The sequence below is a fragment of the Azolla caroliniana genome, unplaced genomic scaffold (genome assembly GCF_043228905.1).
Source record: "Azolla caroliniana isolate FFs.n. ecotype wild unplaced genomic scaffold, voAzoCaro1.0.p SCAF_9, whole genome shotgun sequence".
Taxonomy (NCBI): Eukaryota; Viridiplantae; Streptophyta; class Polypodiopsida; order Salviniales; family Salviniaceae; genus Azolla; species Azolla caroliniana.
The window spans coordinates 2,937,489-3,081,667 of record NW_028230444.1 but is presented as its reverse complement, the minus strand read 5'-3'; the positions used below and the strand labels follow the sequence as shown (position 1 = coordinate 3,081,667).

The 144,179-nt window shown below is 41.0% G+C and overlaps 9 protein-coding genes, 1 long non-coding RNA gene and 1 pseudogene across 12 annotated transcripts; 8 read left to right on the top strand and 3 right to left on the bottom strand.

Moving 5' to 3' along the window:
* Window positions 1–3,913: 3,913 nt before the first annotated feature.
* LOC147859877 (uncharacterized) lies at window positions 3,914–7,299 on the top strand. The gene is made up of 2 exons (XM_087324583.1): window positions 3,914–6,490; window positions 6,814–7,299. The coding sequence occupies exons 1-2, from the start codon at window positions 3,914–3,916 to the stop codon at window positions 7,291–7,293; spliced, it is 3,057 nt and encodes a 1,018-aa protein (XP_087180709.1). The 3' UTR covers window positions 7,294–7,299.
* Window positions 7,300–14,425: 7,126 nt separating this feature from the next.
* LOC147859876 (omega-hydroxypalmitate O-feruloyl transferase-like) lies at window positions 14,426–19,200 on the top strand (annotated as a pseudogene).
* A 47,542-nt stretch (window positions 19,201–66,742) lies between these two features.
* Window positions 66,743–70,030, top strand: LOC147859875 (uncharacterized). The gene is made up of 2 exons (XM_087324378.1): window positions 66,743–69,012; window positions 69,367–70,030. The coding sequence occupies exons 1-2, from the start codon at window positions 66,745–66,747 to the stop codon at window positions 69,844–69,846; spliced, it is 2,748 nt and encodes a 915-aa protein (XP_087180504.1). The 5' UTR covers window positions 66,743–66,744; the 3' UTR covers window positions 69,847–70,030.
* Window positions 70,031–70,980: 950 nt separating this feature from the next.
* On the top strand, window positions 70,981–78,540 carry LOC147859874 (katanin p60 ATPase-containing subunit A1-like). Its single transcript, XM_087324416.1, has 7 exons — window positions 70,981–71,272; window positions 73,885–74,368; window positions 74,884–75,084; window positions 75,574–75,818; window positions 75,958–76,116; window positions 76,196–76,283; window positions 77,844–78,540. Exons 1-7 carry the CDS (start codon window positions 71,157–71,159, stop codon window positions 78,120–78,122), a joined length of 1,572 nt encoding a protein of 523 aa, XP_087180542.1. The 5' UTR covers window positions 70,981–71,156; the 3' UTR covers window positions 78,123–78,540.
* A 3,377-nt stretch (window positions 78,541–81,917) lies between these two features.
* LOC147859873 (mRNA cap guanine-N(7) methyltransferase-like) lies at window positions 81,918–83,734 on the top strand. The gene has a single exon (XM_087324176.1). It carries the CDS (start codon window positions 82,025–82,027, stop codon window positions 83,594–83,596), a length of 1,572 nt encoding a protein of 523 aa, XP_087180302.1. The 5' UTR covers window positions 81,918–82,024; the 3' UTR covers window positions 83,597–83,734.
* A 9,643-nt stretch (window positions 83,735–93,377) lies between these two features.
* Window positions 93,378–99,836, top strand: LOC147859872 (uncharacterized). Its single transcript, XM_087324342.1, has 13 exons — window positions 93,378–93,562; window positions 96,945–97,006; window positions 97,070–97,117; window positions 97,225–97,276; window positions 97,375–97,440; window positions 97,564–97,656; window positions 97,749–97,805; window positions 98,176–98,235; window positions 98,640–98,708; window positions 98,798–98,870; window positions 98,948–99,039; window positions 99,293–99,322; window positions 99,453–99,836. Exons 1-13 carry the CDS (start codon window positions 93,383–93,385, stop codon window positions 99,486–99,488), a joined length of 918 nt encoding a protein of 305 aa, XP_087180468.1. The 5' UTR covers window positions 93,378–93,382; the 3' UTR covers window positions 99,489–99,836.
* Window positions 99,837–101,152: 1,316 nt separating this feature from the next.
* Window positions 101,153–103,260, bottom strand: LOC147859871 (glycerol-3-phosphate acyltransferase RAM2-like). The gene is made up of 2 exons (XM_087324341.1): window positions 102,560–103,260; window positions 101,153–102,383 (listed from the first exon to the last, which is right to left on the bottom strand). Exons 1-2 carry the CDS (start codon window positions 103,208–103,210, stop codon window positions 101,517–101,519), a joined length of 1,518 nt encoding a protein of 505 aa, XP_087180467.1. The 5' UTR covers window positions 103,211–103,260; the 3' UTR covers window positions 101,153–101,516.
* Window positions 103,261–107,289: 4,029 nt separating this feature from the next.
* Window positions 107,290–108,105, bottom strand: LOC147859870 (uncharacterized). Its single transcript, XM_087324719.1, has one exon. The coding sequence runs from the start codon at window positions 107,920–107,922 to the stop codon at window positions 107,386–107,388; it is 537 nt and encodes a 178-aa protein (XP_087180845.1). The 5' UTR covers window positions 107,923–108,105; the 3' UTR covers window positions 107,290–107,385.
* A 1,956-nt stretch (window positions 108,106–110,061) lies between these two features.
* Window positions 110,062–111,303, bottom strand: LOC147859869 (uncharacterized). The gene is made up of 2 exons (XR_015530241.1): window positions 111,080–111,303; window positions 110,062–110,288 (listed from the first exon to the last, which is right to left on the bottom strand). It is a non-coding gene; the product is annotated as an uncharacterized LOC147859869 (long non-coding RNA).
* A 2,375-nt stretch (window positions 111,304–113,678) lies between these two features.
* LOC147859868 (uncharacterized) lies at window positions 113,679–116,012 on the top strand. Its single transcript, XM_087324816.1, has 3 exons — window positions 113,679–113,830; window positions 114,895–115,106; window positions 115,424–116,012. The coding sequence occupies exons 1-3, from the start codon at window positions 113,738–113,740 to the stop codon at window positions 116,007–116,009; spliced, it is 891 nt and encodes a 296-aa protein (XP_087180942.1). The 5' UTR covers window positions 113,679–113,737; the 3' UTR covers window positions 116,010–116,012.
* An 8,207-nt stretch (window positions 116,013–124,219) lies between these two features.
* Window positions 124,220–134,852, top strand: CLC-D (chloride channel D). 3 transcript variants are annotated; one of them, XM_087325157.1, is made up of 23 exons: window positions 124,220–124,727; window positions 126,713–126,785; window positions 127,735–127,956; window positions 128,032–128,078; window positions 128,169–128,267; window positions 129,471–129,545; window positions 129,643–129,731; window positions 130,628–130,768; window positions 130,908–130,978; window positions 131,073–131,152; window positions 131,229–131,378; window positions 131,472–131,531; window positions 131,843–131,917; window positions 132,024–132,175; window positions 132,288–132,423; window positions 132,514–132,645; window positions 132,737–132,814; window positions 132,933–132,988; window positions 133,066–133,149; window positions 133,250–133,406; window positions 133,483–133,584; window positions 134,115–134,156; window positions 134,305–134,852. In XM_087325157.1, the coding sequence occupies exons 1-23, from the start codon at window positions 124,563–124,565 to the stop codon at window positions 134,344–134,346; spliced, it is 2,328 nt and encodes a 775-aa protein (XP_087181283.1). In that variant the 5' UTR covers window positions 124,220–124,562; the 3' UTR covers window positions 134,347–134,852. The 3 variants fall into 3 exon arrangements, with proteins under 3 accessions (XP_087181283.1, XP_087181285.1, XP_087181286.1); XM_087325159.1 differs by having other exon boundaries at window positions 134,115–134,161; XM_087325160.1 differs by lacking the exons at window positions 124,220–124,727; window positions 126,713–126,785 and adding an exon at window positions 126,805–127,148.
* Window positions 134,853–144,179: the final 9,327 nt, after the last annotated feature.

Below are 144,179 nucleotides of genomic sequence, written 5' to 3'. Positions count from 1 at the left end.
TTATATATTATATATATTGATAACTATCTAGATGAAAAGGCAATGAGGTCCTCTTATAAATCGGCTTTACTAGGCTATCTATTGATTTATGTGTTTTCTTATTGATGCATGGAGTCCTTTTACATTCATGTTCACAATGCTCCATCTATTTGAACTTCAATGCAATATTGAAGATGCTGAGGGAGTGTGTTGACATTAAATGCCCAAACATAAGTGCACAAAACTCCAATTTTCAAATTCAAAAACTTGGGTATTCCCATATTTCACTCCACATAATTAATGGTATTTATCTTTAAGATCCACCCACTAAAGAACAACTAAAACAATAACTAATTAGATATCATCTTCTTAGCTACTTATTAGTTATGTTAGTGTTTTCATTAACATGCCTTCACCGTTACACTACATATTGTTTTCAAATTGTTTGGCCTTCTACTATTAGGCCTAAGGATGCTCTACATGTTGTCACGTGTGCTTCCTCTTAAATGAGCACAAGGACTATGCCACTTAAGGCATGTTTGTACATAATAGACGAAGCCCTATCTTCGTTTTGCCACCATTTGTTTCGTTGTAAAATGGCACTCTTCCAGGTGATCTTTTGATGGAATGAAAATTTCCACCATAGGACAATTATTTCTAATGATGACCTAAATAGAGGAAGTTTTGATTCGAGAAATTTTTAATATCTGATTCAATGGATTGTATATTTGGCTTGATAAAAACATGTTTCTTTTGCATCCAACAACAAAAATTTCTATTTGGACTTTGATCTTCTCAAGGGATTTAGAAGTTTTGAGACTATGCCATAACAAAACATCATAATTGATTTCTCAAGGATTTGAGCTATTGCATTTGTCTAATGAAAAAGACATCTAACAAATGTCAAAACTTTCAATAACATTAAAGCAACCATTGATTAGTATAGTGCTATTTTTTCGTTGCATGGAAGACTTAGATCCCCTAATGATTGCTATCCATTCCTTGTGAATACATTATTGTATCTCCTTTTTGATAAATATTTCCCTACATAAATTAGAGGCAAAGCAATCATGCAACTAAATTAGCAATGTGGTTCTTGTTCACAAAAGTAATGCATCTCTAAGTATGGTTGCCACTTCTTCATGAACACAACCACTTACGTTAGCATTATATGTTAGCCAATGGTTAATCGAAGTGGTGAAGCACATGCATCAAAAACTCAATTGTTTGTGGGACCATCCAATATTTATGGGTAAGCTCTTACTCAAATACCTTATGATTATTCTCGGTATAAATACCCCATATATAAGGGCCAATAAATACCTCTAGTATTCTTCATGATATAAAAACTTTCGTCTATCAAACAACAAAAAGAGAAGAATAATTTTCTTAAAGCTTGATTAGTTTTAGTGTTATTTAAAAAATAAATATATAGAAACATACATATCCCTTTCTTCCTTTTTTCTTTTTTCTCTTTCTACAGTTTGGCATGATGAAAAAATGTTTTAGTACTAGATGTACCAAAGGCATAATTGATATTTCCCTTCCTATATGTGCAAACCATTTATGATATTTTCCTAATCATTCAAAGGTTATAGAGATTTCGATTGATAATAAACTATGGGCCCAATTTCAACTCAAACTGAACCGTACCAGTAAAGCCATGGTTTATTAGTTCCAAAATAATTAAATAGTTTGGTTTGGTTTGGTTTGGTTTAGCTTATTATTAACAAACGGTTCGGTTCGGTTCTAAAACTCAGCTTTGTTGGTTTATAAGTTTGAGTGGTTTGGGTTAAAGGTTTATTAAGTTTTTTATTAGTTCTTATGACTAACCATTTTGAACAAGGATATTTTCAAAAATTGCTTAGATAATTCACCATTTAACACTTACTCAAACTGCATAAATCTTGATAATTTTGAAATATGATAATCTAGAAGTGAGCACTTAAGATTAGTTTTGAGCCAACCGAACTCCTATGAAGCACCATTTTGATATATCTTTGCAATTTATATTTGAGATTAAAAAATGTTTTCACCAATGTCGTCAAATCATCAAATGTGTTGATTGTCAAATTACAGTACCAACCACATGCGACACATTTTGCTTCTCATTAGAATTGAGCTCAAAGAAGATCAAATACCATCAAATGTTCTTTGTTATGCCTCTAGCATAGCAAGATATTTATTGGCAATATCACCATAAATTTATATGACCAACATTGATAAACACATTGGCACAACACACAAGTTAGAAATAAAATATATGGATAATGTTATCTGATATGAACTACATCATGTGAAAAATTAAAATCCAAGCACAAGATGAAGTGATAAGAGGTGTCATTAATATAGTACGTTTTTGCCTGATCTGCTAGGGTAAGTAGGAAATCACTATGTCGTGGATTGATTAGTACATTTAGAAGAAAAACTTGGGTTACCAATAAGGTAGCCCTAGTTGCATCATAAATAAGAACGGTAATATTCATACTTCATAATCAGAGAATGAAGTGTCTACGTCAACAAGAGTTTATGCACATTGCCATTTACGGTTGGAAAAAATAAATAGGATTGGAGTAGACCTCTCAAATCTACACTAGTTTGTGACATTAACTATTCAAGAAAGAGAATATGGGGTAAACAAGGAAAGGGACATACATAATTGTGTAGTCAATTATGTCTTGTGAACCTTGAAAGAAGACAATGTGAGACAAAACGATAAAGAAATATATACATATAGTAATGTCTACACGAGGCCAAAGTTGCCTATGAGACAAATCTATGAAGTATCAACAAATTCATGGTATGGATATCCAAAGAAAAATAAAAGGTGTATGATTCCTAAAGCGCCATGTTAAAGGTGAATTTACGGATAAAGAGATACAAGAATATCAATATGAGTGAACCAACACACACAGACATACATATATGTACATGTACTTGCTTTATACATGCTCAACATAGATTGTGATTCATGAGACATATTAAGAAGTAATGATAACTTAGGTTGCACTCACATGCCGAGTGCACTAATCACACATGGACACTTTTTAGGAAAGAGATGTGCATAAAGAAACTTTTTGTGTATAGGTCAAGAGTGACGTCTTCGTGGACGCTTAAGGTTTCTCGTTCTAGTTCTATCAATCTATGTAGTTGTTGGCATGCTCATCGGCCACACATCGCCATGCTTGTTAAAAAAAAAAAAGGGACAAAAACTACGATCCAATAAGTACGTGTGATCATGAGCGAGGGCATTTATTGACATCGATTGTGTACACTCGTTTGTTCGTTAGGAGTACAAGGTAAGTAGTTAGTTAGTCGATAAAATCGACACATGATGTCTGTCGTTCTCTCCCTAGATGCCGCGAGAATCTCTCGTACATGGGCATGCAAAGTCAAGGCCCATGACGTATGGAGGCCGAGCATGAAGTGTTTTTCTCGTATTATAAATACCATCATCCCTCCATTTCATTTCATCACACACCTTTTTCCTTCTCCTTCTCCTTCTCCTTCTCCTTCATCATCATCATATACAATACCCAAATACATAGCAACATATACATACAATAACCCAAATACATAGAATCATATACATACAATACCCAAATAAATAGCATCATATACGATATTCGAATACATAGCATCATATACGATACCCAAGTACATAGCATTATATACATACCATACCCAAATACATAGCATCATATACATACGATACCCAAATACATAGCATCATATACATACATACATACCATACCCAAATACATAGCATCATATACATACGATACCCAAATACATAGTATCATATACATACATACATACCATACCCAAATACATAGCATCATATACATACGATACCCAAATACCAAATACATAAGCAAAAACTAGGAAAAAATAGAATACATTTAATAGGCAGCAAAACCCAAATAGAAAGAGAATGAGGAATAGCGAGAGCCATCGCCTTTCCCTCAACCTCTGGGGTTTGGAGGCGGCAGCCACCGGCGGCGGCGGAGGAGCCTCCTCCAACTCCTCCTCCAACTCCTCCTCCAAATCCTCCTCCGCCGCCTTCGCCTCCTTCAGCGACAAATTCAGCCCCTCCCCCTATCTCTCCAGCGGTAGCAACCGAGGCCTCCAGCAGGCTCCCAAATACGCCGCCGCCGCCGCCGCCGCGTCCTTCCACCTCCCACCACCGGAACCACCCGCTGCCAGGCCCCTTTTCCTGGTCGTGGAGGACCCCCAAAATGTGTCCCCGCCGCCGCCGCCGCCGCCGGAGCGCCCGCTCATCATGCTGGCCATGCGCGTGGCCGTCCTGGAGAAGGCCGCCACCAACATCGGCGCGCTCAGCTTCCTGTGGGCCACCGTTGTCCTCCTGGGCGGCTACGCCAGCTCCATGAAGAGCGACGACTTCTGGATCGTCACCACCATCCTCGTCACCGAGGGCTTCCGCATCTTCAGCAGGTCCCACGAGCTGGAGCTGCAGCACCAATACACCGGCGGCTCCTCCTCCCCGGCCATCCTCATCACCGAGGCCTACCACTCCATTGAGCGCGCCTTCACCACGCTCGTCAGCCCGCGCCTCCACTCCGCCGAGGCCGACTATCCGGACCTCGAGCAGCAGCAGCAGCAGCGCCGCCGCCACCAATCAGACTCCCAATCCTCCCACTTCTCCTTCCTACCTTGCTGGCAGTGGCTCTTCCAGGCCCGCCGGATCAGCCTCTTCCTCTACTGGCTCCAGATCGCTTCGGCCCTCGTCTGCATTGCGCTCTCCGTCTGGCGCCTCGTTATCCGCGACTACCTCATCCCGGGCGAATCCGATCCCGAGCGCACCCACATCTCCTCCCTCTTCATCTTCTACTCCCTCACTCTCACCGAGGCCGCCATCTTCCTCTCCGGCCGCGCCTACTGGCAGTACCACATCTCGGTGCGCAAGATCCTCAAGTCCACCAACGCGCGCTGCGGCCTCCTCCCCCACGACCCCGAGGGCCACACCTTGCGCCGCTTCTTCTACGACGTCTACTCCACGTGCCTCACCGACAGCGTCTTCCAAGGCCTGAAGATGAGCCTCCTCAATTACGCCATGGAATGGCTCCAATCCGATGGTCCCGAGGCCCATCGCGAGCACCTCCTCGGGCTCAAGGCGCTCTATGCCATGGCATCGCCACCCAACCACCCTAACTCCGAAGCTGCCCACCTCGATCAACGCCGGCACGTGACACTCCAATCCATCTCTACGTCCAGCCACGGCACAGTCGAGAGGCTATTAGACATGCTGACATGGCAGAACGAGGATCACCGCATCATTGGAGATTGGGCGGCCATGCTCCTGTCGAAGCTCGTGGATAATAACGTCGCGGGCATTCGGGTAGGTGCCATATCAGGATCAATGGAAGCTATCTCTGGATTGCTAGCTGCCCCAGAGGCCCATCCTGATCCTGACCCATTGGTAGATAAGGTACTTCCATCAAGACCTCGGGAATTGGCGGCCATGCTTTCCTGGACCCAGTGGATGCACCCTACTTCGGATCGTATCGCCATTGCCCCCCGCAATCCCATGCTCCATCGTCCCAGCGATCTGCGTGTGCAATTAGGGCTTCGGATCTTGATCAAGCTAGCGTACAAGAACGAGATGGTATGCGCTCAGATCGGTGCGACTCGCGGCCTCCTGAGTAGAATAGTTTCGTTTATCGACATTTCCAACTCCAAGTCGGGCGGGAAGGACGGCTACAATATCGTTTTATGGCTGTCGTTGCAACTCATCAATGATCTGACTGCCTGCAACGGCCTTGCGGGGAGGACTCTACGCCAAGTCATAGCCAAGGTTGTGCTTTCCATAGCTCATCTCAGAGATATTCTCAACGAAAAGCTGCTCCAAATCGACAATGCCAGTGGAACCATCAACCAGACATCATCCTCACTAAACGGAATGCCGGAAGGAGAGTATGTGGACCTTTTGAAGCTCAAGTTCCTTGCCGCCGATACGCTCTCGAATCTCGCCATGGATGAGGAGGTGCGAGACGTCATCGGAAGGACAGGCGGCATTATGCACGCACTTTTCGCGTTATTCTTCATCAATCTCGGCAGCGGCACTTACGATGCCACGGATTATAGATTTAAACCCCACATTCATAAACTAAGAGTGAAAATCGCTACGGTTGCTGGAAAGGCTCTGTCTCTGCTTTCTCTACCGAGATTCGACAACACTCTGTCGAGGAATTGCGTGAGAATGCTTCGCATTAAACCACAAGATATAATGGGAGAGAGTCAATTAACGAGTTTTAATATCAGATTAAGCAAGAGCTCATCGATCAATTCTTTGACGAATCTCTCGGCTAACGACAGCGAGGCAATCAATCCTAGCATAGTGGACGCATTGATCTATGGGATTGGGAATTACAAATTAGACCCTCGGGGCCAGCATGCGCTCTTCCTCTTGCGCAATTTCTGCGAGGGTAAGAACGAATGTGAATGCTCCGACGATTGCAAGATACGAATTGGGCAGTCGATCACGCCTCAGGTACTGCATAATTTAATTGTGCCCCCAATCATTGTTATTAAGTGGCAATCATTGTCATCAAATGGCAATCATTGTCTTTTAAGTGCCAACCATGAAATATCAATCATTGTCGTCAAGTCTCAATCATTGCCATTATTTAAGTCCTAAATTGATAAAGAAGATAGAAAAGGTAAGGACCCAATTTAAATGAGTAAACTGGGAATTTCCCTAGCAAGAAAGTCAAATCGAACAAGCTGATGATTAGCATTTACATTTAGCACATGTTTCGTGGTGACCACTGGTTTCCATGCTATAACGTGTGATTCTGGTGTCCTCCTTCGCAGATGTTGAAACTCGTGATCGATCCAGCTGTAGGGGAGAGGATAAAGGAGGCCGCGATCGGCCTGGCCGCCAAGACCATTCTCATGCTCAAGAACTCCTCCTCGACCACACTAACATTGCCGTCTATAGTACTTGACGAGACGTTGGACAACGCGGGTACCAACAAGGAAGAACTAGTGAAAGTGTTGGTCGAAATGTTGAAGAGCCATGGGGGATCCTCCATCATGAAGCTCCCTAGACTACGACGCTTTTGTGTGGAGCTAGCCATATCATTGGCAGAGGTGGACGATGCGTTTGTCTCGCTCTTCCAGACACATGCGTTCGGTTCGTGCCTTCGTTGCGTCTCCGCGTCCACCTCCGACCTCGAGAATTTCGCTACCTTCTCTGGTCAAGTTGGCCTTTCATTGCATCCCACCACCATGGAGGACCTCCTCCTGATCGCTACAAGGAAACTCTGTTTACAAGACCAACTATACATCTAAATGTATCCACAACTATGATCTTCATTTCTTGTTATTATTCCCCAAATTGATAGTTCATGTGATAACTTTGAATGAGACTAAATACACAATTTTCACTAATTCCCTATCCAAGAGACACATTATGTATGGACTCTTAATCAAAATGATCAAATTTGTTATTATACATCAATTTAAGTTATATATATGTAAATTCTTTATACATATAGACACAATTTGTTTAATAAGATCATTTCATTGTACTTTGCACTTAGGATGAGTCTAGAACCATTGGGAGTTATTTTGAAGATTATTTGAACAGTGAATCTTATATTCCAACTTATGGCTTCTCATAGTCAAAATCATAATGTTTGATGAAAAGACACAATTACAATTATGTATTCTAGTAATCGTGTGTGGTAAAAACTACTTAGAATGGGTGTCACAATGTAGTAGTGTAACATGAGTGGTGGAACATGTAAATTGTTAATAGGTAAGATGAACACTCCATTGAGGAAATAATTACTTGCACCAATAAAGAAAATTGTCACATTAATAGTCCTTTCAACTTTCGTAGAAATGCATAGACTTTACATAAGTTGAGATGGATAAATAAGTTGAGCTAAGAATTTCTTAAGTCTGTTGGATAATATATTTGCAAACACTTTGTACAACCCTCCCATCAATGAAATAGGCTTCCATTGATGAAATCACTTCGGAGATAGTACCTTTGGTATCAATTTGATTAACCCCACCTTCCAGCTCTTAGGCATGAAACCAAAATCCAAACATTGTTGAAACATTTGTGTGAATGGACTCTTAAGCATGTCAGCATACTTCTTAAAAACTTCATTTGTAATACCATCCCAACTTGGGCTTTTACCATTTGGAAGGTGAAACAATACCTTTTCCACCTCAACTTCTTCAAAATTAGCATCCAATTATTGACAAATATTTGTATTCATGACACACCCAATTACATTATAAAACTCTTGTCGTGCTTTCAACACATCCTCATTAATAATCAATTCTGGCCCAGTCAAATTCTTAAAATGAGTAATACATAACTCAATAACCTGGATTGGGTCTACAACAATGTCATCCCCTATCTTAATTTGTACCACATTCGAATGATCATATGGTGGTCTTAATCCTTGAAAAAACATATGAGATTGTGATTGATTATCTATAAATCCCTCCTTTAATTGACGTAGTCTTGTTTATTGGTAACTTTGACAAGACAAATTCTTCACAGTGTCCTGTACTTGAACTTGAACATCCAAAAGTTCTTCATCATACAGATTATTCATCAATAGTACATTGCATCACATAAGAATATATGAAAACTTATCAATAAATTTCGTACATCTTTTAGCATTAGCCATACCATACATACGATGAATATCACTGGTGTTTTGTAGCATAGTATGAACCATACGTATCATATGTGCATTCGCATTCGCATTCGCGTAAGAAAAACACCGTCAAAGAATGATAAATACCATACTTTTAGATTAACTATTTATTATGAGGTAAATAAGCCTAAAAAAATTTTAAAAACAGAAAAAAATATTTTAAAAATGGGAAAAAAACAAAAAAATACACAAGAATCTTTGAATAACATTCGCATTCGTTTTCCAACGTAGGAAACAAATGTTATGCTAAACGAACACGAATTTTACATTTGTATCCCATGCATGCCATCCTTTTGAAATAACTTGTTCTGAAAACATGCCAAAAATTTGTTGCATATAGGTATCAAATAACAAATGTAATAATAAAGAAGAATTAAACCTCAATGGAACTCGATCAAGTAATGTTTTGTACATATCTACCCCATGTTTATTAAACTCAAAACATATGGGAAAATGATTCGATGTCACAAACTCTTGCATAATTGACATATTAAGCATCTCTAACAAAAAGGACTCATCATGCATAACATACATCCTATCCAGCCTGCTCCATGTTTCCTTATATTGCACATATTGAAATGTGAACCCAACCTCATCTTGATGCAACCATTTCCATACTTCCAACTTTAAAACCTCTGATGCCAATTTGTCCCAAACTGCTTGCTAAGGAGAATCCATCAATGAGAATCGTGAAGTAGATTGTGAAGCATCAACACACATATTAAAAGCACCCATTAACAAACCAGCACGGCCCACTAATAAGCGTGGATACATTGAAGACCATACTTGTCATGATATGGCATGGTATGACACCAAAAAGATTTGAACCCATTACCTTGTGTTACAAAAGTTGAACCTTTACCATTAAACCATGCATTGTAATACAAATAAATTTATTTTCATTTATTATTTCATGTATATTCTAGATTTCTCTAGAACATTCTAGAAACTTCAGGAGTACTCCTGACAGTACTAAAAATAGAGGCACATGGCATTATTAAGAACCAATTCGGTTCAACGCCAGTCTTAAGCCTCCTAGCTTTTCTTGTATCTTTCTTCATATAATATAATATACTTCTTGTTGTCATCATTATCTCTCTCTCTCTCTCTTCCCATCTCGTGATTCTCACATACTCTTTCCCTTCTTAGTACTAATCCTCATTCTTCTCCTCTATATTTAGTACTAATTCTCCTTGCCTCTAGTACTATCCCTAACTGTTTAAATCGAATTTCCCTTCAGCCTCGTATCCCTCCTTCCCTTCATACTAATCTTCTTATCCTTCCTTCCTCCAATAGTATGGAACTGTTAGCGCTCACGAATACCAATCTGTTTTCTTGGAGCTGCAGTGCTTGAAAGAAAAGTTTGTAGCACTAGAATAAGAAAATCAATGGTTGTTGGGGGATCTTCAACCAATCTCTCTAGAAAAGCAGCAAACGCAACAACAACACGGGGAGTTGGCGTTACGTGTGCAACAACTGGAAGCAACCACTTTGTCATTGCAACAACAAGGACCAAGTACTCAAGGGATTCATAAAGAACCCAACATCGGTCTTCTTATGAAATTTGATGGAACACGATCACAATTTAGAGGATTTCTTAATCAGGTACGTCTGGTGATTCAAATGCATCCTTCCCGATATCCCATCAATGCATCACGAGTGGGACTAGTAGGCACGTTGCTTAGTGGCAAAACTTTGGCATGGTTGACTCCTCTGTTAGAAAAAGAATCTCCATTATTAAATAATTTTGAGGAATTTATTAGCAAGTTTAAAGCTTGTTTCGGAGCCACCAACAACATTAGGACGGCAATCAATAAAATTCGAAGATTGTGTCAAGGTGATCGGCCGACCTCAGCTTATGTTGAGGATTTCCGTCTTCTTGCCATTGATATTCATTGCCAAGATGACCAAGCATTGATGGAGCAATTTCGTTATGGCCTACGTTGTCGTGAAGATTTTCGGCAACGGTGTGAAAATCGCGTGGAATCGAGAAGGTGTAATGTGCACACGAATGAAAGGGGTGATGGTTACACTCATATGTTAGCATGTTGTAAATATAAATGTAATAAGAACACCTAAAGCCTATTTACATTTTCAAGCATACGAAGGGGTGCAAGTATTGAACCTTGCACCTCCAAGATAGAAGACAACTGACTTACCATTAGGCTAAGTTATTTCTTTAGATCATCATTATGTTTTTCATGTGTGAATGCTCATACATGAGAGCTTGGATGAGGTACATGGTCATCATGCATCACATGTGATGCATGAGCGCCAAATGGCAATCATGCATTTCATGTATTGTATGCATGTCTTACACCCTCACATGTGCATATGCATGGGGGCATCTATATAAGGGGGAATCAATCTATGCATCAATCAAGCTATGTATTGAATCAACATCTTAATATTAAAAAACCTACTTATCTTATTTGGGACTTGTCTTGTTTCTCAACATTGGATGTCAAGGGTTAAAACCCGGAATTGGAATTTCCATCCATCTATCTATCTATCTTAAACACTTCCTCAATTCTCGTCTCTCTCTCTCACACACACACACACACACAGTCACATTAGAGCGTCACTTCGGCTACTACAATTTCATTTTGTGTGATCATTCACTCTATCTCTGGAATTCTCATCAAGAAGGAAATAGCATTGGCAAAGATTATTTCGCCGTCGTCATCGCCCGCTAAACGTTGCACACCACCACAGTACCGCCGCCTACACATCAATCCACTGCACCGCTGATTCTAGTTCGGGTGCGTCTTCGACAACAAAGAACAACCCAACAATAAACCTAAAACGGCAAATTCATCTCCTCCATAACCACTAGCGGATAGAGGCCCGGTGTTTGTCCACGCCTGTGTGACACGCACATCGCGACGTTTGGCACGTGTGTCACGCGCCACGCGACAACGTAATGACGTCAAGGCTTTACTTTTGATTTTTCCCAAAGAACCAAAGTCACTCACAGAAGCAATCAATCGAATGGTACGATGCAATAACCGGCTTTTCGAACGACATTCAAAATGTCAGTTCCAAATGCCAAGGACAAGACTAGAGCCCACCTACGCCTCAATTGTAGCAAAACCTTTTCCAAGGGAGTTATATAATGGGTCTCCGGAAAATACTCTAACACCAATGGAAATTGACATGCCATGGCGTCGCGGACCATTATCGGAAGAGGAAAAGCAATGACGCCGAGCAAATCGACTATGTCTATATTGTGGTGCACCGTGGCATATTGCAGTGAACTATCCTCATAGGCCAAGAAGATAAGTAAATCAAATAGCTGCTAGTACTAATAGTACTAAACCCGAGTCTATTTCATTAGGAGTGTCTAATGGTCCTAATAGCCCAAGCCTATCAAACAAATTTGAAATCCTTAGTCAAATAGAAGAAGAGTTAAACGACTAAGTCCAACCCAAATAGGAGCCGTTTGGTTGGACAACTCTAGATCTGTGCAGCCCATTAGTGGTTCCATTCCCTCTAAGCAAGTTAGCAATGTCTTCCTAGCTCAACTAACAATTAGTACTAAAACTAACCCTCCAGCACATGTCTTAGCACTCCTAGATTCCGGAGCCAACTCTTGCTTCATGGATAAGAATTTTGCCCAAACTCATCAGATATCCCTAAGAAAACTCCCTTCAGCCCGGCTTTTGTAGTAGTCATTGATGGTCGCCCCATTGCTTCCGAAAATATTGTGGAAGAGTCAGAGCCGATTAGTGTTGTCCTAAATAATTTGGCGTGTGTAGTAGCATTTAATGTAATTAGTAGTCGAGAGCATCCAATTGTTTTGGGGTTACCATGGTTCGAATTACACAATCCGGACATAGATTGAAGAACAAGAGAAATCAGGTATCGACAACCTCAAGGATGTACTCATAAGATTTCAATTGAGAGAAGAATGGAAGATAGCTTTCTGCACCCGATATGGACACTTCGAGCATATGGTTATGGCATTCGGCTTCATCAATACGCCAACACTCTTCCAACACATGGCAAATGATATATTCTGAGATCTTTTGGACATTTGTTTGATCATCTACTTGGATGATTTGCTCGTTTATTCAAAGACATGGGAGGAGCATGATTCTCATGTACTATTAGTACTAAGATGACTACGAGAACATGGTCTTTATGCAAAGCTGGAAAAGTGGGGGAAAAGTGTAGTTTTGACGCTAACCAAGTGGAATTTCTAGGCTATGTCATCTCCTCGGAACACATCTTTATGGATCCAACTAAAGTATTGTGTTAGAGTCGCAAAATCCACGTTCGTTGTGAGATGTGCAATGCTTCTTAGGATTTGCAAATTTCTATCACAACTTTATACAAGACTACTCAAAGCTTATTTTACCAAGGGACAATCGTTCATTTGGTCTAAGGAAGCAAACACAGCTTTTCACAGTCTCACGAAGGCATTTACATTGGCTCCTATTCTAGCTCATGTTGATCTTCAAAAACCATTTGTCATTGAGGCAGACACGTCAGATTTCGCCCTTAGTAGTATTTTTTCATAGCAAGGCGATGATGAGAAGCTACATCCCATGACTTTCCACTCGCGCAAATTTGACGTCGCTGAAATCAACTACGAGATAAATGACAAGGAGCTATTAGCAATAGTGGAATCTTTTGCACAATGGAGGCATTTATTAGAAGGATCTCCTCATCAAGTCACTATATTTAGTGATCACAAGAATCTTGCCTACTTCCAGAATGCCCGCGTGTTAAATAGAAGACAAGCTCGGTGGGCTCAGTTCCTCACTCGTTTCAACTTCAAAATTACATATCGTCCGGGCAAGCAACAGGGGAAGGCAGATGCATTATCACGACGCTCGTATCTAGCTCCTCGTCCTGGTGATCCAGCCTTCGACAATCAAAAGCAAGTAATCCTAGGTCCAACACGACTTCAAGCAATGTGGGTTTTTGACACTCCATTGGATTCACATTATCGATACCATACGTGAAGATTTAAAGACAGATATTTTTGCTCAAGCTATTCTAGATCAAATTGATCCCTCTCGAGCATCTTGTTCACGGTCACAACAACTAGGTATGGATTATCGGCAATTCAAATGTCATGATGGTTTACTCTTCTTTAAGAAACTTTTGTATGTTCCCAATGGTTCTTGTCACCTTCGAATAGTACAAAATTGTCATGACACATACACAACCGGACATTTTGGTTGTACTAAAACGTTGGATTTAGTACAACGATCATTTTGGTGGCCCCATATGCGAAGATTTGTCGAAGACTATGTTCGGATATGTGATACATTTGTAGAGTGAAGATGCCTAGACATCATCCATATGGTTTGTTGGAGCCGTTATCGATCCCAAGCCGTTATCGATCCCAAGCAAACCGTGGCAATCTATTTCTCTAGATTTTATTACAGATCTTCCATATTCGAAGGGCTTCAATGCGATCTTAATAGTGGTAGATCGATATACTAAGATGGCACATTTTGTGTTGTGTACTAAGGAAATCACTAGTGAAGAAACCGTGGGAATTGTTGTGCGTGAAGTATTTCGGCATCATGGTCTTCCCGACAATATCATCAGTGATCGTGGACCTCAATTCATCTCTAAATTTTGGAAGCATCTCTTAAAAATGCTCAAGGTCACTTGCAATCTCTCCAAACCGATGCCATCATCCCCAAATTGATGGACAAGCAGAACATACCGATCAAACGTTGGAATAGTATCTTCGGTGTTTCCTACACTATCAACAAGATAATATGGGAAATATTCTACACTTTGTTGAATTTGCTTATAATAATTCTATCCACTCCTCTACTAGGGTTACACCATTCTATGCTTATACCGGCTATCATCCTCACTGGTGTGTGTTAGAAACTCCTGAGTTACCCACAAATCCTAGTGCAGAGGATCATTTGGAGTGGCTATGACGAATTCAGGCAGAGCTATCTATCCATCTACATCGCGCCCAGCAAACACAGAAAGACTATGTGGATCGTCATTGGCTTCCATCCTCTTTTGCTATTGGAGATCGAGTATGACTATTACGACAACACATCAAGACTACTCAACCGTGTGACAAACTGGATTATCGACGGTTAGGCCTTTTCCATATTAACGGAAAAATTAATGATGCCCCTTTTCGCCTTGATCTACCTCCGCAACTATGGATACATCTGGTATTTCATAGTTCTCTTCTAGAACCCTATCAGGACTGCACTATCCCAGATCATATTACCACACCCCCACCCCCGATCAAACTTGAAGATGGACCTGAGTACGAGGTTGTTGCCATCCTCGATTCCAAGATGGTTCGCAACAAGCTCTATTATTTAGTCGATTAAATACGATATAGTCCAAGCGAGCGTACTTGGGAACCAGTGACGAATTCGGCGAATGCTCAAGCTCTTCTTGAAGACTTCCATCGTCAATATCCAGAAAAACCAAATCCTCAATTAAAGACGACTCGTAACACTCGTCGTTTAAAGGGGGGGATAGTGTCATGATATGGCACCAAAAAGATTTGAACCCATGACCTTGTGTTACAAGGGTTAAACCTTTACCATTAAACTGTGCATCTTCGACACACCCCTTGTGGACGTCAAGACCACCCTCGACACACCCCTTGTGGTCGTCCAAGTAACTTCCCCCTTCCTTCCTTCCTCTGTTATGCTATGCTATGGATCCTAGCCTCCTCCATGATGCCCTCCCATGGAGGCTCGGATTGTATCATAATGCCATCCCCCCACACCTAGTTCTAACCAGCCATGCCTCAAAGCCTCTTGTTTAATTTTATATTTCTTGTACTTGTAAATTAATAATCTTTGCATTTTTGTGGTCTGTGTAGGTGACCACGTTCGAATGCTGAGGTTTTGTTTTAGGTTTGGGGATGAACCATTGCATGCTTGACGGCGTAGCTGCCATGGAATTCGTGAACTCGTGAGCAGAAACCGCCCACGGGTTGTCCCTCTCCAACCCTCCGAGCCTTGACAGATCGATCCTCGCCGCCCGAGTCCCACCCCAGATCAAATACCCACACACCGAATTCCAAGCTATCGAAGACGTCTCCTTCGGCCTGTAGGTCCTCTCCCTGGATGCCGACAACATTGTCCAACGCTCCTTCTACTTCTCACCCGACAGCCTAAAGCGGTTGAAGAAGAAGGCCATGGCCGATGGCACGCTCCCCAGGCAGTGTACCAGGTATGAAGCCCTATCAGGCCTGGTGTGGAAGGCGTGCACCGAGGCCCTGGACATGAAGGAGGAGTAGAAGACGAAGCTTCTCTTCGCGGTGGACGGCTGTGCCAAGTTCGTGCCCTCGCTCCTGCATGGCTACATGGGCAACAACATCGTGCTCACATTCACACTCACCGAAGCCGGGCAGCTGAGACAGAAGCCGCTCTCGAATGCGATTCGACATGTCCAGGAAGCTATAGACCTCGTGACTGATGACTACATGCGCTCGACCATCAACTTCTTTGAGGTGACTCACGCCCCTTTGTTGTTCGCCTTCATGCAGATTCTGGCCCCGATCAAACAATCCACGACCGGATCATGCCCCACCCGAATCGGAGTGCCGCACGGGTCGGTCCCCGGTCGGGTCGTTTCATGGTTCCTTCGTCGACTTTCTCGTTGGCCATTTCCCATCCATCTTCGTTGGCATCGTGCCAGGACTCCTCGATACCATCATCCATCTCTTCGGTCTCACGTGGGCATAAGGGCCTGAATGCCAAGTTCTCCGGAATCGGTTCCGAGGGCTTTTGTCCGCTCCCACCAAACCTTGTTCCCGCTCCGGGAGTCGAGCAAGTCGTCGCTCGAACTCTCGGAACGCCTTCGTTGCGCACCGATAGGTCTTCGCCGATGCCACCCACTGGTCGAAGCTGTGTCGTCCCCGGCTCTTCTGTCGTCCTCCATATGCCTGCAGGAGTGCCTCTTCGAAGGCCTCCCACGAACTATGAGCTTCTCGGAGCTCCTTCACTTCCGCGTGCATACAAATGATGACGACCCGACAGAAGAACTTCAACCTCAATGCCTCGTCTACGTCTCGCTCCTCCATTTCCGCGTTGTAGGCTTCCAAGTAGAATGGGACCTTGTCCCCGTTGAAACAGCCGACTCTTTCGACCACTCGCTCAACAACTTGCTGCGTCGTCTCTCTTCTTGTTGTTGCTCGTCCAAACTCCCTCACTGCTTCGACAAAAAGTTGCGCGAAGTTGTCTTCTTCCAACTTCATTCTCCCTTGTTGCCCCTTCACGTCAGGTTCACCAAAGATGTCGCGTTATTACACGCGTGCGTGCAAAAGGGGCGGGACCATGGGGGTCTCAGATGAGGGAGAAAGGGATGCCAAGAAAACTGACTCCGGACAAGACCCGGAGGCAACCGAACACGAGAGAGAGAGAGAGAGAGAGAGAGAGAGAGAGAGAGAGAGAGAGAGAGAGAGAGAGAGAGAGAGAGAGAGAGAGAGAGAGAGAGAGAGAGAGAGAGAGAGAGAGAAGAGCATGCGCGCGACACTGACTCTTATGCACAGGAATGAAAAGGGGCTATGCTCCTGACACCACCAGATACACCAATATGCACAAACAGGTATAAGCGTATATATTACAGAGGAAAAGATACAACCCCGGCTTCAAGCTGGCTACGCTCCCAAGAAAGGAAGTTAACGTAACAGCTTCGCCGCCATAGCTGCGGCACCCGATTTCTCAAGAAGGAGAAGAAGAAGAAAGGAAACAGGAAGTTACTAACCCTAGGAACTCTTAACAAAAGAAAGACCCTTTACAAAATGGTATACCCTTACGACTCAAAAATGGGCAACCCCATACAAGAGACCCCTCCCTTACTTTTATAGCCCATGGAGGGAGAGACGTTACAATGTGGGATCAATACTCCCCCTTATTATATACACCATTTTCCTACTATGCATGCGCACATGTTGCACACCACCGACTTGCCCTATTCCACCCCAGTTTCACACTACAACTGGAAATCTTCACGACAACGTATTGTTGTAAGTGTATGTGTAATGTGCACAAGAGTGAGGAAGTATGTATGTGTATGAACACATGCACATGTGTGTGCATGTAGATATGAAAGAGTGTGAGTGACTTGGGTGTGTGAATGGATAGAGGGGTATGCACCCCTATATATCACATTGATGTATGATCCTCTTGTACTATATAACCCCACATGGGGCATGAATGATAATAAGAAAGACAAAACTTCCTCTCTCGCTACTTCACACTCGATCTCACAAGTTAGGTATTGAAGTTGCATCATGGTATCAAAATGTAATTAATTTGAAGACATGCAAAGTATGCAATGAAGGCATGGTAGAGGTTGAATGTCACTTTCTCTTCACATGCTCAACATATAGTGCAATTTGTTCAAGATATGCTAACATACTAAGAGGGAGTGATAAATTAAGTGCCATACTTAAGACACCACCGAGAAGGACTCTGGTCCCATATGTCACAGACATGACAACGGTTATGTCAAGATTTGAACTGTTGACCTCTTGTATTATAGTCAAGTGCTATATTGTAACCAACACATCGAAGTACATAATCGTGTTATGTATTCACATTCTAGGAGTTCTTAGAAAGTTCTAGAACTAGAAGGTTCTGGAGGGTTCTATAATATTCTCCAAAATATTCTCAAGAATATTCTAATGCATGTACTTCAACTCACAGTATAAATACTTGTAACCTCCTTGGTCCCTTTCAAGGGATTCAAACTGTCACAGACACACCAAGCGCGAACTCGGACGGAGCACGGATGATGGAGCTAAGAGCGTGGAACTTGAGAAGGTAGGAATGACACAAGTGCATGAAGATAGAGATAAAGATCAAGTAGACAAGAAGGAAAATATTCTCAAGAATATTCTATTGCATGTATTTCAACTCACAGTATAAATACTTGTAAGTTGCTTAGTCCCTTTCAAGGGATTCACACCAGTCATTGACACATCAATCTAGTATTCTTCTTTAGCCCATCTTCTCTCCTTGATTTACATCTCTGTCTTTATGCTCTTGTATTCTTCCTAGGCTCTTAAGTTCCTCATCTTGTCGCTCCCAACTTCCCGAGTTTCTAGCCTCGTCACTTCTAGTTCCTCGTTCGTAACCTTATCAATCATCACCTCGTCATCTGTGCTTTGTCGTAGTCTAGGGTTGGTGCGTCCATTACAGGTTATACCATTTCTTCCAAAGGTATCTTCATGGATCCAATGAAAATTCAAACAATATTGGAATGGCATACTCCAAGTTCCGTCCGCGATGTCCAGTGTTTCCTTGGATTTGCCAACTTCTACAGCAAATTCATATGGAATTATTCGAAGATTGTATTGCCACTCAGTCAACTCACCAAGAAAAATCAAGCATTTGTTTGGACTCCTGAAGTAGACAAAGCCTTTACTCAGTTGAAAGAGGCATTCACATCAACTCTTGTCTTAGCTCATGTTGATCCAGAAAAGCCATTTACCATTGAGGCAAATGCATCCGACTTTGCATTGGGGAGCATCCTATCAGAGCCATGTGAAGATGGGTAGTTGCATCCAGTCACGTTTCACTCAAGAAAATTTAATGTTGCGGAGATCAACTATGAGGTGCATGACAAAGAGTTACTAGGTGTGGTCGACTCTTTTGCGCAATGGAGACATTTCTTGGAAGGTTCGCCTCTTCAAATCATCATTTATAGTGACCACAAAAATCTTACATATTTTCAGACGGCTCGAGTGCTAAATAGGCGACAAGCTCGGTGGGCACTATTTTTAACTTGTTTTGATTTCAAGATCATTTTCCGCCTAGGGAAACAACAAGGGCAAGCAGATGCTCTATCTCGACGCTCATATTTTGCACTTCACCGTGGAGATCCAGCTTTCGACCATCAAAAGCAAGTTCTCCTTGGTCCATCAAAACTACAAGCAACCACGGTTTGTGCCACACCACTGTATTCAAGTCTTCTTGATACTATTCGGCAACAACTTCACTTTGATGATTTTGCTAAGGATGTCTTCGCCCACCTTGGTCCAAATCATGCATTGCCAGGTACATCTCGACGCTATAAGGAGTTCAAGCGGCAAGATAGCTTACTTTTCTACAAGAATCTCCTTTATGTCCATGATGGATCACCATGCCTTCAAGTGTTGGAGCACTGTCATGATGCCCGTATGGCCGGCAACAACTTCACTTTGATGATTTTGCTAAGGATGTCTTCGCCCACCTTGGTCCAAATCATGCATTTCCAGGGACATCTCGACGCTATAAGGAGTCCAAGCGGCAAGATAACTTACTTTTCTACAAGAATCTCCTTTATGTCCCTGATGGATCACACTTCACTTTGATGATTTTGCTAAGGATGTCTTCGCCCACCTTGGTCCAAATCATGCATTGCCAGGGACATCTCGACGCTATAAGGAGTTCAAGCGGCAAGATAACTTACTTTTCTACAAGAATCTCCTTTATGTCCCTGATGGATCACCACGCCTTTGAGTGTTGGAGCACTGTCATGATGCCCGTATGGCCGGACACTTTGGTATTGCTAAGACCATGGAGCTAGTGAAGCGATCATTTTGGTGGCCTCATTTACAACAATTTGTTGAAGATTACGTTCACACATGTGACACATGTTGTCGAGCCAAAATGCATAAGCATCATCCTTATGGGTTCTTACAACCATTGCCAACTCCGAGCAAGCCATGGCAGTCAATTTCTATGGATTTCATTACAAATCTACCACCTTCACAAGGTTTTGATGCAAGATGGCACATTTTTTGCCCTGCGTACAACAGATATCATTATGCGTGAAGTATTTCGCCATCATGGTCTTCCAAACGACATAATTAGTGATCGTGGTCCACAATTTATCTCTCACTTTTGGAAGCACCTATGTAACGGGCTCCGAATCTCTTGCAAACTCTCTTCAGCATATCATCCCGAAACTGATGGCCAAACAGAGCATACAAATCAAACACTTGAGCAGTATCTTCGATGTCTCATCACTTATCAACAAGATGATTGGAGTCATATATTGCATCTTGCAGAGTTTGCGTACAATAACACCATACACTCTTCTACCAAGGTCACACCTTTCTATTCCTATACTGGCAACCATCCTTGATGGCGTCTCTTGGACATTCCAGTGATCTCACCAAACCCTAGTGCAGAGCAGCACCTCCACTGACTACAACAACTCCAGTCCGAGTTGTCTTCACATCTTCAGAAAGCTCAAGCCCAACATAAGGCCCACACAGATTGACATCATCTTCTGTCTCCATTCAAGATTGGTGATCGGGTATGGTTGTTACACTATCACATAAAGACTACTCGACCATGTGATAATCTAGATTATAAACGCTTCAGTCCTTTTGTCATCATGGAGCGGATTAACGATGCAACATTTCTTCTTGGTCTTCCTGCAAATCTCTAGCTTCATCTAGTCTTTCATAGCTCTCTTTTGGAACCTTGCCACGCCAGCTCGATTCCTAATCGTGTTGTGCCGCCACCGCCTCCTCTCCAACTTGCTGATGGCCTAGAGTAATACGTTGTATTATCTAGTTGATTGGCTAGGGTATACCCCGAGCGATAGCACATGGGAACCTGTCGATAATGTTTGTAATACTCAAGCTCTTATCGACGACTTCCATCACCACTATCCCAACAAACCCGGCCCTACATTGTTAACAACTCCTTCCACTCATCGTTTTAAGACGACGGATAGTGTCATGAATCCATGAACCTTATGCTTCACCTGGACTTGAACCCGGGACTTTGTATTACAAAATTCGAAGCCTAACCATTAAGGTAACCTCTCAGGACGTGAAATGATAAAGGCTACTTTTCATAGTGATTATTGTATCAGAAGAACTTCTGGAACTTTCTAGAGCATTCTAGAAATCTTCTGGAACATCCTAGAATATTCTAGGTCCAGAACATTCTAGAACATTCTAGAAATCTCTAAGCTATTCTATAGAAACCTATAAATAGAGACAAATAGATCATATCAAATCAGTTTGAATCAACACCACTCTTCAGCTCCAAGCCTACCTTGTATCCAACTCATCCTTGTACTCATTCTATTCTGATAAACTCACTCTTCTCTTATCAATTCATGCTCCTCTCTTCTTCTATTCTCTTATACCTTCCTTCAATCATTCAATATCTTGCTTTGTTCTATATGTTAGAAACATACGAGAAAGAACAAATGTAGACGTCCAAGGCACATCCGGAGGAAACCCAAAATGAACAAATGATGATCAGTGATAAGGCAAAACTGATTGCCAAACAGACTGAAGAAAAAGGTCTAGGCGAGCAAGGAACTGAGGAGGAACAACCGAAGGATGATGCTAACGAGTATCCACTTGGATCAATGGAGGTGATGCAACTGGAGCCATCACAACCGACAAGGGAAGAGCACGTTATGCCGAACATCGAAATTGAGGAATTGACTGAGCAAGTAGGGCAGTTAATCAAGAAGATAGACTCGGAGGAGCAACTGAAACAAGGAGCTGAAGAAGAAAAAACTGCAGAAGAGCCGATCTAAACCAACGAGGAACGGGAGCCAACAACTTGTTGGGTATTCGGTCCCTACGGATGGGATTCAGATGAGAACTGAACAAGCCGGATCAGACGAGCCAAAGGAAAGAACCAGACCGAATGGATCCGGAAGATATCTGGAAACCAGATTGGATGGATCTGATCGGTATTTGGCCAGACATTAGTTTATGTATATGTTTCGATGTGACTGTTTTAGGTAATATTTGTAAATAACCCTAAAGTTATATGAGTATAAATATAACTAGGGAAATATTGGTTCTGGTGGTTGTCATTCTCGTTGTTGTATATAGAGAGAGACACAGAGTGAGACAAAGAGTGAGAGAGAGATGTAGAAATCTGTTTCTGTTTGTAACGGCCAGTAGGCGAAGAAAAAGAGCTTGAGGTTGTTGCCTCTGTGACTCTTACTGTAATACCTGCTCCCTATAGTGATCCTGATCGGAGTTCAAAACTCTCGTGGTTTTTCCCAATTAGGGTTTTCCACATTAATATTTTGTGTCGTCTTATTTTTGTTTTCAGTTTTCTTCCACTGCGCGATTGAGACTCGATTGTGGCCGAGCACTATTTTTCATCAAACTGGTATGAGAGCATGGAAGATCCATTCGACGGCATGTTCAAGCTCACCGACTCCAATTACTCAGTATGGAAGTCGAAGATGAGGGACATGTTGATGGTCAAAGATCTCTGGCTGCCTATACAGTTTGGAGATGCAAAACCGGACAAAATAGATGTGCCAACCTAGGAGGTGATGCACATGAAGACAACAACCTACATTCGATGCTTCATCAATATGAGCTTGTACAACAACTTCAATGAAGAGAGTAAGGCTCATGAATTCTAGGAGAAGATAGGCATCATGTTTCAAAACAAGAATGTTGTGAAAAGCTTACGAAAATTTTGTGGGTTCGTCGTGCAAGGCACTGTCCCACGGGTGTGCCATGTGTTACCCTTAGGAGCAGAAAGAAGACAAAGAGATAAGCCAAATGGCTAGGAGCCAGCTAAGCATGAAGGCCGAAGCTAAATGCCGATTCGGATGGACGGTTAGTAGTGTGAACCCAGAAATAAGTAGTAATTAAGTATTATTATAAATATTAACATAGCCAAAATACTAATTGGATATGAAGCAATATAGACCTGAATAACTATGACCATTAGAGGATGATTTGAAAGGATGCATTGTAACAGTGCATGCTTACCTATAAAAAGGGGCATGAATCTTGTATAAAGTTGTTTATAAATGGAACATTAATATATAAGAGTTTTGTGTATACAATACCCTTTTGCTATTGATTTATGTATGTTAATTTGTAAAACAAGTTTTGAATTGTTGTGTGATTATTAGGCGATCAACGGTGTAGCCAATTCAAATTGTCTATGTTTTGATTAATTCGGTTGTAGTTGAATCCTTGTGTGTTCAAAAAATACTATTTGTTAATGCGGTCTATTGTGAACTAAGGCCGTCAGTGTGGAAACATCAACAACACCTTGAGATGACGATCACCGAGTGCACAAGTGAAGGCAAGATCAAAGAACAGAATGAGAGAGGGAGAGAGGGAGATCGAGGCACACAATCAAACGGTTTTATTTGGAATAGTTACGATAATGGAGACAACCACTCTCTAACAATAGTAATGACCTTATGAGCTCAGTTACAAAGCCCGTTATATACTTTGTCCTGCGCGATGTGGATCTCGTTCCTTCCGACCGATCATCGGAGGTTGCACCTTGCCCGTGCACGTTTCGATCCGCCTTGCCACACGCCAAACGTCCCGTGCACGCTACTCAGCCCTTGCCCGGCCAAATCACGCGTCTTCGCTTCAACCGTATACCCGGTGTCCTCCGTGCCCGAGGAACACCCCGTAATGGCCCGCTCTTCCCCTTTCGTCCTATGCCGCTGCGACCGGTTTGGTGTCGTCCGCCGTTGTCCCCTCACCCCCACCTACTTGTCACCTCGGGCTTACGCTTGCCACGCCGGCCGTTGCCATTCCGACCGAGCCACCAAGGTCTTCAGTACAAGTGCGGAGGATCCCTCTCCGACCTCCGATGTCCTTCAGGGCCACCGACCCTTGCAGCCTGTTCTGCGCCCGTGGTTCCGTCCCGGCACCTCTGTGTGTCGTCCTACCTTGGACTTCGCCTTGTGAGAGGCTTGTCCGCTCTCCTCCTTCTCTCAGCACCACCTATGACGAACTCCGGTCTTTCCCCGTGCTTTTACCTCGGCCCTGGATGGTCAAGCGTGTTGGGAGACAGGTCCCTCCGGATGGGAAAGGAGAAGAACAGTGATGATGAACAAACTCGGCCGAGGCCAAAACCGTATGACGAGTACCCGGCTACGGAGAGCCGGATGGTGCAGACCCGGTGAAGACCGGATGAGGAGTACCCGGCTACGGAGAGCCGGATGGTGCAGCCCCGGTGAAGACCGGATGAGGAGTACCCGGCTACGGAGAGCCGGATAGTGCAGACTTGGTGAAGACCGGATGAGGAGTACCCGGCCACGGAGAGCCGGATGGTGCAGACCCGATGAAGACCGGATGAGGAGTACCCGGCTACGAAGAGTCGGATGGTGCAGACCCGGTGAGAAGTGCTCACCGGATGAAGAGACATATTCGTAAATATGTTTCTGAGAGTCCATCGAGGCTATATTTGTAAATAGCCGAAAAGTCATATTAGTATAAAAATGACTTAGGGCAAACTTTTAGATAACTGTTGTTGTGGTCATTCTTGTTGGTGCAAGGAGAGAGATAATGTGAAACCGTGTACAGAGAGAGAGAGAGAAAGAGGTCGTTGCCTCTATTGTAACCGCCGCCTGTGGCGAGGATCGTGAGCACGAGGTCGTTGCCTCCGTGAACTCACTGTTGTACATTCTACCATAGTGATAGTTTGCAGCTTGTGGGTTGTCGTGGTTTTTCCCTTAGTTTGGGTTTTCCACGTAAACATCCTGCGTACTCATCTCTTTTTCGTGTCGTTCATTATTTCCCGTTTTCTGTGTATGATTCTAAGCTCGGTTGTGGCCGAGCGTTGCGTATAGGGAGCGTGCAAATCCTGTCAAAGCGCACATCCTTCATTTCGCTTCCGGGTGTGCCCTTTTCGGTTTGGCACACTGCTTTTCACTTGGGTGTCCTTGGTAGCCTTCCGCGTTGGTACTCGTACGGGGATCACCCTTGTAAGTTTCGGCCCACCTAGCGTCCGTTGTCCTTGTAACGCCTTGGTTGCTCGATGCCTCTGTTGCTACAGCCTTCGTCCCATGGCTGCCACCTTCCATCTCCTCGATCTTACGTTGCCACGACGGCCAAATTGTCGAGGTCTCCGGAACCAGTGTGGAGGATCCATCTCGGGCCTTTTGTCCTTTAAGGCCTACGACCCGTGCACCTTGCGCATCCTTCCTTCGTTCTTTCGATCCTACCGATCGGGTCTGTTTTCGGTTCGTTGCCGTATCGAGAGGCATCGAGCAACCAAGGTGTAAAAACGAAGGTGCGGAAGCGTTAGACAACAGGCTTAGCCAGATAACAACAGAGAGAGAGAGAGAGAGAGAGAGAGAGAGAGATTAATACACAAAAGGTACGCAGGAGAGACAGAGAAAGAGCAGAACAACTTAAATTTATTATCAAACACTCTGTAAAATTCTCTATACATACAACGTGCTCAACAACACTATTTATACAAGTCCTAAGAGGACTAACAGAGGTACAATGTACTTCAATGATAACACAAGTGTCTGACACTAACTACGAGACATTAACTACCTAGTAGTCTAGGCTACTACTAGGCTTCCGGTTACTGCTTGATTCGACTCACCGGCTCGCTTGCTCACCGGCTCACCGATCCGGCTCATCCTTCCGGATGCCGATCCGGCTTAGGCTTATTTAGCCAATCCGGATCCGGTTGAGCTTGCCGCTCAACACAAGGCCTTATACCTCTTTATGCTCTTTCGGTCCTTGCTTTGTCGGATCTCGTTCACCTGCCGACACCATCCATCTCTCTCGATCTCTCGTCGGCTCTTGAGCCGGACCACCGGAGTCTCCGGATCGGTGTGAGGATCGCTCATCCGCACTTCACCACATAGTAGGATCCCGTTCACCTGCCAACACAGTCCATCTCTCTTGGTCTCACGTCAACTCTCGGGCCGGACCGCCGGAGTCTCCGGATCGCCGTAGGATCACCTAGCCGGAATTTGTCCATAGCCACTTTTGCTCGACGTCGCGGCCCATGGCAATCCCATGCAAGCTTCAACCTTGCTTTCCTCTCTCGAATCGACATTCCGGACGATCGTGTCCGGACATGTTCATCCCTTCCTGAACCGGTGGTCGTCGCATCTCCAACCTCAACCTTGTCCCTAGTCGTGCTTTTTCGTCATGTCGAGAAGGTGGCCCGCATCATCCATCCTCTCCCTTCCAGATCAGTTATCCGGAAGTTAACATTCCTAGTTAGCATCTGGGCCCATCTGTAGCGCTCCGCATTGCTGAGTCCTGTTCTCCCGCTGCCACCATCCATCTCTCTGGTCTCACATTGGCTCTTGGGGCCACCTGCCGAAGTCTCTGGGTTAAGTGTGAGGAGACCCATAGGACCGCACCTCATTTCTGCGCCTCCCAATTGCACTTCTCTCGGACTCGTCGTCCTCCTCCTTGTATTTCCGCCTCCATCTCCCATCTCTTGCGGTCTCACGTCGGCTCCCGGGCCAGACTGCCGAAGTCTCCGGATTAGATGTAGAGAGACCGATTCCGAATTAACTCCTAGGAGACCGATTTCGAATTGAATCCTTACAACTTGTCCGAGGCCACCGAATCCTTAGTGTTGTCGGTGGAAAGCATCTGCTCTATGACCGCACAAGCCTCGCCTGGGCTTGCTTCTCCAATGTCCAGAGTTTCGGCTCCGGTGCCGAACCCACCGGACTCGTTTCGAACCGTTGTGTCGCTTCTCGCTTCTTGCCTCCTCTTCTCGAAGTCTTCGTCATCCAACTCCATCCTCCCTTGCCGCCTTTCATATTAGATTCACCAAAGATGTCGCGGAAATCCGTTCATGCATGTCGGATCCAGGCGGAACCGCCAAGGTCTTGGACCGGGGAGGGACGAGTTTCTAGAAAGACGAATCCTTTAGAGCCGGTTTCGTTTCTGGCCGGATCGGTTCCGGATGTTGTTTGGGAAAGACCGATATGGACGGATCCGAATGCATTTCGGGAATGACCAGAACTCGTAGGAGAAGAGGGTGCACGTATGCGTATCCATAACACCCTCATAACCGTATTTACAGAGGGCGCGAAAGAGGTACGCGGGCTACAGCCCAGTTAACCATGCCCGCACGCACACACATGTACACACCGGAGACAAAGTGGAGAGCTATAACTCACAAACACCCTCTTTCATAAGACACATATATAATCATGTATATACAACGGTCATTACAACGCCGGCTAAAGCCGGTTTCACTACAGAGACATGGAGGGTGCCTACATCCCAGAACCAGTCGGGGAGCACTTGGGCTCACCAGCGCGAATGGAGTCTAGTGTAACGCACGCCTCTTCTGGAACAGTGTTACCCAGACAAGTATGGATGCGTCAGAGTCGGATCGACAGTTCGGATCGATGACTCAACAAATAGCCGAATAGGATATAGTTAGTTACGAAGTTTTGTAATTCTTGATAATTATAGACAGTAGGATTTCTTGATGAGAAAAGACCTTTGAGTTACCTATAAAAGGATTAGTTAGGAAATCTATCGTTGTATTTAGTAATATAAACATTAATTAGGAAATCTCTGTGTACGAATTGCTCTTGCTATCTATTTCATTCTGTCTAAACTATATTACATAAGTCACGATCTCGGTGTCTGTTATCACTGATAAATTTACAACTAATTCGTATCTATTCGTTTAACCACAACTTCTTGATAGAACGTTTGGTACGAACGTTCGTCTTATCATGTGTCGGCAAAGTAGTAATTGTTGACCGAACAACACAGTATAATTTTGGCACGCCCAGTTACATCTACAAATAACAAAGAACAAGACGAATGGATGTCGTCTAATCCCGATACACCAGTCGGTTGTAAACGTCCTCGTACGTGTTCTGTTACGAAGTCACTAGAGAAAGAATCGGTTGAGGAATTACAGTTGGAAACAAGTAGAAGGTGGTTTGTATTTCCTGATTTAACTTATAGCCAGTGTTCGAACGAAAATCAGCCAGAAGAGGTATCATTTTACGATATCTGGAGTGACGACAATATGCCTTATCCGTATTCTAAGTTCCGTGAGGGAACTGATGCAGAAGCGCATGTGGGGGATTTCCTGACAACATGGGAGATTAACCATGGAGCTCAGAGACTGTCGGCGGTAGCCGAAGATAAGTCTAAGATTGTTGAGTTCGTTTTGTCATTGGCTAGTTATTCCGCTAACTAGTTTGCACAAAATGGTCTTCGTGGGTTTGAAACATTCGAACAATTGACCACCAAATTTCTGTAGTTATTTCATCGTGAGATACCTCAAAAGGATTTGATAGCGCAATTTTATGGGTTGTATCAGGAATAGCATGAAACGGTGTCTCAATTCGTGATTCGTTTTCAAAATTTACAACTTCAAATTTCCAAGCCTATTCCGGACAATGAATTGAAGGATGTATTCCTTGAAGCATTTCGTGAACCATTATGAACAACACTGAAGGTGTTCGATTTCCAGAATCAGAATATCAAGCAAGTGATTGATAAGGCAATCGCTATGGGCCGACCGCCAATAAATGTACGGAGTATGGATATGTCAGCACTAAATCGAACACTGCCAACAATGGAGGTGTTACAATTTCGACAAGCAGTTCAATGTACTACTTGTCTAAATAATAGTCATTCGACGATCGAATGTAGTCTACGAACACATTGCACAATATGTCATTCTAAACTTCATTCGATCAAGCAATGTGAGTATAATTTGCTCAATAAGACGACGGCTCTGGTAAGACAAATTTTTCCGGAAAACGGGTACCACAATAACTAGAATTCATTCAATAATGGGTACCAACAGAATAGTTTTCCACAAAGTCAAGAAAATAATTTTCAACAAAATCAAGCCTTTCAACAAAATAATTTCCAGCAGAATCCAACTTTTCAACAAAATAATCAGTCCTTTCAACAAAGTAATTTTCAGCACAATCAAGATTTTCAACAAAATCAAGAATTCTCGGTAGCACCGAATATGAATCAACAACAGCAAAATGGAGGACGGTTTAAGCAAAACCGGTATAAAAATAAAAAATTCTACAAGCCGAAAGCCTCACGATAGTTTCAGCAATCGCCGAATTCTAATGGGAATGATGGTCAACAGTTTATGCAAAATGATGGGACTAATCAGTTTGTGCAAGGCGAGGGAAGTGGAACGTTTCTTCCTACTTGCTATATTTGCCGTCAAACTGGTCATTATGCTTATACTGGAAATACATCAAGTAACCACTAGAAGCAAAAGTAAACAATCTGAGTGGGAGATTCAGGAAGTAGTCCGGAAAGCAGCCAAGGAATGGGTAGAGGAAGCAAACCAAAATAATGTAAACTGGATGCTCCAAGACAATGAAATTAACCAAGCTACCGAATTACCAGGAGTTATTGTTGTACCAGAACAAGAGGAAACTTGGAAGATCTTAGCAGATTGTCAAGTTCATTACCACTGACCGGATTACTTAAGTTGGTTCCTAGATTTACCGAAAAGGTGGCAACATTGATTGCCAAAAGGGGACAGAACAAGTATCGGTACACTATAGTCAGCCGAGCACCAGCCCTTCAATCATGGATGAGCAAAATCCATCAATTAAAGTAATAATTCATGGTCAGGAAATCGAAAATACGATTATCGATGGTGGCTCAAGAGTAAATGTCATTAATAAAGCCACCTGTGATAGGTTAGGTATTACTAAATGGGAAGCTTGCCCATTTTGGCTAAGAATGGCAGATACTAGTACAGTACAACCAATTGGCTTACTCCGACAATTAGAGGTGGAGTTGGGTGGTCATAGTTTTCTTATATCGGCGGTAATACTTCATTTAGAAGCTCCTGGTGCATATCCTTTGCTATTAGGTCGCCGATAGTTAAAGACTGCTAACATCAAGCAGAATTGGAATCAGAATCAACTAACATTTAGAAAAGGCAAAACGAAAATCCGGGTGTCGACACAGAACAAGGTTGCGACAAGCAAACAGTGTTTGCCTGTGTATGCTAAGTCCGTCAATATGATGGAAGGATTAGACGAGGTCGAAGAAAATCAATATTTTGATGATAATTCAAAAATCATTCCTTTGTTCGAAGTAGATATTTTACAAGCCTTGACACCATATGTGGATTCCCAAGAGGATTTGCCAATAGATGAGCAAGCAATGAAGGAAATATGACTCCATCAAGAAGCTACCGACAGAGAGATGATGGTGTCCCAATGAGTTCAAGCTTCAGCATTGGAGGAAATAAATTTGGTAGAAGAAGATAAGGACAATGAGTGGAAAACAGTACTCATTGCTAAAGATATGATAGAAGCTGACAAACAAAGGTTAACGCATTATTAACGCAATATAAGGATGTCTTTGCCTAGTCTTTTGAAGATATGAAGGGGCTTGATCCAGCTTTTTGTCAACATCAAATCAACCTGCATAAGGATGCAAAGCCAATTCAACAACGCAGGTACCGATTAAATCCTAATTATGCTATTAAAGTAAAAGAAGAAATAGATAAACTTTTGAAAGTAGGGTTTATTCGTCCGGTGAAAAAATCGACATGGTTAAGTCCAATCGTCGTAGTTTCGAAAAAGAATGGCAAACTTCGGGTATGTGTCGACTACCGAAAACTAAATGTGGCTATCGTTATGGATGCGTTCCCATTACAATTTACGAATGGTATATTGGATGCGGTAGCTGGCCATGAAGTATATAGTTTCCTAGATGGTTTTAGTGGTTATTATCAGGTTCGGATGAATCCGGAAGATCAAGAAAAGACAGCTTTTGTTACGGAATGGGGAGTGTTTGTAGCGGTAGTAATGATGTTTGGCTTGAAGACCGCTCCGGCGACATTCCAAAGAGTGATACAAGAAATATTTGGGGATTACATTCCTACCTTTATGCAAGTATTTTTGGATGATTTTGTTGTTTAGTCGGAAAACCGAACATTTTGAGCATTTACGACTATGTTTGGAGAAATGTCAGGAAGGTCGGCTTAGTTTAAATCCAGCAAAATGTGCATTCGGGGTCACTAGTGGCACATTATTAGGCCATATTGTCAATCAAGAAGGAATTGCAGTAGACCTTGACAAGGTTAAAGCCATACTGGAAGCACCGGCACCCACAAATGCTAAAGCTCTCAGTCGGTTTTTAAGACAGATTCGATGGCACAGAAAAATGATAAGATATCTTGCGGATATCGTCATTCCCTTACATACAGCAGTGCACAAAGTTCCTTTTCAGTGGACAAGTGTTGAACAGGATGCATATGATTGTCTCAAGAAAATGTTGTCCAAAGTTCCAATGGTTCAACCACTTGACTGGAATAAAGCATTCCATGTCTTTGTCGACGCATCCGACATCGCAATCAGAAGTGCATTAATGCAGATGACCGAACCGAATTGGTACAGGCCAATGTACTATGCTAGTCGGAAACTCTCGACAGTAGAGAGAAACTATTCTACAACGGAGAGGGAAGCTTTAGGAATGATCTACAGTGTCAATAAATTTTGACACTATCTTTTGGGAAAAAAGTTTACATTTCATGTTGATCATTCGGCTCTTCTTTATTTGGTCTCAAAACCGGAATTAACCGGTAAGTTAGCAAGATGGACTTTTCTACTCCAAGAATTTGAATTCGACATTTTACATCAGCCAGGAGTACAACATGCAGTGGCTGATTATCTCAATCGACTGGAGTCAGGAGAAGAAGGCACAAGTGTCAAAGATGATTTTCCGGATGCCCAGCTTTTTCAAGTGGAAGCAGTAAATGCACAGGAGAGAAATGAAGAAAGGGAGGATACTTGGATCTCAGAGATGACAATCTTTCTGACAACAAGGATACTACCCAAACATCTATCGGCACGGAGTTGTAATTTTTGTCTTTTGAATGACACTCTGTATCATAAAGGAGCATATGGTATTTGGAGAAGAACAGTACAACAATTTGAAAAATCAGTCATTCTTCAGGAATCGCACCGTGGAATTGCAGGAGGGTACGATGCTCGAGAAACCACAACCAGAAAAATATGGAACAGTGACTTATGGTGCCAATAGTGATGAAGGATGCAGTCGAATATTATCGGAAATGTGATTTATGCCAACGTATGGGACAACCGACAGAAAAGGACAGGATGCCGTTTCAACATGTGTTACCTCTTGAACCTTTCCAGAAATGGGGTTTGGATTTTGTAGGCCCATTCAAACTGGCAGCAGTAAGAACAAGCAATCAATATATTATAGTTGCCACTGACTACTGCACGAAGTGGGTAGAAGCTAAAGCTCTTAGGGATAATACGGCAGCGTCAACAACAAAAATTTTGTACGAAAATATATGGTGTAGATTCGGCTGCCCAATAGAATTAGTGAGCGATCAAGGTACGCATTTCATTAACAAACTTATTCATGACTTGTCTACATACTATGCAATGGTTCATAAGAAAAGCATGCCTTACTATCCACAAGCAAATGGATTGGCGGAGTCGACAAACAAAACCCTCTAGACGATACTCAAAAAGATAGTAAATGAGAATCGTACGGACTGGGATCAAAAGTTGCATAGTGCTTTATGGGCATATCGTACGTCGTACAAAACATCTATTAAATCAACACCTTTCCGAATGGCTTTCGGATTGGAGGCAGTTATGCCAATCGAATTTCAGATTCCGACACTCCGAATACAGGCAACCGAAAAATTAAATGAGCTACAGTCGGAGCAAATTCGGAAGGAATCTTTATTGCTATTAGAAGAAGACTGAATACAAGCTATGTCAGCTTTGGAGCACAAGTAGAGGCAAACGAAGGCATTTGTAAATCGACACCGATGAAAAACCGAAACTCAATTCGGAATTGAGAAACCGGTACTTGTTTTCCAGACCAGGATGGGGGCTATGCCAGGTAAACTTCAGTATATATGGACGGGACCAGTTTGGATCGTGAATAGTAAAAATGGTACGTATCAACTGGGAACCCTATCAGGTGAGATTTTGCCGAAATGGGTCAATGGTTTTTGGCTTAAGCCATATCATGAAGAAATGCCGGAAAATCCATTCAAGGCTGAATCGGAAGAAAAGTAACGTGGCAACGTCAAAAAAAAAAACTAACTATAAAAAATTTTCTTGCTAAATCATAACTAACTGTCAAAAAAGGAGAATCTTGGAATGATTTAAGAAGGCTATAAGTAAGAAGTAGTGGAGCCATGTTTCTATTAGTCATTATTGCTATTTCTAGTACACCTAGTCATTACTTACATTAATAGTACTTTTATTCCCTAGGCATCATGCAAAGAATTGATTCCTTAAAACCTATTTCTCTAATGTCTGTTTCACCACAGAAGCAAAAACGTATTCATGCTCACAGGTTTTTTGTTCTTCTCCGCCATAGCCCACAACCTTTTTCACCGCCACCATAGAGCGACGAATGGTCAATCGACGACAACAATATGCCGATTACCGTATCTGATAACTTGCGCCGTTGGCTCGTTCGCAATCATTTACAAGGATTCTTGAAAGTCGCAGAAGCATAGCCGCACCCGAACGCTGAAGCTCTGATGGAAGAAATCGATGTGTCGACGATCACTAATAAGAAGGTAAGAGCGGTATTGGAGATGCCAAGAAGCGGGTTCGACGTTGTCAACAAGGTCACAGAAGATGGTTTGCGGTCCTATTTTGGTGAGTATTCGCCCTCCGCCAAAGCGTATCAAATACAAGGAGGTAAGGATGTTTTTTTTCATGAAGTTGCAAAATTTTTATTGGAAGTAGGGTTTGTTAGTCCGAGATTCTACTGTATGCCCAAAAAGAGGGCCGGATTTATCATCGCCGCTTATGAAGGCGAAGCTTTCGATTGGGGGCTACTGTCGGCAGATGCTCGGAGAGAGCAACTATACGGAGTTCAAAAGGGAAAACCAATGAAGCCGATTTTTGCTCGTTGATTGATCAAAGTTGCGTAGGCCGCCTCAAGTACAGTCATCCTGAAACCGACGACAAGTCCAACGGAAAGAGTGGAGGGAAGAAGAATTGGTGCAGGACGATATCACTCAAACCGAATTCGACCAATCGGACCCAAGGCAACAACACGAATCGGAACAACAAAAGTCGACGTAGTCTCAACAGTCGACACCGTAACCCGACCAGCAATCGGCTACTCAATAGTCGGAGTTTCAACCACCCAAGACGCAACAACGAGAGACGACAGACGAGCAACCCTCACAACAGCAAGAATCGACACAAGTCGACACAGAGCAGCGACCGCCGAAGCAACGCAGGGTTAAACAACAATCCCAAAGATATTCTAGACCAGAACAAGAAGAACTTGCGCAGAAGAAACAAAGAACCAACGCTCAAGCCGCCCAAAGCACACAAGTACCTTGTGTCAATCCCGATGACATGTCACGAATTCAAAAAGGGCAGGTATCAACGGCAACAGTGCAAGAGGTACTTGGTTTTTCCGACATCCTGACAACAGCACATGAGCTAGCTGCCATTCTGCAATTCGGAACATCATATGAACTAGTAGAGTGGTTAGCTAAAAGACTCCAGGAAGTGTCGGAAAGAATGGCGCAAGAGCACCGGGATCAAATAATGATCCAAAAGTCATTATGTGGAGCTGTCGAACCCAATGAGCAAGCAAAAGTGGATAGAATTGGTCGACAGCGAAATGCTAAAAATAGAGGTGAAGCCATCCAGATACCACCATTACATGAGGCATTGGTCGAAGTCCACAGGGAATATGAAAAGGATAGCAGAGCAGCCAAGGATATGGCTGAATTATACAAAAAGGTGACAGCAACAGTAGATGTGCTTAATGCACAGTATAAACGGAAGCAAGAAGAAAATCAGTAGTTGAAGGATAAACTGCAAGAAGCACAAGTGGCTCTAGAAAAAGAGAGAGAGCAGATATTACAACCGAAGTCACAAAGCCAACCTTTGGAGTCGGATTCAGAACTACAACAGAAGTTGGAACAAGTCAAAAAAGCACGAAGAGAAGCAAAAATTAGGGCAGAAAAGGCTGAAGACAGGTCCAGAGAAATGGAGGATCGATTACAGTCGGCAAAAACAATGGCCGACAAAAACAATGGCCGGCAAAAACAAGGCAAAAACAGAGGAGAAAGATAATTTGATACAAGATTTAGACCGACAGTTAGCCCAACAGCAAGAGGCTACAAGGCAACAAGTTGAAGAACTGGAAGAGTATGTAAGCAGCCAAGAGACTTGTTTTACAACACAGTTGGCTGGAAAAGACAAACTGATAGAAGAAATCAACGGCAAAATGATTCAGCGACAAAACGACTGGAATGCGGAGAAAGAGAAGCTGGAAAACCGATGTGTAGAAGTTCAAACGGTCTCCGAGAAAAGGCGACTTGACCTCTTAGTGGCACAAGCCAAACTGATGCATGTTGAAGGAGATACCAATGCGGTAATCATTGATTTGCGAAGAACATTGGCAACAGCACAGTTTGAGGCCAGAATGACTCAGGATTGGGTTCAAGCAATCATAAGATGTCACCAACTTAACACCCTAAAATTGGTCAATGAATCATTGGAAAAGGGTTGGCAAACATGATCGGCGCAAGCTGCAAAGCTTTAGCTATTACGAGCCGATAGGGAAAATAGAAAAGTTCAAGGCAAAGGCTTCCTCAAGATGTCGAAGGAAGCAATGACCACGGTTCAGGAAGATATTGCTAGAGACCTATACGACATGGCGGCTTATTTAAGAGAAGAAGTTAACTTAATCATGCAAGAATTCGACAAGCATGATGTCGATACGTCCGTCGAGTTAGACAATATCGAAGCTGAAAGAGTAAGCAAAACACCTGGACTCGGAGCACCGGATTCAACAGATCCAAGACCATCGACCGAAGAAGCACACCAGGAAAATGACGACGGGGAGGACGCCGAAGATGAAGATGATGACGATGTCAGCATAGCACCACACGAAGAAGAACACTCCTTGTTCGACATTCTACAGGACGACGCAGACGATGATTTGGAGTTGGAGGACGATCTTCCCTCGGAGCAACAGGAGTGAAGGGGTTACCGTGGGTCTGCCGGACAACATCCTGGCCCACGGGCGTGCCAAGTGTTACCTGGACAAGCATGGATGCATCGGAGTCGGAAGGAAGTTCGGAGTCGGAGTCGGAGTCGGATCGACAGTTCAGATCGATGACTCAACAGATAGCCGAATAGGATATAGTTAGTTACAAAGTTTTGTAATTCTTAATAATTATAGACAATAGGATTTCTTGATGAGAAAAGACCTTCGAGTTACCTATAAAAGGAACCAAAGGCATTGTAAAAATCTATCATTGTATTTAGTAATATAAAGATTAGTTAGGAAATCTCTGTGTACAAATCACTCTTGCTATCTATTTCAATCTATCTAAACTATATTACATAAGTCATGATGTCGGTGTCTGTTATCACCGATAAATTTACAACTAATTCGTATCTATTCGTTTAACCACAACTTCTTGAACGAACGTTCGGTACGAATGTTCGTCTTATACTGTGTCGGCAAAGTAGTAATTGTTGACCGAACAAGAAACAACAACCTCTTGCCGCCAAGCCGCCAGTCGGGGAGCACTCGGTCCCTCCTATGCTAGCGGGGATCTTCTACGAGAGAGAGCTGAGTACCGAAGCCTTTGAGCACTCGGGCTCAACACGAACAGTAACAACACAGAGACAGCAGTAAACCCTAAAAGAGAACAGACACGAAGCAAGACAGAACAGACACAGAAACAACCCTAGCTTGTTTCACAAAAATATGGACTAACCGAAACCCTAGATAAACAGAAATGGGAAACATAACTCTATTAATAAGTAAGAAAACGGAACCTGTAGAGGGGAACCCTTTTACAAGGGGCCCTCCCTTCCTTTTATAGCACAAAGAGGGAGTGGCATAACCATGTGGGATAAATCCCTTGTTACATGGGATACTCTATCCCGTTTTTTTACTCTTATTCGGTGCCTTAAAGACACCCACTACCTTTATACAATTTTACCCGTCAATATCACCAACTATCCCGGTTTTCACACTGTGGCCGTGAATCCTCACGACAACGTTATATGCAATTGAGGTATTGACCTCTTACGCATATGACACAAATCGCATATCAAATACATCAATATTGAGGTATTGACCTCATATGCATGCATAACATATTGTTAGGAATCGATCGGCCATAACCGGTTTCACGTTCGTATTTGTGTGTAGAAACCAAGAACTAGTACACAAACAAAAACGTGAAGACATAGAGACACCGATATTTTACGTGGAAAACCCGAAATGGGAAAAAACCACGAGGGTTCACAAACCACGAGAAAACAGATCACTATAGTAGAGAGGAAGTACAAATACAGAACTCGAAGACAGCGACATCAAGTTCTCCTTCGTCTGACAGACGGCTATAGAGTTACACTGAGTCTCTCACTCTCTCACTCACGGTTATAGAGGCAACTACCTCCTTCTAACTTTACAATAATGATCACTAACTCTTGCTATAAAGTTTGCCCTAGTTGCACCAAAGCAACTTTCTGGCTATTTACAAGTATAGCCCCAAGAGGCATTTTAAACTATTTACAATTATAGTCTTCTGAACCGATTTCAGTTTTCGATTTGAGCCTCAGCCTCGACCGAGATACTCACCAACATGGTCCTTCTCTTCCCATCTGGAGGGACATGTTTCCCAACACATATGTATGTGAATGTAATACGCAATTGAGGTATTGACCTCGTACTCATACGACACAAATCACATATCAAATATATGTCAAATGAGGTATTGACCTCATACACACATGTAAATGTTTTATACAACCAATTATTACCACTACAACATAATTGAATCAATGTAAAAAATTACATATTGACTATACATGATTAGATTGGGAGAAGAAAGAATAGAAAAAAAAGAAGTTACCAAAGTTCCTTTATTGATAACTATCTGGATCAAGCTCGATCGTACATCGATTGATTGCCATCCAACAAGAAAAAAAACAATCAATAAAAGAAACATTAGAATGAAAGCTCGGATACCAATTGTTAGAGCTAGCTACTAATGTAAGCATAGGATAAGGATATAATAGATATAAAATAAGAAAGGAGAGAGAAAGAAGGGTGTTGATCCACCCAACCACCCCCTAGCAAAGGGATCGAGACGGACTCGATCCTCGATCGGCGTCCCATACCACCATCGTGGCATCGAGTCGTACCTAGTGTTGGCGCACTCACTACAAGAGTTGACCCACCACAATGATAGAGTCTTGACGTAGTCAATAATGTGTCAAATGAGGGTAGCTAAGCCTCATATTTATAGCTAAACCTAAGACCCCCATGCAAGTTCACACTTGGCCTAATGGGTTCTCCCTATCCCAAGGATTAAATGTAATCCTTTCCTTCTTTACACTCTCGTTTAACCCTCACAGTTTATCCACGTGTATAGAATACTACGGTAAATCTTACCACGGGATATGGTCATGCCCGTAACACACCTATTTCGAGAGTGCTCGTGTGCTAAACAAACGACAAGCTCGATGGGCATAATTTCTTTCTCATTTTGATTTCAAGATTACATTTTGTCATAGCAAGCAACAAGGGAAAGTAGATGCATTATCATGATGTTTGTATTTAGCACCTTGTCTTGGTGATTCGGCTTTTGATAATAAAAAATAGGTAATCCTAGGTCTTGCATGACTTCAAGCAACAACAATCTCTAGTAGTAAACTAGATTCAAGCATTGTTGATACTATTCATCATTATCTCAAGATAGATGTCTTTGTGCAAGACATCTTAGATCACATTGATACGACTCGTGCATCTTGCTCTCAGTCACAACATTAAGGTATAGATTATAAGTAATTCAAGTGGCATGATGGATTACTTTTCTTGAAAAATCTTCTTTATGTTCCTGATGGATCATCTCGCCTCCAAGTAATACAATATTGCCATGATATGCAAGGGATAGATATATGGCTAAGCATTTTGGTATCAATAAGATCTTGGATTTGGTAACACGATCATTCTGGTGGGCTCATCTATGTAAATTTGTCGAAGATTATGTTCGACATGTGATACATATTGTAAAGCAAAGATGCCCCAACACCATTCGTATGGTTTACTGCAATCGTTACCAACTCTGAGTGGGCCATGGCAATCTATGTCTTTAGATTTTATTGAAGATCTTCCAGATTCTAAAGGGTTCAACATTATCTTAACATTAGTTGATCGATATACCAAAATGGCACATTTCTTGCCATGCACTAAGGACATCAGTAGCGAGAACACAACAAATGAAATATTTTGTCACCATAGTCTTCTAGATAATATCAACAGTGATTGTGAACCACAATTCAATATCTAACTTTTGGAAGCATCTCTTCACAATGCTCAAGGTTTCCTAAGGCTATCATCCCCAAACAAACGTACAAATAATGGTGAAACAAACGTACAAATCAAACATTGGAGTAGTAGCTTCAATGTTTCATCAATTATCAACAAGATGATTAGGTTGATATACATATTACATTTTGTAGAATTTCGAGACAAGTAGGTATTTAATGTTATTTTATTTTATTTATTATTTTTATTTACTATTATCAATATTATCTTATTTATATTTCAATTTATTTTGTTTAATTACTTTTCCTAATAATTCACCTATTTACTTATTTAAATAGATTATTATTATTATTATTGTTGTTGTTGTTGTTTGTTTGTTTGTTTTAATTTTAATTGCTAAAATAATCTATTTATTTACTTAATTGAAGTTATAATTACTATCATCAAATTATTATTATTATTATTATTATTATTATTATTATTATTATTATTATTATTATTATTATTATATTGTAATGTACACTACTCAAGTCTCGTTTTTCCCTCCTCCCGCCTCTTGGTAGGCACCTCTATTTATAAGGTTTCCCACCGCTTCTTGGTTCTACCCTTAGTTAGTTATAATGTTTCTTGGTTCCTCTTCGGACCAAACTATATGGTTTGGTCCCCACACATGACACCTCCCCTTTTCAGAAAAATTACATATTAGTACTTGTTACTTTTTTGCCCAAAGGATGGACTTCACTGTATAGCGAGGGATTTTGACTCCTCAAAGAATGAAGTCCCTATGTAACGCCTATGGGGGGGATGTTGACTATTGCATCGTCAATGGTGCAACGGTTGTGGGCGGCTGTTGGCTAATGCGTTGTCGTGCCTTTCGGCTCCAGATCGTTGCGTGAGTCGGGTGGGAACCGCCGAGGTTTTTGACTAGGAGGAAGAGGAATACAACTTAAGGCTAGTTATGAATAGTGGAAGGAGAAGTAAGATAGCAATCTCGTGAATCCCACGAGTTTAGTGTATTTAAAACAATATTTAGATTATAAGAGTAATTTAGATGGCAAAATTCGTGAATCCCACGAATATATTAGATTGATCAATCCTTGTATATTAATCAACAACCTTATACATATTTCTCTCCTCCTTATATAAAGATGGAAGAGGCTAAGCATGGCTTCATGCTTTTTCACCAAAAGTGTCCATGCACCCTAAATGTGCATGTGATGCTTTGTCATTTCCTAAGTATAGGGCTCATGCACGCTAGATGTGCATGAGTCACTTTTAATGTCACGTGTAAATAAAATATTCACACCCTAGGGCCTAAAGAATGCATAATTTTTACCTTTTAATAAAGGTATGTGTAAATAAAGGTCTTATACGTATTAAATCTATATATATAACACTAAAGATAAGTTATTACAATGGTAAAGTTGAGGTTTATCTATGTGGAGGTGTAGGGTTCGAATCTTGCCCTATGCATGTGATAAATGTTTTGATATATTATTTATTTATTTATATGTATCTAAAATCGGATATATTATTTTATGGTTTTCACGTAGTGTGTGGAATACACTACGACAGCGTAGTGGAGGAAGCTCCGCGCCTCAACTGTGGAGGCATCCAGGTGTGTCGATGGTTGCAATGGTCCTATGATGTCCTCGTTGGTGATGTCGGGGTGGAGGTTGTCGGCTGGGAGAGGTATGCGCCTGATCGGTGAGATGTGTGCAATTGTTTCTGTCGATTTATTGACTCGGTGCAAACGGTATGTGTTCGAGCCGATCCGCGCTATGATCTTGCATGGAACTAACCATCTATGCATGAATGATTCACAAAGACCCTTTTTCCAAATAGGGTAATAGACTATGACGTATTCGTCGATGTTGCGCTTGATTGGTATATGTGATTGTCAAAGTTCCTCTTTTATCGTTGTTGTGCTTTACTCAAGTTATATTGAATGGCTCGTTAGAGAAGAGTCATGTTTGATTGTAGGTGCAACCACCACAATTTTGATAGCTTGTGGGTCTGCTGGGAGACGAGAATCTCGGCCATACAACGCCCCGAATGGACTCACCTTGGTGGATTCTTGCACCAAGGTATTATATGCATACACCGTGATCTGCAGTACTTGATCCCCTGAATGGTGTAAAGGATCAACATAGGTTGTGATTATCTATTTAATGGATTTTTTCATTCGCTCTATGAGGCCATTAGTCTGGGGATGATATGGCGATGCAAACAACTGCTTGATTCCCAAACTCTACATGAGAACTTGCATCGCTTCACTTCGGAATTGTGATCCTTGATTTGAAAGAATTTGGTGAGGGCATCCGTGAGGAAAGATCACCCGTTGTAGAAGGGCATTAGCGACCGTATTTGTTGTTGCATCAGGTAAGTCAATAGCCTTGCACCAACGTGTCAAGTATTCTATAATTACCAAAATATATATGTTTCCTTGTATTGATGTTGGAAACAGGCCCATGATGCCCCATTCTGTTACCCGGCCGGCAAAGGAGCAGAGACCAGAATGTGAAAGGGATGGTTATTCGGAATATATTTAATTAAGTAGATTAGATTATAATTATGTAGTGAACGGACGGACTGGAATCGGTATGACGATCCGGATCCAGACCGATTCTGAACAGGTGCCGGTTGGCACTTGTTTTGTACGCAGCAGAGGTGACCTATATAAAGGCCCGGTTACAATGTATAACTTTAACGGAGAATTAATATAAGCTTCTTGTTTTATCTTCACGTATTGATTACCGTTCTGAATTAATTGTTATATCTTATGCGTGTATTAACTGTATGCCTTATTGCTAAGTAGCTAATTAAGTCGAAGTAATCGTTGTGTCTTAAGTTATCTCGCCGTAACACCCCTTTGGTGAAGTGTCTTCCAGAGACACCCTGTGTTAGGCCATTGTCTGGCCCTAAGGATTAACATAGTTTTTGGCGACCACGATTCCTACACAATCGCAGCGAACAGCGGTGGGAATGGATGATGCGACCAACGAACGACCCGGTTACGGAGCGAGCAAGGTGACTTGCTGAACGGTTGAGGAAGCGAGAGGCTTTCTAGCAAGCGGCAGAAGAAATCAGAGCGGATCGCTCATTTTCGAAAGTGATCCGGAGAGTGGCCAAGGAATCACTTCAACTACCACAAAACGCCTACCTAGACGAAGGAAGCAGCCTAAGCAGCCTCCGGGAAGCAGAATCCCTTCTCCAGGCATTGGCAGCGGGGGAAGGCGAATCCGAAGCATTTTCGGCATTTAAATCATGTTCGGACGGGGAATACAACGCGAAGACGAACTACCACAGCAATAACGACACCCCAGGCGGACCAGAGGACAAGGAGTCGGATACTTTGCCGACACCAGAACCCGAATCGACAAGGCTGGAAACTCCGGTACCAGAAGTCGCCCACACTCCGGAACCAGAAGTCGACGACGAGAGACCTCCGACACTGGAAGTCGAGGAGGAGAAGCATCTAACACCACAAGAGCAGGAAAGACCTCTGACGGCGACAGAAGACCGGGGAAAACCTCCGACACCACCAGAGGAGGAACGACCACCGACACCACCAGCCCATGTACCGACACCGAACGACGATATGCCGTTCCAATATCCCAGATACCGGAATGATCCGGACGTGGAAGCCCACGTTCATGCGTTTCAGCAGACTTGGGAAGCGAACCATGTGTCCCAACGCTTAAATGCAGTCGAAGAGGAACGCTCAAAACGGGCAGAGTTCGGCATGACCTTGGAGGGACCGGCCGCCAGATGGCACCGAACACAGGATCCCAGCACCATCCCCACGTTTGAAACATTAAAGACAAAATTCTTGCATTTCTTCCACAAGGAGATGGACCAGCGGGAAATGGTCGGGTTATTTTATAGTATCCGACAGGAACCAACGGAGAACATCCAACAGTTTGTCATCCGGTTCAAGTGGATACAAAGTCAGCTCAGCCGGACACCGTCGGAGGAAGAAACAAAGGCCATATTCTTAGCAGCACTCTAGGAACCCTTACGGACGGTGTGCACCGTCATCGATTTCCACACCGGCAGCATAGATCAAGTGATTGACCGAGTTCAGGAAATGGAAAACTCGAGTTCATGGCTAACCATAGGTGCACTACAACGTACGCAATGGAAGAGGACCTCTGTTTCCGACAAGCAGTTCAATGTACGGTATGCCTGAATGTCGGACATTCGGCGCTGGAATGCACCATGCGTTCCCAATGCTTGCTCTGCCACTCCAGAAGTCACACAATGGAATGGTGTGAGTATAACTTGTTAAATCGACAAGCACCACCGGTCCGGCAAATTGAACCACGGAGCAACCGGGAGGAAGAAGAAGAACGTTGGCGGCACGAAGAGCGCTACTGGCCGGCACAAGATGTCTGGTATAGCGACCAAAGAGACACGTATGACCGGTATGATAGACATGATAGATTACGGGACTATAATGGACGGTATGAAAGATATAACCGGGATCACTCCCCTAGTTACAACCACCGACGGGACGACTATGGCAAGGATGACGACCAGCCCCAGCAAGGATACCGCACCAAAAAGAATTTCAATAAGAAACGTCATTTCAACAAAAAGGGGGGTCATCCATGAGAACCAGAAAAGGGCGCTCCGAGCAGCCAACCAGACCAAAACCAAGCACTTGCCCCTGGTCCGCCACCAAGCACACACGTTGAATGCAGCAACGCCTGGAAGCCGTACTGCTATTATTGCCGACAAGAGGGTCACTATAGTAATCAATATCCGGCGAAGAGCTACGACAAACGACCGGCGGTGAACATGGTAGACGCGGAAGTCGCGGACATACAACAGGTCACTACAAGATCAAAAGGCAAAGCCACGGAGTGGGAAACTCAAGAAGTCATCCGGAAGTAGGCGACCGAATGGATGAAGAAGGCAAATGAACGAAATGCGGCTGAGCTCGAACAACAAAAGGAGAATGTCGAAGAGCTCACCGGCCCGGGGCAACCCGGAAACCCAACCTGGCAGGCGTTACAAGAATGCCAAATAACGATGCCGTTAGGCCGGTCATTGCAACTGGTACCACGATTCACGAAAGGACTGAAGACCGAAAGGACGGCAACAGACACACCACCGGCTCCGGCATTCTTTTCAAATTTGGAGGAAGGACCGGCAGTGGTGGACACAAGCAGTCCAGCAATCACAGCCACCGTGAAGGGAAAAGAGCTACCCGGCACGATTATTGATGGAGGATCCGGCGTGAACGTGATCAGCCTCCGAACATGTAACACGCTAGAAATCCAGGACTGGGAACTGTGTCCGTTTTGGCTTCGGATGGCCGACCGGATTAATACGCGATCTGGAAGTGACCATCGGGGGTCACACATTTCGCATTTCCGCAGTAGTTCTCCAGCTACAAGCTCAAGGAGCTTACCCACTATTGTTGGGATGGCCCTGGTTAAAAACGGCACACATAAAGCAAAACTGGAGGAAGAACATAATTATGTTTCGGCGAGGAAAAGCGAAAGTACAAGTACCGACTCAACCACAATCCGGTACCAGCAAGGAATCAACGCCACTATATGCGGAATGTGTTAATATGCTGGAAGGATTGGCGGACAAAGAGGTCGATCAATACTTACAAGAAAATCCGAAGATCATACCTCTTTTCAAGATTGATGTAGCCGAAGCAGTATCACCGTATGTACTGCAACCGGATAGGACCAACGAGGAACCGGATAAAGAGGCAATCCGGGAATTACGGCAAGCACAAGAGGCACTGGAAAAAGAAATGGTAGTATCACAGCGCGTGAAAGCATCCCAACTAGAAGAGGTAAACCTAGGTACCACAGAGGACACAAGACCGGTGCACATCGCCAAGGAAATGACTTCGGAGAACAAAACGGCAATGATCACACTCCTAAAAGAATTTCGCGATGTGTTCGCCTTGTCCTACGAAGACATGCCGGGACTCGATCCTCAATTATATCAACACCAGATACATTTGAGCAAAGACGCCAAACCGGTAGCGCAACGGCGTTACCAAATGAACCCGAATTACACAGCAAAGGTCAGAGAAGAAATCGACAAGTTGCTGAGAGTGGGCTTCATCCGACCGGTAAAGAAAGCCACATGGCTCAGCCCGATAGTGGTAGTGCCCAAAAAGAACGGTAAGATCAGAGTGTGTGTCGACTACCGGAAATTGAATGCGGCTACGGTAACGGACGCCTTCCCACTTCCATTCACGAATGGCGTCTTGGATGCGGTCGCCGGTCATAAGGTGTACAATTTTCTGGATGGTTTCGGCGGCTATAATCAAATCCGGATGCACCTCGCTGACCAGGAGAAAAACCGCTTTTGTCACCGAATGGGGAGTCTTTGTTGCCGTAGTGATGATGTTCGGATTGAAAACGGCACTGGCAACCTTCTAACGGATCATCATGGAAATTTTCAGGGAATTCATTCCGGCATTCATGTAGGTGTTTTTGGATGACTTCGTTGTTTATAGCCAGGAAGGGGATCACCTTCAGCACCTCCGACTATGCCTAGAAAAATGTAGGGTTTACCGACTAAGCCTAAACCCGGCAAAATGCATGTTCAGAGTAACCAGCGGAGCGTTACTGGGCCACATCGTCAGCAAGGACGGTATCGCAATGGATCCGGACAAAGTAAAAGCAATCCTAGAGGCACCGGCACCAGCCACGGCAAAGGCACTAAGCCGGTTCTTAGGACAAATTCGGTGGCATAGCTGAATGCTCCAGTATCTGGCAGACTTGGCTACACCACTGCATGCCGCAGTACATCGGACACCATTCCGATGGACGGACACAGAAGACCAGGCTTACCGGGCACTAAAAGTACTGTTGTCACAAGCGCCGATGGTGCAACCTCCGGATTGGTCCAAAGAGTTCCATGTGTTTGTTGACGCGTCCGACATTGCAATCGGGAGCGCACTGATGCAACTGACAGAACCGAAATGGTATCGGCTAGTCTATTATGCCAGTCGGATGTTGTCCCAAGCGGAACGTAATTATTCCACGACGGAAAGGGAGGCTTTGGGAATGATCTACAGTGTCACCAAGTTTAGACACTATCTATTGGGAAGGAAATTTTCCTTTCACGTAGATCATTCGGCGCTCCTCTATTTGGTGTCCAAAGCATCACTCACCGGTAAGCTAGCCCGGTGGACGTTGTCGTGCCTTTCGGCTCCGGATCGTTGCGTGAGTCGGGTGGGATATATTATTTTATGGTTTTCACGTAGTGTGTGGAATACACTACGACAACGTTACTACTGCAAGAATTCGAGTTCGAGATATTCCACCGACCCGACATACAGCATGCGGTAGCGGACTATTTAAGCCGGCTAGATTCCGGCGAAACCGGTGATGGAGTCCCAGACAACTTTCCGGATGCAGAGTTGTTTAGAGTCACAGCAGAAACGGCAACGAACAGTTCAGTCACAGAGGAAGACAAGTGGCTCACCAATATGCACCAATTTCTGAGCACCGGTTTACCTCCAGAGGAGATGAACTGAGACGAAAGGAAACGCTTAGCAATTCAAAGCCGGCACTTCTATCTATTGCAGGGCACACTGTACCACAAAGGCGCAAATGGCATATGGCGGCGTGCAGTGCGCAGTGATGAAAAGGAAGTAATATTGCGCGAGGCACACTGCAACGTGGCCGGAGGACATTATGCCGGAGACGCTACGACAAGGAAAATATGGTAGAGTGGCCTATGGTGGCCAACAACATTGAAAGATGCAGTCTGGTACGCTAAAGAATGCGACCTATGTCAAAGAATGGAGCAACCAACCGAACAAGCCAGAATGCCTCACCAGCCCGTACTACCGTTAGAACCATTTCAGAAATGGGGGCTAGATTTTGTCGGTTCGTTCAAACCACCGGCAATGAGAACCGGCAACCGGTACGTGATCGTCGCTACGGATTACTGCACGAAATGGGTGGAAGCGAAAGCACTACATGACAACACCGCGGCATCCACGGAAAAAATTTTATATGAATGCATCTGGTGCCGATATGGATGTCCGATAGAGCTCATAAGTGACCAAGGTGGGCACTTCTTAGGGCAAGTAGTGGAAAGTTTGACGACATTTTATGCGGTGGTGCACAAACGGAGCACTCCCTATTATCCGCAAGCCAACGGATTAGCAGATTCAACAAATAAAACACACAGAATATCCTGCGGAAAATTGTCAATGAGAACCGGACGGATTGGGGTACAAAGCTGCACAGTGCACTCTGGGCTTACCGAACGGCATATAAAACAAGTATCCGCACAACACCGTTCCGCTTAGCATTCGGATTAGAAGCAGTGATGCCGGTAGAGTTCCAGGTCCCGAGTTTACGAATACAGATTCGGGAACGCCTAAATGAGAGGGAATTGGAAGCTATCCGGTTAAACGCGTTGTGCGAATTGGAAGAACACCGGCTAGCCAGCATCATGCACCTAGAACTAGAGCAGCGGCGAAGGAAGGCGTTCATGGATCGTCACCGAAAAGGGAACGAAAAGATGTTCGGCATCGGTAAGCCGGTACTCGTGTTCTAGACCCGGATGGGTAAGATGTCGGGAAAGCTACGGTTTCAGTGAACCGGACCATACTGGATTACGCGAGAGTTCAACGGTTCCTACCAATTAGGGACACTCGCCGGTGAGGTTCTGGGTAAATGGCTCAACGGGTTCCGACTCAAACCATACAATGGACCCATGCCAAGAAACCCATTTGAACAAGTGAAGGGCGACACAAAACCAGACACCGGTAAGTCTGAAGCGCCGGCAAGCGGTCCAACGTCCGGCAAGGATCACAATCCGGATAGGGGTCCAGTGGGACCGGTTGCTAATTAGCAAAACCATTTATTATCTTTAAAAATAAATAAAAATAAAAAATCGAATCAAAGCAAATCAAAGTAAATCATGCAAGGGCGAGGAGTGAACAGACACATGCAAAAAGGAGTGAACGGGCACTTTGAAAAGGTACGTAGTGGGCTATTAATAGGGTATTAAACCGCTGCCACATGGCACGTCATTCTATTTTAGTACACGACGTGCACATGCGCGGCTAATGAAAAAAAAAAAACAGGCGCCAACATGCAACAAGAAGACCCCCGCCACATAGAAACCCTCACATTTCGCGAACAGAGGAGCACAAACGCAGACAGGCGATTGAAGATCAGCAGACGCGAACCCACGCACACAGAGACTCCTCACACACAACCCTCACCAGCACTCACCAACCTCGACGAAGCCATGGACTGCCAAGCACTCTCTGAAGCAGCCAAGAAGTGGTAAGGCAACACGGCTTAAAAGGTTTCCTCACCATCATGGAGGTGCCACCGCACCGGGAGGCGGAGAAGATAGTCAAAGAAATCGACATGGAGCTGATTACTAAGGAGGCCATCCATGCGTTGATTGGCCTTCCAGAAGGGGGAATCTTCACTATCGATAACCCTACCCCGGAACAACTCCGAAAATACTTTGGGGAATACTCTCTGGCAAGCAAGGCCTACCGGACACAGGGCGGCGAAGATCCTCTCTTTCGAGAGATTGCCCGGATGCTCCATGAATTCGGACATGTATACCCTCAACCCCCCTGCATGCCCCAGAACCGGGCCGGCTTAATCATAGCCACATATGAAGGCGTGAAGGTGAATTGGGCGGTACTAATTGAGGATGGCCTCTGTGCGGCCATCGACTCTGTCAGAGGCAAAGAGGGTCGGAAGATATGGACGGCGGTGGCGCAATGGCTCACTCTATTGGTGCCACCTATCGAGCCCGTCAAGAGCACAAAGCGGGGAAGAACAACCGAAGGCACCCTGAAAACGGCCTCTAAACGACAACAGCTATTGGCGTCTAAGGCAACCAAAGGGAAGGCGGCCGACATGAACCAGGCGGCAAAGAAGCGCGCCAACAGGAATCGGCAGGCGGAAACGCAGGAGGAGCCACCGGTGCGGCCAATCAAGATCAGGCTTAGCTGACCAGTTCAACAAGCGTCGGACCCCTTGGCAACGAAAATCAACATCCGGACTTAGGAGGAGGAAACGGAGGAGGAACCGTTAGAGCACCTCCAGTGGCGCCAGAAGGCAAGCACCTCCGAACAAGCCGAGGAGCGTTCGGACCCAAAGAAGGATGGAACGCATGTACCCCGCCCTGAGCAGCCCGCATCAAGGATGGAACCGGAACTGGTTCGGACAGAACCGACCACAAAGCCCCCTGCACAACAACCTCTACCGGCGGGTTAGGATAAGGCAAGACCCGATATGCCAGCGCCGGAAGTACAGTTGTTGACCCCACCAGCAGGCCAAGAGCATTCAAAGATGAAGCGGCCAACTGAGCCGCAACCTGAACGGCAAAGTGGTCACCAACAAGAGCCAGAGTTGCAGCTCAACATAACTGGACAAAACCGACCACTAGCCAACGACACCAACAGCCAACCCTCCAGGCAGACGCAATAACAGGGCACCAGCAGCCAATGGCTCCAGTGGATTGGAGAACAGATTGCCGGAGTGGTACACTACATAGAGGCGGAAGAGAAAGCGCAAATGGACCGGTTGCTCGTAACAACCAAAGAACTAGAGACGGCCCGGTCAAGGATCCGGAGCCTAGAACAAGAGTTGGACCTGGCCACAGAAAAATTGGCCAAAATGGCCTTAACCGGACCACAGCTCCAAGCACTAGTGACCCCGGTCGATGTACAGAATAAAGAAGCACCATCACCTGTACATAGCAATAAGACCCCGGAGACGGAAACAGTCCCGGAGATAGTGGCGGCGCAAGCAAAAGAGCTTGCTGAATTAAGAGATGAACTGGCCGCACAGGAAGCATTACGCACCCGAGAACGAGACTTGAAGAAAGCGGCAGAAGAAGAGCAACGAAAGACTGCTGAGAACCTTCGTCAGGCAGAAGAGAATCTGCGGAAAGGACATCATGCCTACGACCGGCTGAAGGAGGAGAAAGAGAAGGCGTTGCAAGAAAAGGAGAAGCTGCGACGGATGGCAGAAACAGAGATCGAAAGGCTAAAAGAAGAACTCCGTCAGCAAAAGGACCGGGAAGACCGCGCTCGCCGGCAACTCAACCAAAAGCTGAAGCAGAAAACCGATGATTTTGAGCACTTGCACCGGAACTACAAGCACCTGGATACGGAGCATAAGAAACAGCATGAGAAGATGGCAGAGCTCCGGCAGGAGGTACATCGGGTTGAGACGACGCTGGCGGAGGAACGGACTGAAAGAACCACGCTGCTGGAGGAAGCCGCGCAAGAACGGATGGAGCTGCATAAGCAACATTATGAAGAGAAGGAAAGAGCGACGATGATCTTGCAAAGGCTGCAATCCACTTATCAAACCCAACTGTCACATTACCGGGAGCAGGAGGTGGATATGGTGGCACTCATCAAGCAGTTGAAGGACGAATGGCAAGCCGCGGATGACAAATCAAAGATGGGATTGGAGCGGATCGAGTTCATTGTCCAGGCATGGAGGAACAAGACCAAACGCTTGATTAACGAAAGCTCCACGCAATGGTGGGACAAATGGGCAAAGCACACAACTGAGCTCCAATTGCTACGGGCAGACGCGGAAAACCGGTAGAGGGAAGACAACGACTGCTACATGCTAACGAAGGAGGAGTTCACCGCCGTCAGAGAGGAGTTAGCCGAAGATTTTATAACTCTGGCGGAGGAGCAGGCAGCAGTGGTCCGGCAACTGGTAGCCCACCTAGATGATGATCGACTGGATGCTCAAATCCAGTTTGAGAGCTATGAGCGGACCAGGCTACGGAGAGAAGAAGCAAAGCATGCGGCGACCGTCAACCTCAGCGATGAGGAGCCATCACCGAAGCAAGGACCAGACGGAGACAAGGCCAGGACGAGTCAACCGGAGTCAAATCCGGCGGAGCAGCTAATGGAGGAATCACCGCCACAACCGCCGATACCGGAAGCCGAACAGACGCCCGCTCAGGAGCAACAGTCGGAGGAGCCGCATCAACAGCAACAGCAACAGCAGCCGCAATAGTAACAACAGCAACAACCGAATTCCGAACAACCATTGGATACCCTGGAACAGAGTATTCTAGACATCTTGGACGAAGGCTAAGGGACGGATAGTGGGATTCGACGTACAAGGTACTGTCCCACGGGCGTGCCATGTGTTACCCGGTCGGCAAAGGAGCAGAGACCAGAATGTGAAAGGGATGGTTATTCGGAATATATTTAATTAAGTAGATTAGATTATAATTATGTAGTGAACGGACAGACCAGAATCAGTATGCCGATCCGGATCCGAACCGATTCCGAACAGGTGCCAATCTACGCAGCATCGGTGACCTATATAAAGGCCCGGTTACAATGTATAACTTTAACGGAGAAGTAATATAAGTTTCTTGTTTTATCTTCACGTATTGATTACCGTTCTGAATTAATTGTTATTATCTTACGCGTGTATTAAGTGTATGCCTTATTGCTAAGTAGCTAATTAAGTCGAAGTAATCGTTGTGTCTTAAGTTATCTCGCCGTAACACCCCTTTGGTGAAGTGTCTTCCGGAGACACCCTGTGTTAGGCCATTGTCCGGCCCTAAGGATTAACACATCCCACCATCTCGAAAGGTTCCTTGACCTCAATGGGTGTCAAGGTACCGTATGTGGATTGTGGGTTTTTTACAACCTGACATGTGGTGCATGTTTGTAGGAATGTGGAGATAGACTGTCTTAATTTTGGCTAGTAATACATAGAACGAATGCGATGGAGGAGCTTATGGAAGGCGAAATGGCATGTCAACTGATGATTATTATAGAATTCGAGGTAAGTTGCCTATAATGCCTCTTGTAAATATAGTTGTGGAGGGAGGCCTTAACTAACAAAATGGAGCATGTTGTCAATTAAAACAAAATGACGGTATACTTGTTTGTCATGGTTGTTCTATATTCGCAGAATGAGGTTCTTGATCACAGGGTCCTGCTGTTGCATTTGTGTTATTTGTTGTGGTTGAAATGGGAGTTCGTTGGCATCCTGTACCCATTGTGCAATGTGGTACTCCAACCGAGATAAAGCATCGACAACTGTATTGGATGCTCCTCTATAATCAATCACCGTAAATCTATATTTTTGCAAAGTGAGTGTCCATCATAGCAGTCTTCCCGATGGGTGAGTTTTCTGTATGAGTGATACCAATGGTTGGTGATCTGTTTCTACTTCGAGTGATGTTCCATGCAGGTAGGGGTGAAACTTTTGGAATGCCCACACAATTGCTTGGAACTCTTTTTCTATTGTAGAGTAGTTCTGTTCTGATTTCATCAATGCTCTACTGATGTATGTTATCGGCTTCCAGTCGTCATTGTCATCTTGTTGCAGGAGTACAACACCTATTCCATAATTGGAAGCCTCTATCCGGAGGCAGAAGACTTTGTTGAAGTCTGGGAATGCCAAGGTTCCTACATTAGTGATTAATTGTTTGAGTATCTCAAAACTTTGTGCACAATCTGCCGACCATTGATATTTGGATCCTTTTTTCAATCGTAATCTTAAGGGAGTTGTGACCATAGCTAGGTTACGAATAAACCGTAGTGAAAATCTCACAAGACCGAGGAAGCTTTGTAGGAACTTGATGTTGCTTGGCGTTGGATAGTCTGCAATGGCTTGTATCTTAGCAGGGCCAAGTTGGATGCCATTTGAGGATATCATAAAGCCTAAAAATCGTAATTTTGTTGCTCCCCATTTGCACTTCTTAAACTATAGTTGTAGGTTATATTTTTGTATGCATAGGACTCTTTTCTGAAATTATTGCAGTGAAAACATTGTGGGCATCCTTGAGTGTCCCGACTTGGAAGTTGCTTCTTAGCATTAATTTGTGTATTTTGTATGTCAATATCCATCGATCATGTTGTGGGTTTAACTTGATGCTTCTTATTGTTGTGTTGTGGCAATTCCATGTAGTCATGAGCTTCTATGCGTTGGGCGATCTGTACAGCCATTTGGAATGTGGTCGGCCCTTGATCTTTTACTCTCCTATAGATGTTATGTCTCAGCCTTGGTAGCAAGAAATACAACTTCATAGTCTCTTTCATGTTTGGATCTACTCTTAGTAATAGTTTTTTAATCTCACTGCAAATTGTGCTACTGGTTCATGTGTTTGGTGACGCATGTTACCTAATTGTTGCAGGGTTGTTTGTGTTATGTCGTTATTGGCAAAGTGTTGGACCAATTGTTCGCATAAGTATGACCAATCTTGTTTTACTTCTTCTGGTTGTTGAATAAATCAGGTTGTTGCGATGTTTTCCAATATTGTGCACAATTTAAGAGCTTTTCTATCATCACTCCATTGACGATAGCCGACGACATTCTCAAAGTGATCTAGCCAATACATCTTCTGTTGGTAGACCGGAAAATGACTGCAACATGTTTCGTGAGTCCTTCTGTTTCTCTATGTTGTTTGATTTGTTTGATTTGTGTGGTTTACCTGCATCATCATTGTTGACATAGCTTGAAGCATTTGCTCGGTTGCATTGCTTGGAGAGCTCTGTTCCACGAATTCTAGTTGCATACTCATCGTGTTGTTGAAATCTTATGTTTGCACCTTTGTGTAGTTGATGTGCACTTGTCGTGCTTGGATTCACGTCTTCTCGGTTGGTTACTTGTGGGCTCGGCGGTTGCTTCTATGTGATGATCCGTGGGTGTGCGACTGCGGTTTATCGCAAAAATGCCCGTTATTTCCACCAATGTAATGTACACTACTCAAGTCTCGTTTTTCCCTCCTCCAACCTCTTGGTAAGCACCTCTATTTATAAGGTTTCCCATCGCTTCTTAGTTCTACTCTTAGTTAGTTACAATGTTTCTTGGTTCCTCTTGGGACCAAACTATATGGTTTGGTTCCCACACATGACAATATATCTATAGTTTATTTATTTAGTTAATTTTACCATAATAGCTATAATCTTTTTTATTTTTTTCTTTTTCTTTTTCTTTTATTTATTATTATATTTCTTAATTTATTATTATTTTTATCTTATTTATTTATTAATTTAAATTTTTATATTTACTAATATTATACAATTTTATCTATTTATTTTATTACTAATATTATACAATTTTTTAAGGCGTCGAGGATGGCAGCAGTATAGGCACAGCAGCAATCAGCAACAGTGAGGGACAGAGGCTTCCCGTTATCTTCATTTACCTTCGCAACCTCGTGAGGGTGGTGCTCAAGATAATAAGTAAATATTATATTTTTGGCCCTATTCTCGGGTTTTGACTTGTGTTGAAGGCTTTCCTTTATCTTAATTTACCTTAGGCGCCTCGTGAGGGGAGGGGAGGTGCTCAAGATAATAATTAATATTAGGTTTTTCGCACTATTATCATGTGTCATACGGACGGACGGACAGGACGTGGGCTCCGGCCACAAAACTTGGGGCTATTTTGGAGAGATGATATTGACATTGGTACATATTTGATTATATGTTTCATCAAAATTTTGGGGGCCATTTTGGATATACAAAAAGTTTGAGAAAGGCGATAAGGATAGTGTCACACTATCGTAACGAGATTCACATGAGCGCACGCATGTGTGTGTGTGTGTGTGTGTGTGTGTGTGTGTGTGTGTGTGTGTGTGTGTGTGTGGTTTATATTTACATTGGGATTTTGCTCCTATCTTCTTCATCCTCGTCCATCAACCCAATGATTACAATAAAAGCATTCTAGTGGAAGCTTGATTTAGGAGACTTTAGTGGTGGTGGACTAAAGAAAGATAGGGAAGGATGGCTATGGGTGCCGAAGCTATTGCCCCTCTTCAATGTGAAGCTCCATGAGCCCAGCCTCGTCACCCGCTCAGAGCCCACACAGAATCTCGTTTATTTCCTCTCCAACCTGGACCAGACCAATGTCCATATCATCAAAACAGTCTACATTTTCGAGGTGCCGCGGCCCCGGAGGCTGCCAAGGCGGCCAAGGATCCTCCGAGCTGTTGGGGCCTGTCCACTCAAGTGGAGCCCACAATGTTAAGTCGGCTAAACGCCGAATACAACTTAAAACTAATTAGTTACATTTAAATATATATATATGTATGTATGTATGTATGTATGTTTCCTCTCTTTCTTTTTTGTATGTTTTTGGGCGTGTGTCTTTTTTTGTTTTGTTTTGTTCATGTGTGAAAACAGATTCGAAAAAGGACGTTGCCCTACAAGGCTGAGGGAAGAGGGGCAGACGTAAAAACTGTGACAACGAAAGAGAGTGCAGAAAAAAATAGAGAATATACAAGTGTGATACAATCTGATTTTGTGAGTGAAAAAACAGAGAGTAAAAACAGAAAACTGAGAGGGAAGTCTTTGAGAAAGACAGAGAAAGATAGAGAAAAACGAAGTGCATAAGAAAACATATCTAAGAGGCTGAAAACAGAGATTCGACAAAAAGAGGTGTGTAAGAAGACACAAGAAATCAGAAGTGAACAAGTGAACAAGTGTGAGAGCTCGAGAACAAGGTGATCGAGAACGAGAACTCGTTGCAAGTGTAAAGACAGAGATCTAGTGAGGTGCTGTTTGGACCACAGCAACTCTTCCGTTTACTCGTAACAAGTTTACTTGTTTGTGTTTCTTTTGGGTTTTTCTTTTGGTTGTTTATCTTATTTGGTAGGGTGAACATTGTATCCAAGGCGGTAGCCTTGAAATATAAGTGCATATCTCTAGAGTAAACTCTTGAGGCTATATACGCCTTGTACACTCAGAAATTAGTGAATTTGTTTTGGAACCTAAGGTTGCCGTGGTTTTTCCCAATTTTTGGGTTTTCCACGTTAAAATTTGGTGTACTCTCTTTTTGTGTTGTGGTGTTGTTTATTTTGATTCTTGAGTTGGTATTACGAATCATCCCGATTCCGCTCCATATCCCCATCAAGTGGTATCAGAGCGAGGTTCATACCCTCCGCAAAGACTTGGAATATGGATGATTAGGGGGGATGATTAAATTAACGGGATCCAACTACTCCATTTCGAGATCTAAAATGAGAGATATGTTGGTGTGTAAAGACATGTGGCTGCCCGTACTACATGGTCAAAGCAAACCTGAAGACATAAATGCATCAACTTGGGATGCAATGCATCTAAAAACAACATCATATATACGTTGTTTCATAGATATGAGTCTATATAACAATTTTGTAGATGAAACCAAGGCACACGAACTATGGGGAAAAATAGAAACCATGTTTCAGACTAAAAATGCCTTGAATAGGGTCTCGGTGTTTAGGAAACTTGTAAGACTTAGATACCAAGATGGCTCTAGTATGGCAGAGCATCTTAACACTTTTCAAGGACTTGTAAGTCAAACAATCTCCCTAGAAATACCTTTAGCACATGAGGTGTTGACTTTGTTGTTGTTAGGCTCTCTCCCAGATAGTTGGGAAACCCTTGTCGTGACGCTTGGGACCGCAACACAATATAAGGAGCTAACATTGGATTCGCTCAAATCGAGTCTTTTGCATGAAGAAGCACGACGAAAGGAGCGTGAATCTAATAATGAGGAAGCCTTGCTCATAGAAAAGAATCCCGATAGGGGAAGTCGCCATACTCGGGGTCCACAAGGTCATAGAAATAATGATGAGGGGAGGTCAAAATCTAGAGGTAGGAAAGACTTCAAGAAAGACTTCACGTGTCGTTATTGTGGTGGTCCAAACCATTATGAGAGAGACTGTTGGAAGAAAAAGAAAGACCAAAAGAAAGGAACCACCGACAATAAGAGCAATGACCCCACTACAACCACTTGTGATGGCGACATTGTCATTGCATGTGATGATGCGTGTGTTAGCTTAGCATGCCAACAAACTGATTGGATTATTGACTCGGGAACCTTGTATCACATTACTCCATATCGAGAGATGTTCTCGACATATGCCGGTGGTGACTTTGGTAAAGTCAAAATGGCGAACCACGGCATAACAGAGGTTGTTGGCATGGGAAATATAATTCTAACCACGGACACGGGTTGCAAACTAGTATTAAATGATGTTAGGCATGTACCGGACATTCGGCTGAATATTATTTCAGCCAGTAAGCTTGATGATGAGGGTTACACAAATTCCTTCGGTGAAGGAAAATGGAAGCTCATCAAAGGCTCGCTAGTATTAGCAAGATGCCTAAAACAGAATTCTCTCTACGTAATGCGTGCTATGGTGTCCAATGGGGAGGTGAATGTAGCCGATAAGGAAGTTCCCATTGAATTGTGGCACAAGAGACTTGGGCACATGAGTCAAAAAGGACTCGAGGTGCTAGCTAGAAAGAACATCCTACCTGAGATAAGAGGTATGCACTTAGAAACTTGTGTTGATTGCTTGGCCGGCAAACAACACAGAGTTGCCTTTCAACATCTGCCCCCAAAAAGAAAATCTCAGCCATTGGAATTGGTGCACACGGACTTGTGCTATATGAAAGATAGAACTCTTGGGGGAGCATTGTACTTTGCCACATTTATCGATGACTTCTCGAGGAAGTTGTGGTGCTTTGCATTAAAGACTAAAGATCAAGTGTTTGAAATCTTTAGGAACTTTCATGTAAGTGTGGAAAGAGAAACAGGAAGAAAGCTGAAATGTATTCGTGCCGATAACGGCGGTGAATATCAGGGACGATTTGAGGAATATTGTCATGAGCATGGTATTAGACTAGAGAGAAGTGTCCCGAAAACACCTCAGCACAATGGCGTGGCTGAGAGGATGAATAGGACAATTTGTGAGCGGATAAGATGCATGCTATCCCATTCAAAATTACCGAAATCTTTTTGGGGTGAAGCAATGAGGACTGTCGTTGACCTCATTAATCTGTCCCCATCAATCCCTTTGGATGGTGATGTACCCGAAAGGGTTTGGACAGGTAAGGAGGTGTCATACAAACACTTAAGAGTGTTTGGTTGCAAGGCTTATGTCCACATCCCAAAAGATGAAAGATCCAAGCTTGATGACAAATGCAAACCATGCATATTTTTGGGATACGGCCATGAGGAATTCGGCTATAGACTTTATGACCCAATAGAGAAAAAGGTCATTAGAAGCAGGGATGTGGTATTCCTTGAGGATCAGACCTTACAAGATCCGGAGCCGAATGAAATGCCGAATCTCACCCCTGATTTTTCAGTCACTGAACACCCAATGCCTGCCCCAGACACACAAGGTCATGGGGGAGATACCGAGGAGTATGATAATATGGCTGATGATGCAGCCAACGATGATGACGGGCAATATCATGACCATCATACTCTAGGTGACAATTCAGCAGCTCCTCCGAAAGAAGAAGAGGTTAGAAGGTCTATGAGACAAAGAAGACCTTCTACTAGATACAGCCCACATGAATATGTGATGCTTTCAGATGGAGGAGAGCTAGAAAGCTTTAGAGAAGCTATGGCAAATGATCATAAGGAGGAATGGCTTGACGCCATGAATGATGAGATGAAGTCTTTGCTAGACAATCACACTTATGATCTTGTAAAGCTGCCTAAGGGCAAGAGAGCGCTGAAAAACAAATGGGTTTACAGGCTCAAGACTGAGGAACATTGCTCACAACCAAGATACAAGGCAAGATTGGTTGTGAAAGGGTTCAACCAGAAAAAGGGAATTGATTTCGAGGAGATTTTCTCACCAGTGGTGAAGATGTCCTCGATCAGAGTTGTACTTGGGATCGCAGCTAGTCTCGATCTGGAAGTTGAGCAACTTGATGTAAAAACCGCCTTCCTCCATGGAGATTTGGAAGAAGAGATTTACATGGATCAACCCGAAGGATTCAAAGTCAAAGGTAAGGAAAACCTGGTATGCAAGTTAAATAAGAGCTTGTATGGCCTAAAACAAGCTCCTAGACTTTGGTACAAAAAGTTTGACTCTTTTATGCTGAACCATGGGTATAATAGAACAAACACAGACCATTGTGTGTTTGTTAAGAAATTCCCAGATGGGGATTTTGTCATTTTGCTCCTGTATGTTGATGATATGTTGATCGTTGGTCAAGACACCAACAAGATTGAGAAGCTGAAAAAGGAACTCAGCAAATCTTTTGCAATGAAAGACTTGGGACCAGCCAAGCAAATCCTTGGGATGAAGATAACTAGGGACAGGGCAAATAAAAGACTTTGGCTATCTCAAGAAAAGTACATTGAGAAGGTACTTGAGAGATTCAACATGGCTAAGAGTAAGCCGGTCAACACTCCACTCGCAGGCCACTTTAAACTTAGCTCAGCTCAATGCCCTACGAGTGATGAAGAGCAAGAAGAAATGACACAAATACCATATGCCTCTGCAGTCGGCAGTTTAATGTATGCTATGGTATGCACGAGGCCGGACATTGCTCACGCAGTTGGTGTAGTGAGCCGTTTCCTCTCAAACCCTGGAAAAGATCATTGGGAAGCAGTGAAATGGATCTTGCGATATCTGAGGGGTACCTCAAGAGTCTGTCTAAAATTTGGTGAGAACCAAACTATATTAGATGGATATACAGATGCCGATATGGCTGGTGATGTTGACCCCAGAAAGTCTACATCTGGTTACCTAATGATCTTTGCAGGGGGAGCAGTCTCTTGGCAATCGAGATTGCAAAAATGTGTGGCATTATCCACAACGGAGGCCGAGTATATTGCTGTCACAGAAGCTAGTAAGGAATTGTTATGGCTAAAGAAATTCCTACAAGAGTTGGGGCTGACTCAAGAAAAATACATCTTGTATTGTGACAGCCAAAGTGCTATACACTTAAGTAAGAATTCTTCCTTTCATTCCAAGTCAAAACACATAGGTGTTAGATACCATTGGATTAGAGATGTGCTTGAAGAAAAGCAAATGCACATTGAAAAGATTCACACAAATGAGAATGGTTCTGACATGATGACAAAATGTTTGTCAAGGGAGAAGCTTGAAGTTTGCAAACAAAAGGCAAACCTAGTTGTGCCTCCCACTTGAGATGGAGGGGGAGAATTGTTGGGGCCTGTCCACTCAAGTGGAGCCCACAATGTTAAGTCGGCTAAACGCCGAATACAACTTAAAACTAATTAGTTACATTTAAATATATATATATGTATGTATGTATGTTTCCTCTCTTTCTTTTTTGTATGTTTTTGGGCGTGTGTCTTTTTTTGTTTTGTTTTGTTCAGGTGTGAAAACATATTCGAAAAAGGACGTTGCCCTACAAGGCTGAGGGAAGAGGGGCAGACGTAAAAACTGTGACAACGAAAGAGAGTGCAGAAAAAAACAGAGAATATACAAGTGTGATACAATCTGATTTTGTGAGTGAAAAAACAGAGAGTAAAAACAGAAAACTGAGAGGGAAGTCTTCGAGAAAGACAGAGAAAGATAGAGAAAAACGAAGTGCATAAGAAAACATATCTAAGAGGCTGAAAACAGAGATTCGATAAAAAGAGGTGTGTAAGAAGACACAAGAAATCAAAAGTGAACAAGTGTGAGAGCTCGAGAACAAGGTGATCGAGAACGAGAACTCGTTGCAAGTGTAAAGACGGAGATCTAGTGAGGTGTTGTTTGGACCACAGCAACTCTTCCGTTTACTCGTAACAGGTTTTTACTTGTTTGTGTTTCTTTTGGGTTTTTCTTTTGGTTGTTTATCTTATTTGGTAGGGTGAACATTGTATCCAAGGCGGTAGCCTTGAAATATAAGTGCATATCTCTAGAGTAAACTCTTGAGGCTATATACGCCTTGTACACTCAGAAATTAGTGAATTTGTTTTGGAACCTAAGGTTGCCGTGGTTTTTCCCAATTTTTGGGTTTTCCACGTTAAAATTTGGTGTACTCTCTTTTTGTGTTGTGGTGCTGTTTATTTTGATTCTTGAGTTGGTATTACGAATCATCCCGATTCCGCTCCATATCCCCATCACGAGCCTCATCATCAGAGAGTCACTGGCCAAGGTGCTCAACCACCACTACCCGCTCGCCGGCAGGCTCGGGACCAACGCCCAAGGGAAGCTCATCGTGCAATGCTATGGCCAGGGTGTGCCCTTCGTGGACGCCGAAGCCACCGGCCCCGTCTCTGACCTCGGTGACCTAACCATGCCCAAACCTGACAGGCTCGGCAAGCTGGTCTACGAGGTCCCGGACATCAAGACCATCTTCGACACACCCCTTGTGGTCGTCCAAGTAACTTCCCCTATCTAGGAATTCCAGTTTTTTCAATATTTTATCTAGGAACAACCAATTGACCCTATCAAAGGCCTTTTCTTCTAACCATATGTCAATAATTAGCTGCTCAATAGCCTCATTTTTCAAGATTTTATTGGGAATCCTTAAAATACCTCGTTTACGATGCATGTTGCTATGGGAGAAGACAATTTGCATGGGTTTGTGATCTAAGAAAACGGAACCCGAGATAATTCCTAAAATCCCCCCTTGCATTTCTAGGTTTGTCTGGTCTTGTGTGGGAATGTTCAATGTGCCCCTACCATCTCTTGGGTACTTTTAAGGAGTTTGCAATTCAACAAAATTGACTTGACTACTACATATCTCCTATCTGCATTTTCCATGTGAGATCGCTCCAAGCGTGTAGCTCTTGCCCTTTGATTACCGATGCATTCGAATTCCCTGAGGTGTCCAACTGTGATTCTAGCATATTGAAGTCTCCTGCCACGAGCCAATCATAAACATGTGGTATATTATGCATCAAAGCAATCCAGAGTTAGCTTCTTTCAGTTTGTCTATTTGGCGCATAGATATTCAATAACCCCACATGCCTTTCACTTGTTTGTATTACAACAGAGACTACTCTTCCTTGCACAATTTCACCCCATTCTAAGGGGGAAATGGCTATTTTGTTGTAACTTTAGAATGGCAACCACACCTTTAATTCCATTTTCACCATAGGCTTCTAAGACATAGCACAACCATTCATTTCATTGCATTTCCTCAAATCTTATTAATCACATTTTGTTGAGGTGATGTTCTTGGATAAGCACAAAATCCGCTTTCACACCACACCCATTAATGCATTCAGTGTCGTTGGGAGTTCTCTTCCCTCTTTTAGGGCAATCTGCACTCCCACTCCTTGAATATTCCATGTTATTACTTTCATTGCAGAATATTGAGGGGAAAGCTCCACAAGAGCTGACTTAATTGTTTATCTATCGACCAAATGAAAAAGACATCTCACAAATGACAAAACATTCTATGACTTTAAAGCAACTATGATGAATATAATGTTATATTTTCATTGCACTGTGCTGAATCCATCCCTTGGAAGAGTCTCATTACAAAAAACTTATTATCCTTTTGACTAGATCTCCCAATGATTAATATCCATTCCTTGTGAATACATTATCATATCTCATTTTCTAAAAATATGTTCCTACATAAATTAGAGGCAAGGAAATCATTCGCTCAAGTTAGCCATGTGGTTCTCGTGCACAAAATTAATGGGTTTCAAATCATGATTTCCACTTCTCCGTGACCAAAACCACTTAAGTTGTAGAATTATTAGTCTTGAATGATTAATCGAAAGTGTGAAACAGATGCATCACAAACTCAATAAATAGTAGTGTGGGCATAGACTGACATATTCGCATTCGTCATGAATGCATCGCATACGCATGCTTCTAAAAGTATTCGTATTTTTGTTATTTTTTTGGGGGAAAAAAATATTGATTTTGTTTTTTCACTGCATCCTCGCCTCCCCCTGCGTCCTGTGCATGACCCCTACATCCTCGTCTCCCCTGTATCCTATTCTCGGTTTGAAAATTAGGGTTTCGACTGAAACCTACAATTCAATCGAAACCCTAATTTCGGCCATATGTTCTCTTCTCAGCCTACATCCTCGCCTCCCTCCACATCCTCTGCGCGATGGATGTAGAGATATTCTCGGACTGAAAACTCAGGGTTTTGCAGAAACCCTAATTTTAGCTGAAATCCTGATTATTTAAGTTTTAGTGAATTAATTAAATTATCAGTGACATAATTCATTTTCAATTTTTAATGAATTAATTAATTATTAGTATATTAATTCTTTTTTTAGTGAATTAAATCATTTGTATTATGTAAATTTATTTTGAAAAACGAATGGTTATATGATATTCTTGGGGCCATTTTGTATTCTCGAATATCACGCATAGCGAATATATGTGTCAACTTATGGGTGTGGGTGTTCTTTTTCTTTGCTATATATATGTGTCACGTATTGGTGAGGGTGTTCTTTTTCTTTGGGCCATCCAATATGTATGGGTAAGCTCTTACTCAAATACCTTATGATTATTCTAGGGATAAATGCCCCATATATATCATAGGCGTGCCAATATATGACTCTAGTGTTCTTCATAATATAAAAAACTAACATCTGTCAAACAACATGATGAGTTTTCGTGTTCTTAAAATATATATATATATATAGCTCGCATTATTCACGTTTATGCTTTTCCATTATATTGAACATGTCCCTTTTGCTTTCTAGAGTTTGGCATGACGAAAATGTTTTACTAAAGGTATAATCAATATTACACCATATGTGCAAGTCATTTATGATATTTTACCGGTCATTATAAGGCTACAATAGTTTTGAAATACCAGAACCTAGCATGGAAATTTGAGCACTCAACATTAGTTCAGAGCCAACTAAACTCCAATGAAATACCATTTTGAACAAGAATATTTCCCAAAAAACACTACATATAATTCACCTTTTAACAATCGTTCAAACTGCATAAATTTTGATGTCATGTTTAAGTTTAAAAATCCCAATGCCCAAACTAATATTTACATTAAACAATAACAAATCTTATACTTTCCTCCAAGTTTAGATTTGAGATTTGAAAAATGCTTTCACCAATGTCATGAAATCATCAAACGTGCTGGGGTATGCTTAAAATGCAATGGTGGTTGTTGTTTGATACTCGATTGTGGGTCCTGGGATTACAACAACCATGCACTCCACATTTTGCTTCTCATTAGAATTGAGCTCAAAGACACGTGCAACTTCAAATGTTCTTTGGCATGCCTCTATCATAGTCATATATTGATTGGCGAATATCACCATGACATTGTGACCAACCTTGATAAACACATTGGGCGATCACAACCATCACCATTCCCTTATATAAATCTCACAAAAAAGAAATTCCATGTGAAACGATAAGGGGAGATCAATAATGTAGTAGGTTTGCATTGTTTTGATATGGTATCTAGGAAAACACTATATGGTGCGCAAATTAGCACATATATTTGAGATTTGAATGCGCGTGCATTTAGAAAAATTTGGGTTACCAATAAGGTAGCCCTAATTGCATCATAAATAAATGGTGATTAACATTCATACTTCATAATAATTGAATGAAATATCTACATCAACAAGAGTCTATGCACATTGGCATTCACGTTTGGCAAAAATAAATAGGATGGGGGTACACCCTATCACAAGAGACCTCTCAAATCTGAGTAATTTGTTATATTAACTATTCAAGAAAGAGAATTTTTGGGGGGGGGGGGGGGGGGGTGGACTACATAGGGACATAAATGTTTAGACAGTTATGTGTTATGAACCTTGAAAGAAGACGAGACGAGAAAGAAAGTAAGAAAATGTCTACCATGTCTTGTGGAACTTGAAAGAAGGCAAGAGGAGAAAAAAAGTAAGAAAATGTCTACCATGTCTTGAGTACCTGGAAAGAAGACGAGAGGAGAAAGAAAGTAAGAAAATGTCTACTAAGAGGCCAAAATTGCCTTTTGAGAATCGAAGAAATCTATCGATATCCAAAGTAAAATAAAGGTACATGGAAGGAATAATCATTTTTGGCAATTTTTCTAACTGCTTTCAACAAGCACCTTGTTAAGTTGTTATGTTAGTTTACTCTCTCTCTCTCTCTCTCTCTCTCTCTCTCTCTCTCTCTCTCTTTTCTATTTCTTTATTTTTATTTTTTAGTAAATCTATGTTTCTTATTAAAACAAGATGATAATACTAACCCTCGCTTGCTATATTCACTCTCTCTCTCTCTCTCTCTCTCTCTCTCTCTCTCTCTCTCTCTTGGTAAAAGAACACAATTATATTAATTGTATGTAAAATCCACTTCTTAGAACTTCTTAGTCCCCTCTAGACACCCATATGATATGATAAGGAGAGGGACATCCTTGGAGGAAAATGATCCCCCAAGTGCTTTAACATCCAGAAATTCCACATAAGAATGCCTTTCGATCTCGTCATATATATATATATATATAGGCTTTCTCCGTGTAATTCTATCCCGAGGTGGAGTGAGGGCGGGGGACACTTGAGTAGTTACGTGGAGGTGCCGAGTCTTCCTTAGGCCCACAAGGTAATTTAGCTAGTTAGTTGATAAATGAGAACCCTGGGGAAGCCCAGATACGGCAGCATATTCTTCTTCTGTATGTCCGAGGAGAATCTGTGTGGGCTCCACAAAGAGTATGGGGGGAGGCACATGACACACACTATGGAGCCAGAAACCTATGTTTCTTTCTTTCTTCTTACTAGTATAAATACCATCCTCCCCAACTCACCTTTTGCCTTTCCTTTTCATTTCATTTCATCGCACACCTTCTTCTTTATATCAAATACCATCATACATCCCATAATTTCATTTCATCACACACCTTCTTCTTCTTCTTCTTTACATCAAATACCATCATCATATACATCCCATAGCATTATACCCAAATACCATCATACACACAAAGCAGGCCGAGCCTGCAGAAGGGAAAGAACAGAATACATTTCTGGGCAAGGAAACCAAAAGTACAGAATGGGGAGTAGCGAGAGCAATCGCCTTTCCATCCACGTGCGGAATTTGGAGGCGGCGCCTACTATCGGCGGCGGCGGAGACTACTCCGCCTCCTCCTCGTGCAGTGATCACTTCAGCCCCTCCCCCTTCCTCTCCACCCAATCCAGTGGCGGCGCCGCCAGCAACCGAAGCCTTCCTCAGACTCCTGCAATGCTCGACTACCCCTCCTCCTCCGCCGCCGCCGCCGCCGCCGCACGTGACCTCAAGATCCGGCCGCCCCCACCCGCCGCCGCCAATCCGCGTTTCCATGGCTTGGACCCCGGCTCCAGACCCCCGCCGCCGGAGCGCCGGCTCATCATGCTGGCCATGCGCGTGGCCGTCCTGGAGAAGACCGCCTCCAACATCGGCGCGCTCAGCTTCCTGTGGGCCACCGTTGTCCTCCTGGGCGGCTACGCCACCTCCATGAAGCGCGAGGACTTCTGGATCGTCACCATCATCCTCGTCACCGAGGGCTTCCGCATCTTCAGCAGGTCCCACGAGCTGGAGCTGCAGCACCAATACACCGGCGGCTCCTCCTCCCCGGCCATCCTCATCACGGAGGCCTGCCACTCCATTGGCCGCGCCTTCTCCACCCTCGTCAGCCCGCGCCTCCACCACCACCGTGACAAGATCCCGGACCTCGAGCGCCAAAATGGCACGGCCCCGATTACTATCAAGCGCCGCCGATGCGCCCCATCCTCCTTCCCATCTCTCTGGCAGTGGCTCTTCCAGGCTCGCCGGATCAGCCTCTTCCTCTACTGGCTCCAGATCGCTTCGGCCCTCGTCTGCATCGCGCTCTCCATCTGGCGCCTCGTCCTCCACGACTACCTCACAGCCGACCAACCCGACCGGGAGCACACCCACCGCTCCTCCCTCTTCATCTTCTACTCCCTCACTCTCACCGAGGCCGCCATCTTCCTCTCCGGCCGCGCCTACTGGCAGTACCACATCTCGGTGCGCAAGATCCTCAAGTCCACCAACGCGTGCTGCGGCCTCCTCCCCCACGACCCCGAGGGCCACACCGTGCGCCGCTTCTTCTACGATGTCTACTCCACCTGCCTCACCGACAGCGTCTTCCAAGGCCTGAAGATGAACCTCGTCAATTACGCCATCGAATGGCTCCAATCCAATGGTCCCGAGGCTCATCGTGAGCACCTCCTCGGGCTCAAGGCGCTCTACGCCATGGCATCGCCAACCAACCACCCTACCTTCGAAACTGCCCACCTCTACCAATACCGGCAGTTTACACTTCGTGCCATCTCGACTTCGAGCCAGGGTGCAGTCGAGAGGCTATTAGACATGCTGACATGGAAGAACGAGGAACATCGTGTCATCCGAGATTGGGCAGCCATGCTCCTGTCGAAGCTCGTGGATAATAATGTCGCGGGCATTCGGGTTGGTGCCATATCAGGATCAATGGAAGCTATCTCCGGATTGCTAGCTGCCCAAGAGACCCATGCTGACCTGGTAGATATGGAATTACCATCAAGACCTGGGGAATTGGGGGCCAAGATTTCCTGGACCCAGTGGATGGACCCAAGCTCTGATCATATCGCCATTCTCCCCCACAATTCCACACTGCATCATCCTAGCGATCTGCGTGTGCAATTAGGGCTTCGGATCTTGATCAAGCTAGCATACAAGAACGAGATGGTATGCGCTCAGATCGGTGCGACTCGCGGCCTCCTGAGTAAAATAGTTTCGTTTACAGACATTTCCAACTCCAAGTCGAAAGACGGCTACAATATTGTGTTAGGGCTGTCGTTGCAGCTCATCAATGACCTGACTGCCTGCAACGGCCTCGCAGGGAGGACTCTGCGCCAAGACATATCCAAGGTTGTGATGTCCATAGCCCATCTCAGAGACATTCTCAACGAAAAGCTGCTCCAAATCGACACTGCCACCGGGACCATCAACCAGACATCATGCGAGTCGCTAAATGGGATGTCGGAAGGAGAGTATGCCGACCTTTTGAAGCTCAAGTTCCTTGCGGTTGACACGCTCTCGAACCTCTCCATGGACGAGGAGGTGCGAGACGTCATCGGGAGGACAGGCGGCATTATGCACACCCTTTTCGCGTTATTCTTCATCGATCTCGACGGTGGCGGTGGCGGCACCACCACAGATCCACCTGCAAATGTATCATCTTCTTCTGCCATAGCCATAACTCACGATCCCATGGATTATAGACTTAAACCCCATATTCACAAATTAAGACTGAGGATCGCTACGGTGGCCGGAAAGGCTCTGTCCTTGCTTTCTCTGCCGAGATTCGACAACACTCCATCGAGGAATTGCGCGAGAATGCTCCGCATTAGGCCACAAGATATTATTGGAGAGCGTCAATTAACAAGTTTTAATATCAGATTAAGAAAGAGATCTTCGACGAATCTCTCGGCTAACGACAGCGAGGCGACCAATCCTAAGTATCGCTATAGCATACTGGACGCCTTGATCTACGGGATCGGCAATTACAAATTAGACCCTCGGGGACAGCACGCGCTCTTCATCTTGCGCAACTTCTGCGAGGGTAAGGATAAATGCGAATTCTCTGACGAATACAGGATGCAAATTGCGCAATCGATCACGCCTCAGGTACTGTATACTTGAATTATGCCCTCCCCCCCCTTTAATCACTGTCATTAATTAAGTGCCAATCATTGTCATTATTTTATTTTTTTCCCCAAAAAATTCATTGCCATTTATTAAGTCCAAGATTGATAAAGAAGAGATTGGGAAGGGAAAGGGAAGGGGGACCCAATCAAAATGATTAAACTAAGAATTTCCTTAGACAAGAATGTCAAATTGAACACGCTCACGAAAATGATGCTTGGCATTATTTAGTATTACAAAAGTATGAGCATCATTGTGTAGTGGTGGCCTCATTCCTTCCACACACCACTAGTTTCCATGCTATAACATGTGCTTCTCGTGTGTTCTCCTCCACAGATGTTGAAACTCGTGATCGACCAAACTGTAGGGGAGAGGATAAAGGAGGCAGCCATCGGCCTAGCTGCAAAGACCATTCTCATGCTCAAGAACTCCTGCTTGACCACGCTAACATCGCCATCTACGGTACTCGAGGAGACATTGGACAACGCGGGTACCAACAAGGAAGAGCTAGTGAAAGTGTTGGTCAAAATGTTGCAAAGCCATGGGGGATCCTCCATCATTAAGCTCCCTAGACTACGCCGCTTTTGTGTGGAGCTAGCCATATCATTGGCAGAGGTGGACGATGCATTTGTCTCGCTCTTCCAGACACATGCGTTCCGTTCGTGCCTTCGTTGTGTCTCCGCATCCACCTCCGACCTCGAGAACTTCGTCACCTTCTCTGGTCAAGTTGGCCTTTCATTGCACCCCTCCACCATGGAGGACCTCCTCGCAATGGCTATAAGGAAACTTCGGTTACAAGACCAACCATACATCTAACTTGTATCCACGACTCATCTTCATTTCCTACAATCATTCCCCAAACTCATACTTCATCACTAAAGAATCCAAATTTCACTAATTCCCTAACACACATTAGTATGTAGGGATTCCAAAGCAAAATGACCAAATTCTTTATTATACATCAAAGTTGTACATATATAAATTCTTTGTACATACAAATACACAAGTTTTTTAATAAGACCATTTTGTTGTACTTTTTACATTTAGCACAAGTTTTTGATCTAATGAGGTGTCTTGAAGCTTATATTTGAACAATCTATTTGCTATATGACACCTCAAATTGTTGGAATGTAGGGATCATTCCACCAAGTATGTAATAGTTTTTATGGGCAAAAAATATGAAGAATAGGGCTTCCCATCGTCAGAATCATTATGTTTCCAACCAAACCATCCCATAGTAAACTGTTTATATATTGGCGATGTCCTTATAAACAATTATATTGTTTCATTGAGCTGCTCGGGGAATGTGAAGGGCCATTTTTGTAATGTACGCAAGGCTTCTTCTTTTCTCGTAGCTATGAGTTGGGGATGGGGGCGTAAAGCACACATTTCCTTGGAAAATGGAGGGTACGTGCAGCAAAAGCACGCTTCCGACAGGTACATATATGTATGTATACTCTGATGGGACAAAGTCATCACCCGCGCCTCCGAGAACTCTCTTGCGGGGTGAGCGAGAGAGTTTTCATGAGGGCTTGTAAGTGTAAGATCATGAGTTGTAATGGTATGGTAGGGTAAGGTAATGTATGTGTGTGAAATGTAAACAAGTAACCTTCTACTTACATATGTACTCACTCCATTTATCCTCTTTCCCCCCCTCCCAAAAATAAAAACACAAAAATAAAAATTACCCATTTAGTATTCCCCTGTTAGGGTTAGGGTTAGGGTTAGGGTTTGGATTAGGGATTCTCTTTGCACTTCGTCGTGGTACACAAATTACTATCGCGCATGCATACTTACAGCACAGACAGACAGACAGACAGACAGACAGACAGAAGGTTCTCCCCCTCATGCTCCCCTCATTTACGCTAACAGAGGTTTCATGCCCTTCTTCGGATTTCTCAATCAACCGAGTGACCGAAAGCGTGCTCGTGTCAACGAGACAAGTGCGCCGGAAGAGTCACTGGAGGAGTAGCGAAGTCATCAGTGCCGGAGATCCCCCTTCGACTGATGAGAACGAATCTCATGTTTTCTTGCGACAGCAATGCATTCGCGGGGCATTGGTGCAGTATCTGTCATCTTGAGGAGCGGCAATTTTGATCTGGCTCGTTGAGCTGTTTGGAAGGACGATGGGAGCCATAGCAGGCCTGCAAGAGCATTTGAAATTAGCAAGAGATTATGCTTTGGAAGGAATGTATGAGCCATCAATCATCTTCTTTGATGGTGCAATTGCGCAGATCAACAAGTATTACCTTTTTTTTCACTTTTTGTCGCTCTTTAGTGGGTGCCATATCATATCATTTGGTTCTTTATTGCATGTAATATGATATTACTGATTGTGAGGATGTGGTTCGATTGGGTGTAATGTGGGATGGCGTCGTTAGACCCAGAATTATCTTTAATTACACATCCCTTTGCTGATTCACCTGAGTGTGTAAATTCTTTCTTTTTAGAACTCTTGAATGTGATAAGGTTTTTTCTCTTTGCAATGAGTACCATAAGGTTGTTTCATTAAGTTGTCTCACATGTAAGGTAAGTTCTTCCAAGGTTTGGAGTTGATGGCTTTGATTTTATGCTGATCAGGGTGTCAATACCATGGTCTAGGACATGTGTGATGTGGTGTTATTGTGTGATCAACGGTGATGCCCTTTAATTGTTCCTAGCAAGATATTTTTCTACCAAGTGGCGTTTGATGGTTCATCGAAATCCTCTCTGTGTTTAGCGTGATGATATTTGTTGTGCTCTTGTCTGCTCAGATAAGTTTTAGATAGAGGAGGTCCTCATGGGATGGATGTTGTGGAAATCTATGAGAAGTTATGAAAGAGGGTGGGGACTGCAGGGGTTCCGAATGAAGTAAGACAAAATGTCAAGTTTGGGAAGCTGCACCTTGTGAAGTCTTGGTGGAGGTTGAGTGGTTTCAGATGAATGGATGCCTTCGTATGTAGGCTTTATCCTTAGGTTCAGTTGGCGTCATTGGTTGGCTAGTAGGCTTTGCTCAACCGAGTCCTGTCGGTAGGCCTCAATTGTAGGATTAGTTGGTATTCTCGTTTTAAGTTCACTAATGCAGTCACTTGAAATGGATGATGCACTCAAAATACAAATACATACATTCAAGGCTCGAAGTCATTCAATCCCAAACACAAACACACTTAAGTGAAAAACCAAATCAAATAGATTATTCTAATGCAAGAAAAGAAGATAGACCTGAAAACGTTTATAGAGATAGCAATTACAAATCATTTTTAGGTAGGCTAGATGGAACATAGGTAGGGTTTGCTTCTTTTTTTTCCATGAATGAACTTAAGAGTTTTTAGCATTTTTTGTCACAATGAGCCTTGAACCTACAGCCACTATGTCTAGCAGCAACTGTCTTTACCAACGAAGCTAACTCATGATGTTGTCCAATGATGCCACCCATTCCCTCCTGAACTATTCCTCCCATTGTCTGGCCTCGTCAATTGAGCATCTTCATATTGGAAGCTGCCTGATTTGTTGAATGCAAGCTGCAAGAACAGTTTGGTAAACTGTCCTCTGACCACGTGACGATGACTCTTGCACCGTACTCAATACATACAATTTCACGATCCTCTAAAGGTTTACTTCTTTTTGTTTGGGATCTAATTAAGAATGGTCTCTCAGAATGTCTCTATAGTTTCCCTTGTATACACTAGATCTGCAAATTTTCACCCTGTAAAGAAGAGTTGCTATAACAACCATGTCAATTATTACATGTCTGAGCTTGGAAGCTTCTGGGTGTGAAGGTTGGCCTCTCACAAAGAGAATAATTGTCCTGTATGAATATGAATATATTCATTCCATATGTTTCGCTCCGAATGGAAAGTGATGATTTGATAAAGTTATGCACACTCAAGTGGTTTCAGATAACATGACCTTGGTTTTCTTGAGGCACACTGAAAATTTCCTCCACTGTATATTCGAAACATACACAATGATTCCAGGTTTCTCAGCATCCATCCAGTGAATTTAAGCTTAGAATAATATCATTGGCATCAGAGAATAAAAAGTATCCCTCCAGGCTGCTAGTTATGCCCATGGTTTGGTCAGTGTGTCTGTTAGAAAACATCTCGTGTATATCTAGCAGATAGCTCACCGGTGTACAATCTGAAGAAATTAGATGGGAGTGGGAATACTTGTTTCACGCCAATAGCAATCAACACGGTATTTGACCTGGAACTGACTCACACAATGCATAAATTCCTCATGCATTGCTATCGTGATCCCAATGGATACTTACTACTACTGTGTCAAAGGCTCTGCAGGGCTCATAATGCAACTGTAGATATTTTTCTATGTATTCTACGGACTCTCTTTGATAATGAATGCAAGAGTTTGTATTTGATTCTGTGTTTTGAAGCCTCTCTTGAAACCTAATTGCTCTGGCACGTGCCATCTGATTTTTTTGTCGTTGGTACTCAACTCAAACTTGTAGAGTAGATTCATACATCCTGGCAAGGCAGTAGTCAATATAGTTGCTAGCATCATGAATCCCTTCTTGTATGTATGTCTAAGATATCAGAAGGACCAGATTCAGGCAGAAAATCTGCTATAATCATGTTTATTGATGCAAGAAAAAGTAGGTTCAACGAATCGCAATTCAAAGTTTGGAATGATGTGGAGCCATGACATTTATAATCTATTTTGCCAGATCGGCATGTATCATCAGGTGTATTATATAGTCTCACATGCAAGGCTTGCTGCACAATACTTTAAGAAGCTCTTATGGATTTATTTAGGCATAGGCTAATTACAATACTATTTTTGGTCAGAATATTAAACCTGTATAGGAAGTAGATTACATACATCATAAAACATATCTATTATGTTTTTTTGGTATAGGCATTTAAATACAGTTGAGGATCCTATGATACGCACAAAGTGGCTCAAATGCAAGATGGAACTTGCAGAAGAAATTGAGGCTGTTAAACAGCTAGATGGAGAAAAGAAAGCTTTCAAGGCCAGTTCTATGGTTCATCATCACAACACCTCGAAATCATTCATGTTCAGTTCAGCGGATGAGTATCCACTTGGAGGTGGTGTTTCTGATGATGGTGATGGTTGGAGGTCCCCTGGTAGAGACCCTCAACAATTGTATGGCAGTCGCAGCAGGCCAACAAAAGTGAGCCAAATGAATATAGGACGGCGTGGTCAAGATGCAGATACCAAAGGGCCTTCCTTCTCGCGAAAAAGTGTTACTGGAGGATCTGGAAGAGGATCAAAGAATACATCTGCTGCTGCTAGACCTGGATCCCGATCGGTGAATCATGTTAGCCAAGGGGGAAAAAAACCTTTAGGAAAGACTCCAAATAAGAGGGACAATTTGGTATGGTTACTCGAATCATACCATTTTTGCAATATCAATTCCTAACATAATTTACTGCTCTTATGAATCTTTCAAATGTAATTTTATGAAGACAGTCTTCTGGGGTAACTTTCTCCGTCTATACTAAAAATTCTCTGATTGCCTCTATGGATGCTCAGGTTCATAATTCTAATAGTTTTATTGTATCTTGTCACTGCATTTGAACATCAATTATGCATTTCAATCTAAATATCAGTGTCATTCGATCATCTTGTTTTTGTTGTCATTCCATTGATTCTCATATTCAAGCCATGTCTAAGCTTATATAGAGGGGAGCATCTTAAAGCTGATTGATTACCTTTGAGTAATATTGTGAATTGATTACATTATATATTTCTTCTGGTGCGTTGGTTGATAGTTATGTCTACAAATAAAGAACATAATACTAGTTCCAATAGCTTCAAATATGTATACTAAGTCATTCGTATCCTCTATACTCATGTGATGTTTCTGTATTCACCTGCATGTGCTTTTAGGGTGGAGTTGATGATGAAGAAGGGAAACAAAGAAGAGGACGATACGAGGGACCAGATGCAGAACTAGCAGAGATGCTTGAAAGAGATGTTCTAGAAACCAGTCCTGGGGTAAGATGGGATGACATTGCTGGACTTACAGAAGCAAAAAGACTGCTAGAAGAAGCTGTTGTGTTACCTTTGTGGATGCCGGAATACTTTCAGGTTTTCTCTGCACCTTTTATGACATTAGTTAGGGATCTGTATTTTTCTGCAATCATAGTTATATTTTCAGGAGGTATCTTTCATTGAATAACTATCGTTTTTCCTTCTAAAAAGGTGTTCTGTTAATCAGAAGCATCTTGATTCTTTTATATCAAAAATATAACCTAAGTTTAGACTTTTTCTTACCCTTAAAATAAAATTATGTTTATTGCAATTGTTACCTTTGTGGATGCCTGAATACTTTCAGGTTTTCTCTGCACCTTTTATGACACTAGTTAGGGATGCACATTTTTCCACTATAACAGTGCATTTTTCTGCAATCATAGTGATATTTTCAGGAGGTATCTTTCATTGAATAACTATCATTTTTCCTTCTAAAAAGGTGTTCTGTTAATCAGAAGCATCTTTCATCTTTTATGTCAAAAATTTAACGTAAGTTTAGTCTTTTCTTACTCTTAAAATAAAATAATGTTTATTGCAATTGTTTAGGGTATACGCCGACCTTGGAAGGGAGTGCTTATGTTTGGTCCACCTGGAACAGGAAAGACACTTTTAGCCAAAGCTGTTGCCACTGAGTGTGGAACGACATTTTTTAATGTTTCTTCAGCAACTTTAGCTTCGAAATGGCGGGGAGAAAGTGAACGTATGGTTCGTTGCCTATTTGATCTCGCAAGGTCATATGCACCGAGCACGATTTTCATTGATGAGATTGACTCCTTATGCAATGCTCGTGGGTAAGTAAAAAGTTTTATATTGTAAATCAGATGCTTGCATGCATTTCTCTGACTAGAAGCATTTTGTAATATAGCCTTCAAAGCTTAGTTTATGTTTGTATGTGTTATATCTGTCATTTTATTGTATTTCTAAACTCAGGGCCTCTGGAGAACATGAATCTTCACGACGTGTCAAATCAGAGCTACTTGTCCAAGTTGATGGTGTCAATAATAGTACGGTCAGTGATGATGGAGAGAAAAAAACAGTCATGGTCTTGGCAGCTACAAATTTTCCATGGGATATTGATGAAGCGCTTAGGTAAGACCACATTAAGTTAGCCATCATTGATAATTGGTATTCAATTAGGTGCTATGAGCCTATCAATTTTTCTATGTAGACGACGATTGGAGAAGAGGATCTACATACCTCTCCCTAATGAAGAGAGCAGGCGTGAATTGATTCGTATCAACCTCAGAGGTGTTGAGGTAAGCCATTTCCTTGTGTAGATTGTGCATAGTAGGAAGGCCAAAAGTGTGTTAGAATCATTAAGGAATGCATGGTAAACACTTGTTGTTTTTCTTAGATTGTTTAGTGGGAGTTCTTGTTCCAAGTCTTAAAGTATTCTTTGAATATGAAGAGGGATAATTCTTGGGAATCTAAATCTTTTAGATTATTTGTATTGCAATATGATGTCACCACCAAATCTTCTTTGCTGGGTATATCACTGCATTATTGTTTGTAAAGTTGTAATGAAAACAGAAGGTGATAGTAGCATATACAAAAAATAATTTATTTGCTAAACTTATAATCAATTGATAAGCCAATGTTTAGTTGCTTCTTTTGGTGAACCATAAGGTTCATTGGTTGGAAACACATCTTTAAATTCATGTAATAATGTTTATAAATCAGTTTAGTATGAAAAGAGAAACCATCTATTATACGGTCAAGATTACGATCCTATTTCATGAAAGCATTTAAGGAACTTACTAGTCATCAAATAGATCTTAGATCATTGTAAAACTATATGGCTTGAACATCTTCAGGAGTACGAACTATGCGTCGAGGTAAAGAAGTAGAACTATAAAGTTGTGGCAGGCCCTCTTTGATGAGTGTCCAATTTCCATGATATAAGTAGTTGATGTTTTCTCAATTCTCGGATTTACTTGAATCATTGAAAAAGAATTGGCTTGCTAAATTTACAGATTTCAAAATATAGAAGACTGATGAACATAAGGATATAAATATATCATGTTTAGTACATTATTAGAGGATATTCTCTTTGAAACATACAAAAAATTTCAGTATGGATGGGAGCGGATATACTTCAAAATTAGGGATGGGTACTAAATTCTATGACAGTAGAGTAGGCATCTTCAAATATGAGGGATGTGGTGTTGGATAGTCCTAAATTTTCCTAATTTTCCGGAGATACGTACTGCAATGTATCTTGGAATATATCAAGATATCATAAGTTATGCTAGTAATGAAGGTGAAGGCAGTCAAGCGGAAACATTAAGGATTGGGACTATCAGATCAATTGGAAATTTCTCCAGTTATAACATTTTTAATTTGAAGTAATTTTAGAGAGAAAACTACACACAATCTTCTGACTTAGAGAAAGTCGAGTATTCTTGTATCATTCTTATACATCTTACAGATGAACTCCCATTCATATAATTAACAGGAACTTGGACCAACCTAAGATTCTGTGGCACCATCTATTTGTGTCCTGAATTATCATTTCTGCAATGAAATATAGTAAATGGTGAATCTGAATGATATGGTGGGAAGAATATACAAGGTATAAGTCTTTATTTAGCCGTTTGGCTATCTTGTGATAATCTTCTTTAGTTTCTTTATGATTGATGAAAGCTTGTAGTTTTGTATGACCTTTTAAGTTTTGTGCTCCATGGCTAATGTTGCTTGACATCATATATAAGCCGTACTTTTGTATTTAACAATGATTGGCTATCATTAGCTATTGATGTTTGTATTGCCTAGCCAATGCCTCATTTAGTTCCTTTTTCATCTGTATTTTTGGACAGATAGCACCTGATGTGGATATAGATGTAGTGGCTCGTCGCACAGATGGATACAGTGGGGATGACTTGACAAACATATGTAGGGATGCTTCTATGAATGGGATGAGAAGAAAAATTGCGGGAAAGACACGTGATGAAATCAAGAATATGACAAAGGATGCAATGCAGGAACCGGTTGCTATGTGTGACTTTGAAGAAGCATTATTGAAAATCTCTCGCAGTGTCTCATTAGCAGATATAGAGCGCCATGAGAAATGGTTTGCCGAGTTTGGTTCATCTTAGGCCATGCAATAATTGTGTTGGAATTAACCATTATTTTCACACACTTGGCCTAGCTATCTATAATGCCTGGCCTTAATGATTAAGGTGGCTACATTTCTAGCATAGCTTGTGGTTTACTCATCCTAACTACCTTAGAAGTGTAAACATCAAGTTTTCATCAATTGACCCTTACATGCACATACGTTTCTTTAAGGACGCATCCCCAATAATAGGCAAGATGTATGTGTCAAAATTGGAACGCTGATATGTTCATTCATTACCTTTCCACTGTCTGTAAATGTTGAATCCCCCACAAGAAAACTGTAACAAAACAGAGTGTATCTGTAACCTATGGTCACATAGGGGTGGATCCATTAGAAACAACAATAGTATGTGGGAAATGTATTATTGCAAGTCTCTTAAATCTTGTCCATCTCCATTGACGTGCTCATCAGTCTTTTCTATAGGGTTTAATCATGTCAATTGATCTTATTTAAAACTGAGGTCTAATTGTAAAAACCATTTTATTTCCATGGGTCTAACACACCAAAATAAACTTTTATGGATGGTATTGATGTTTCTATTGTACCTGAAATCTAGTTATTTTTTGTTTTCTTACATGATTCCTGATATATTTGAGGTGTCATTTCCTTCCCATGTTTGTTTGTAATTGGTATCAGGAGTAGCTGTAATTTGAAGTTGAAACTACCAAGGCGTAGAAAGAATGCTCTCGTAACTTCATGAGTTATCCTAACCTCCTGCAGCCATTCATGAAATCTTCTCTATCAATTGTGTCTTCGTCATCTTCTTCTCTATGGATGTCATTATTTGTGGTTGTTTATACTGCTGCAAAAACCGATCCATCTTATGTAGGAAAATTTCCTTTTTTATCTTTCATTATCTCAATTTATTTAAAGATGAAGAAAATATCGTGATTACATATCTGTGATAGTTTTTACTCATTTCTGTTGGAATTAGAATTTGTGTTGCTATTGTTGCTTGCATTCAAAAAAAATTAAATGAAAAGGAGTACTACATTTTTAGAGAGAGTAGATTGCATGTTGCCATAGCTTGCATTCAGTTGTTGCATAGATTATGTGTTATTATTGCTTGGAGTATTTATAGATTCCAAAAGAGAAGATTATATGCATGAGCTACAATTGCGTATATTCCTTTTTTGTGTTGAGTGCATGGAAACAATGGGGTCTATGCATGATAATTGTGATTGGAAGTTTTTGAGGAGCATGGAATCATCAGGATATACACACAATAATTTCTATTGGATATTTTTTGGCGATCCTTGGAGTACAATGTTTCTAATATCAATAGCAAGTTCCCCAACAAATGTTCTTTCTTCTGGCATTGTTTGTCCATGCATGATACAATAATCAAACTAAATGTGCCTATCTTTAATTTAAAACAGTCGTCCAAAATTCGTTAGAATATTTTTATTTGTGTCTTTTATCTCTAAGGTGGAAATTCCTATGAGGCTTGATAATGACCTTTGAAGTTTTCTAATGATTATCATTTCAGAAAATTGCATTATTAAGTTTTAACTTCTTTGTAAATTTGAAAAAAAAACAAGTATAATGCATGATCTCTCACTCTCTTTCAATGAAAACATAAAAAAATGGAGTGTGCTCATTAATAACGCTTTCTTTTGCAAAGATGATACCGTTGTTCTAATTGAATAACTTGTAGCTTTCATTGGATTCTTATTGGATTTTTTGTCATCGTAGCTATTGTTTTACTCTTTCACATGACATTAAAAATGTACTCGATGTGACACAATTTGGTGTGAAATGTACTCAAGGGGTAGTGCAATGTAGGCAATCGCATACATATTTGTACGTAAACATATTCAAGGAACTACACTAACAAAATAACTAGATCTAATGTTGATTCTTGGTTTATCGAGATGCAAGTAATCACATATGTGACTACATCTATAACTACTTCTATATTTGCACATGCGAGTATGGAGCCACCATATTTTTACTACAAATAGCTGAAACATTAAAGATGCTTTCTAGCACCCTGCATTAAGCAATAAGTTAAGAGCAAAACACCAAAATGCCCTTGACTTGCTAGATATTTACCAAAACACATCCAAGGTATAGGAAAATACGAAATTTCCCATGCAAAGTTATGGTATACCTCTATAATGACAAGACACACAATTACGTATTCTTGAGATACAACCTAGGTTACAAGGTTAGCTTTTAGTTTAAGATAATAGGTGGTGTGGCTTCGAACTATAATTCATGTAGAGGCCAAAAGAAAGAAACCACATGAAGTAAACCATGAAATGGATTAAAAATTTTATTGTTCTAGTGGTCAAAGGTTTGGAAACTGCCATTTGAGTGGAATGGTAAAGAAAATTTGAACTAGAGATCGAGCTCCCTAACTTCACATATTTTTACACCAATAGTGTACACTATTTGCCATGAATTAATCAAGGAACATAAGACGTAGAGAGATATTTACATGTTAATAATATTACTAACTTAACACATGTGTCATTATATCAATAATTTGTCTACGACCTTAGTGCATAAACGACAAACAATGTCAATCGAGTTTCAAAAAAATCATAAAACACAAGCCCCTCGTAAGACCATAAATTATACGATCACTACTCTTTCCAATGGATCGCACAAGACGACAAACTAAACGAATATAATTATTAAGTTTGATTTTTCTACAATGCCAAAGCATATTCAACATGGTGTGTTGCACTTCGAGGGATTTCGTAATAGGATTTTCATTATACATTATTATATGGAAACACTAATCATCTAAAGCCTTCATTTTCACAATCCCAATACTCATAGAGGCATAACATTGTCTCATTAAGCAAAACCCATTAACATTTAGGAACTACATTAGATATTATTAACCTAGACCGTGTGTTCAACAAACCCATCAAGCACTAACTTCAAGCCTTTGCAAGTTAAGCAAATTTTTCTTTAAGCATCATCTCTTAACACCGACTCCCACTTGAGTAATAATAGGCTTCTTATCACAGAACACCATTGATTGATATCCTATTCAATGATTCAACGAAGTAAGTTATGCTATTTGGCCATGATTCACATGGAATATATCTCCAGTCACTCTAGCGTTGTGCATGTGCATTTTTAATTTAAAGCTCAATATGCTCAAAATGAACTTATCCTCTTTATTTCGACATATATACATACATGGGTTGAATATGGAATGAGGTTCATTGAGGATACAATGTACTCGTTGAGGTGGTCTCTACATGCCATAATCCAACATTTGGCCTAGTTGTGCTATAACTTTGGATAGATCTTAATGGCACAATTTACATGGCATTTTCATGATGCAATGTTTTACCACAGTTTAAGGGATGCATCAAAAATCTATAATGTTCATGTTGTAGGCATAGGTTAACTCCCATAGTTCTTTCAACTTCTTATATCTCATTAGGATGCTTCTCATTGTGTGGGGGCCAAGAAAAGTGTGTCTTTTCGTGTTTGGAAGGGATGTGGCCGAGTTGCGTTTGATATTTGAATTCCATAAGCCCATCAGCTTCAACCCTCGAGAAAAGGGGGAGAGAATAAAACCTAGATTTCGAAGGGATCGTTGAGAAGTGCACAATGAGTTTCCAAGGATGTGAAGACAAACGAAGATAGTGCTCCTGATGCAACAAAGTTTATCCCAAATATTGAGTGTCTCGAGAACAAAATGGTGCGTATGTGCAAGGGTATGTATTGGAAAGGGAACTGTGAGCAAGAGGACATTTGGGACTTAAGTTTTTTGTGTGTGCATGGGGAAGGAGTTATTATTTGTTTGGATAAAGAAAGTTTTTGTAAGCTCCAAAACAAGTTTACTAGTATAAGTAGAAGTAATAGATTTCGAAGAGGAAGAAGAAATAGATTCTTTTTGTATTATTAGGCATGGGGTTGCATGAAGCCATGGAAACTCCTCCTCCTCCTCCTCCTCCTCTTCCTCATCGTCATCATCATCATCATGACTCACTTGGATTATGTTCATTTGATGAACCTCATTTTGAGAGGGAGATGGAGATGAACCTGATTATGATGTCAAGCTTAACTAGCCAATATTATGGTTGCAATACCATTGGAAGCTTAGGTCTAGCAAGTGATGATGGAGATACTAGAGCACCAATATCCTCCTCCTCTTCTTCTTCCTCAACCATCATCAATGATCATATTATCTCCCCAATCATAAGTGCTCCTCCTAGGCCTACTACTAACTTGATCTATACCACCTCAGCTAAGGATTATGCTAGTTGTAGTGGTAGTAGTATGGCCAAAGCACAAAGGCTCATTTTCCAACACTATGAAGCTAGGAGCCAAAAGATGAAGAAGCCACATCCACCACCTCCTTCTCATAATAATAAAGTTGATGTTGTAGCTTACAACAAGAAGCCTAAGAATCATGATGACGAGAATGAGAGTGTTAATGTGAATGGCCATGCCAATGTCCAAGATGGAGAGGCCATTAGCCCCATCCTCAACCTTAAACACCTCCATGGTTGGATCACATGGTGGCTCATCCACATGTTCACCCGAGGTGGAGAGGCCGTCCTCGACCTCGCCTGCGGTAGTGGCGGAGACCTTCCCAGGTGGGACAAGGTGCGTGCGGGGTCCTATGTCGGGGTCGACATGGTTTCAAGCCTTGTCGAATCCGCTCGCCTCCGCTACATTGCATCTCGATACAGCTTCGAGGCACGGTTCGTGTGCGCCGATGCCTTTGCTCCCTCTCTCCTCCGTGCCATTCGATCGGCCCAATGCGGTCCCGAGGTTTCACGGGGCAGTGGGGTCCACATGGCCATGCCAGGTGTGGATGATGACAATGATGTGGCAAATGAGGTGGCACACCCATGCCCATCCAGTGGTACTTTCGATGTGTGCAGCTGCCAGTTCGCGCTGCATTACGCGTGGTCGAGCGAGGAGCGTGCGCGGGCCGCAATGGCCAACGTGGCGGCCTTGCTCAAACCCGGCGGGTATTTCATAGGCACCATGCCCGATGCGGACACGATCGTGGCGAAGCTCGCAGCGGTGGCACCCAATTCACGAGGCCCGACAAGGAGATACCACAAGTCCTTTGGAAATAGCCTCTACCGAATAACCTTCGACAAAGTGAATTCCGAAAGAGCAATCCTCCTCCTCGGCCGAAGAAGGTTCAGGACCGCCATCGAGGCCTCGGCTGGGACACTGACATCCCCTGCCTCCGCATACTCGGCGGCCGACTTCGGAATCCAATACGATTTCTACCTCGCGGACGCCGTGCACCATTGCCCCGAGTGGCTGGTCCCGTTGCCGTCCCTCGTAGGCCTCGCGAGCGAGCACGGCCTCGGCCTCGTGTCGGCGTCCAACTTCCACGAGTTCCTGGGCGAGCACAAGAGCCACCATGAGTACCACTTGCACCACCACAACCACCCAATGGAGTGGGATTGTGCTTCCACATACCTTGCTTTTGCATTCCAAAAGCAATTTAGTTGATCATGGTCTAGCCACTATGTATCCTTTTATATATATATATATATATAAATAAATAAATAAATTCATACACAAATGCACATGAAAAATTACATTACAAAATACCAACACCAATACAAATTTTGGATACCTGTACATACATACATAAACAACCGGCCCCCCTTTGCAAAGCCTTATATAAGAAGAAGAAACAACATGACCCCAAGCTGTTCATTTGGGGTTCATCTTCTTCGTTTTGTTTCCACTCTTTTTTCATAAAAACTCTTTGTTCCCAATGGGTTTGCTCTCGTTTCCACATACTCTTCCATGTTACATCGTTCAATGTCCCATGTATATTAAGTGTTGATTTGTCTCTTGAATATTTGAGCACCATCTCCTTGCCTTTTCCTCGAGATTTGTTCTTTGCCCTCTATATAGTGTCCCCAAGTATGAACATGGCGCGTCTTCCTTATTATTCAAAGTACAATTTCTAGTACTTCCACCAACCTAACCTCGCATAGGTGCACCGCAATTTACCTCCTATTCCTCATCTTTGTACACCACCATTTTCCCGACCATTTTACGTCATATCCATACCTCTTTTCTCTCTTGTTGTTAATTTTTCAAGTGGTGCATTTTCTTGCTTATCTTCACTTATCACACATCTAGCATGATACATCATATGGTCAATGGTATCTTTGTCTCAAAAAGTTGCCTGTAGAAACACTCACATTGTATATCATAGGGCTATCATTATAGATGTTTATCCATCGACTTGTCCATCTTGAGCATGCAAAAGATAGATAACATTGAAATTTGATGGAGTGTGTCATGACTGAATTAATACATCATATGTATGCAAACATGCAAGCCCATAATCATGCACCATTTGTGTAAAGTATTGAGGCATTTACACGTTATTGCAAATGCAATTTAATGGTGAGTCGTGTACAAACCTTAATGTTGTCCTTCATCAAGTGGACAATGAGAATCTTAGGACTAGATTCTAGCCTATGGCACAAGCAGAATCCATATTCTTGTTTCCCTTATGATCTCCTTTTATACAATAAGTGATACAAGTCTAAGTTCATTGGCAATGGTCACCCTTGCTCTCTGTCAAGCATATGGTAAGTGGCACAAGTCTAGCAAAATGTCTTGATTCCATGGGTTCTTGGTTGAGATGAGGTTCAAAACTCCATGAATATATTCTAATCTTGAACTTTCTTCCCTGTTTTAGATGAGCATACGTAAGACATGGTTTGATATCCAAGCTCCTCCTTAGTTGTACAAATTAGCATACCTCGTCAGACTATGTAAGAACCTTTCTTGTTTTTATAATAACAAAGCATATGGTTGATATAACGTTATATGGAATGAAGTTTCTAGGAGTAGGGACTCTTCATGAACCTATATAATACTCTTCATGAACCTATATAATACTCTTCTTGAGGGTCCAATATACACGTGGAAAATCTAATTCTTTACGTGTATACAAGAAGTGTTTCTTGTTCAACAAATAATATATATGAATATATTCCTAGTTGAGATGAGGTTCAAAACCCCATGAATATATTCTAATCCAACGGTCTTCCCTTTTATAGACGAGCATACATAAGACATGGTCTAGTGTCCAAGATCCTCCTTAACAAATTACAATACAAATTAGCATACCTCATATATACAAATTATCATACATTAGACAATATAGCAATCTTTTTATGTTTTAATAATAGGAAAATATATTATTGATATGAAGTGTGACGTGTCTAGGAGTAGGAACTCTTCATGAGGGTATATACCCTATTCATGAGGGCATATACATGGAAAATCTAATTCTTTATATGTATACAATGAGTGTTTCTCATTCAACAAATAGTAGATATAAAATGTGGCACTCTTAACAATAATTGTACAATGAAGACAGCATGCAATCAAAATGCTTGAATGCTTTTGATATACGTATTATAAGAGTCATACATCAAAACCTAAGCAATGAATATATAAATATTTAGACTATTTACAAACAATATATAGTGAAATTATAAATTTTGACAAGAAGCAAACTTCATAGTCTAGAAATTTTCAATGTAATTCAACGTAATACAAACGACTTGCGACTGAATAATCATTCAATCTTGAATGAATTTCTTTATAGGCGAGCCCACTTCCTCAAAAGGGGCAAATTATATGCTTGAAGCTTGTCATACACACAACTAGCAATGAAATGTTCCTTATTAAGATTTTGATTGTAATGTTGTGTAACATGCATTGAAAACTTATCCTTTGTTTCAACACACCTCACTTTCTTGATATTCATGTTTGTACATCATATTTATGTTACGTTAACTATCTACGATGCTTGTTTACGTTTTCAAGGACATACATAGGAATTATGAGAAATTAGTGGTATGTGAGGAATGTTTATAAGAACAAGCTTCTAAGTTATATCAAATGGGAAATTGGAAATATGTGAAGTTATAATTTATACACACGTTTGGCATTATGCACGAAATACCAAGAGAACATCCGTTTCAAACATAGAAATGTGAAAAAGTGTATGAACAAATTATCCTCTTGAATGCATGCATAGAGGGAGACAAAAATTATTTTAGATTGAGACTTATTCTCAAGCGCAAGTTGTGGAGAGTGTTACGTTGATTAGGTTTTGAAGCATTCATGATTTTACATAGAGAAGGATTTTCCATTTATTTTTACCCTACACATACACAACACAACACATGTATTGAGGGAAGGGCAAATCCTTGAAATACAAGGCATCGTACATAATGCATTGTAGGAAACTTCATGTACTTTCTGTGCATTTAGACATATATATAAGATACCATGGATAATACATGGAAATGAAAGCTTCATGCATCATGTGTGTGTGTGTGTGTGAGTGTGTGTGGTGAGGGAGAGGGAGAGGGAGAGGGACTTGTAAGACATCATTAAGGGAAGCTTCATGTATTTTGTGTGTTTGTCGGTTCATATGTGTAGAGCAAGACACACACATGCACTCAATCACATGTATGTGCATAGGTTTCGCAAGCCAATCACTAGTTGGGTACAACCTATTTTTTGTAGTACTATAGCAAGTGCTTTATACATGCAATTAATATAACCATGTGCTTAATGAAAAAGAAGAAGGGAGAGAATTCACCCAAGGTGTCATATATTATGCATTGCATTAGAAAAAAATGGTGACATCCCACTTGTGCGTGTGTGGAGAGACTAGTTCAAAAGATTAATGATAAGGTATATTTGCATTAGAAAGTGTCATAAGGTGGAGAGACCCATTTCTCTAGAGAGAGAGAGTGTGTGTGTGTATGTGTTGATGAAAGGAGCTAAAGACACGAACAATGGGAGATAAGAAAGCATGGCTCAGATTGATTGGAGAGACAAGTCAAGAGAGATATAAGCAATTATGTATACGTGTTGTATTAAAAAGCTACATGTATATAACATATGCACTTGTGAACTCCTACATTATAAGAACGAGAACCTTTTTCTCTAGGCTTTCAATAGGGAGGGAGTGAGAGAGTAGTCTTTTCAATGTTTAGAACTCATTATCAGGTTGTAATAGTATTGAACCTTGATATATGAGCCATTTGTTAGGGGGTGTTTGGAGTAAGTTTCTTAGTAGAGGGAGACCTTACCTTTTTCTCTAGGCTTTCAATAGGGAGGGAGTGAGAGAGTAGTCTTTTCAATGTTTAGAACTCATTATCAGCTGTAATAGTATTGAACCTTGATATATGAGGCATTTGTTAGGGGGGTGTTCCAAGTAAGTTTCTTCTTAGAGTGAGACCTTGTTTTTGTTTAACATACATACATATTGCTTATTGAAAATATCATTGTGTGTCAACAAAGGGTTTATTCCTAGAGAATAAGGTCCAAGTGTTGTATTGATTTCTATATTGGATTAAGTCCTTGCCTTCTGGTTTTTTTGTTTGTTTGTTTGTGTGTTTTTTTGCCTGAGCATTCGCGAGGAGTGATAGTCATTCTTCAGGTTTGAATCTATTGTCGTCTCCATCCAATCCATCATCATCGCCTCTCGAGGGGATGCAAAGTGCGGTCCGAACTGCGGGGGTGCCATTCTTATGGGAGGAGCGGCCGGGCGTGAAATTGAAGCCGAAGAAAGACGGAGGACGAGGACGAGGACGAACTACCTTTGGTTTCATACTAGGCCAGGAAGAGTCCGAGTCGGGATCGGGATCGCCATCTCCGCCGCCTCCCCTGCGTCCGCCGCCCGGAGCATTGCCCACAACCCATCTGAGGAGGAGGTCCATCGCCGACGAGCAGAGGCGAAGAACCAGACAGACCAAAGCCATGGCTTCTCGGGTCCTCCGTGAAAGACAGGAAGAGAGAGAAGAAGAAGAAGAAGAAGAAGAAGAGGACCCTTTCCTGCTTGCACTCATAGCTTGTGTGAAAGTGGATGAAAATGTACCCCGAAAAGACAAGTCATCTACCACCACGAGTTTGCAGAGAGGCCTTCATGGCTTCTTCTGCAAAGCTGCTGCTTCTACTAAGGGTTTACGAAAAGGCATGGTTTCTATGCACCAAGTAGAAGAATCAGATGATGATGATGAGGAGGAGGAGGAGGAGGAAGAAGAAGAAGAAGCCACGGATCCATGGAAAGAGAGAGGTGAGCGCGGAAAAGACAGACATAGAGAGGCATCCAGAAACCCTAGACTTGTGGAAATCCTCTCCTGTGGTGGTGGTGGTGGTGGTGGTGGTGTACATCCCTCCTCTAAAAACAACTATTATAGCTATGGCGATTGGAAGCTTAACCATGCTGGGCAACATCATGGACAAGTACATGGACATGGACATGGACATCATCTCTCTAGAAACAGAGGAGGAAGCCAGCGTGACCATGTTAATGATGATCATCTCGATTCACATAATCTCTCTAGAAGTAGTGGTCAAAGCCATAGCCGTCATCTCTCTTCACATCATCGCTCTAACGGAGGCATTGCTCAAGGGCATCGGCCCGGGCATCATCTCTCCCGGAATAGTGCTCATGACCGGCTTCGGCATATTGCGCGCGGACATCATCATCACCCCAGAAACAATAAGCTCGATGTCACTTTGTCCGAAATCTGGAGTTGTAAGACCATCAAATCCATTCACTGCATCCCATCCTCGTCTCATCATCGCTAGAGTTTTCTCGTTAAATGTGTATTGCTGTTATACACGTACCATTCAAATAAACAAGCCACTCATGTGTAGGAATTGTTTCACTTATGAGTGTCGTAGTCAAGATGATGGCGCAGGGCTTTCCGATGTGTGCATGTCCATGCTTGATTGGATATCCATCACACACAGGACTAGGTACCAATCAACAACTACGTCAATGACCATCCATTGTCTGCATATGTCAACTTGGATAGGCAAGAAGTGAGTGATACATTAGCATGCAGAGTCCAATGAGCCACTGATGCATCAATGGGTGGTGTATAAATTTAGTGTTGGGGATGCCAACATGCGAAAAATGACATTGGTTGTGGCATGCAAATGGTTACCTCAATTGATGAAAGTCATTAACTCTTGACCATGATGATATAAGGAATCTGATATTCAAAGGATGAAGGAAGAGTTTGTGGAACCAGAGTTCCACTAGGTTAATCATGGTCATTTTCTTTTGATGCAAATTAACTTTTGGATATGTACACATATACATTTGTGCACAAAAAACAAACACATGATCATATTATTGCATGAGATAAATGTTTCCATTGGTGTAGTTAATAAAACATTCGCAGATTTTTCACCCACATGGTATTCCCAATCGTGTTTTTGTAGGTCATGGTCATAACAATGTGCTTTTTCATATGTTGAAAAACAGAGTTTATGTTTTTACTAGACCGTGATGTGTATCTGTATTTCAAGGAGAATGGAAGAACCGGATTGCTCCTAAACACAAAAGAATATGGATATACTTTTCTTCGCAAATTGTGTGTGTCCTGAATATGTACTTGTCACAAGTGATGTGTTTTAAAGGGATGAGAATCCTTTCTTTCAAATCATTGGTCATGGACAAGTCAGACTATGTTGGGTGTGACTTTATCTAGCCTATGTCCAAAATTGGCAAGTGTGTACCATCAATTGCCAACGTTTAACAAAAAAACCATGTAAAATTTATTGGGTCTAAGCTTGAGGGATGAGAAATATTTGAGTGCATTGACAACATTATAGTTAATTCACCCCAAGGGTTTTTTTTAATACTATGTGATATAGAATGTTTGGGAATCTTTTAATCACACACATATATATTTGTAATTTACAATCACATTTTCTCACTTAATTGATTATATTAATTCATGAATCTGTGGTTTCATCATTCCTGATATAATTATGTATGTTTGATCTTGCAAAGGCCATGTCTCTCTCAATAAAGAGAATCGACAAGCCATCAAATGCATGTCCAAATTTTTGGTACTGCATAATACCACCTAATCTCTTGGGAGTTGCCAAATTGGTTCCAAGAAACCCCATGTTACAATTCCAGTTCCATCTTCAATTGAAAAGAGAAAGCCCCCCCCCCCCCCCCCCCAATTCAATCAATAAACTCTTAAATTTGCTTTTTCAAACTTGTATTACTGCAACAGTTTGGACCCAATGGATGGACCTCAGAGTTGCCGATGGTTTGCGTGAGAAGCTCAACAAGATCTGAGCGCAAGTCAATATTAGATCCATTCATTCAGGCTTTCTTGAGGGAGACAGATCCACACCCACAATGGTACATATGCCTTGATTAGGAACTGAGACATGATGGTAGTAACTACATTCCGGAAAATAAAAAGGAAAATTTAGAATGCCATTAGCAAGAAATTAACATACCTTGATTGGTGCTTAAATTTGACGATTGAGTGTTATTATTAGAGCATATCCTTCCTGCTTTGGTACAGGGTTGGGTTGGTTCTCCACAGTTAATTGAGCTCAGAGGGTATAATACTGCATGAAACGTTTATGGATTTGACTGGGATAAATTGCTTGATTCGTCCACCTTATCATAAAATTAATAAAAATTGAAGTTTACTCTCCAATCTTAATCTTTCATACTTGTTTTTCTGCTCATTACGTTCTTGGGTTGTATGATTCAGATGCTAATTGCCTTCCAAATATGGACATGATGACTATATCAAGGCGTGCTACACAATTTTTTTTTATTGAATCTGTTTTTTATATCTGATGAGCAACAGTTTCTTGATACTCAAGATTGTAAATGTAGGAATCTACCTCAATCACACATTCTGTGATCATGGGTTGCTTGATTGATGTTTGTTTCGCCGAAATATAGATATGTGTATGTGTAGGTTTATAACCTCCATGAAATAGGATTCATATGACACTGTTATAAGGAATAAGCATTGTTGCCTAACTTTGAATCAGACGGATTCTAATGTTATCTAAAATAATTCATCACAAAACATTACTAAAGCTTGGATTAGTGTGGTGAGAACTACCCCCCCTCTATTTTTAATTGAAATTTTAGAGCCTTTTGTGTTTGCTTAGATTTAAAAGCGAGTGTCCCATACTTTTGGTTTGGAAAGATGGAGATCAATGGAAATGCTTTGGCAAAACGAAGATGAATGATAGCTTGTAGTCTCTAGTCATTTTCATATCATGATATTACGTGTATGAAACTTGTTCTATGCATGATGTTGAATGAAATCTTAAAAGTTGAACTAGTCAATGGTTGTAAATCTTGGTTCATGTTGTGATCATTTTTTCTAGGTCTGAGTACACTTTTGTCCAAATGAATAGGTATGAAACAACTTTTATATGATGATCTCAAATTCCTCATTCACAAGCAACCCATGATCTAGAATTTTATGTTTGCCTTGTAAAAAAGAAGATAATATTAGAAGATGAATGACATGTATGGTGCAAAGATCAATGCATGAGCCTTTAAGTTAGTTGTTGCGAGCAGTGAGAGAGTAGGGCTACAATTTTGTTCACATCTCTTGGTACACCCACTTGTAGGTTTTACCTTCCCACCATAGCTTGAAGTCAACAAAGCATGTGTGGGAAGGTAGAAAATCAATGCACGTTTTACACCATGACTTTGAGTATGGGAGAAAGCAACACCAAGAAAGAAAGCATGACGACGAATGAATGTGATAGGTAAATGAGGTAGTGAAACCACAAAGACCCATGGTGGAAGATGAGAGTAAGGAATCTGCACGTTGACTAGAAAGGAGGTGACCCTAGTAGGCTAAATATACCACTCTCCATAAGTAATGATGAGAAAGGTTAGACGTAATAATCGAGAAAATTGTTAGGGGCATATGTATATTCCTATCAACTATACCACCTCATTACAAAGTGACTTTCATCACCAAAAACCATCCATAGGGTCATTACACACTGACACAACTATAGTGGTAACTCGCCCACCTGTACTAAAATGGTAGCCATGGCCTAGGCCTTGTTTCATAGCTTCGAATTGGTCTCCTATGGACATTAAAAAATATCTATTCTTTTAACTTGGACGTGTGATCCTCATAGGAAGAATAAATAGGTCATCACGTCATGCAATCTTGTTGGTATGAAAATGAGGTGAAACGTAATGATAAATAGATTTTGTGCGTACTTTACTTATAGCAAATAATTTAATTTCAGTAAATATTGTGCGATAGGGGTAGAAACTTTGAAAGTTACATATTATTATTGTGGACATCCATTCTAATATCAAGAAATTCCACAAATTCATCAAATTGCATATGTGAATGCAAAAACATTGCTTGTGCAAGCAAATTGAGACGAATTTTGGTTTCTTAAGTTCATTTATATTTTGAATTATATATTATTGTCGATTAAATGATAAATGACCAAAACATGATTGTAAAGACAATTTGATGCTTCCTTCTATAATATTTGCGTAAGTACACGTAAGAATAGACATCATGGTGATGTAGAAGAGTGTAGGTGTCACAAGAAAGAAAGACTAGTCCATCCAAGTGAACCATATTGTAGCTTGAATGCTTACCATTTGCACCATATAGTGCAATAGCCGAACAAACAAAAGATTAACTTCCACGTGTCTTTATATCTAGACTAACATAATATTCACATCATATAGCATAGATTACACCACATTTGATCGTACCACCAACGTGATCCCGTAGAGCAATAAGCATTAAGACACTTCTTATGATTATCCACAGTGGTGAGCATGTCATCAACGTTAGGGTGATCTATTGTCAATAGAATGAGTGTGTGTGTGTGTGGATGGACCTACGTCATAGTAATTAAAATTCGTGTTCGTCTAGCATAACATTCGTTTTACTACATTGGAAAACGAATGCAAATGTTATTCAAACATTCTTGTGTTTTTTTTTCATATTTTTTTAGGTTTATTTACCTCATAATAAATAGTTAATCCAAAAGTATGGTATTTATCATTCTTGGAGGGTGTTTTTCTTACACATGAGAGAAACATTCGAGAATGCGAAGGCACGTATGGTTCATACTATGGATGGACGTATGGATGCATGTATGTATGTATGTATGTATGTATGTATGTACGTACGTACGTGTGCATAGTACGTAAAATTTGTGTTCATCTAGTATAACATTCGTTTTCCTACGTTAAAAAACGAATGAGAATGTTATTCAAATATTCTTATGTTTTTATTTTCATTTTTAGGCTTATCTACCTCATAATAAATAGTTAATCCAAAAGTATGGTATTTATCATTCTTTGAGGGGGTTTTTCTTTCGCGAACGCGAATGAACGTATGGTTCATACTATGTACGTGTGTATGTATGTAATGATGCCCATGTTAAGAAACGGAAGACATGGTGATGATGATGATGATGATGGGTTCTTTGTCCTGCTCCTCATCAGTGGCTTCTGCAGCTATGGCTTCTTTGTTTCTGTCACCACACAGCCGCCGCCGCCGCCGCCACATCTCTCGCCTTAAATCCCCCCTTCTCCCTTCTCCTGTCTGTCGAAATTCCAGCTTAACAACTCGGTGCTCTCTGGTATGTTAATATGCTCTTCTCTCTCCAGTGGCTCTCCTCCTATTTTAGCACACATATATGCACGCACACGCACACACACACACACACAGATAAACTATATTTCAGTAAGTTCCATGCTTTGCATCTCTGCGATCTCGACACATAAAATTTTTGTATTGACATCAGTTATAGAGCTCGTTTTTTCATAACTTTCAATGAATATTGATATATCATATGACTGCTTGAAACTGTACTAGTCAATCCGGCTTCCTTTTCATGCATCAAAAATTAAGAATTAATGAGAAAATACCGGTAATTAATGGGAATCTAGTAGAAATTTTATATATATTAGGTGAGCTCAAAGATTTGATTGGTAATTTAATGAATGAGGGAACCATTTTCTGGAATAATGATATTCATGCTTATCAAGATTGTGTTTATTGAGAAAACTGACCGATTACAGAAAGACCTTAGAGAGGTGTGCCTCCAGAAAGGCTTACATTCTCCCTCAGTCGCACATAAGACAAGGTAAAACACCAATCCTCATTCAATAAAAAAGTCCTTAGATTACAAGAAATATGCATGCTCTATCTTCCCTCTAATCACACATTTTTCTTCCTCATAACTTTACATTGGCAAATATCAAGTATCACTCTAACAACTACCAACAACCCTATCTAATAAAAAGGTAGACTTTATAGACCGTGTCCCCCAAGATTGCATTAAGTTCCTTTGGAGTAGAGTATTGGGTTGTGGAGGTGTAGGCAATAACCTTAAAACTAGTGGCTAGCCTTGGGAATATGCAAGCATAAGAAGAGTTGTACATAGACCCCATGCCTATATTACTTGGAGGGTACTGGTCTTGTGTGAATAGTGATGCATACTTCTCAACGGATAAGAATATAATCATATATGAATCCAATGATCGAGTAATCATCAGACATGGTGCTTGTCTATGAATTTTTCGCCATTACCTCCAAATCTTCATGGCCTTCTCACAATTTGGATTATTAATGAATCTGGCCTTTCAAGTTTATGGTAAATGTGAATATTGCTGCATATGATATTCAAAGGATGTGATATATGAATCCAACCAGTACTCTTTGGATGCATATTTACAATAATTATAATATATGCATCATTGAAAGAGCTGAACACTAATTATAACATATGAACAGATCATATATGCTCTGATGGATGCATTTTCTCTTATTAATTGTTGGGCAAGATCCATGGATGTGATTCCTTATGAAAATGAGCAAATGTAGAGAATGGCAGTTGAAATTTTTTATACAGTAATAACACATCCACTCTAGGGGTGCTTTTTATCCAAGCATTAACCATCATTGTTCACTAACAGTCATTTCCCATGATGCTAATAACAGACTATCATAAATAACACACACATACACACATCGAAAAGTGTTGTGTATGTGTTGCTTTCTGCACGTACCCATTACATTTATACCCCAAGATATGGTGGTACATAATGGACTATCCATGTATGTACAGTTTTCTACACATGCCCATTACATGTGTACCTTTAAGGTGTGGTGCATAATGGACTGGCCATATCTAAACAGTTTCCTACACATGCCCATTACATTTGTACCTTAAGATACGGTGCATTGATCTTGATGGTGTATGAGACTGAGGTATATATAGCTAGCTAATGGGCTTATATATCATAAGGCTTTTCATCTGTGCACTCCAAAATCTCTAACATGGTGTGGTAAGTGTGATGAGTATATGTACCTGTTGTCTTTTTCTTCATTTTGGTTATATCATCTTTGATGTACTATATATTTGAGAGTCTTAGGTACCCCCTCATGATTCAATAGAAAAGGGAAACCGTGATTGTCGGATAAAAGCCATGAGTGAGTGCCTATGAACATTGACTCTTAGAACAATGAAACGACAAATTGTGCTAGTTGCTGTTGCAGAAAAGTATGTGACACTTACAAGGATTCATATGCAACCTATCTTGATATCTTAAAGATTTAGAAAGTCCAAAACACAAGCATTATTATTATAAACTGATTGAACTGCCAAATAGTTTACTTATAAACGCTATGCGTAGCATGTTATAACTGTATGAAAAATCTCCTGTCAAAATGCAACCAATACTAAATGCATAGTTTTTAGCAAAATTTAGAATGTGTAATTGTGATAAAAAAACCCGAGGAATTTAGAAATCATATGTTGATCAGTTGAGGGTTGTAATGAAGTGAGCCCTAATCTCCTCTACTGCACAATGACTTGGTCTTGTAATGATTTTGCAAGCGACACTACTTTATCCATATAGTTAGGTGCATGTCCTAATGTGCTTGGGAAATTGTGGATATGAACCTTTCCTATGAAGATCTGAGAAACTATCCATTGGCAGCCTCACATGGTCTTAGTAAAACATTTGAAGTTCTTCTTGAATTGCTTTGTGTATGTTGTTCAAGGTTGTTAGGTACGGTACGGATACCATACGTATATAACGTATTAATACGCGTATAGTACCTCCCAATTTAAAAATACGTTTTCTTAATATGTTAAATACTTATAAAATATGTATTTTACGTATAGTACGTTAAATACTTCTAGAATTTGAAAATTATTTACCTTTCTAAAAAATATCTATAATATTGTAAAAAACATCTATGTTTACACAATTTTGTGATGTAGTATAATTATACATCCTAAAATGCATATAAGACATTTGAACATTTCACATCCTAAAATACTTTTAGTAATATGGATGTCGATATTCCCTTATTCTATAAATCAGTGTAAGTGTATATCAGGATGTTCTACTTCAAATTGTAATTATTTACAGTTATGCCTTCATAGATTGAGGAATCCTCTACGATTATCACACTCATGATAGGTTTCTCTTTTCTTCGTTTTCTTCTTCTTCTTCTTCTTCTTCTTCTTCTTCTATCTTTTGTGATTATCACACTCAGAGTCAAGACAGGTTTATGTCTTCTTTTCTCTCTTCTTCTTCTTTTTCTTCATATTCTTCATCATCGTCTCTTCTATTCTTCTTCCTTCCTTCCTTTGGCATCTTTTTCACTAAAATCTTTTTTTTCTTTTGCTTTTTGTTGGGGTTTTACTTACATTCTCTTTATAAATACGTATTATACCTGTTTTTTAATAAATACATTAAATACCGTATTTGACAAATGTACGTGATATTTGACTGAACAACATTGAGGTATAGTACGTACTATACAAATGAGGAGGTACTATACATATTTAAACGTTAAATACGGGTACATAAACAACCATGATGTTGTTGCATAAATGCATTTTTTGGTTTATTATTCTCTTTTCTTAAATTCATAAGTCTTCCTCATGCTTATGCTATAAATCACTCAGAAATTTCATTATGGAATCTGCTATTTCAAATGTCCAGGGAAGTTATCAAGATAATATTTATAAGGAGAATTTATGGCAGCGTCTACAATTACTACAAAGGTATATATGTTCTTGTACTACTTTATGGTTTGTATTATTTTATATAGTTCCCTGTTCTTTTAGGCTGTTGGACGTGTCAATTATGGATGAGAACTATGTGCAAGCAAAAGAGTACAAGCTTTATCCTTTACTTTAATACTTTATATGCAATCAGCATGTTTTACATGCTAGCACCATTTTTGTCTTTATCCAGAAATTTGTATTAATTATGTGAACAGGATTAATGATCAACTTAGTCGTTTAAAGGCACAATTGTCTGAAAAGGAGCAAGTAATTACTGCTACCTTTCTTGCTTCATGTTCAATGCATTTTCCCTAGTTTTGCGTGTTTAAACACTGGTTTGTTTGTTGCATGCATTTATAGCACAGTTGATGCTTGAAAAGGTCAGTGTCCTGGCAAAAGGGAGTACAAATGAAAAAATACAAATAATATCTGTAAGTCCCTGAACTTTTGGCTTATTCGTAACATTTTTCATCATGAAAAAAATAGTTGATTCCATATGTTCCCATTGTAAAAGTTAGTTTTGCTGCATATTACAAACTTTTTTATTCTGCCAGGAGTTCGGCAGCATTGGTGATGATCAAGTTCTTCCTATGCTTTCCAATGGGCTTCTTGATAAAAATCCTCTTATAGCATTAGAGACAGAGAAGGTTAGTAGTACTGATTTCCTTTATGTTTTGTTGTTCTTCTCTTATCCTACGAAACAATTATTGATCAATTAGCATTGGTTCTGGTGGCTTAGGCAATGTGGAAAATATTTATGCATTCTGGAAGACAAGATGTTGAGCAATATTTACAGGCAGGGACATATTCTTCTTCCTTTACAAAGAAGAGCTGCACATATGCACACATAATGTGCTTGTTGAATTCAGAAATAAGAGTTTCGTAGGTTCCACTAGAAATCGGCAAGTCTCAGTTTGGTTCAAGCCTAAACCGAGCTGTTTAGACCATTTATAAATGGTTTGGTGGTGCAGGTCAGTTCGGTTCAGCCTTGAGCTTCATTAACGGGTTTGAAACCAAACCGTTGCTGATTCCTAGGTTCCACTTGGCTCAAAATATTATACTTAAGTTTCTATATGAAAGTTATGTTTTAGAAGATGACATGCCAAAGTACATAATCATGTCTTTTCTTAGGGTCCTACTGTTTTTAACTTGTGGTCTGATTGCAGGAAGGAGTCTCGTTAATGATTTCAAATGACTTACCTAAAGCAAGAGATGTTTTTTCACAAGTATGGAAAATCTATTTTGAAATTGACAAATTTATTTTGCATACCAGGAGATAAATATATAGATTATATTGTATTGATTTCGTTTTGTTGTTCTCAAAGACAAAAAAACATTATAAGATGTAATCTCTTGTTTGGTCTTGTAGGCCATGTTGGCCTCTTAAAAGACATTAATATATCATGCTTTCTTTCTCTTGGGAGAGCTCAAAGTAATCTATGAGACCCTACAATCCTTATTATGCGATATGTTATCCATACAAAAGAAGCCAATGAGGTTTAGTAGGTTTAGTAATGCAAGAAAAGAAGCCATCATGGGACAACACCTCATAGCTTTATGGGCATTATGTAATTCATCGAAAAGCCTCAGGGTATCATAATAAAATAAGTAAATTGAGCTACAACTGCAGATCATTAAATTAGAACCTTGTTTTGCTGAGGGGTGGAATAAACGAGCGACTGTCAACTACCTTCTGAAGGTTATTAATTACATTGTCTATGTTTTCATTCCTGTTTTGATTTGACTTCTATATACAGATTGTTATGAAGCATCTTTGTACTTTGCTAGGAATATCGAGCCGCCATTGCAGATTGCATAAAGACATTGGAATTGAATGCTTATCATTTTGGAGCTATGAGCGGTATGCATGATATACATGAAATAACAGTGAATTATATGATCATGATATTGTTTGGTGATGTTACTTCTCATGTGCAGGCATGGGACTTTGTTTTGCAGCACTTGGTGATTCAGAGTCTGCATTAATCTGGTTACAAAAGGCCCATGCAATGCATCCAGGTTTGGCACAGGTGAATGGCCAATTAAAAAAAAGAATCTCTATCAGTGTTTAAAATAAACTTGAAGGTTTATTGTTGACTTGCACAGATTACCGTTAACATGTGTAGGTTAGTGTTTAGGGTAGTCTTGTTTATGTCAGGTTTAGGCTCAGTTTGTATATGTTAGAGTTCCATCTCTTTTATCAACATGCTCTATGATTATTTTACATTTGCAAATGACAAATTTGTGTCAACCCTGAAACAAATCATTGTTTTATGCTTGCAGATTGACAAGCTTATCAAAAATCTGAAACAAGTATCACTCACTTTCTCTTTGTCATTGCATATTATGTTTAATAAATAAAGGCATTTGGTTTACAACCTTAGATTCAGTGCTATGAGCTTTCAAGGTTTTGACTTCTTGTATTTCTGAACTTTTGGGGCAGAATCTAGACGGTAACAACAATGAGAACTTCTCTTAACAGCCTGAAAGGAATTCAGGATGCTAGCAAGCCACTGCATTGTGGGTTCAAAAACATATGTACATTGGCCATCTACATTGTAGATTGTGTAAAAAGTATGGGTCAAATTTTAGAAGTTCCTCAATAATGACAAAATGCATGGTTTCAAACCTGTTACTTCAGTCCAAAAATATTGTAAATAAGGTTGTTGATCCTAGCCTTGAGAATGTTGGAGGCAATACAGTGTGATGCAATACTATTTTTTGGGTTATATGCCGGATGAGCAAATCAGATTGAAATGTTTCGAACTGGCATATCAAACAAAATGTATTTTTACTGTGCAATGTATATCTAGAGTACTATTCTTAAGGATATTAGCTGCTCTATTACGTATTGTTCTCCCATGCGTGTGACAAGTTTTGAATGCAAGTGTTGCATCTTCTCTCTGCACTTTGGATTTTTTTGCCAGTTGCTTTTGCGATACCAGTATCCTCTAATTAGGTTTCTTCTTTAAATTGGGATGTTTCATTGTGTTTGCGAGATTTATGTTGTGTGAATTTATGCCTCTTGGAAGAGTTGGCTCTTTTCTCATGTCTGATCTGATGTCGAGTTTTTTTCTACTTTTTCTTTGATTGCATATGGTATGACTGGTAAATCTATGTTCAGTACTCTACTCTTTTATGATTAATAGTATTTGTAACCACGTGTATGGGGTTGTGATGCAAATTTTGAGGTGGTTCGTAATCTCAAAGTTCTGAACGTGGTTATCACATCTGTAATATTTTATTCTATTAAGGATGTTTCGGAGATGTGTTTTTCCAATTACAAGAACTTATTTAGTCCTTTTAGGAGCCCTTCATGTGCAATTGAGCATGATTGAATTTCGCATGTTAATGCATAGGTACGTAAAGGATCTTGTAAATAAATTCTCTCTAATATATTGTGTAGTAGTCCCATCCTTACATTCACGTCTTGTATGTATGTTTCCATTTCATCTGTAGCATGCCATATATCTCTATTTTCATATCATGTAGACTATCTTGGTGATGAAGGAAAGATGATGGATCGTTTTTTATGTTTTGAACCATATGGGATGTGCTCAAACAACCAATGCCATCAGCATACATAACTACAAATGCTCTTTTGATCATTTCCATGCCATCATTTGCTATACAACCATCTTCCGTTTTTCCATTTTCAGAAAGAAATTTTATTATCAGCATATTCTGAAAGTAGTGCTGACCGTGCCATCATTTGCTATACAATCTTCTTCATTTTTCCCATTTTGATAAGTAACTATATCTATAATTAGCATATGCCTAAAGTAGTGTTGAGCCTACCGTTCCCATGTAATTGCAGGGGAAAATAGAACTGCCTCTCTCATTTGTTAGAACAAATCACTTATACTAAAGAGCATACACAGAAGATAATAGACCTCTTATGTGGAACATTTTGTTTGCTCATTAAGGGTGGTGATGTCATTTGAAGGCCAAATTGATGTCCTATCAACCAATCTACAGTGTACACTTTCAATTGAATGACAAAACCAAAGACAACAATGATTCATATCTCGCCTACTTTTAGGAAGGTTGGAAAGATAATGAGGGTGGTTTGCAAAGTTAATGCCCCTCGAATTTACGTCATTTACGAGTCATTGTTAGTGTGATTTCAAAGATACAAACACAGCACACTAATCATGTTTTGTTTGCCATTGATCTTGTCACATGGATTGGGTAGCTGATTGCTTTAAAGGTGAGAGATTGGTGGGAATTTATATTTACTAATAAAAAGATGAATGACTCAATAGCTTTTGCTTTTTCCTGAGTTAGGAACAAAAGCTTTTAGAGTGGGTGGGTGGTGGGTGTTTTCATCATCCAATGTCTTCTTGGCACAGTACAATAATAATATCAGTTTTTTAAGAGGATGTCCACATGCTTGAACCAATGTCTAGTAAGTTGGGAATGTTTTCTTCTTACTTCAACCTTCATTGTATGATTGATGCCAAAAGCATCATGTGTATGCAATTATGCTTTTAATGCTCTACTTCTTTTATTGCACATTGCCATCATGCCCCGCGAGGAATTTGTATTTGTCTCTTCTGTTGAAGTTTGTGCATTTGTAGCCAAGATGTGCCGCGAGCTGCTTTTGGACAAGGTTCGCAATCTCGATCGTGCTTCTCCCGCTCTCCCGAAGCTCCTTCACGGGTATGGGTTCTAGGAACACAACCTCATAGAAGGGCCTCGGGTTCATAACGAAAAAGAACGCATCCATGAACTTATAGCCCCGCGCGGTCGTACCATGGAACATGGTCATGTTTGCTCGGAGCGCCACGGGAACGATGCGATCGGCCAATTCGGCGAACAAAGGGCTGAACCTTAGCAGGAACGGCTCGCGACAAGTCGTGCCCTCAGGACACACAAAGATGTCCTCTTTCATCAAAAGGTTGTCGATGATCCTCGCGTCGTCCTCGCGATTCCGCGTGAGTCGCGTCAGTTTGATGGGCGAGATGAGTTCGGACAATTTGCTAAGGCTAAAAGTGAGAGCGCGGACTTTCCGTCTCAAGGCCATGGTCAAGAATGTCCCGTCCGCGAGGCTACGGTGTGTACAAACGAAAAGGACGCCTTCCTTGTTGTTATGGACGTCCTCGGAGCTGAGGACGGGCGGGGCCCCTCTCACGCGGAGTCGGACACCGAGGAATGAGGTTATCGGGTACGCGAGTTCGGCCGGCAAGCAAAGGCCAATGGACAGGCGGACGACCGCCAGGACAAAGGCAATGGGCATCCAAAGCATGATGAGGAAGGATGTGAGAGGGGTTGGCCTAACCACCAGTCTCCCATCATGGAACACCAGAGGTGTCAGGTATTGGTCAGATGGCACAATTTCCCATGGCCTGCTTTCAGGCAGAAGAATTATGTCCTGAATCAACAACCAAACAACAACAACAAAAAACAAGACAAAATTTTTAGCTCAATTCAGAAGAGACAGAGAGAAACCAAATATGTTGAGAAAGAAAGAAAGATACATATATACATATTAACTTCTTTTAAGAGGCCAAACTGGCCTACAAGTCCAAACAAGAGATTAAGACTTACCTTGCACCTAGAGAGGAAGAGGTGTTTGAGGGGGTAATTAGGTTTAGGTTTAGGGTTTGTGCATAGGCCAACGAGGGGACGAGACATGTCAACGCATAGTTGCTTCACGGCTTGAAGCTTCTTAGGCTCATCGAGGACTCCACCGGACACGAGGCCGGTGCAACGGCCGGTCTTGGTGACAAGAAGGTCGGTGCCGATTATGGTGTCGACCCGGAGGTGGACCGATAAGAAGTGCTCCACGAATATCTTGGGGTGCGAAGTTATGACTAGGGCGGGCGTGGCGCCCGTGCCCATGCCCATGTTCGCATCCGAGCGAGTGTCCCGAGATGTGTCTTTCAAGAGGGCTCGGTAAGCGTGAGGGTTGAGATCGTTGAGCAGGAACTTGGGGAGTACGGCCCGCGCAACGACCGAGACCTCGGACAACCTGAGCCCCGCAGTGGCCACAAAGACCTGAACTCGGATGGCTGCGCTCTCCGCAAGGAACCAATTCTCCAAGGCCCATGTGAGAGGATAGAGGAGCAACAATAAGAGGGCCCTAAGAGGTCCTCCCGCCTCTAAGGCCACAAGCATGTAGTATGGAAAGAAGCTCTTGGACTTCAATAGTGTCCCTTCCAAGTGACACACTAGCGTTGTTTGGTTATCTTGAGCCATTTTGCACACACACACCACCCCCAACTAAAGTGTTGTGCCCAGTGAGGCCTCGTGATATTTAAATGGCACGTAAAGAGTTGTTGGAAGATAGTATTTAGATCAAGCAATAATGAGAGAAATGATAGAAGTAGGACTTCGCCTTAAATGCTTTCGCTTGTCGGTTCTCTCCAACCATTATCGTATATGATTTCAAAGAGTTAATCCCCTCTCCTCAACGTTTCTACGATTTACAGATAGATAATAGATGCACATCGACTCCTCTACCTTAATTCTTCTACCCTCTATAGAATTTCGTCTTACCATGAAGTTCGTTACACTTTTTCACTTGTGTGTTTGTTACCAGACAATTGCGCTCATATTTCGACATTATTATTTCACTCTCATTTGAGAGGCAAATTTGGGGAAAGTCGAGTTCTTGAACCTTTATGTAATATAGTAGTTGGTTGTCTTGGGTTTAATTTTTTTCCTTCCTTCCCCCAACTTGTCTTGGTTTTTTGAGCCATCACCAATCTCAATGCATGTAAGTTGAAAGGGAAAAGAACCTCTGTAGTAGCACTATATCTACCTTCCTCAAATATGTTCCGACCGGCCTTCCCTAGTTAATCATTTACAAATGTTTGGGTGGACAGAACTAAATGCATGTAATTTATTTTTTTACGGATGCCATTCATTCATGTTCAAGAATATCTGGACTATTGTTCGAGCTTTTCTTTTCCACACTCTTAATTGGCACACACCTTTTGCAAATAAGATCCTGGATTTTCCAAATGTACCAAGTTTTCCCTCAAGTTTCAACATTAACCACAAATGACATTGCTATTAGAATCTACCAAAGCATCATTTGGATTCAATTACCCTTTTGAATCATCAGTAAATTGAGCAGGATTAATTTGGTTCTATTTAGAGACCATTTCATAAGGTTATTGAGCAAGCAATTAGTAATTAGTAGGTTGATTCATTTGTTAGCATTTCCATATTTGATCCGCTAACATTGATATATGGTAAATTAAAGGGTAAGTTGTAAAATGTAGGAAACCCGTCAGAACATGTAGGCTTTACATGTCATACAAATAAAATACTTTTTAGTTGTTCGCTTTAAATTCATCTAACATTTCATGTGTACATTTAGAATGAATGGGCCCTACAAAGTAAGGCATCAACTTGAACAAAGAGTAGGGTCGTATTATTTATCCTTATGTTTGAAGAAGGCCCAAATAAATCCAAATCAAAATGGGTTTGGAACACATGAAAATGTTATTAATGAGTGGAGTTTATTGTAACGGTTATTGGAAATTGTTTAATTATAATAACTATAAAGACAGTTCATTTAACTTTATAAAGCCGTCATTGTTGTAGGCTTAGGTTTGTACGTAGGAAATGTAAGCAACTTAATGATGGAGATTATACCAATGTTTATGATAGGTCTCTGTATGAAATATACGTAATCAAACATCGATCGGAATTGGTCCAATAAAGCTACAAAAGAAAACCCCCTTGGAGCATGATGCAACTAGGCCATTACTACATAAATAAGTTAGATAAGTATTTTCTCTCTCTCTAGTCGCTTGTCATCTTCCTTAACAAACTTGTTTGGGTTTGGAGGCCTTTATGTCTTGTCTCATCAAGAAATCATAAGGGAATCTCTTATTAATTTTCATACTTTAACTTGATAAGGGTGGCAATGTGGTGATGCCAAACCAACCCTAGGACATGCACGATATATCTTTACTCTCATTATTATAACTATCATAAACTCCTGGCACTCATGGGAGGGCAATCAAAGGGTGAAAGCATGAGATCATAACTAAGAATGATGTGCAAGAGTAAGTGTATGCAATCCCAATTCTGAGTGCTAAACAAGGATCAAGGATCAATGATCAATAGTATGCAACTCAAGAAACTCACATTGGATAATCATCTTAGACATGAATGGCTAATGCATAGAAACTTAGAAAGGGTAAGGCAAAAAGAAAGAGTTAGTGTAAATTGTGAATGCAAGGCATTGAGGAAAAAGTTGTGCAATCAAAAGTATAAAAGAACGAAGAACGGAAAAAGATTTGGTCTCGACTAATTAGAGTCACAACAAAGGTGACAAAAGAACTATATGAATTGACAGTAAACTGTGACTTCGTCTTGAGAGTTATGTTGGAGTGATTAATAGGACCTTGCTTCACCATTATAACTTCTCCCGTCCCTTTTTACTATACACATCACAACATTTGCTTCAAAAAGTGTTTGGGTCATCCTAAAGAGCTTCTAAAATTGTTTATGACATGGCATTTGCTCATTAGGCACATAGGTTGCCTTAATTCTTGTCCAATTAATGCCAATGATGGATACTACATTGGAAAGACACCTCAGCACTCTTTGTAACTCAATCATGAGAGCCAATCATTTGTCCTCAAAACTTCAATAATCAATATGTTATGAAACACAACATTTTACCATGCAACCAAAAAGATAAGGGCTCGCCTTCATACATTAATTGCATTTGTGAATGCATATTAGAAGGTAGATGAACAATCCAAAGTCCGTTCAAAGGTAGATGAACCATTCAAACATTATTCATCCAATACCACTAGATTTCCATATCATAATCATATTAACTATTGAAATGGACTTGGTAAATATGTAAATGAATTAGGTGTGCACATCATCCAACTATTGACAATTAGATCCTTGAAATACCAAGAAAAAAACGCGATGCAATATATAAATATGCACCATTTGTAATAGAGAGCTTATCTATATCTTGTTTTCAATAGCACATTCATATGTTTTTGGTATGTCCTATTAGAGAGAGGGAGAGAAACCAATAAATGCTCATCAATCTTGATAGATTTAGGTGATCACTGATTACAGTAACTTGCAATAGTGTAGTTAATGCAACTTTACAACAATCCATACCACTTTTTTACCCAAAAGGAGAGATGCTAGATTATCATTGTAAAGAAGTTGGGAAGCGGAAGGATATATGTCACTTACATGTGTATTTTAAAAGGTAATGTGAATGTTTGATTAGGAATAAGACATTTCATGCTCGATCAAGATATGGGAAATACCAAAACTTAAAGGTGAAAATGGCCAAGCTCTTATTTGTTGAGTTGAGCACCAAGCAATAGCGACTTTATTGATCCCTTGATGTGAGTGAAAGAAAGGAGGCACATTGCACTATCATATTCCCACTTAATCCCAGAAGATGCAATATGGGAATATCAAAACAACACCACATTAGATTATGGTGAGAATGTATTTGGCGTTATGAAGAAAAGAGAAAAGCTAAACAATTATTGGTGGAGAAAGAAGACATGCATAATTATCTTCAAAGTTCTCCTAGTTTCAGAGTAATCAAGGAAAATTGCCATCTCCATTCCATAATGTGATTTTCTTGTTACTATGTATATGCCTACAAAGACAATAACATAATAAACATATGGTCTGTAATTGTTGGTTACTCAAGCATTAAGTTTTGTGCTTATCTATCTCGTTTGGAAATTACAAGCTAACAAACAAAAAAATGTATTGTTCTAGTTTTCGAGATGGATTTGCATAAGAAGGTATGTTATAACTGGAGAAAACAAAATTACGTTGATTGGTTCTTCAAATGTTGTGGGGCCTTCGGTCGGACAATGTTAGTACCATCACCCTCAGAAATAATAAAGACTACATGCATTTCATATGGTATGTCTTTAATATTAACTTCAAATTAGGTGCATTGTGTATTACTTCTTTTTAATATCAGTATGAAAGCCCAAATATACCTTCAATAAATAGAAGCAACCAACAATTGGTTCAAAACTTGATTGGAGACTAATATTGGATGTATGAATGAATGAATGCATCTTACATTGGTTAATGGAGAGGATTTCTGAACGTTAATCTACATAGAAAAGAGAAGAAACCAAAAAGTGAGAATACAAAAAAAATGTTTTGATTACAATTCCTAGTTTTGGATTTGCTTCTTAGTCTTTGAACATTCTGTGTGAGGATTTGCTTCTTCAAGGCAACGCTAATGAGCAAATGACTGATATTCTGAGCATTAATCTTATATAATTTTACTCTGAAATAGGAAGGAATCATAGAGCCCAAAAAAGAGAAGACCAAAAAGCGTTTTGATTACAATTCCTGGTTTGGGGTTGGTTCTCTAAAGATTTTAGATGAATTGCAAAATGACATTAAGATGAATGATCCGATGATTTCAAGGTCTTAAGGGAGCATTGCTTCTTGAGCCATTTGATGCCCATGTGAGTGCTGGACTTCACCTTGTGGGCACTCGAATTGGCGGCCGATGTGACCTTCTTGTTGATGTCTGCTAGCTTCTTGCTGCTACCAAGGGGACTCTTATGAACCAATGATGAAGATGATGAAGATGAAGAATTTGAGGACCTGTTTTCTTTACCGAATTTCGCGGGGCGCAACAGTGCCGATGATGATGACGATGATGACAAAGACTTGGCTCCGATGTTTCCAATACCGAGTTTTGATTTAAACAATCCAGTTCCTGTTGCTTCTGCTCCTGCTGTTGATGATGATGATGATGATGATAATGATGATGGATTGGCCACTTTATTGCATGAACTGTGAGAGCTGGATTTCATGAGCTTCTCATCGTTGAATTTGTAGTCCCACTGATCAGCCCAGCCAAGGCCAAATGAGTCTCTGCGGTTGTACGCAGTTGAATTGAAGGTCAAATGAGCCTTGGAGGCGGCCATTTGGCAAAGACAGACAGACAGAGAATTTGAGTGTTTGTCTTAGTCTTCTATTGGGGGGGATGAGTTTGTTATCCTGAGTGATGATGAGGGTTTTGATTTGGTAATTATATCGTGGGTGATTTCTGCTTCAAAATTAAGGTGAAGAGAGAGAGAAACAGGGGAGACAGAACAGAGACAGTTGATTGAAGGTTTCTGGTTGTGAAGAAAACAGTTGTGTGAGAGAATGAATGAGTGTCTGAGTATATACATATATATGTATATGTATATGTATATATATATATATTATATATGAATATGAATTGAGTGGTGTTGTGAGCAAATGAATGAAGTGGAAGAAAAGTAGCCGTTGGAGAAGGTGGGAACAGGGGAGACTCTGTTCCCTCTGTATTCTCTCTCTATCTCTGTCTGTCTGTTCTTTCCTTGAAGAACCGTTACAAAAAAAATGAACATCAGAAAATTAAATGTCAAGAGCCCCTCTTCCTCCTTTCTTCCTTTCTTTTCTTTTCTTTATTAATTTCATAACCCATTCCATAATCCATATAATCCATTCAATTATCTTTTCCTCTGCTTTCCTTACTTTAACTTTCTGGCAGAACAGAGCTTTTAAAAAACTCCTCCTTCCTATATTACTATTCATTCATACCACTTACTATTTTATTCATCATCCCTTCGCTTCCTTCTTTATCTCTTTTATTCTGTCTTTCCATCTTTTCCTTAATTCAAAACTCCATTTTATTTGTTGGGCCATTCACTGCTTACATTACTAACGCCTACCCATATTTCCCAAAATAGATTCGAAACACTCTACTCTACATCAGGAACTCTTGGAGATGAGATTTTCAGACAATTAAAAGCGACAAACATTCTACTACATCAGGGACTCTTGGAGATGAGATTTTAGGACAATTAAAGACGAGAGACATACAACTGGTTTTCGACAATGCTACCACGACAAACATAGTCAACAAACAGTGCTTGTGATAATATAACCACTTAAAATTCCTACACAGCTGACCCATTTCAAAAAGCAATGCTGGCTAGCTCTTCCCAGGCCGTTGGCTTAATTTAACTAGTGGGAAGCTACCAGGAAGTAGTCAGTAGAGAGTGCTTGTTTACACATAAAACAGCTAAATTCCTTCCTACATGGCTCACACATTAACAAAAGCAATGCTGTTTTCACTCTCTTTTACTGTAACTGTTTCCATTGCCCAACTTCCGTTTGTGGCATGGCATGCCAAGCTAACCACAGTAACCCACCTTACCCATACCACTGCTAATCTTACATAAACACAGACTAACTACAAATTATATTGGTTTTTAAAAACAAAACAATGATAAAGCTGCTCCAATTATCTGTGGATCTCAAACGCAAAACTAATAGTTGATTAACATTAAAGCTGATTCCAAACAGGACAAATACTGCAGAAAATTTCAACTTGATTTCACGAGTACCACAGACACCCTGACAGAGCAAAATTAATTGAAACTGACCTATTCCAACTGAAGGAATTCAACTTCACTTCCAATTTTCATTAACAAAATTTTAACAATTTCCAACAGCAACCACACTCAAGGGGAAGGTCTACAAGCCCTGGGATCTGACTATTATCATATTAAAGAATCACATTCAATATATATACATAAATCCACAACGAAATCAAAAATATTTTATGGTCAAACTAAAATATTCACAATAGTTAAAACGAAGAAGAAATTGATCTTATATTCACAATCACTGTACTGAGGAAAGATATACATATTGTAATGATGAATTTTATATAAAGAAATCAAAATATTATATCCAGAAACAATGCCTTGAGGAAATAAGAAGAATAGCTGGAATGAGAGCATCTGTATTATATTCAGGATCACTGAGAAAAATAATGCAATTCCAGTATCAACGAAAGAAACATCACATGCTTAAAAAACCATTTCACAATCTATAGATTTAAGAAGATAGAAAATCATTTACGAAATCCCTGACAGATATAATAAGATATAATCAATTCAGTCTCTATTACTTAACCTACTAAAAAGAAATTAGGACATATTCAAGGATTTCCATTCAATTCAAAATCTGTAATAACACCAGAAAACCCATTAGATTTAAGAATTCAGCATAAACCAAGACATATAGACAAGTAAAACTCATAATTGATTTAGAAAAGCCGAATATCTCTCATGAAAGAAAATGCGTTGCTTTTGTTACTGTTTCTTATCCAAATAATAACATCAGAAAAATCTAAGGTGGTTTCAAAAAGCTTTTGCCTAGCCTCGCTCCCTGAGCAACCTTCTTGGTTCTACTTCGACCTTTGCCTCATCTTTCTGCGTTTCCTCTTAAGCCTACGCATTCTTTTCTTCTTCCACTGCATTACAAAAATCAAATCGCATAAAATTGCAGGCTTTGTCAGATTACAAATATTAATACCACGTTGACGTAAACAATCCATGCAACTAGGGAAAACTTTGCTGGAGACAATACTGTGGAATAATGGCATAAGATCACTTTGAAAACAGAAATTTCAGATATATTTCAGTAAAACCCTAGCAGCCGTCAATTTCTTCTTACGATAAAATGACGAGGTCTCAAGATTTCCCACCAAAACTCAGACCAAATTCTTTACATCTACCTCCGGAAGATGATAAACAACTACGCATAAATCACGTGCTAAACAAGCGACGATCAATCTCACAACACGCTCTGAAGGTCAAAGACCTCCAACAGAAACATGATAAAACCTTCAAATTAATCACAGAGATAGGAATAGTATGTAAATTTCGTAGGGAAGTACACCAAGTTCTGTATAATTCAAAGAAAAACTGAAACCTTATAACGAGTTTCTGGATCGAACAAATCTCACCTATTTCTCACATGAAGGTACCAGAAACACTGATGTTTCCTCAGAAAACAATGCAAAAACTAGAATAACCCATGAGTATAGAAAGCAAACATATAAACTCAAACTTCAAACGAGCCTGGAACAATAACTACATAAATAGTGAGTATAATATACCGTCTCTAATTGTGAACCATTACAGAAACCTTTGAAAGCTTAGCGATTCAGGCGAAGAGTTTGATCGGTATATACACAGCACATAGAAAAAACAGAAAGAGACTTACGGAAACAAATTGACAGAGTGAGAGAGAGAGGCAAACCTTGGCCCTCATGATGTCTGAGGAAGGGGCGACAACTCTGCAGAAATTTGGGAGAAGAAAGCTTCACTTTGCTCCGCTACGCAGTGCAGGCGAAGAGAGAGAGAGAGAGAGAGAGAGAGAGAGGCAAACAAGCTACCACCACATGTTTCCAAAACCCTAACTTCTGTTGGTTCCACACCTGTCTCGTGAACTGTCCGGACATGGCCTCATCAGAACCTCCTCGCCTCTCTCTCTCTCTCTCTCTCTCTCTCTCTCACATACACAACAATCAGCAACGGTTCTGTTTCAACCGAACCGAACCGTGATATCGCGGCTTAACGATTTAAACGGTTCGGTTCGGGGTTTTTTTAACGGTTCGGTTTGTTTTCGGCTGTTAGAAACTGCGGTTTAAACGGTTTAATGGCTTTTTTTTGTTTTTTAAACAATCGCTTCAGTTTCATGCTTTGTTCTCACATTTTGGAATATTTTTAAAATATTTAAAATTTAAATAATGAATTTTTTATTTTTTTTTAATTTTTACTTTTTAATTTTGACCTAAGTTGAAAACCGAAACCACAGTTTTATCGGTTTAATGGCTTAACGGTTTGAATTTTTGTAATGGTTTGGTTTAACAGTTTCGTGATTCGGTTCGGTTCGGTTTGGTTCAGGTTTCAAAAATTTTAAACGATTCGATTTTTACCCTCTCGAATCGAACTGAACCATTGCCGATTGTTACACACACACGAACATATGTCCTCCTACCAATTAATTGTCCATGGACACATGCATATATGGCCTCATGTCCGTCTCTTGACTTGCTAATGACACGATGATGTAGAGCAGGTCATGAATGGGAGGCACCTAGTTGCTTAGGTTGGTTGTTTCATTAAGACCAAAATGGCATGTTTCAGAGAAGATGTAGGAAATGCATGCTTTTATAACTGTAGTACCACACTAATGTGAAAGAGGAATAGATAGATGAATAGTCATCTGAAATGTGTGATAACGTCCGAAACGCAAGCTATGGGCATTATGAGGCCAAACCATTTCCAGATGTGAAATGTTTTTGCATGTAAGTTGTCAAAGTGACTACCAAATACAACAGATCAATTTGCAGATGAGCATCGCATGGAAAAGAGTACGACACATAATGGAGAATGAGAGACGATTGGTGCCATGAGTCGTAGGGGGGAGGTAGTGGTTTGGAGATTGAAATGTCATTTTGTGAACTTATGAGAATTGATGATTGGTGTGTGGCGAAAGATTGAATTTCATGGGTTGGAGTTATTGTCGCCTTGAACATGAGTGGTCCATGTTAAGGATTAGGCAATTAATTAAGGAATAATTATATACCTAATTATGTGATTAAGTTAAGCGATTACGTAGCGGAAGATTAAGTGATATGTGTGTGTATGTGTCCGTGAGAGGAAGGGAGAGAGAAGTACACTTATGAACACAAAAACAAGATGGGGGATGATAAAGTATATTAAAAGGTACATATCATCAACTATCATCATCAAATACAAAAATACCCACAATGAGGTATATATACATCTCATGTGCAAGGGTGCACATGTGTGAGTGGAATATAGGTACTAAGGTGTAAGTCCTATATTAAATGTACTTAGGAGTGGAGGATCTAGAATATCCCGCTTAAGTACAAGGTCCTATTTAAGGCGTTGTAGTCAACACTTCCAACTAGATTCTATCTAAGTAACTACGAAGTTACATGGTTGACTAACTAACTAAACTAAGTTGAGCTTGATCTCTCAACAATCCAGAAATGTCACGTAGACCAAATTCATAAGCACACACCCCAACATTTCTTGCATATGGCTTTGGAGAAACACGATTAACCATTCCTAGTATGAACTCTAGAGAGAGAGAGTTTTGGAAGAAGAGAGGAAAGGAACCAACGAGTTAAGTTCAATGTCAATCTCTATCATGGATAGTTAGGGTATGAAGGAAGGGAAATATTAGGACAAGGATTAACGATTTTGTTGAGTGACCACTGACAAGCTCAACATGAACTGAAAGTCAATTGAAGACGTCGAATGCCGGATCGACCGAGGAAAGTTGGCCAAAGAAGTCATAAGCCGAATTGGCTGGAAGTTGATAGACTGTTAGGACCTACATTCCTATTTTAGTAATAGGAACATTATAGGCTATTTAGTTTTAGAGCTCATAAGTGAGGTAAAATCTGATTCCCATAGAACCTTGATTTGTTATCCGGTCCACGAGAGGGAAAACTGGACGTAGAAAAAAAAGTAGTCAACGAGGGGATTTGTTGCATATAATGTGTCGAAAAACCAATCCAAGTATCTATTCGGGGCTAGGATCATCTCTCTAATGATGGATATATCTAGTTGGTAATTAATGGTTAGTGATTTTCTTGTCTAATCCGGCACTAACAAGTGCCAATATTATTTGAATGTTGGAAATTGATGTCATTACGTTTGTTTATTTATCTCCCATTCCTTTAGGGCTCTTGGGGGGGGGGGACATTATCGGAAATAAAGAAAATCTTAAGGAGGGGCATTATTGGAAATAAAGAAAATCTCAGGGGTATTCCCGGAGATTAACAAACGTCTTCTTCTGGCATTACTGCTTCTGCTAACTGTCGCCATATTCGCCTTCGCCATCGTCTTCTCCTTCGTCTGACTCCACAGTGTCGGGGCCATGGAGACACGGATCGTCCTCTTGTCTTCCGTCGCTTTTCTCGGATTCCTCTCAGGCCTCCTCGCCCTCATCGCAGAGGCGAAAAAGCTCACGGTATTCACCTTCTTTCTTTATACTATTCACTCTTTTTTTTTATTCATCCAGCGGATTGTGACACATTATCTTTTGCCCGAGTTTCTCCACTCAATTAAAAGAGGGACCTTCTGATTAGTAAATAATATTCAGGGTTTGTATGTTCTTGTTTGTGTTCATGAGAAGAAGCTCGACGACCGTAGGGCATGGAAAGAAATTTGATGTGGATTTGTTTCTTGTAAGAAGAAGAAGAAGGCGAAGAAGAAGAAAAAAGAAGCCGCATAAATTTATGGATGAAATCATGTGTGTGTGACAGTTCTGGAGAGGAAATTGTGGCCTACATTCCATCTTAGTTTCTTGGCCATGTTACAACATCTTTCTATGCAACAGTTCATCATCCATCACCTTGATGGACCTATGACATGGGAAATGATGGTGCCACACAACTCTGTTTCTTTGGTAGAAGAAGAGGATTCACATAAATATGAATTAACAACATAATGTTTGACAAATAATTATATGTTTCATTCCCTTTTGATCACGTTACAACATCATTCTATGAAACAATGTATCATTTTGGCGACCCTAGGACACTAGAAATGATGGTGCCATTGTCTTGTTTGTACGACCTTAGGACACTAGAAATGACAGTGCCACTGTGTTTCTGTGGCAAATCAGGGTTTCTAACAATGGATGAAGTTATACATAAATTCATCTGAGATGAAATTATTTGATACATTCCCTTTTAACCATGTTACAACATCTTTCTATGAAATAGTGTGTCATCTTGATGACCTGACCCTGGACGCCAGAAATGAGGTGCATGTTGTGTGTCTATGGAAAATTAGGGCTCATAACGTCCTATGAAGTTATTGGTTTCCATAACATAATTTCCCCTTAGAGGAAACTATGCTCTACATTGCTTTTGACAAGCTAAAATATCTTTCTATAAAACGATGTGTCATCTTAATGACCTTAGGACATGGCAAATGATGATGACATTGTTTTTCTTTGACATTTATATAAAGTGCATCCATTAGGTTTCATATTGTTTTACCCTATAAGAACTCAACTTTGTTTTCCAGGAAAGTGACATCACGAAATTGTCGTTGACCGAATGCGTGCATCCAAAGAGTCCGGCATTAGTTCTTGGAGTATTGTCAGCCATTTCACTACTCATAGCTCAAATGATGTCTAATGTGTTGGGAGGTTGTATTTGCTGTGAACCTATACCTAATAATCCTTCAATGAAGAACTCCTCTACTGTTCTCGCAGTTAGCTTCTTAGTCATCTCATGGTAAAGAAAAAGGATAAAAATCTAACATGTTATGGTTTCAAAATCTCAATTCTCTATTGAGTCCAATGATTCGATGATAAAAAGCACGATATTTACAAAAAATTAGAAAACAACTTTGGGTTCCAAACTTAATAGCGTTTTGGGATTCTCCAGTTTACTAAACTTGTATAAATACATTAGGATATTCTTGAAATGTTGTCAAAATAAAGGGATTTTATGGTTAATATCAAAAAAACTAGGGCCATGTAGTGTTTTTTCACCTAGCAAGAACAGTTATCTATCCTATTTAAAATGTCATGTTGATTATCCTAATGTAGGATCACATTTTCAATTGCATTTCTTCTCCTTTTTGCGGGTGCTGGCATCAATGATCGGCATGACGCATCCGATAATCTCTCTAGTGGATGCTTTATATTGAAATCTGGAGTGTTCACGGGAGCAGCTTTGCTTGCCTTTACCACAATTGGTCTTGGGATAGCATACAACTTGCAAGTGGCCGCTATAAGGAAAGTGGCATATTCAAATGGAACTATTGATGTAGCTAATAGAAGTAACAATCAAGGAAGTTCAAATGTGTACTCTATTGGACAACCTATGGTCTCAAATGAACAACATATCAACATAATCCCTTCTACATATAAGCAGGAAGCTCAAAAGACTCCATATGCACGGAATGCAGTTAATAACCATGATCAAAGAAGCCTCAATGTTGGTGGAAATGTTGCAAAAGTGGGGCAATATGAAACTAGTTTAAATGATGCACAAACCTCCTCAAAAGAGCATAATAATAATAGCAACAATAATAGAGCTGGTATTCATAAAGCTAGAAAACCATCGCATTCAGCATCAACACCATACACGCATGACAATAACATGACACATGCTTCTCAAAGGCAACATTGATATAGAGAGAAGACCACATAAATAGTGGAATTTTTGTCACAAAATGCTTGATAATTGCACATGTAATATGACCATAAAGATTGAGGAATTATGAATTAATAGAGAGGGTGGCCATATGCTCTTTTTACACATTAACAATGTAGTTCAATGATGAAATGTTGAATAATTAATCGTGATCATTTTCCCTAGTCAAAGAAAATACAAAATTCCTATGCTTTGATGTTGGTCATCATTCTCAAGATGCTTAAACTTCTATCATAAATTGAAGTTTTGTGCTTGTTAAATTTTAAAATTACTTGCACATGCTTGACGAATGTCCATAATATTATACAAAATCATTTTTAGGGTCAATTACATAAGCATAATTTTACATATGTGTGGTTCCTTTTCTACTCTAGCACATAGTGACTTGTTACATGCATAACAACAAATGCAACCAGATAATGCAAGGTATCATAAAAGTAATTCAATGACAATGTTGGAAAATCAAGGATGAGATGAAGCACGAGAAAGCTTTGACAAGATTGCAAGAAAGTAGTGACTTGCTACATGCATAACAACAAATGCATCCAGATAATGTGAGGTATCATGAAAGGTATCATGAAAGGAATTAACGGGCAATGTTGGATATCAAGGATGAGATGAATCACGAGAAAGTTGCCAACAAGATTACAAGAAAATATGTTGGGGGCATGATATGTACGATGCCACGAAAGGGCACAATTGAATGAGGAAACTCGACAAGAGAGATTAACAACTAGCATTGGAAGTGATATCGGTTCAATAGTAACAAGGTTCCTTTATTTATAGTTCTTGATTTCTAACATGTTTCATGGCCTTTTGGAAACAATTACATACATAACGACAAAAAAATGATGTTGAATGTAGAACTTGAGGACTCACACTAGGATTTTATGGATAGAGGTGATGGAAGATCACAACCTTACCAAGAGCATTGACCACATTTTTTGTAGGTTCCCAAGTGCAATTTCTAGAATAATAATATTGCTAATATACTAAACAATAATTATGGTTTTGTAGAGTTGGAAGTTTCAAACATTCTTAAACTTTAAATTCCACATGATCACCAATCTCAGCATTGCAGTGGAGGTAGAGTTACGATGTGGAAAAGGATCTCCAAGATAGAGATACAGAACGATGGGTGAACACAAATCATGGAATCTTTTTACTTCATGGGTAGCTTTGCAATTGCAAAGGGCATAAAGGATTTGGTTGGCTGACATGGAGAAGATACACTTGGATGTTTTTAATGACGTGCAGGAAAGGAGTTTCTCCAAAGAATGAGATCTCAAGGTTTTATAAATGAGTCATTAACTCGAAGAGTGCCTGTGGGAGTGGATGGATCCTATGGCCTACAAAATACCTACAAAAAAGGATAAAACATTGACCCAATTACAAAAGATTTGTAGAAGCAAACGTGATGTCAACATTGAGAGCTCATAGAAGAGGATTGAGAAAGATGGAATTCATAATACTACAATCAAGTTGATGGAAATAGCTTGCCAACAATCCATAATGGGGTTGTTGACTTCAAGCCAATATAGACCCGATACCCTTAAGAATGTGTAGACTAGCAATGAGATTGAATGAAAATATGCAAGGAGCTTTCTCGAAATGAATCCGTTGAGGCTCCAAATGTTCCAAAATCCACTTGAGAAGGTTTGCCGACATCGTGGGGTTGTTGACTTCAAGCCAATATAGACCCGATACCCTTAAGAATGTGTAGACTAGCAATGAGATTGAATGAAAATATGCAAGGAGCTTTCTCGAAATGAATCCGTTGAGGCTCCAAATGTTCCAAAATCCACTTGAGAAGGTTTGCCGACATCGACAATTGTTGAATGCATGGGTTGTTAGGAAACAAGCTCAACATGCGTAATGTGTGAATATGTATGCTCAATGAGTTATGAGCATTAAAAGTTTAATTCTAATTATCCTTGAGAAGAGAACATTGTAACCAACATCTGAGATGCACTTAATTAGAGAATATGTAAGATCATATGTATATTGTGAAATGCACATAGAACAAAGGTACACCACAATATAATGAGAGAATATTCTTTATCCCACTCTCTCTAACATTGGCCATTGTAGAGATAATATAGAGCAATGGTGACTCCATATAAAGCACTCTCCTCCCCTCTTGGTTGTATTTGTTGATAACGTCTCCCTTTGTTCTAGCTCTCGCCTGGTTAATACAATCTCTTATTTTTCACAAACAAACTATCACAAAGACTCCATTGCATGCAACTAGAATTATACCTTCCAATTCCAATTATTTGCATGGTATTAAAGTATGAAGTCAAATAAGTTTAAGCTTGTTCGCTAGCTCTTATGTGGTTGTGTCGTGTCATTGTTGTTCGAGGAGATTATCCATGTATACATACAAATTTGGGAAGCATTCTACCATCGAGAAGTTTGACCACAACAACTTGGTTTCATATAAGTACAAGAAGACTAAATATCGACTCAACAAAGGATAATATAGTTATAATAACAGTGACCTTGCAACCAATGTTTCCAACGTGGCAACAAGGGGCGAGACAAAGTAATTTATTGTCTTGCAATGTGCATGCATGACCATATACTCAACAATGTTCATGATGAAAAGACACCAAAAGGTATATTGGGAGAACCTCAAAAAGATATTCGCCACTTGGAAGCTTCAACTCCAACAAGAGTTTAAATAAGTTCAACAAAGAGACACAAGTATCAACAACTACACCATAGAAATGTTTTGGCTTTATGAAGTAGTTGGTCGATGAGTTTCCATATTGAAGAAGGAGAAATGGTGTGGACATGTCTTAATGCTTTCACAATATAAATTTTGACATTGTTCTTCGAACATTAATTGAAATTCGGGTGTGGATGACAAATGTTATTATCACGAGTGGATGGTGGATCCATATTTAGAAGATGAATAAGGGTGAGTGGAAGAAGTAACAAAGGTAGGAAACCATGTGGGGGTGGAAAATTGCCCATCACATGAATGGAAGAGGAAGAGAAAAATCAAGGAAGGGAGGTGTTGAGAATCAAACTCAACTAGAGTGTGAACATACCTGAGTAGGTAATGTGTGTGAACACACCACCACCTTGTAACATAACTATATGTCATAGAATGCAACGTGACACATTAGTTAAGCTTTTCCCCCTTTCCCGAGACTCGAGAGTGCATTCTAGTGAGAGAATGTGGAGAGAGGGTGACCTTATAAGCACCCTCCTCTCTCCTTTTGTAATTGTTGGTTGCCATTAATCTTCTTGTGACTATACAATTTTCAGTTCATCTTTTGTCTATCTTGTGGCTTTCTTCTCTCATACACTGTGACACACGTGCGCGCGCACACACACACCCCTCTAATACGCTTCCGGACACATGTAATTATTTACAAGGAGTTACGATGGAAGTGGAAACTAACCAAACAAAACCAAAATATTGGTTTGGGGGTAAACACAATCATAATGAGGCAAAACTTGGAAGACGAAGCGTGCAACTATGCTTCCAAATCCAAACAAACTGGATGACTATGGAAGCATGTTTGTGATCATTCGCCAAGCCAAATTCGTGAAGGTTCGCAAGAGTGGATGAAGAATCATAGCAAACGATATATGGCAACATGAGAGTGGAGATGATGCAATAAACTAATACAACTTGTTGATGATGTATCACTCCTTTGTTGTAAGACGAAATGCATCAAGAATGTATTGCATGTCCAAACTATCACAAAGAACTTGGTGTTTTTTTAGAAAACATTTCAAACAAGGAATTCAAATGTGATTCTATGATAAAGGGTGTTCATCAAAGACCTCAAAAATAAAGGAAGTTTGTGGGTCAAGGAAGACAACAAAAAAAAAAAGTTTAGCCTTGACAACAATACGATGAACTTGACCATGTTTAGGAAGGGGAAAATGTTCTCATTCAAAATTGAAACGTGGCATGAGAGGATCAAGCACGTGAACTTGCAAAATCTTTGAAGGAGGCAAGCAAGAGGAGTCATGAGGAGACTCTTAGAACTTGAGGGTGGGGTAACAATCAATGCATGTGTGAAGCATGTCAATTCAGGAAGCAACACCAACAACCATTTGTGAAGGAGTAGAATGTGAATTACAAACTTCTCGATCACATTCGTTTGAAGGTGTGGGGTATCACATGAATGACTACTTTTAGAGGTTGTCAATACTTCGTGACCTTCATCAATGAACCCTCTCGGCACACTTGGGTCTACCCAATGTAAGTGAAGAGTGAGGTGTTCACCCAATTTCAAAAGTTCAATAGCCTTGTAGAGAAAGAGAGCATAAATGAAGTTGATTGCATGGATGGGGAGAATACTTCTCTGATGAATTTTCAAACTTCCTCAAGCATGAAGGAATACAACATGACAATTTTCATGTGGGTAACTCGTATGGGCAAAACAAGTACAATTGCTATAACCCATCCATAAGAAAAACATATACAAGTAGGGTTGTCATGTTTGATGTGTCCATGAAAACCCCCTCCACATCAAATGATTCCAAGGACATTTTGACTGCTTTGAATTAGACCACATATTGCATCTTCGACTTGGATGAGCATACCCAACAAATCATTAGATGGATGCACTCATTGGGAATATAACAAATCAAATAATGAGGAATATAACTCTAGAGAGAATTGTGGAGTAGTTCGACGCAAACATTACATAGTGTGGATGTCCAAACAAAGGTAAGACTTAGATGGTCCAAGAAGTCTCTAACAACTTTGAAGGAAGCTACGAGGACGACTCCACTTCATCAATCAACAATGAGTTTATGCCCATTATGCCAAGACCAAGAATGAAGAAGGTCCTTCAATGAAGAAAATAACAAGTATAACAGTAAGGGGATAATCTTGTTTCTTGATTTAGATACAATGAACATATGACTCATGATTATGCCTTCATCATGAATGTGGTGGTCATTCCAAATCTAGATACAAACCCCAAAATGGGTGGAACTAATGAACCACAAGATTAAAGCCTTTATGACAATGATACATAGGATATTGTCTCACTCCCCAACATAAGAAAGCTATTGGATGTTGTACAAGGTCAAGCACAACCATAAAAAGATACACTTATGTAGATTAGGCATGAGTACCCTATTATGGTTCTCGTGAGCACAAAGACGAAATATCAAGACACATTCATTGTTGCATGCCAAGCAAAGGGGCTAAAGTGAATCCTCAAGGACTTTAGCATCCCCATAAAATGATTGGTTTGGATCCTCGTGACAACATGCCCAACATCCAACTAGAGCAAAACTTGATCTTTTATGTTGGGAAGGATTGCAAGAAGCACAATGAGGTGCACGACCTCCTTCCTTGTTAACAAAATCTCTTTTTGTTGTGTACATCTCTCTCTCTATCACACACACACACACACACACACACACACACACACACACACACACACTCACTCATGCACAACACGACACACATACTCACATGCATACTAGAATTACTCCTTCTAACTCTTATTCTTGACATGGGTTTCTTTGTGGGAATTACATGCTCAAAAACAAGCATAAGATCCATGAAATAAGCATTTGTTGAGCACAATGAAGTTAAGTTGTGACGACTATGAACCTAGATTCTAACTTGTGAAACACAAAAAACTATACTAACCTTGTTGAAAAGAATGAAGAAATCATGTGGGGCAACATCATCACTTGATGTATTTGTTGATACAAACTCAACCACACAAATCTTCGAGCATGTGGGTTTTCAAGTAAATTGTTGATCCAATGAGTGGAAGGTGCCTTTGTATAGAAGGAAGTGGATACTTTAGACAACTTGTCATAATTGGATTGATTGCAACTTTTGCATGCACTTGCGTATAACTCTTGTATAAACCAAATCCCTCCATTCATAAAGGTGTTGATTATTCTTGATTTATAGTTATCACCACCCGTTATGCGTAATTTAGCTTATCTTATTTTTAGTATTAATTTTAGCTTTGTTTTATAATCACCACCCGTTATGCGTAATTTAGCTTATCTTATTTTTAGTATTAATTTTAGCTTTGTTTTATAATCACCACCCGTTATGCGTAATTAGTTAATAATTATTTCTTTTTTACTCGTGTACACATCTTATTTGATTGAGTTTGTCAAATGGAACTATATTCTCTAGCTCTTATACTATCCATAACATTTTATCGATGATGGTGGAGCTAGGTAATCAATCAAATTGATCAAAGAATCTCTTGAGTGTCCTCTAGTCTCTCGAGAAAAATAAATTTTAAGTTCCAATAGTATCACTTTGCAATTAATTAACATGGATGCATGAGAAGCTACTCACTTTTTGAGTTATTTAGTAATAACTTTTATTGGCATATTTAAGCAAATTGCTAGATTTATCGTGACAAGGATGTCATCACTTCCTTGTTGCAATATAGCAACAATGCAAATATGAAAAAAGAGTAAATTTGGCTCGAAGTAGGGTAGAACAATGTAAAGGATTCCAATTCAAATTGTCGTGAATTTACAAATAAAAACTAGAATGCTATGAGCAAACAAGAAAAAATACTCATCATTTGTCAAGAAAAAAATTTAGTCACATATATGAATATGAATTGACTTTGTATATGCAATGGGTGCCCACTTTGGAGCACATGTACAAATAATGCAAAGGTCAATGCAATGCATGGAAATGGGGGTCTACACATGTGCAAGATGCTCGCAATCACCTGGGGATATGCATGCAAACATGCAATATATTGGAATGATGAAACATGTGATATTCCTCATAGACATGTAACGATGTAGCTATGTGTGGACACAATGTTCCTTGTATAAAGAGGACATCAAAACATTGATACAAAATATGCTAGGAGAATGTTAAATGGAATAAAATCTCATAAACATAGACGATTAAAAGTGAATCTTGATAGATTAAAACACGACATTATGCTAAGATTCAATAAGCATGACATACATAGGTAAAGGAGGAATCCCGTGAGATTACAATATGAAAGGCAAGGATCCAATTTTCTAGATGGGGCAGAGTACATGACGATATTGCAAATCTCTCCCCCTTTCTTGGTTGTTCTTTGCTCCTCTAAATGCATATAGAGTCATCTCCTTAGCTAGTTTAAAGGAAGGATATATGGCTGGCCATTGACTGTTTCACATGATGGTTTTGGTCCTAGTACGTAAAATTCGTGTTCGTATAGCATAACATTCGCTTTCCTACGTCGGAAAACGAATGCGAATGTTATTCAAACATTCTTGTGTTTTTTTTTTTGTTTTCCCCCCATTTTTTTAATGTTTTTTTTCCATTTTTTTGGCTTATTTACCTAATAATAAAATAGTTAATCCAAAAGTATGGTATTTATCATTCTTTGAGGATGTTTTTCTTACTCGAAATGCACATATGGTACATATGGTTCATACTATGGTCTGAGTCAACTTTTGGAAGCCATTTGGTTTCCTTTTTGTCCATCTAATTGGTAGGTATGTTGTAGCCGATTTGGCTAATCTAAACTTACAATAGAAGGATATCTTGAAAGCACCACACAAAGACAAAGATTGGAAGATGATGAGCGGGGATGCCTGTAATGACATCAAGGGGAGGTGAATGGCGTGAGGGACGGATGGGCAAGTGCACGGACGGACATACAGATGGACGGATGGGCGGGTGCATGGACGGGCATACAAATGGACGGATGGGCGGATGCATGGACGAACATATAGATGGACGGATGGGCACGAACATATAGATGGACGGGTCACGGGTGGACGAGTGCATGGACGGACAGATGGATGGATGGACATACATACATACATACATACATACATACATATGGACGGATGGGCGGACATATAGACGGACGGACGGATGGACGGGCATACATACAGACGGACGGATGGAGAGGCACGTGAGCTTGAGAGTGAAGGTGAAGAAAAATCAGAGACAGACAGCATAAGATCGATCGATCGATCGATCCATCGATCCATCCATCCATGGGATCCTCGCCTCCTCTCCTCTCTCTAAAAAAAGTACCCCTGCCCCCCCCTCCCCCTTTTTGTGCCCTTCCCAGAGGAGAACAGAGGAGAACAGAGGAAGCAACGACACATCGCCCACCAAAGAGGAAATCCGATGGTCTTGCAGTAGCTCTGCCTTCTTTCATGTCACATGCCATGCCATGCCCTGCGCTTCTTCTTCTCCTCCTTTTTCCTTTGTCTTTCCTTCACCTCATCTCGTGATTCTGAAATGAAGGGAAGAAAGGAAGCCAGAAAGAAGCGTTGACAGAGGACTAGTCCAGAGATACTCCATTCCAGCTCTACCCTGATCTTTCATGCTTTCATCCCTTTCATGCCTCCACCCACCGTTTCATGGACTCATCTAGCACCAACCACGGTGCTGAACATTAACATAGAAATTAACAGAGAAGACTGTACTTCTTATAATATAGATACTATTCTCAATAAGATAAGTGATACCACTTGTTGCCTCAGACATATTTATTATTATTATTATTATTCATATTTAGCTTTTCGATCTCCATCGCCATCATCATGGATGTTGAACATGCCTACCGTTGGCCTCGATGGTCACCTCTTCGGAGCTCAGATCCGACAACTGAGGATGGCCTTGATGGGCATCTTGAGGAATCTGACTCATCTACCATGGAAAGCCTTGATTATGAAGTCATTGAGAATCTCGCCTACAGGGAGGAGCAGGTGAAAAACACACCCAAATCTTGTATTTTGTATAATTGTATTTGCATTTGGACCCAATTCTTGCTGATCCCACCTATTGCAAGAATCATGTAAATCATACCATTCCGAAAAGAGGAGATAATCATTACCTGGTTGCAATATTTCTGATCCAACGCTTGCCTAGTTTGCGGGGTAAGATAAATACCCAATTTGTAAATTTGTGATCTTAATATTTGATTAGATTCTCGAATCTCTCCTCTCACAAGGGCCAGGTAAAACCCCATATGTATTACTTCCCATGTTTTGATCGATCTTACATTTTGATCAAATTTTCACCTTTTGCACGGACAGTGTAAAGACCCAATGCCTATACTTTGTTTATTGTTACATTTCAGTTTGATTCTTAATGATATAATTTTGATATTTTCTTTGACCTTGAATTTATAGTAAAGGCGAAATGCCTATATTACATTTGCCCAAAAGTTTCCAGCCAGTTTTGGGCCCTTCTGATTCCAATATATTTGATTCTTGCATTCCAATCAGTTTCTCGCCCTGTTGAGAAGAGCATGTATACAAAAGGAAAACTTACTGATTTACCACTCTCTATAGGTATGGAATTTACCAAAGAATCCAAAGTTTGGAAAGTATCTATGCCCAACACCACTTTCACAAACCTAATTAGAACCATATTAATGTATTTGAGTGGCCATTAATGCGTTGCTAGTTCTTGCAGGGACTAATTATTAGTCAAAAAATACAATTAACCATTCATCATGAACAAAAGTAGCATAAAAACAAACAAAATACAGGCTAATTATGTTTCTTTTCTTATTCATACTTTGAAGGAGATAATGATCCATTCATGTTAAATTGCACTGATTTGAGAAGATGTAGCAATTCTTTAATAGCTTAATTCTGCTAATGTGGTATTAATTGCGTTTAATGCGGGGTTTGGTAATTTTGAGGAAAAACTGGATAATCTTTTGATAGATTCTCATAGTTGTATTGGCATATTAGCAAATTTCACTACATGATTAACCAAGCCCTAGATTATATTCGATCTTACATTTCAGTTCAATTGCGGAATCTCACCGTGCACAAGAAGGTAAAGACACTATTCCTATATTTTAATCTTGATCCCATTTGAGTATTTTGATCTCGTACCTCAATCCATTTTTTACTATCTCAAAGCATGAGGATACCTAACTCCTATACTTGATAATCTATTTCTGACCTAATTCTTGCCTTATCAGGAGAAGAATGTAAAGATGAATAGTTTGATATTGTATTTCTATCCAATTCTTGCCTATCGTAAGAAGCGGATGAATACCAAATTTCTATATATCGTATTGTATTTCAATCTAATTCCTGTCCATATTTGGGGGAAGACTTGTTCTAGTATTTTTGATCTCGTATTTCAATCAAATTCTTCAAGGAGCAGGTGAAGTTGGTAAAGACCACATTCAATATATTGATATTGTACTTCAATCTGATTCTCGCCGATCATGAAAGGCATGTGAATACCCAGTTCTTACATTTTGGTTCCAATCTTCGCTCTATTGAGGGAAGAAGACAAAAACCCCATTCCCATATGTTTGATCTTGCCTGATTGCGAGGAACGGGTAGAACGTAATTCCTTTACTTCGACAAGCAGAAGCGAATGACCCAATGGCCATACTTATTTTCTTTCATCTTGATCTGATCCTTTCTTGTTATGAGTAGCAAGTAATACCAATCCTTTACTTTGATCTTACATTCCAGTCTATCTCAAGGAGAGTTAAAGACCTAATCTATACATTTTGATTTTGCATTTAATCCACCCCTCCCCTATTGGGAGATACAGGTAAATAATACCCAATCTGATACTTTGATATTGTATTTCAATCTCAAAACTTTCACCTCTCGAGTCACTGGATCTTTAAATACTTTTTCATCCATCTCACTGTTTAGGTTTCTGCAATGTTCTTTCTTGTTCAGCACTCATATCATCTCGTTTTATGTATCAGGCTTCCAGGGGGAAATTCCACTATGTATCGTATGTGTCGCTCAAGTGGATCTTTGTTCTTATGATTGGTGTCGGTAAGTCTTCTTTTGCTACTCAATCAACTTTTCATTTTTGTTAATGAGTGATTTTGTTTGTATTATAAATATTGCTTTCATGTTCCCTCTCATTGGCGATTTGGAAATTGGTAAGATCTAGTTACCATGTGAAACTATGGAACAGATTAAGTATTCTAATGGGGTAAACTGAAAGTATATTTAATGGAGTGTGAAGTGTTCTAATTTAGCTCTAGAGATGCTGCTAATGGAATTTGAGCACACTGAATTGATCATCTTCTTCCATTGGTTGCTCTCCCTTAAAGAAATTCAATTGTGAGAGACTATTCTTTTAATGGACACTGCTCATTCTTGCTCATGTCAGTCCCTCAGAAAGAACTCTTTGTAAGTGAGAGTAAAGGAGCCAACGAATACTTGTGAGGTGAATGTGTATATATAGCAACTACTGACATGTGTGTCAATATGATTTTCCTTTCATCAATCTTTTGCAGATTCGTTACAAATGGCCAGTAATGCGGATTATTGAAGTTTTTTACTTGCATAATCCCTTTTTCTCCCTCTGTTCTAATTTCTAATCAGAAAAACCTATTTTTTGTTGTCTACACCATTTGTGATTGGTTACCAACAGTATCCTTTGATAGTTTCTTTACATACATGATCAGATCTTTTGTTTTATAAACTAGGTTACATTTTCTTTGTATTTTTTCTTAACGTGAAAATTATAATTTCTTACAAGCAACTGTAGTGGACCCATTTATTCAGACAGTGATCAGTGTTTATCTATCTATATATTTTCCCTCCTGGTTTTTGGGAAATTACACTGTTCAATTTGAAAGCTTAGATAAATGTTATGCCTGATTTTCATCCAATATATTGATGTTGAATTTGCCTTAGTGCTTGAATAATATGAAGAATCTGCTGGATGTCATCCAATATGCACTGAAGGTTAATTTCTACTGTTATTATGCAGCGACAGGATTTTCAGCCTTCTTTATAAATATTGCGGTGGAGAACTTCTCTGGATGGAAGTTTTCTGCAACTTTTACCATCATGCAGCATTCTTATTTTGCTGGGTTTCTTGTGTATGTGATTTTCAATGGTGCATTAGTGTTCTCTTCTGTCTATATTGTCACGCAATATGCGCCAGCGGCAGCTGGTTCTGGAATTCCAGAAATCAAAGGGTATCTAAATGGTAAGCTCATTTTCACTAGAAATAAACTATTTTCAAGATCTCAGACATTTACCCCTCGATGTCTGCAACTGCCAGGAATAGACACCCCAGGAATTTTACTGTTCAGGACACTTGTTGGGAAGGTAGTAATGATAATTTCAATCCCAGCTAAATGAATATGGCTTTACCTTTTGTTGTCTATTTTTGTGAAAGTGTTCTCTCCAAACATCCAGATTTTTGGTAGCATTGGGTCTGTTGGAGGAGGATTGGCACTTGGCAAAGAAGGTCCCCTTGTACATACCGGAGCATGCATTGCATCTTTAGTGGGCCAGGTTAGCAAAAGTCTCTTCCAACTACCTTGAACATATCTACCTAAACCTGCATTATTAATATACATCTTGAGACAAGCTTTCATCTAATAATCATGCGTTATTGACTTGTATGTAAGCAATTTTCCTTGGAAACTTGCACCATTTTTATTCATTGGTTGATTACATGTATGCAGTTTTCCTTGGAAGTTGCCATATGCAATATATTGGTTGAATTCTGTGCAAGAAAACAAGCGAAAACATCAGAAAACAAATATTGCTAAATATTAGAATTAGGTCTAAATGCTATTTGAGTTATTCAAGAACAAAGGGATAGCCAAAAGTATCTACAAGTGATCAACTTTACAAATAAAGTAAAAAATCAGCAGTAGAATTCTAAAAGGCAAGAGTGATAGTCTCTTTCAAAATGTTTATGCCTTAGATAGCTTTGGGAAGTCCATGTTCCTTTCTTGATATTTTCCTGTTTTATCATCTCATCAATAAGGCACCATGCACCTGATTATTTTCACATTTTTCCCTAGCCTTCCAAGAATGTGAGTTTAAGGCTCAACTTTGGGCTCATAAGATCTCTCCAATTCAAGAAGTTTTATGAATGGAGAATTAGCAGTTTCTGAAATTGTCTTGTCAGTAGTGAATCATGATTTAATTGTTTAGATCCTAAAGTGTACAGAATTGATAGATAATGATAGGTTCGTAAGTATCATTCCAGTTGAGAGACTCACCTTAACTGAAGCAAAGGAGTGGGGGAACTTACCATTGCAATTACTCTATTGAAGATCTTGGCAAGAATCCACAAAATAGGTTGGATTGAGGCGAGATTGTCTAGAGGGAGGAGAGGAAGGCGAAGGGGAAAAAGAATGAGAATAAGAAAAAGAAAAAGGAATATCTTGAATGCCGGTGAATATGTGCACTTCTTGATAAGTTGTAGTTTTCTCTTTGGTGGTTTTGCTGTTTTTATTTCTGCTTTGCCTGCAGCCACAACAATTTTTTTGGAGATCACAAGATGCTCTACCGTCGTTCCATTTATTTCAGCTTATGTTTATATCAACTGGTTGTTTTGTTGTGGGCTTTTCAATGCAAGCATAATTAACATATTTGAATGTTAGGTTAGAACGTTTGGTCTCCCTGTAGGCAGAAAAGATTTCTGTAATATATCTTTACAATGTATCAACTAGAGGATGATACTGACATGTGTTAAACTATTAGGGAGGATCTACAAAGCATTATGTGAATTGGAGATGGTTGCGAGTTTTCAAAAATGACAGAGATCGACGAGATTTGGTGAGAGCGTGATAGCATGCATTGCTGTCCTTTTATGTTTCCGTGATATGGTCCTATAGTTCAGAACATTTTATGTTCATTCATATTTTGTTGATAGGTGACTTGTGGATGTGCTGCTGGTGTCTCTGCAGCTTTTAGGGCACCAGTTGGTGGTGTACTCTTTGCTTTAGAAGAAGTTACTTCATGGTAAGTGAATATGATATCTTGTTGATGACATCAATCACTAGCTGTATGCCCAGGAAATCTTGCAAGCGATTGAATTTTTTGCATTTCAAAGATATTAACAATGAGCACTACCTCATTGCCAAGTTTAACATGCTATATTACCAACTCACTATAACCTATGAAGGAGGACTCAAATGAGATAGTGTAACATGCTATAATCCTAAACCATCTAAAGATTATGTGTGGATTAGGAGAAAATTAAAGATTTACAAAGATATTAGATAGTATACAATGATGTACCTTAATGCTATTTTCAGCTAGAGCTAGCACTGCTTCTTTCTGTGTATATAGAAGAGACAGATGTGTTTTTTGTTAAACATTATTTCATGTATGGCAGCCAAAATCTCAAAATTTTGAATTTAGATAAGAACAGAGGGGAAAGGATCGAGGGCCACTCAACTATGCCATAATTTCCAATTATGCCACTCAACTTTTAGAAATAATGCCACACATTTCAGGATTTCTGGAAGTTCCATGGCAAATTAATTAGCAGTGTTCTTAGTGAGAATAAACTTAAGTAGGTGAGAGGGGAATAATGTTTGAGGTGTGCTCCTACAAATATAGGTATAAAAATGCTCCTACAAATTAAATGCCCCAATGTTTTGGGAATTTCTTGAAGTGGACTGGCATTCTGATAATTCACCCAAGACATAACTCTTGATGTAGCATTTCGGTCTAATGATGGTTGATCCAGCTTAGGACTTGGGATTCGATTATGGATCTTTTTTACTATGCATAAAAGTTGCACATAAATGTATTTGCATACCGTGTTTCGGTGTAATTTGGGCATGGTGATATTTTGGGCATTCAGGAGACCATTATGATGTTCTGGACCATTATCATTCTTTATTTTGTAGGTGGAGAAGTCAGTTGCTTTGGAGGGTCTTCTTCACCTCTGCTGTGGTAGCTGTTGTTGTGAGAGGAGCAATGGGCTGGTGCAAAAGTGGGAAGTGTGGACATTTTGGATCTGGTGGATTTATAATTTGGGATATATCTGGGTAGATTCTCTAATAAATATTGGATATGAACTAAAATCTTTCATGGAGTTCACCTCTTCAATCATTCAGATTATTGAAGGGTGTACAATTTTGAAGTACATTTTCTGAAATCCAGAATCTTCTTGTGATGCATTTATAGTGGTCAAGAAGACTACTCCTTTTATGAGCTCTTACCTATGGCGATGCTTGGAGTAATTGGAGGACTTTTAGGTACACATTACATTATTTCTTGTATCTTGATATGATATGACAATGTAATAAAAATATGAATATTGATCAGCATTGACACAATTATTGAATACAGGTGCACTTTTCAATCAGCTTACTTTATACCTGTCTTCATGGCGCCGAAACACACTGCACAAAAAAGGGGATCGTGTCAAAGTACTGATAATTTTTTTTACATATTTTCTCTGTATTTATACACTTCAGTAACTAACATGCTCTGTGTATATTTCAGATTATAGAAGCATGCCTTGTATCATTACTGACATCAATTCTTTCATTTGGTTTGCCGCTATTAACAAAATGCACACCATGTCCAGATCCAGAAAAGTATCCTGACATAATCTGTCCTCGACCTGAAGGAACCTATGGAAACTATGTAAATGTAAGTTATATAGTACTATGGGTTTCGGCACCATGTACATTGATTGATATTGATGCAAATTCAGCATTTCTTATGTACTGTTATTATCTGTAGTTCTATTGTTCAAGAGACAATGAATACAATGACCTTGCTACAATCTTTTTTAACACACAGGTAAATCAGAGCTCTCTTTTATAATATATGTTCTTATAAATGACATCTTTTAGGAAATAATCCTTCAGCACCTTGAGCTTACATGCAGTCATCATTGGAAATTTTAGAAACTTCAAGAATTTATCTTCATTGTAGTTTAATATGACGGGTCTGACGTCAGATTTAAACAACAATTTGGCTGGAATGTGTGTAAAATACTTATTTAATAGCATCAGGAAAATTCTCTCTGCATATTTAATAATATCTGGAACTGTATCCAAGCATAAAAAGCCAATTCTGTGAACGTGATGCAAACCACATTTCTTCTTTAGGATGATGCAATTCGGAATCTTTTCAGTACAAAAACGGTTCATGAATATAGTGCAAGTAGTCTTCTTACTTATCTGGTAAGCAAAGAAAGATTATCTGAATACTCAATACACGATGCAGGGATCATAGAAGTTGCATATAAAATATAGCCTTCTGAAATCTTCTAGCATTGGTTTTCTGCAGGCAATGTTCTTTTCCCTTGCAGTTATAACATATGGCACAGCTGTACCATCCGGACAGTTTGTGCCTGGTATTATGATTGGGGCTACATATGGTCGACTTGTGGGAATGTTTGTGGTTAAAGTCTATAAAAAGTTAAATATCGACGAAGGAACGTAAGATATTTGTGCTAGTCATGCTTTTAAAGGATTGCTATATCTGTAATTATTACATATGCTTGATCTGGCATGCATCTAAATACAAATTAGTAAATTTTCTCTTTAACAGTTATGCATTACTTGGAGCTGCTTCTTTTCTTGGTGGCTCTATGCGGATGACGGTGTCTCTTTGTGTCATAATGGTTGAAATTACCAATAACTTGAAGCTACTTCCCCTGATTATGTTGGTCCTTCTGATCTCAAAGGCAAGTCTTAGAAATGTGCTTTTTGCCAATTTTATAAGTTTTCGGGATCAGGATTTGTGAGACCTAAAACAGTTGTTTGTTTGTTGACAGGCCGTCGGTGATATATTCAATGCAGGTTTCTATGAAGAGCAAGCTCACCTTAGAGGTATCCCTCTACTTGAATCAAGGCCAAAACATTTCATGCGCAAAACACAAGTGAAAGAAACATGCCAATCGCAGAAGGTAATTTATTTTCTCATTTATATGCTCTACTTCTTGAGATTAGTTGCATCTCAGTTATGATAATTCAAAGATGCCTTTTTACTGGCAATAGGTTGTTACCTTTGACCGCATATCAAAGGTTGGGTATATCTTGTCAGTGCTTCGCAGCAATCAACATCATGGGTTTCCTGTGAGTTCTACTCTCTGGTTTAGAATTCCATTGTGCTTTAGACCATAGCAAATTATTTTATAAAGTGAACACAAGGTTTTCAACTAATGCTGTTCCTTGACCAATTGTGACTGTATAGGTGATTGATAAACTACAGAGTGGTGAAACTGTTGTAATTGGACTGATTTTGCGGAAGTAAGTTTCAGACTGATCTCTACAATGCTATGTTTTTCTATTTTATAAACTTTTAGATAAATTTCTTTTATGGACAGTTATTTGCTGGTTCTTTTACAATCTAAGAAAGACTTTCAGCTGGATGATTCTCATGGCAACACCCAAACACAGATCTCATCTAGGTTTGTCTTAATCAACCTGTAATATTTTTGTTGGTATTGGTAAATCATTTACAACCACTAGGATATGTTTGTTTTTTCGCTGAGCTATCTCTTGGCACAGGCACAACGTGACTGAATTTGTAAAACCAGTTTCAAGCAAAGGTCTGTCAGTAGAAGATGTTTGCTTAACCCCTGAAGAGATGGAAATGTATCTAGATCTAGAGCCATTTGTCAACCCCTCTCCTTATATTGTGCCTGAAGATATGTCCTTAACAAAGGTAACAAAAGCTGAACTCAGCAATTTTACACTGAATTCTCAATCAATTCCTGACTACATCTTTGTAATTTTACAAGGTTTACAACCTTTTCCGGCAACTTGGTCTTAGGCATGCACTTGTTGTGCCTCGACCTTCTCAAGTTGTTGGGATAATCACGAGAAAAGACTTGCTAACGGAGGTGAGCGAGTATCTTTTAGACTGATTGATAAATAAGTGAAAATTATTAAATATAAATTTTTATATGAATCAGAAACTTCAAAAGTACGCTTGCTTATTTTCAAAATCACCTCTATATGCTTGAACCAAAACTGGTTTTCCATCCTAATGACAAACTTAAGGCACTTTCAAAGAGGAACTTTAATTTGTCCAATTAGGAGAGAAAGCAAGTACTTAAATCTTGGATTTAATTTGCACCTATCTAAATAGCCCGAATATCCCTCTGTTTTTGAACTTTAAATTTTAAAGAACGCAGGGTAATTTTGTAATTGTTTTCAAGACAAGGGAGGGGTATTTCTAGTAAATATCTGGAAGATCATGGGTATTTTTGTGTTTCTCCCTCTAATTATACCGAAGCTTGTCATATGGAAATTTTCTTTTTTTCTCCTCACAAGGGAGGGCTTGGTTAGATGTTTTATTTTCTCTTTGATGATAAGATGTTTTTTTAATCTATTTATTAATTCTCTTTATATAAGTATTTGTTTTTTCCAGCCAAGCGAAGACAAAGTGGTGCAAGAACTTTCTGCTGTCAGAGTAAGGTCTAGCTGTTTCCATGTACTCTATAACATCATACTGATAATAATAATAATAATAAGAGTAATAGCTTTGGAATTGTGGCTGAATGATATATAGTTAACAGGGGATTTAATTCACATACTTTATGTTCATTTTGACATGCCAGATGAGATCAGATCCCCTGCTTCAACATCTCTTGCTTGCCTAGTAAGGTCTTAATGCTGACCGAGGTTGTATATTTTCATCATATCATTTTATGGATTTAAGGAAGTAAAAAGGGGTTGTTCGCATGGGCTCTTACGGCAGGGATTACAGATCTTCCTTTTTTTTCCTATTCTTCTCACACATGGAGCACGATGATTCAACCTTTTTGAGTGTATAGTTTCTTCTGGTTTTACTATGTCATGAAAGAGAAAAAAGATGAGAGAAAAAAACTTGTATATCCCCATATTCTTTTGAAATGCCATCCTTCCCTTGTTTTTATAAAGGGCCGGATCATTGATGCTAAGAAAAGATAAGAACATACGGTGTATGTGTTGCCGCCAAACTTCCTGACCTTTTTTTGTTAGGTTGGTCTGGTCAGAGTAGGAAAGAGTGGTGGTACTTGTTTTGGCCCAAGGCTTACATATGAAAATGGCATAACTCTATTCTTTGTTTCTTTCTTTTAGCAATCCAAAAAAAAAGAGGGCCCTGGATCTATTGCGTTTTTTTCTAGTTTCTTTTGAGTAAATATCTGTGGTTGTTTTGTTAAGAACTCATCATTTGTTTGGTAATCTGGATGTGTATGCCACATCCATAACTCCAAAGAAGAATTTCATTCATCTACATGAGAAATTGAATTTAAATAAGTAAACAAATTTAGCCTATTGTGGTGGACAACTCCCATGATGGCATTGCTTCATTTAGATAGTAGTTGACAACACTTATGGCTTTGTTGGTCTTTGCTTATTTCAAAGGTTTTTTAGATTGGTATCTTCGGGCCTCATTTCATGAATACTAGGTTTACATGATTACTTGTACTTTTACAAAATATCTGGTAGTTACTAAGGAGCTCACTTGGGAGATCCACAAGTTGTGTTTTTTTAAAAATGTTAAATCTCTTGCTTAGAGAAAGCTTTAATACAAGCTGTATGCATTCCATGTAGTATAGTCATATCACAAATTGAAATATTTTAGTTCCCCACTTATGAACAAAATCACTTAGGTACTTTAGATTGGGTTTGTGTGTCTCATTTGCTTGAGGATAGGTCTCAAGTATTCACTTCTATCACCACCAATTCAAGAGTCTTCACATTATATATTGACCCAAAACCCTTAATAGGGCAAGAGCTATGACAATTCCATGTCATATATAACCTTGGATCTAAGACAATACTCCTTGTTTTCTTATCTTTGAAGTCACTAAATATATTCAAGTGATATTTTTCTAGGTTACATTTGAATTTGAAGATGTTTTGCATGGACATGGTGATGACCATTGCAAATGTATAACGAATGTCTTGTGTGTTTTCAAATTAATGAAGAATTTAGTTTGTGTTGAAAAAATCAATGAACAAGAGATGCAAGTTCACTTCAACCAATGAGGTTGCTTCATTGAAAACCTCAATGACAAGGGATTGGGTGGCCATATGTAGACCAAGAGAAGGCAATATGTTCATTCTTAAAGGTAACTAGTGAAGTTTGTGATGTTAACCAAAAAACTAAAGATGTTCATTGAGTTGTGGCAGAAGTACAATTGGCCACATCAATCTAAGAAAGTTGTAGCAATACAATAAAAAATTGTAGATTGTTCCATTGCCAAGGTTTTGGGATGCATGATGTATGTGCATGTCTATATGAGGTGTAGACAAAGTTCAAACTCAAGTTGGAGAAATACATTTTCGACAAGTACTCACTTGAAGAAAAGAGCTACAAACACTTCAATCTACTTACCCACATATGGGTATTGTTATCTTTGAATAAGTTGTCTTGTGACAAGTATTCAGTCACATTCATGACATTCAAAGATGGTGCCAATGCTAGTATTGATATCAAGGCAAGCTGAACATTGCTCGATCAAGTTAAAGACCCTATTTTTTTTAATCAACATCTTAGATGAGTCATTGAGCCTTGCAAAGGCAAGTCTAAGCTACTCGAGTATAAAGACAATTACAAGAGTTTTAGTGAGGAAGTGTGTGTGATCCATCAACGTTACCACCTCACTTCCATCAATTAATGATGATTTTCATATGCTTATCATGGTGACACCCAACGTGAAGAGAGACTTGTCAAAGGCACAAACTAAACCGCACCATTTCACTTGTGAGAAGAATTGGGGCATTATGTTTGACTACAACAACTACATGGCATACAACACTACACTTTCAAGATGAAAGTAACAATTGTCCCTAACCTAGAAAGCTTCACCAAAGTGGCCCATCATGCTCTTTAAGTAAAAGTAATGAATGAAGAGATGCAAGTTCTCTACGACAATGACACATGGCACCTTGTCCCATCTCTACCGCACAAGTGGTTGTCAATGGGTCTACAAGGTAAAGTATACTTTGAGGGTTTACTCAATTGTTGCAAAGCACCGGTTATTGCCAAGGGTTATTCACAAATGCGTGTCGTTGAATATGATGAGATGTTCTCTTTTTTGGCGAAGATGACGATCATGTGAATTGACACTTGCCACAAGGGGTGGCAAAATCTCAAGCAAGCATCGAGGGTATAATTCTAAAAGATCACACCTTATTTGGATGGCATAAGCTTTTCTATGTTCAAATAAAAAAACTCTCTTTACGTACAAGCTAACCCTCACACTACTACATTCATCCTCTTGTAATTTGATGGCCTAGTGATTGGTGGATAACACGTGGCTACTATCGAGATAGTAAAACCTTTACTTGCCGCCAAGTTCTAAATGAAATATATGGATAAGCTTTAGTACCTCTTTGGCATTGAGATCATATGCACACATCTTTGGATTTTGCTTTCTTGACACAGTTACATCTTTAACTTGTTCAAATTCAAGATGAAGGATTCGAAGATGTCCACGATCCTATTCAAGTATAATTTGAAGATACAAGCTGACTCTAGCTATAATAATTCTCAATTTGATACAATGTCAAAAAGTAATCAATGGCCTTATCTACCTAGGAATCACCTGTCACGACCTTATCTAAAGGGTTGGTCTCCAAATAATGGACATTTAGCTTGTACTAAATTCTAATTAATGGGTGACATGATATTTGTGCGGCATTGTGAAGCGCAAAATATTCTATAAGCAAGAGTTCTACTCTAATTAAAAGGCCACACATATGCCAATTGGTTTAGTAGCTCAACATATCACCTATTAACATTCACATTTTCATTGGAAAGTGGTGCCATATCTCATAGTAGCAAAAACAAATGATTGCGCCTCTTTCATGCAAAGACACAACTTATAAGGGCATGCCACTTTTGAAGCCCTAGGTCTCAAATGGATCTTGAAAGACTTCAACATCTCAATCAATAGCTCCCTTCCACTATATTGTAGCACCTTTGTAGCATCAATTGACATGGAACTCAATGTTCCATATGTAGATAAAGCAGATTGAGGTGGATTGCAACTACATCCAATAGTGGGTTGTGCCTAGATTCATAGATATCTAGCATATCCAAACCAATTCACAAATTAAAAATATTGTACCAAAATGCTTTGAGTGGGCAAACTCAGACAATTTCCAACAACACTTGATGGAACATATTTGGGGACATACTTTGAGCAATCCAGAAATGACAAACGTTTTTAACAAAGTACTTTGAGTGGATAAGGTTGGAGAATATTTTATTAATACTCAACCTACATTTGCTAGATTCGGCAAGCTCATGGGATAGTAAAAGAAAATGAAGCTCCTCGGTTCAACACAATTGGAACTTGAAGAGGTGCGTTGAGGTAACAAGCTTGTTGATATATCAACACACTCCTTGGAGCATATGTTTGTATCAAGCTCAACATTAACTTTATGATCTTTGCATTTAATATAGTTTATGTTCCTTAGACTGTAATCTCTCTCTCTCTCTTTCTATCGTAATTAGCTTACTCTATTGGTAAGTTGTTATATTACAAGCCACTATGTGGTGGGCTTGAAACACAAATTTACTCACCTCTCTATTATATACTTCATACACATCTCTTTATTCACTAGATGTCATTTTGTGGAATGTAGGGGTTGAACCCATGACCACATGGTCTCCATTGGGCAACCTTACCAACTAAGCTACATCCATATGGGCATCTCTCTCTCTCTCTCTAAAAAGTTAAAGAGGAAGTTAAAAATGACATGGAGTTAGCTAAAACGGGTTGGGTAGACGTGGTAAAAAGAGAAACATTAAAAAGAAATAAAAGATGAAAAATATTGTTAACACTACCCTTGAAGAAGAGAAAATGTGTTAAGCCCGACGCTTAAATGTACGTTGTCGTGAAGAAAACCGTCCCCAAGCGCAAACCGTGTGTTATGTGTGTGAACCAGCCCTTACACGTGGGCACGTCCCTTGTCGTATGGTAGATAGGTAGGCACAAAGGTTAGATCCTAGGTAGCAATATTCTATAAGGGAAATCGAGGAGTATCTCTGCCCGAAAGGACAGAGAATTAATGTGATGTAAACAGGTGAAACGGCCTCCCTCCTTGAGCTATAAAGGAGAGGGAGACGGGGGGAGAGAGGGGAAAGCGCGCTAGAGGGGACGAAGTGCTGTCGGACTTGGACCGAGCTCTTCTCCACTGTCGTTCTCCATAAGCTTTCTTTGCGCAGGTTCTCGAGAGGCTGATTCTGCTCCGTGGAACGCCCGTGTGCTTCCGGTAGGATCTCCATCTTGCTCTCCTGTGTGCGTGGGTGATCAGGCGTCGACACCCGTCTCGCCGACCTAATCGGCTGTAACCGTTTGAGTCATTTGCATAAATATATTTATATACACGTTCTTATACTCTATCTCCTGCCCAACTTGTGTCTCTTGTGTTGATTGGGCTACGTTCCCGCGTGCTTCTTTGTCTATCTGTGTGTGAGCGTGTCTCTCTCTCCCTCTCTCTCTTTTCCCCACCTATTCCTCGGTCCAAGACCCCAGTGGTCCCGCCTTGTTCTCCATGCACGCGCGTAACAACGCGACATCTTTGGTGAACCCGACGTGAACAGGCGGCAGAGGAGTAGAAGATGAGGGGATCGGACCTCGCAGAAGCCATGGCTTCGGCTGTGAACCGTATAGTGAGTGCTCGCGAAGGCACCAACACCCTTGATAGGGCTATCGAAGCGGTTGTCGGTACGATCGGCCGGTTTAGTGGGAAGGATGCCACGAGCTACTTGGCGTCCTACCGGGCTGAGATGGTAATGAGGGACATTTCGAAAGAGAGGCGTCTAGCCGGATTCCCTCGAGTGGCGATGCCGGGTATCCATACGGAGGTGCTCGAGGTACGGGCCGAGAGCCCAACTTGGGAGGAGTTCGAAGGTCGGCTCCTCGAAAGATACGGGCTTGAAGATGCGCTTCGACTTTCGAAGCGGGACTTCATGGAGTGGGTGGAGACCCTCGACAAAGGAAGGAACGCATCAATGCTCCTTCGGGAGTTTGAGGAACGCTTCGCGCGCCTCTCGATGCTTGACCGGACCGTTCTGGACACAAGCCGTGTCCTATTGTTTGTTAAGTCGGTTGACGAGCGGGATCGGGAGCAGGTAGGCCTCCTATTGGAGGCTGATGACGGGCTGACGGCCGATTGGGCCGTAGTGAAAAGGGTTTGTGGCCGTTTCGACAAACGGCGGGAATGGGCTGACAAAGGATCGACAGGGACGGGCTCTGTCGCAGCAAGGAAGCTCGAGCCAACACCACCAACGCGAAGGGAAGAGACCCGAGATTGGCTCGAGACCGGGTCGGCTTCAACCGGCATGGTCAATGGCTCGTCCGGGGGAGCGGCTCTGGAGGAGCTGACGCGGATGGTAAAGGATCTCCAGATCGCCCAGGCACGGAGGGATGGTGGCGAACAGGCCCGTGACCGACGACCTCTGGCTGAAAACAGGTGCATGTGGTGTGACGCAGTTGGGCACATCTGGAAGGACTGCGGGGACTTCGCCGAGGCGATGAGAAGCAACGTGGTGTACCTGTGGAACAGTCAGATGCACGCCAGCGAGACTCGAAGGGCCCTGAACCTGAACGTCGGGCAAGGGGGTATGAAAAGGCTGATGAAGGAGGCGGCGGCTCGTCACGCGGAGACCGTCCACTACTCGGCGTCAGCTGGTATTCGAGTCGGAGGTGGCGAGGCCCCGAAGATGAACAAAGCCGGGTTCTGGCCGACGATGTTGGAAGGCCTCGCCGGCGCACGACTGAGGAAAGAAGAGGTAGACCGCGCGGAAAAACGGGTCCGGGAGGTAACCGGGTGGAGTGACCCGGTGGAAGAAAAGACGAGCTTCGTCGAAGCCGCTTGTCAAAACTACGAGGCTCTGGTGGAGGACAAGCGAATAGGGAAAACCGGAGGGGCCGGGCCCTCGCAGCGATATGAAACTCGATTCGGGCAAAGACGGAATGAGGCCGGTGCATCTGGCGCCTAGGATAATCCCAAGAAGGGCGGGTACCGGCTGGGCACAGAAATCGAAAGATCCACGGACCTGCGAAAGGTCCTGGAAGAACGAATCCTCGACAGCAAGGTGGAGCTATCGCTGAGGGAAGTGCTCGGGATCGCCAAGAAGGAGTTCCACGACTCCATCGTAGACTTGGTGAAGAGGAAGAGGCTGTCGACGGAGACAGAATCGGAAAAGCCGGTGGAGGTGCGGACGATGCACATAGAGGACATGGCGCTGGAAGACGAGTTGGTGGAGAGCCACTATTCGAGGTCGCACTGGGCTAGAGCGACCACGGAGACCCCCGTGAAGATCGGAGATGTTCATGAACCGGTGGTGGCGTTGGTAGACCACGGTTCAGAAATCAATTTGATGTCCATGGACTTCTATAAGAAGGGGAAATGGCCGATCAACACCAAGCACGGGTGGAAAATACGGGCGGCAACGCGTGCCACCGAGGAACTGCATGGAGCCTGCCCGAACGTACGAGTAAAGATCGGCGATGTCGAGATTGAGCAACACTTCTTCGTGCAGGAGACGTCCTCACATCCGGTTATACTCGGAGAACCGTACATCACGGCAGCACGAATGGAGACCAAGGTGTTGGACAACGGCTCGGCCTATGCAAGGGTCAAGAGCCAGGATGGGCGTCACTTGGTCCAGTTCCTGACGGTGAGACCGAACCATGAGCGGAACCGCGAGACCCTCGGGGGCGAAAGCCGAGAGGATTTTTAGAGAGGACTATCAAGGCGTGGGGCCGCGATAGTCCGGACACTCCGGGAAAACCCCACAAATGTACGATAGCGGAGAAGACCTGTACTATAAGTAGGAAATTTTGGTTCTCCGACAACGGAGGGTGTACGATAGTCGACGTTGTTGGACGGAAGAAGAAAAGGGCAGAGGAGCGACTTCGGGCATGTGGTATCCTCGACCTTGGAGAGGAAATCAACGGAGCCGTGGAGGCGGTCTCTTTCGACGATACCTTGGGGGAGCTACGAGAGGTAGTCGGAGGAGTCCTTAAAGAGGACCAGACGATTCCGGTATGTTCGGAAAGGATGTACGAAGTCATCGCCGACTTCAGTAGAGGGCTCGAGTCGGATCGGACGGCCCGGGTGGAGACGAGGTACAAGACTGTGGACCGGAAGGTGAGGCCAGTCACGGCTCCCTTGCCGGAGGGCAGCGAGTTGCGAATAAAAGGGGTTGCGTCGGACCCGAGTTTACGAAATCCGGCCCGCATAGGACACACGTTCACCGACATAATGCTGCGGGAGCTCAAAATCGGTGGGGGCGGCTTCCTACTGCTAGCGGAAGAGAACCGTTTTCGGGAAATGCTCGGAAGGCATGGAAAGGCTTTCTCATTCTCACCGGAGGAGATCGGGTGCGTAGACCCGACAGTCGTGGAACCGATGGTGATATTCACGGTACCGCATGTACCGTGGAGTCTCAAACCGATTCCAGTACCCAGAGCTCACATCCCAAAGCTAATGGAGCTGTTAAAGCAGAAGGTCGAGATGGGAATCCTCGAACCGTCGAGTGCCCCATACTCGAATCGGTGGTTTACCGTGCCGAAGAAGGACGGCACGCTGCGCTTTATTCAAGACTTGCAGCCGGTCAACAAGGTGACCATTCGAAACGCAGGAATCAGACCGACAATAGACGAGTTCGCGGAGGTCGTCGGACACCTATGCGGGCCATACGGCCGGAAACCGTCTCCGGCTAAGGTAGAAGCCATCACTGCGATGAAGAACGACTGCAGCTCGGTCACGGAGGTTCGGAGGTTCTTGGGAGCGTGCACGTTCTACCACATATGGATCCCGCATTACGCTCACGTCACGGAGCCGTTATACGGGTTGCTGAAAAAGGGGCGAAGATTCGAGTGGAGAGACGAGCATACAGAGTCTGTCCGGAAGATGAAGGAAGCACTTGTTGCGGCTCCGGCGCTCCGAAAGGCTGTCTACGGAAAGAGCACTCCAATTTACGTAACGGTAGACACGAGTCCGACCGGGATCGGATGGGTCGTCAACCAGGAGGACGAGGACGGCATGCGTTCCCCGATCCGGTTCGGCGCGAAGGTCCTCAGCGAGCGACAACGAGGATACGCCCAGGTTAAACGCGAGCTCTGGGGTATCGTTTCGGCGGTAAAGGCCGACAAAGACTACCTGATCGGGGCAGAGGTAATTATCGAGACGGACTGCCTGCCAATTCTTGGCATGGTTTTCGGTTGCACGACGCCGGACCTGACAATGCTCAGGTGGATAGCGTACATCAAGTCCCTGAATCCGGAAATACGACACATTTCCGGGAAAGACAACGCCATGGCCGACATGCTTTCAAGGGCGAGGTTCGAAAACGACGGCAGCATGGTTTCAGAGGACGAGGAAGTCGGCGTGGACTTCTTCGAGGCGGCTTACGTGACAACCAACGGGGAATGCTCTCCAACGCTTAACGACTTCGACGAGAGCAAGTACGACGGGGAGTGGCTGCAGATCGGCGGGTTCCTGAAAACAATGACACCGGAAGCGGCATGGACAACGGACGAGGCCAACCGGATTCGGAAGAAAGCCTACCGATTCTTTCTCCGGGACGGACACATCTGGAAGCACCCAAAGAAGAGGAACGACATCCCGCTCCGAGTGGTGGCGAAGAAGGGGGAACAGGAGGATTTGTTGGCGGCGTACCACGATAGCCCGTGGGCTGGACACCGTGGAACGTGGGCCACGTTCGAAAAGCTAAAGGGGAAGTACTGGTGGCCAGGACTATACCGGGACGTCCATCGGTTCGTGACGACTTGTGAAAGCTGCCAGGTGCACTCCATGATCTGACACCGGGACGAGCTTCACCCGACCTACCCTCCAACTGTCCACTTCAAGTGGATGGTGGATTTGGTGACGATGCCAATGGGGGTAGGGCAGATGCGGTATCTGGTGCTGGCTCGGGAAGATCTAACGAACCAGGTTGAAGGCCAAGCCCTGCAGAACAAGACGACGGCAGTCGTGTGCCGGTTTTTTATTGAGGACGTAGTATGCCAATACGGGTGCGTAGGGAAGATCGTGGCTGACCGTGGTGAGTTGGACGCAGAAGAGGTCGAAGAGCTGTTCGACCGACTAGGAGTCAAACTTTCGCTCACCACAACGTACAATCCGGAGGCGAACGGGATGGTGGAGTGCGGGCACGGGCCAATTGTCAAAGCGCTAGTACGGGCGTGTGGAGGCCGAGTCGGGGACTGGCCACGGCTGCTACCTTATGCCTTGTGGGCGGACCGGACTACGCACAGTTCGGTAATCGGGTTCATGCCGGCCGAGCTGATGTTCGGACAGAAGCCGATCATGCCAACAGAGCGAACGATCTCCTCGTGGGCCACGGTGGACTGGAGGGACGAGATGAGCTGGGAGGACCTGTTGGCGACGCGGATTCGACAGCTTGAGCGGAGGCCAGAGGACGTAAAACGGTGTCGCGAAGAAAACCGTCCATAGGCGGAAT

Coding starts and splice junctions, on each gene's coding strand:
- LOC147859877 (XM_087324583.1), top strand. CDS start 3,914: ATGAGGAATAGCGAGAGCCATCGCCTTTCCCTCAACCTCTGGGGTTTG. Junction 6,491..6,813: donor GGCAGTCGATCACGCCTCAG/GTACTGCATAAT, acceptor CCTCCTTCGCAG/ATGTTGAAACTCGTGATCGA.
- LOC147859875 (XM_087324378.1), top strand. CDS start 66,745: ATGCGCGTGGCCGTCCTGGAGAAGACCGCCTCCAACATCGGCGCGCTC. Junction 69,013..69,366: donor CGCAATCGATCACGCCTCAG/GTACTGTATACT, acceptor TCTCCTCCACAG/ATGTTGAAACTCGTGATCGA.
- LOC147859874 (XM_087324416.1), top strand. CDS start 71,157: ATGGGAGCCATAGCAGGCCTGCAAGAGCATTTGAAATTAGCAAGAGAT. Junction 76,117..76,195: donor GATATTGATGAAGCGCTTAG/GTAAGACCACAT, acceptor TTTTCTATGTAG/ACGACGATTGGAGAAGAGGA. Junction 76,284..77,843: donor TCAACCTCAGAGGTGTTGAG/GTAAGCCATTTC, acceptor ATTTTTGGACAG/ATAGCACCTGATGTGGATAT.
- LOC147859873 (XM_087324176.1), top strand. CDS start 82,025: ATGGGGTTGCATGAAGCCATGGAAACTCCTCCTCCTCCTCCTCCTCCT.
- LOC147859872 (XM_087324342.1), top strand. CDS start 93,383: ATGATGATGATGATGATGGGTTCTTTGTCCTGCTCCTCATCAGTGGCT. Junction 93,563..96,944: donor TAACAACTCGGTGCTCTCTG/GTATGTTAATAT, acceptor TCAAATGTCCAG/GGAAGTTATCAAGATAATAT. Junction 97,441..97,563: donor AAAAAATACAAATAATATCT/GTAAGTCCCTGA, acceptor TTATTCTGCCAG/GAGTTCGGCAGCATTGGTGA.
- LOC147859871 (XM_087324341.1), bottom strand. CDS start 103,210: ATGGCTCAAGATAACCAAACAACGCTAGTGTGTCACTTGGAAGGGACA. Junction 102,384..102,559: donor TCTTCCTCTCTAGGTGCAAG/GTAAGTCTTAAT, acceptor TTGTTGATTCAG/GACATAATTCTTCTGCCTGA.
- LOC147859870 (XM_087324719.1), bottom strand. CDS start 107,922: ATGGCCGCCTCCAAGGCTCATTTGACCTTCAATTCAACTGCGTACAAC.
- LOC147859868 (XM_087324816.1), top strand. CDS start 113,738: ATGGAGACACGGATCGTCCTCTTGTCTTCCGTCGCTTTTCTCGGATTC. Junction 113,831..114,894: donor CAGAGGCGAAAAAGCTCACG/GTATTCACCTTC, acceptor TTTGTTTTCCAG/GAAAGTGACATCACGAAATT. Junction 115,107..115,423: donor AGCTTCTTAGTCATCTCATG/GTAAAGAAAAAG, acceptor ATCCTAATGTAG/GATCACATTTTCAATTGCAT.
- CLC-D (XM_087325157.1), top strand. CDS start 124,563: ATGGATGTTGAACATGCCTACCGTTGGCCTCGATGGTCACCTCTTCGG. Junction 128,079..128,168: donor TCAGGACACTTGTTGGGAAG/GTAGTAATGATA, acceptor CCAAACATCCAG/ATTTTTGGTAGCATTGGGTC. Junction 133,150..133,249: donor CAAACACAGATCTCATCTAG/GTTTGTCTTAAT, acceptor CTCTTGGCACAG/GCACAACGTGACTGAATTTG.